The sequence below is a fragment of the Rhamphochromis sp. 'chilingali' genome (assembly GCF_963969265.1).
Source record: "Rhamphochromis sp. 'chilingali' genome assembly, chromosome: 1".
Lineage (NCBI taxonomy): Eukaryota > Metazoa > Chordata > Actinopteri > Cichliformes > Cichlidae > Rhamphochromis > Rhamphochromis sp. 'chilingali'.
Window position 1 is genome coordinate 22,851,685 of NC_137929.1, and position 141,035 is coordinate 22,992,719.

Here is a 141,035-nt window from a genome sequence, read left to right on the forward strand (position 1 = left end):
TCATCTAAAGTCATAATACAAAACAAATATTGTTAACTAATATATATATATATATATATATATATATATATATATATATATATATATATATATATATATATATATATATATATATATATATATATATTCATTCTCCAGTGAACAGTGGACACACTCTGAAAAACAAAAAAGAAGCCTACATTTTCAAAGCTGCAGAAGGGGTGTGCAAATCAAGCAACAGGGGTTTCAATTTTTATTTTCTGACAAAATATAGACATGAAAATTCATTATATACACAGCAATGTTGAAACTAGTCTTGTAATGCCACTTTCTGCACTTTCTGTCACTATCTATCTTCTGACAGAGAAATTGTGCACTGTTGTGGATAGAAAACAGTGTTATCACAAGGATAACATAATGTCCACCTGACACTACACTTGAGAGTCTTTGTACTTTACATCTTATGGACCATGAAGATTTCGGACAAGTCCTACTGCTTCACACTGGAGTAAACACATTCGGTCTTGCTGTTCCTCTCTTTCTTTGATTTTCTGGAAATGTTAACATTTATAGAAGCATAGTGGAGGTTGTCTGTATGAGCATTCTGTCAAAAAAAGGAAATGTATATCAAAAAATGCCTTCTAATAAAAAGTGCTGTGAAAAATGTGTTTTATGTTATTTAAATTGTAAAATCGTTTAAACAGATGAAACATACCTCTACAGAGGGAGCTGAAAATCTTGCTTGAGCCTCTAAATGTGAAATACATACAATTGAAATCTGATTGAAAAGCCAAATCAGTGAATAAAAGCTGTTAGATGTAAGTAGCACCAATGGTCCATACCTGATTGGAAGTTTTTTCTTTTATTCATCTTGTAGAGTACGAAAGCCAGAGAAACCACCACGGTGAAGGTGAAAGCCAATGCTCCACTCAAGAAATACACCAAGAAGTGAGATTTATTCTTGTCTGTAAAGACCCAGAATTCCAGATAAAGGATTTCAGAATGTTTTTGCACTTTTTAGAGTTTTATTAGCACAATATTGTATTTGTTGTGACAATGTTCCTTACCCTTATATTTCAGAGTAGTTCCTTCTCCGAACAGTATGTGTCCACATGAGGCAACAGCACAGTAGTAGGTTCCAGCATGAGACACATTTATGCTCTCCATAGGCAGGTTGTAAGTGCAGTTGTATGTTTGTTCGTTCTTCTCACACTGATCGTTCCTGCCTCCATGGGTGTAAAGGAGTCCTGGGTAAAAATCTCTAGAGTCTTTGAACCAGTAAACACTATGATCTTCATCACAGGTCCCAGTATATACTGTACAGTTCAGAGTCACAGAGCCTCCTGGCTGGATGGTCTCAGATGCTGACTGCTGCACTAAAGCTTTGATGTTTAAACCTGAACCTTTTACACTGACAGTAGTGCCTTCTGCAAATTCTAGGACTAAAGAAACCCGCCTTGCACAGTAGTAAGAACCTGAGTCTGACTTCTGCAAGTTTGTTATATACAAGTGGTTTTTCCCTATTTCTGTATCCAGGGTGAAGCGTGGATTGTTCTTGAAATCATCATGAAAAGTCCCATTTGCTTTAAAAACATACTGAGTAGAGATGGGCTTTGGTTTCTGTCCAAGACTCTGCTTGTACCAGTAGAACCTCGTTGCATCGTTGGCTTCATAGAAACATTGTAAAATCAAGTGTTCACCAACAATAGCTGATACAAACCGTCTCTCTTGCTTATGAGTTACGGAGAAATTCTGGTGAGTCAACTGAACTGATAGAGAATGAGACAACGCAGACACAGCATTAATTTTACAGGAAACATTTCATGAACACATGTGTATAGAGGAGCAATCATAGCCACTGATAGATTAAAAAAATCATAACTCACCTAAATTTCCAAAGATCAGACATGTCACATAGAAAACAAAGTTGGGAGGTGTCATCGTGTGCAAACCTCTGTGTTAAATGAAATGAACCTTGACTTTTTTCCACTCTTTAGAAACAAGACAGCTTTTGATTGGCCATTGCAAAGCCATGTGATCTGCCCCCAGGATGAAATGTGTCTTCTGTGCGTTTAACACAGACATTTGTTGCCTTTGGTAGAATGATATAGCGACAGGTCCATAATGGTTGTGTCATGTTTGTTTTGTTTTTTTAAAAATATATTTTTAGTCTAAAACTGATCATTACATAGATTGTAAACACAACTGACAACATACAGTGGAACTTATTCCTGTTCATCATTTACAGATTCAGTAGAGACTCAGTAAGGCACCCGGCACTTGCTAGATGTTCGCATGATATCGATCTCTTTGTGACAGTATGACTGACACACTTCTCATGCTGTCCAGAGGAGGCAGACTGTAATGAGGTCTGTATACACTTTTTTGATGTTGTGAAAACTGCAAACAGATTTCAACTCACTTTCATCGTAGAAGTGAGAATAAAAGCAAATGTAACATGGTAGGTCTTTATGTTAAAAGGTAGCATGTGTTTTGTGTTCTTATTATTTCGGAAGGTCTGTTGCCATTACTGTTATTTGAAATGGACTGTAGGTAATATGTCTGTGTTACCTAAAGGGTATTGACAGTGCCATTCAGGTAACACTATTGAAATTGACTTTGCTGCTATTTCTCTCAGGTAGCATCTATTTTTGGTCAGACTAACACACTAACATCCTCCCAAAAACCACAACCTGACACAGAGAGGAAAGAGTAAATCATTGCACTGAATGTCTGAGTCAGGACTAAGACTGACAGGGAGTAACAGCAGAGCTAGTAGTACTTCATGCATTGCAAATGAGATAAGAAAAAAAATACATTTATATATATTATATATATGGTACTGAAAACATTTTTTCTAATTCTTTAACATTTTCAGCCTTAAATTAAATCTTTATGGACTGCCAAAGGAGTCTCTCTGCAGCTGAAAACCAAATACTTTGCAATCAGAATACATTTAAGAAAAGACATTGGTGGGCATGGTTTGTGGCGCAGCTGCAGGGGAGTGGAACTCCATCAGCAACCATGGCTCACCTACATAAAAAGAATGAACTGGGTCCTGAGTTCATTGTTGTGTGTGTGTAAGTGCAGCTGCAGCCGAGTGCTGAAAGTAATAGCAACACAATAAAGTTGCCGAAGTGTACGAACTTTGTGGTGGGGTCCGTCATGCTTGCTACAGACATGTCAAGCATGCAAAGGAAAAATCAAATGTTATTTTATTTAGCTAACTTCCCCATTATGTTCAGTCCCTTAGACATCTCTGGATACAGTCTACTTCCTGTTAATAACCACAGATGCATTTAACAAAGATTATAAAAAAAATAAGATTAAATAAGTGCCAGTGTTTGTATGATTACCTTTGGGTAAATGCATTCCCTAGTTTTCTATGATCAGATAATTGAGGTCAGCTGTATCAGTCAGCCTCCCCTAACACTACACCCTGAACCCACTGCTTCACCTCTCTGGACACAAAGCCAGGCACAAACCAACTCCAAAAACCACCTCACCTCATTTTTGCTCTTGGGATGTGTGCTTCTTCAGGGCAAAATGTGAGCAGTGCCTAACCAGTGCAGGAGTTTATCAACCTGAGGCATTGGGTAGACATCAAACTCCTTATGGTAGTTGATGCAAAACCTATGGGACTAGACAACACATTGTGTGACTCTTCTATTGCTAATATTGTTAGCATTTTGGCCAATTTTCTCTCAATATTTGTCTCTTATGCTGGGGTAAGCTATAGGGCTGTTAATGCAACCTCACACAAGGGCACATTACAAAACAGTGCTCTTTGACACTGGTATGACAGGTCAGGGGGGATACACATCTGCAAAAGGCTTTCGCAAAGCAGCAACAGCTGCTCTCTGGGCCTGTGTGAGATGGTCATCATAATGGAGGGAGGTGGGAATGGTGGAATTGGGCAACTCCAACTTATTTCTCACCAGGCTTAGTAGAAAAGCTGTTTTAGCCTCTCTCCATGCTTTTAGGAGGTTGAGGTGATATATGTGTGTGGCTCCTCCCCTGTTTGAAGGCACCACATCATAGTCAACGTCATCCACTCACAGTGTGACCACAAAGGTTTCTTGCTACTTGGTGAGTAACTTGGAGCTAGAAGAAGGGAGTAATGCAAACACTTAGGCAATTTTCACCGGGAGACAGAAGCTGCATCCAAATTCAGGGGTTGCATCCTTCGGACGCTGCATTTGTAGACCGATTACATGACAGCCAGGCGACGCAGGCTGTCTCAGACTCCTCCAAATGCGGCCGACAAATGCGTCCTTCATTTCCCGGGTTTGAAGGATGGGTTGGGTGTATCCTTTGTTGCCCAACCTATCCCAGAATTCAAACAAAGGCGACGCTACTTGGTTTTAATATTACTCTTTCTGAGTCTCAAAATAAACTTTTAAGATATTTTCAGGTGAGAATGTAGCTGTGTAAACTTCAAATATCTGCTCGATTTATAAAGACTTTGCATATTTGCAAAAGTGCTCTGATGCTTTTGCTTTTCGCAGTCTTTTGCTTCTCAGGTTAAACATGATGATATATAAGTCACTTAGATAACTTAAAAATGTTATTGTTTGGCTTTTTTTTAAGTGTTTTATTTGGTCCTGAGTAAATCGGTTTGGCTGTGATTAAAGTTATAGTTTTTACACATCTGAATAAATGTCAAACAGAAAACGGATTAAACCGAAGTGTGAGATGGTTGAGAATTTACTCCAGTGTTTTGTTATGTTTTAGATAGCAAGGAGCAGATGGCTGACTTTATTAAACTCCACAGAGATAGCTGGTTACGCAAATCAGAGGCTAGACCGTCCCATTTTACAGCCTTGCACTTCCGGCCTTCGAAGGACATGTCCCACGGTGTTCCTCAATTTCAAGTCATATCATATATCATATCCCCATAATCATATTAGTGGACAGCGGGGGTCTTGGAGCCTCTGCTATATTCTACAGGAACAAATCAATCCTTTCAAACATGCTTTACCGAGCTAAAATAGATTTATTTGATCATCAGTGAATTTGTCCATAATGTCTCCATAATTACATGAAAAGCAATAAGGATAAAAACAAGCACATTATTTCATATATTAAACTTGTAGAAAAGTATCACTAAATATCTCCTACAAATGCATTGGTACATGGAAAAAACAATGAAAGAACAAGAAAGAAAGGGGGAATCCTTGACATCACAAAAACAACAAACAGGGCAGAAGTTCCTAAATTTGTATCATTACAATTTTACCACAGTGAAAGTACAAAAATGTCTATGCTAAGAGACACCAATACAGCATTTCTCCAATAGATAAAGAAAATTGGCCACCTCATTTGCAAATATCCATCTTTATTTGTTTATAGCAGAGTAAACACATTCATCGTCGGTGTTGTTTCTCTGTGTTCTTGATCTCTTGGGGATTTTAATGCTTAAAGCAGCATAATGAAGGCTGTCAGCATGCTGGAAACCCTGTCAAAATGTGTACAAAGTAGATAAGAACATGATTTCAGATGTAAACAGTGGCCATAAAACAGAAGACTGTAAAAAGTTTGTTGAAGAGCGCTTTAAGAAGTCATTAAAAAATCTATTCACCTCCGAACTTGTTGTTGCGGGGCCTGAAAATCTTGCTTGAGATTCTGTTTGTGAAACACAAAGTAACTGATTTAATTGAAAATCCAACTTTAGCTAAAACCGGTCTAAGCTGTTACCTAAAAGACTCCACTTACCTGTCGATTGGTGTCTGTTTCTTTTGTTTATCTTGTACAGCAAATATCCCAGTAAAACACTGAGGATGGAGCTGAATGTCAAAGCTCCGCTCAAGAAATACACCAAGCCCTGAGAATTAAACGTGCCTGCAACACAACAGAAATAGATCTGTTTTTTTATCTATATTTTTTAGTACTGATAAAGTGAGCAACAGGTAGAAAAGGTTACTCACCTTTAGGCTCCAGCTTGGTCCCATTTCCAAATAGTATGCGTCCACATGAGGTAACAGCACAGTAGTAGGTCCCAGCATGAGAAACACTCAGGTTACTCATTGGCAAGCTGTAGACACAGGTGTGCGTTTGTGTGCTGGGTTTGTTATCACACTGATCGTTTCTGCCCAAATGTGTGTAAATGAGTCCAGGATGGGATTCGTCTGAGTCTTTGAACCAGTAAACACTGTGCTCTCCATCACAGGTCCCAGTGTGTACTGTACAGTTCAGAGTCACGGAGCTCCTGGCTGGATGGTCTCAGATGCTGACTGTTGGACCACAGCTTTGATGTTCACACCTGAACCTTTTACACTGACGATGATGTTTTCTAAAAAGGTTAAAGTGTATAAATAGTAAACACAGTAGTAAGAAGCTGAGTCTGAAATGTGCAAATCTTTGATTGTCAAGTGATATTTGCCGTCTTGTGTTTCCAGTGTGAAGCGTGGGTTGTTCTTGAGCTCTTCATTAGAAGAGTTGTTCACATTATATTTGAAAAAGTGAGAGATGATCTTTGGTTTTTGTCCCAGATTTTGCTTAAACCAGTAAAGTCTTGCAGACCTGTCACCATCATGGAAACATTTTAATGTCAGGTTTCCACCAACTTGAGCTGATATGAAACGAGACTCTGGATGAACAGATGAGAACATTTGTGACTCTGTCATCTGAACTGTAGTGGAATTGAAAAAAACAAACAAATGTACATTCAGTTCAATGTAATAACTTCACAATACAAAAATCTGAATTCATGATAATGGAACTTACCCATTTTTCCCAAGAACAGGCACAGAAGACCGAAGGCAAACACTGAAGACACCATTGTGGTGAGATTCTCGTGTAAAATTAAGGTTGCTGTGCTGCTTTTGAGAGGCAAGAATGTGTTTGATTGGCCAGCCAGAGGTGACACAGTATCTACTGTATGGAAGTCACGAGCACATGTTTACTGCAGCCTGTAGTGGAAAATACAGTATGATATCTAAGAAGAATTACACGGTTAGACATAGCCAATATTCAAGAATTATGAATCGTAATCAGATCAAAAACTTTAGAAAATGCAGCTTGGTCTGCATTAAATATGTTATACACTCAACAAAAATATAAACGCAACACCTTTGTTACTGCTCCCATTCCCCATGGGATGGACGTAGAGACCTAAAATTCATTCCAGATACACAATATAACCATCCCTCCCAAACAGTGGTCACAAATCAGTCCAAATGTGTGGTAGTGGGCACATCTGCTATATTGAGATAATCCATCCCACCTCACAGGTGTGCCACATCAGGATGCTGATCTGACATCATGAGTAGTGCACAGGTGTACCTCAGACTGCCCACAACAAAAGGCCACCCTGGAATGTGCAGTTTTTTGCGCTATTGGGGGTCTGGGGACCCAGAACCGGTCAAGTATCTGGTGTGACCACCATTTGCCTCATGTAGTGCAACACATCGTCGCATGGAGTCTATCAGATTGTCAATTGTGGCCTGTGGAATGTTGGTCCACTCCACTTCAATGGCTGTGCGAGGTTGTTGGATATTCGTGGGAACTGGTACATGCTGTCGTATACGCCGGTCAAGCACATCCCGAACATGCTCAATGGGTGACACGTCCGGTGAGTATGCTGGCCATGCAAGAACTGGGACATTCTCAGCTGCCATCTGCCCTGAACAATGTGAACCATGATTCATCCGTGAAGCGCACACCTCTCCAACGTGCCAGACGCCATCGAATGTGAGCATTTGCCCACACAAGTCTGTTACGGCGACGAGCTGGAGTCAGGTCAAGACCCCGATGAGGACGACGGGCATGCAGTTGAGCGTCCCTGAGACGGTTTCTGACAGTTTGTGCAGAAATTGTTTGGTTGTGCAAACCAATTGTTCCAGCAGCTGTCTGGGTGGCTGGTCTCCGACGATCTTGGAGGTGAACCTGCTGGATGTGGAGGTCCTGGGCTGGTGTGGTTACACGAGGTCTGCGGTTGTGAGGCTGGTTGGATGTGCTGCCATATTCTCTGAAACGCCTGTGGAGACGGCTTATGGTTGAGAAATGAACATTCAATGCACGGGCGACAGATCTGGTTGACATTCCTGCTGTCAGCATGCCAATTGCACGCTCCCTCATTGCTTGTGGCATCTGTGGCATTTTGCTGTGAGACAAAACTGCACATTCCAGGGTGGCCTTTTGTTGTGGGCAGTCTGAGGTACACCTGTGCACTACTCATGATGTCAGATCAGCATCCTGATGTGGCACACCTGTGAGGTGGGATGGATTATCTCAATATGGCAGATGTGCCCACTACCACACATTTGGACTGATTTGTGACCACTGTTTGGGAGGGATGGTTATATTGTGTATCTGGAATGAATTTTAGGTCTCTACGTCCATCCCATGGGGAATGGGAGCAGTAACAAAGGTGTTGCGTTTATATTTTTGTTGAGTGTACAAACATGATCATTTTTTTTATTGGACCAGTTTACCTGCATTTCCAGTATACCCCACTCTGTAATGAAAACACATTTAATTAAAAACATGTGTTGAGTAATAACTTGAGTATACAGAATATTTATTCTGGCAGTGAGCTCATTGTAGATAATAAAAGGTTAAACAAGAAAACGGCAACTTCTGGGTCCAGAAAGAGATAATCAGGAATATTTGTATTCACACAGGATTTTGATGTTTAACATTCAGGATTAGGAAATTGTTGCTCTTAAATTGCATAAATGCAATGTTACATTTTTAATTCATATCATTTTTACTGAGTTTCAGCATCTGTGTCAGATTATTTTATTCTCTACTCAACTGCTGTTTGAATAATCACGGTTATACAATAATGGTTTTGCATTCCTGATAAAAGAAGTATTCTGAGCTCATATGAGTTGCAGCATGAAATAAACAAGACCTGTTGAAAACTACAGTTTTGTTGGGTGTTTACAGCAAGTGGTCCTTGGGTCATGAGGTATGTGTGAGCGTAAGAGCACATCCTGCTGAAACCGCAGAGGCCGTTGCACTGACACATCTAAATAGAAAGATGGTAAAAGGCACTGTGTTTGACAGGATGCAACCACTGTTACCTTTCTGTGCCTGCTTGTCCTTGTAACACAAGTATAGGACTAGTGCAGCGGTTAGACTTTTCATTGTGATATATTTAAATGTTTACAGTTGTGAACTCACAACGTATGAACCCTGCTTCTGGGTCCATTAAGGCTGTTGTGTTTTTAACATGTTTTAATGCTTTGTATCTTGTTCTATTTAATCTGAACAACCCTAACAAAGAGCAGTGATCACTGTCAGTCCTCCTGTTTTTTATTACCACTAATTATTTTAAAGCTCAGTTTTTAAAACCTTACGATGTAGCTACAGCCCAGCCCATGCAGCAGTCTGTTAATGACTAACCTCATATTGTGGATAGATTATGTCAGTTGTTCTCCTGACTAAAGTTTTGTCCATTTACAGCATCCTGCCGTGTGATTGCATTTGTCCCTGACCATTGGGAACCCTCCTGTTAACTTTTATTGAGTGGAAAAAAGTTACATTCATCCTCCAGCTTAACTGTGTTTATATTATGCTAACCATAGCTAGCCAAAAAGTAGCACATCATTATATACCAGCTAGGCCAACTTCAGTAATCCTACAAACATCACTGCTGTTTAGTTTTCTGTCTTCATTTATGTCGGAGGTGATAGCTAGCTGTACATTTTAATTTCTCAAAAATCCCTCAGTCAGAACATGGTATATCATCTTTAGATGGAAACTAGTGAGCTAACTCAATGCTAACTTCATAGATTCTGTTTTGGTAGAATCTAGTGGATGTTAAAATTAATTGTTACACCTGATAGAGCAGCCACACTGTTCATTTTATTACAGATGAAAGGATTTAGACAGTTTTTAACTCTCAGTGATGCCGCAGAGTTTGTTTGACTTTGGGACCTGAAGTGGAGTTTGGATCCAGAAACGGCTAATGATGTCAGACTTAAAGGCCGTATTTTCTTGACTCAGTTTTGTTCCACCTCTTTGCTCTCCGACTACCTACCTGGACTTGGTCAGGATTGAAGTCCATTTGTTGCATTCGGATGTTCAGGACTGAGGATTAACCTGTCAGAAATTTGAGCTAACATTAGGTCAACATTTGACACCAACCGAAAGGGTCATTGTAGATGATATCTGACTGCTTCATCTTCTTCGATCAGACAAATCACTGACATCACCTGCCTAATATTGTGGTAGTTCATCTTTTGCTGCCAACGAGTGAAATGGACATGCATGCAGAAGTCGCAGTAACCTACAGTACCAGTAGAAGGAGTTATTTTATTTCAACCACACAAGAAAAATAATCACGAGAAAGCAACACTGTTACAGCAGGAAATGCCGTTGTGTTTTATGGAAAGGACCCAAAATGCAGACACGGGAGAAATGAACTGGTGTCTAAACAAAAAAAATTGCAGCTGATACAAAAAAACAGAAAAACAAGGCAAAGCAAAACAAGGGTGAAACTAAACTGAAACTTAAATTGGGATAATGACGATGGGCAAGAACATGAAACTGGACAGTAACATGTGAGAACGTAACTATGAAACAAACCAAACACGAAACAGAACATTAACATTAACAAAAACTCTCAGACCTGACATGAAAACAAACAGATGACCCAACAAAGAACAGAAGGAGACAGAGGACTTAAATACACAGAAGGGTAATGAGGGAAGTGGAAACACCTGGAGAGACACAGCTGATACAAATGAACATGACGCCACAGGGGGAAGTAAAACAAAACACACTCAACATGGAAACACTGGTCTCTTCAGAATAAAACAGAAAACATGGAGAGACGTACAGGGAGTGCAGAATCATTAGGCAAGTTGTATTTTTGAGGAATAATGTTATTATTGAACAACAACCATGTTCTCAATGAACCCAAAAAACTCATTAATATCAAAGCTGAATGTTTTTGGAAGTAGTTTTTAGTTTGTTTTTAGTTTTAGCTATTTTAGGGGGATATCTGTGTGTGCAGGTGACTATTACTGTGCATAATTATTAGGCAACTTAACAAAAAACAAATGTATACCCATTTCAATTATTTATTTTTACCAGTGAAACCAATATAACATTTCCACATTCACAAATATACATTTCTGACATTCAAAAACAAAACAAAAACAAATCAGCGACCAATATAGCCACCTTTCTTTGCAAGGACACTCAAAAGCCTGCCATCCATGGATTCTGTCAGTGTTTTGATCTGTTCACCATCAACATTGCGTGCAGCAGCAACCACAGCCTCCCAGACACTGTTCAGAGAGGTGTACTGTTTTCCCTCCTTGTAAATCTCACATTTGATGATGGACCACAGGTTCTCAATGGGGTCCAGATCAGGTGAACAAGGTGGCCATGTCATTAGTTTTTCTTCTTTTATACCCTTTCTTGCCAGCCACGCTGTGGAGTACTTGGACGTGTGTGATGGAGCATTGTCCTGCATGAAAATCATGTTTTTGTTGAAGGATGCAGACTTCTTCCTGTACCACTGCTTGAAGAAGGTGTCTTCCAGAAACTGGCAGTAGGACTGGGAGTTGAGCTTGACTCCATCCTCAACCCGAAAAGGCCCCACAAGCTCATCTTTGATGATACCAGCCCAAACCAGTACTCCACCTCCACCTTGCTGGCGTCTGAGTCGGACTGGAGCTCTCTGCCCTTTACCAATCCAGCCACGGGCCCATCCATCTGGCCCATCAAGACTCACTCTCATTTCATCAGTCCATAAAACCTTAGAAAAACCAGTCTTGAGATATTTCTTGGCCCAGTCTTGACGTTTCAGCTTGTGTGTCTTGTTCAGTGGTGGTCGTCTTTCAGCCTTTCTTACCTTGGCCATGTCTCTGAGTATGTCACGGCCCAGCAGCACGAGGGAACAGAGATGGACACAGGTGCAGAAACCAACCCGGAAGCGAGACAGTAAGGGAACAAAGGATTTATTTCCGACCCCAGGCAAACACAAGCAAAACAAAAACGACGCCACCACACTAGTGGCGCGTAGGATAATCTAAGATAACTAAGGGTGACCTAGACACCTCTAGGAGACAGCTGAACAGCAGAGGCATCGGGGAGGTGGAAACAGGACTACGTAGGGGCCGGGGCATTGGTTTCAGGTGGAGGGGACAGGTGGAGCGGAAGGCCCGGAAGCAGTCGAGACGTGGGGAGGCAGGCAAGTGAGTGGTGGGCCGGCAGGCAACGTCGTATCAGCAGCAAGCGGCCCAGATCCAGGAAAGCGGGAATGAGGGAGACAAGACCTCCACTCCAGGTGCTACCTATGGGGATAGCAGATGCTCAGGCGATGAACGGTTGAGTGCACAGGTCTGATATACTGCTGGAATAATTGCTCACAGGTGGTCAGCCAGGGAGGAGCAACCGAACTCCGCCCAAAGGAGGAGGAGTCGCCGTTGGAGACCTGCAGGTACCCACCCAGACCATGACAGAGTATTGCACACCTTGTGCTTTTGGGCACTCCAGTGATGTTGCAGCTCTGAAATATGGCCAAACTGGTGGCAAGTGGCATCTTAGCAGCTGCACGCTTGACTTTTCTCAGTTCATGGGCAGTTATTTTGCGCCTTGGTTTTTCCACATGCTTCTTGCGACCCTGTTGACTATTTTGAATGAAACGCTTGATTGTTCGATGATCACGCTTCAGAAGCTTTGCAATTTTGAGACTGCTGCATCCCTCTGTAAGATATCTCACTATTTTTGACTTTTCTGAGCCTGTCAAGTCCTTCTTTTGACCCATTTTGCCAAAGGAAAGGACGTTTCCTAATAATTATGCACACCTGATATAGGGTGTTGATGTCATTAGACCACACCCCTTCTCATTACAGAGATGCACATCACCTAATATGCTTAATTGGTAGTAGGCTTTCGAGCCTATACAGCTTGGAGTAAGACAACATGCATGAAGAGGATGATGTGGACAAAATACTCATTTGCCTAATAATTCTGCACTCCCTGTAGACATGACACTCAAGCTTGACAACATGGACACAACGCAGACATGAAACTCATGATAAACTGGAAAGGAAACATGACACATAAACCAAGGAGACATAGATGATAATATTGGCTAAACTAAAACTCAACTAGACCCTAAGTAAGAATAACACAAGAACTCACATACTAAACATAAGAAAATACAAAATACAAAACAAACTCAAAATGCTGGGTCACAGACCCAGCCCCTGACAAACACATTTACACGTAAATACATATTAGCCATCTAGCTTAAACATTTCTGGAACAGAAGGAACTTACACTTACTTTACACTTTTGCTGCTCATTAGCAACTTCTTGGCTGTGACCAAAAACTTAGCAAGAGGTCCTTTAAGCTCTGTCAGTTATGAAGTCTAGCCTCAATTAATCAGATTTATTTATCCAGCACATCCTACAGGTGTTTGATCGGCTTGAGATCTGGGGATTTTAAAGGTCAAGTCAACACCTCAAACTCGTTATTGTGCTACTCAAACTATTTCTGAACTATTTTGGCAGGGTACATTATCCTGCCGAAGTAGGCCACAGCCATCAGAGAATACAGTTTCCATGAAAGGATGTGTATGGTCTGCAACAATGCTTAGGAAGGTGGTACGTCTCAAAGCAACATCCACATTAATGACAGGACACAAGATTTCCCAGCAGAACATTGCCAAAGCATCACACTGCCTTCATTTGCTCTCTTCCTTCCCATAGTTCACCTGGTGACAGGCAGAGATGGGCAGTAACGCATTACTTGTAATGCGTTACTGTAATCTGATTACTTTTTTCAAGTAACGAGTAAAGTAAGGGATTACTATTGCAAAAACGGTAATTAGATTACCGTTACTTTCCCGCAGAAACGCTGCGTTACTGCGTTACTAAAACCGTGATGTTTTTGCGAGAATGTCTCATGACAGTGACGTAAGCGAGTGCGACGTTCGTGACAACAGCTGTGTGCAGATCAACAATGGATCATATATCGAGTGCGGGAGAGAGTATGAGCATGCAGTGTTTAAAGCGTGGAAGTACTGACCCTACTTTGAGTTTGATTCCATAAAAAATGACAAAAACATTAGTGTCCGTTGTGCGTGGGAAGAAAACTTATTTTTACAGCGAAAAAACCCCTAAACAAGCTCCGAGTGCACAACGACGTAATGGGAAACTCACAGAGAAACTCGCGGATTCTTCCACTGACCGCTGCGGCACACCTGCACCAGGGTAAACCTCCGCCTACTCTACTCCTGCTTTACAGGTGAAAATAGAGCAACAGGACCGTTAGTCTTTGATTTTATTTATTTTCTGCTGTGTTTTACTTGCATCTATTTGAAAGACTGAGTGTAAACACAAAAAATATTTTATTTTATGTGCTGGAATGTGCAGAAAATAGGTTTAAATGTTAAACTAATTTCTTCAAGTCAGAGAATGTTGCATATAATTAAATTTTTGCTTGATGCATAAAGTTAAAAGATTAAAACTGATAAAATAAGTTAAAAAAAAAGACACGTTTCCATTTGATTACATTTTGTATGATGAATTATGCAGAAAAAGTAGAATTGGGCTGAAAGATCTATCGCTTTATCACCTATTCATGTTGTAAATCGTGTTTTTAAAAAGTAACTAAGTAATTAATTACTTTTGAAAATAAGTAATCGGTAGAGTAACGGGATTACTTTTTTGGGGAAGTAATCACTAATTAGTTACTGATTACTTTTTTCAAGTAACTTGACCAACACTGGTGACAGGTGTTCTCCAGGTAAGCAAGGCACCACCTGGCTGTCCATGTGATATAAAAGAAAATGTGATTCGTCAGACCAGACTGTGATTGTTTGCTTAGCCAAGGAGACTCAACATGCAAGGTTTCTTCAGAGTTTAAAGTCAAAATACACAAAGGATGTTTTACATTTAAGACACAAACCCTTCTTACATTGCTTCGTGGTCCAGTTCTGATAACCAGGATCAAGATGGCACCCTGACTGATCTGCGGCTATGCAGCCCCATACTCAAATGAATGTGATGCACTGTGAAATCAGACACATTTCTATCAGCACCCGGATTAGCAGTTTGAGGTACAGTAGGACATCTGTTGGATGGGACCAAAAGGACCAGCCTACACACCCCACATATATCAGTGTGCTTTGACCACCTGTGAATCGTGACAAGAGCTGCAGTTTTGCAGATGCTCTGACCCAGTTGTCTATCACAATTTGGCCCACAACTCAGACTCACTCAAATACTCACACTCGCCTATTTTTCTTGCTTCTAACACATCAACTTTGAGAACAAAGTGTTTACTTGCTCCCAAATATTGTGACACTCACACGTATCACTTCACCTGTTAGTACTTATAATATTATGCATGATCAGTGTATATTATTAATACAAATAGCAGACACTTCCATTTTCAATATGATGAATTATAAACAAATTATTATGTATGTTTTTTTTAGATGCAGATGTTTTATGCAGCCTCAAAGTTGATTTGAACCAGAGTTTTAAGTGAAAAATTTCATTTGAAAAGTGACGTTTTTATATATTTTGATACTGGGACAATCAGTGTGGAGGTTGAATGTTCTTCTTGTATTCATGTGTAGGGTAATAGATTAACTCTAGTTTATTTCTTTAATTTGGCACCAGAACAACTACATTTATTTATTATCTAGAGTTAAGCTGAATTCTCTGACACACACAATACTAACTGTCACTAACAGTCTCTCGGGTCTGTGTTATCACTGGATTGAACGTGCACTCACATATAAAGTCAAGCTTTGAAGGTCTTTCAATGTTTATTGTGGTTTATCTTCAGTAACATATGATTTACAAAAAAATCTTATAGAACATTTTGTTGAGAGAAGAATTTAGAATACAGTAAAATTACAAAAATCATTTACCAGCAGAAAAATCAAAACAATGTTATTGTGATTATGACCCCCCCCCCCCAACAAATAAAACAGAAACCACAAATGCAGGTATTATATTTTATCTGCACACCACAAACAGCACAAGTAATCTATGAAAGAAAGAAATGTTCAAATCTGAATTTTATTCTACAGTTAATCTCAAAAGAAGAAAATTGTGTCTTAATAACAAATGAAACACATCCAGTTTTACTGTTGTTTGTACCACTGTAGCTGCACACTGTAGTACGCACATTCACTCCAGGTCTGATCTCTCTGACTTGACCGGTTGCACAGGTTGACAGTTGAAGAAGCAAAAATGAGCTTCTCTGTTTGAAAACCCTAAAAACAAGAAACGTATTAAAAAAAATATATTTCCACTGATGGATTTTTCCTTAAGTAAAATCTAACTGAACAGTATTAACTCACCTTTGCATCTGCTCTGGAAGGGATTGCTTGAGGCTCTGCAGCATAGAAAAAAAAATATTAACATTCAAAGTTCTAGAAGAAGTTGTGAGCTAAAAACAAAACAGTTGTTACCTGAAGATTCACAGCCACAGTTATTGCTCATACACAGTAAGAAAGCCAGCAGTACACTCAGGATGGAGGTAAATGCAAAGGCGCCGCTCCAGAAAGTCCAGAAAGAAGCACGATTATCTGCATAAAGTGACACATCAGAAACAGATTTGCATCCATTAGTTTTTTTGGTTTTAGAAGTGTGAATTGGAACAACTTTCACTAAGCTCAGTCATAATGGTATTTACCTTCAAAGTCCAGTTTTGTCCCGCTTCCAAACAGTATGTGTCCACATGAGGCAACAGCACAGTAGTAGGTTCCAGCATGAGACACATTTATACTCTTCACTGGCAGGTTATAAGTGCAGTTGTATGTTTGTTCGTTCTTCTCACACTGATCGTTCCTGCCTCCATGGGTGTAAAGGAGTCCTGGGTAAAAATCTCCAGAGTCTTTGAACCAGTAAACACTATGATCTTCATCACAGGTCCCAGTGTATACTGTACAGTTCAGAGTCACAGAGCCTCCTGGCTGGATGGTCTCAGATGCTGACTGCTGCACTAAAGCTTTGATGTTTAAACCTGAACCATTTACACTGACAGTAGTGCCTTCTGCAAATTCTAGGACTGAAGAAACCCACCTTGCACAGTAGTAAGAACCTGAGTCTGACTTCTGCAAGTTTGTTATATACAAGTGGTTTTTCCCTATTTCTGTATCCAGGGTGAAGCATGGATTGTTCTCGAATTCATCATGAAAAGTCCCATTTGCTTTAAATAAATACTGAGTAGAGATGAGCTTTGGTTTCTGTCCAAGACTCTGCTTGTACCAGTAGAACCTCGTTGCATCACTGGCTTCATAGAAACATTGTAAAGTCAAGTGTTCACCAACAATAGCTGATACAAACCGTCTCTCTTGCTTATGAGTTACGGAGAAATTCTGGTGAGTCAACTGAACTGATAGAGAATGAGACAACGCAGACACAGCATTAATTTTACAGGAAACATTTCATTAACACATGTGTATAGAGGAGCAGTCATAACCACTGATGGAATCAAAACAAATCATAACTCACCTAAATTTCCCAAGATCAGACATGTCACATAGAAAACAAATTTGGGAGGTGTCATCGTGTGCAAACCTCTGTGTTAAATGAAATGAACCTTGACTTTTTTCCACTCTTTAAAGACGAGACAGCTTTTGATTGGCCATTGCAAAGTCATGTGATCTGCCCCCAGGATGAAATATGTCTTCTGTGCATTTTACGCAGAGGGTTGTTTCCTTTGATATGATGATATAGCAACAGGTCCATAATGGTTGTGTCATGTTTGTTTTTTTAATATTTTCAGTCTAAAACTGATCATTATAAAGAGTGTAAACACAAGTGAGGACACACAGTGGAACTTATTTCTGTTCATCATTTACAGACTCAGTACATTTACAAAAGAGACAGACTAAGGCACCCGGCACTTGCTGGATGTTCGCATGATATCGATCTCTTTGTGACAGTATGACTGACACACTTCTCCTGCTGCCCAGAGGAGGCAGACAGTAACGAGGTCTGTATACACTTTTTTGATGCTGTGAAAACTAAAAAGAAATGTCCACTCACTTTCATTGTAGAAGTGAGAATAAAAGCAAAGGTAACATAGTAAGTTTGGACAGGCATTTGACCTTGCAATCCCCTCACTCTTTATGTTAACATGTAGCTTCTGGAATATGTTTTTTAGCTAATTATTTAGCTGCCTGAAATGGACTGTTGGTACAGCGCATTTCAGGTAACAGTATGAAAATAACTGTTACCTGGTATTTCTTTCAGGTAGCATCTATTTTTGGTCAAACACCCAAACATTATCCTAAAAACAACAACTGGCTACTTAAGGAGGCAGAAAATAAATAGCAAAGGGGTTGAGATGCTGTGTTTTTTCAGTAGTGCCTTGTGCATCAAAAATGAGCGAACATAAATTCAAAAGCAAGATCTTTCTGGAAGCTTGTGTCATGAAAGTTTTCCACAACTCCTTCAGTCCTCAGCCTGTTCTTATATTAATGTTTTGTGAGCTGAAAACCAGGGCGTCATTGCCTTTTAGGAGAAGGAGAGATTATAGGAGTGATCACGGAAAATCAGGATGCCTGTAACTTGTAACTGGCTTACTGTCTGCAGCACTTGCAGTGAAGCTAATGCCCAACATACTGCTTTGCTTTCCCTTGAAACACATCGGTGGATGACTGAGACCCTTATATTTAAAAGCCAGTCTAGGAAAGGCCCTCCAGAATGCTGTAGAATAGCATCAGACAGAATGGCCCATTGCATTAGTAGTAGTGACAAAGACACCCCCAAAATAAAGAAAAAGAAAAAGCATGCAGCAGGCTAGTCCTCATTGCCTTAGTTTCATTTCAGCAATTCAAATGTTTCTCAGCACTTTGTATGGCCCTCATGTGCTTGTATGCATGCCTGAAAATTCTGGGCCATACTCCTGATGAGATGATGGATGATGTCCTTCTTCCAGATCACTGGGCTACCAGACTGTCTGTGGTGCAACCTGGTGGTGTCAAAAGTACTGAAACATAATGTTCAAGAGGATTGAGGTCAGGCAAGTGTTGGTGCCTGTCAGTGGTATCAATTCCTTCATTCTCCAGGAACTATCTGCACACTCTCACATTGTTGTGCACCAGGAGGAACCCAGGACCCACTGCACCAGTGTAAGGTCTAAGAATGAGTCAGAGTATTTCATCCCAATACCTAATGACAGTCAGGTATCCAAAGTAACTGGCTGTCTCCTCTAATCTCTTTCTTGCTCTTGAAACTGTGCTGGGAGTGAGCAAGTATTTATGTGCCATCCTGGAGGAATTGGACTAATTGTGCAATCTTTACAGTCCATGTATCACATCATGTTACCATTAGTATAGCATATACACTCAACAAAAATATAAACGCAATACCTTTGTTACTGCTCCCATTCCCCATGGGATGGACGTAGAGACCTAAAATTCATTCCAGATACACAATATAACCATCCCTCCCAAACAGTGGTCACAAATCATTCCAAATGTGTGGTAGTGGGCACATCTGCCATATTGAGATAATCCATCCCACCTCACAGGTGTGCCACATCAGGATGCTGATCTGACATCATGAGTAGTGCACAGGTGTACCTCAGACTGCCCACAACAAAAGGCCACCCTGGAATGTGCAGTTTTTTGCGCTATTGGGGGTCTGGGGACCCAGAACCGGTCAGTATCTGGTGTGACCACCATTTGCCTCATGCAGTGCAACACATCGTCGCATGGAGTCTATCAGATTGTCAATTGTGGCCTGTGGAATGTTGGTCCACTCCACTTCAATGGCTGTGCGAGGTTGTTGGATATTCGTGGGAACTGGTACACGCTGTCGTATACGCCGGTCAAGCACATCCCGAACATGCTCAATGGGTGACATGTCCGGTGAGTATGCTGGCCATGCAAGAACTGGGACATTCTCAGCTGCCATCTGCCCTGAACAATGTGAACCATGATTCATCCGTGAAGCGCACACCTCTCCAACGTGCCAGACGCCATCGAATGTGAGCATTTGCCCACACAAGTCTGTTACGGCGACGAGCTGGAGTCAGGTCAAGACCCCGATGAGGACTACGGGCATGCAGTTGAGCGTCCCTGAGACGGTTTCTGACAGTTTTTGCAGAAATTGTTTGGTTGTGCAAACCAATTGTTCCAGCAGCTGTCTGGGTGGCTGGTCTCAGACGATCTTGGAGGTGAACCTGCTGGATGTGGAGGTCCTGGGCTGGTGTGGTTACACGAGGTCTGCGGTTGTGAGGCCGGTTGGATGTGCTGCCATATTCTCTGAAACGCCTGTGGAGACGGCTTATGGTTGAGAAATGAACATTCAATGCACGGGCGACAGATCTGGTTGACATTCCTGCTGTCAGCATGCCAGTTGCACGCTCCCTCATTGCTTGTGGCATCTGTGGCATTTTGCTGTGAGACAAAACTGCACATTCCAGGGTGGCCTTTTGTTGTGGGCAGTCTGAGGTACACCTGTGCACTACTCATGATGTCAGATCAGCATCCTGATGTGGCACACCTGTGAGGTGGGATGGATTATCTCAATATGGCAGATGTGCCCACTACCACACATTTGGACTGATTTGTGACCACTGTTTGGGAGGGATGGTTATATTGTGTATCTGGAATGAATTTTAGGTCTCTACGTCCATCCCATGGGGAATGGGAGCAGTAACAAAGGTGTTGCGTTTATATTTTTGTTGAGTGTAACATTATGTATTACTGCTGAGCCTGGCCAAATGTAAAACTAGTGAAAAAACAGTCAGAAAAGATGAGGACATTGCATTAACTTGCTTGTTTGCACATTGTAGAGTAATCCCACCATGTGAATAGAAGCCGTCGGTTCAGCATACGGATGACAAATGGTAAGTAAATGATGTTTATTTTAGGGCAAGCAAATTGTTGTTTATAGTAACAATTGCAGGGCTGCACAGTTTGCAGTGCATTTACACGTTTTGCAGTTTTTAATGTATTCTTTGAAAAGAGAAATGCAGTTTTGCATGTATCGTCTAACATACATAGCTGTCAGTTTGTGCCATGTGTATGCCGATCTAACAATGTATGTTGACTGGACAGAACACCACCTTGCATGTGTCAGTTGTTTCCCAGGTAAGTGATGCATACACAATCTGCGTTATCACTGGATTGAGCTTGCACACACATATAGAGTCAAGGTTTGAAGGTTTTTAAATATTTTATTGTGGTTGAGCTTCAGTAACATCAGCTTTACAAAAAAACATTTTGTCGGGAGACAAATTAAAAATAAATTGAAGTTACAAAAAACATTACAAGCGAAATTAAAAAAAAAAAGACATTGTGAACATGACCCCACAGGAAAAACAAAACCCTAAAAGTAAGTAAGTAAGTAAAATTTATTTATATAGCACATTTCACAGATAAAAATCACAAAGTGCTTTACAATAAGATCAGACATACAAGTTAAAATTAATTAAAAGCCTGTTTGTATAAAAATGTCTTCAGCTGCTTTTTAAAGGAGTCAGTAGAGTCTAGACAGCGTAAAGACAATGGCAGAGAGTTCCACAGCCTAGGTGCCAGTGCCTGAAAAGCCCGATCTAAACAGAAAAATGGTAAGAGGCCCTGTGTTGTCAGCATCTGAGCCCTGCCGAAAGGATCAATGTACAGTCCCAATCAAAAGTTTAAGACCACTTGAAAAATGGCAAAAAATCATATTTTTCATGGTTGGATCTTAATGAGGTTCCAAGTAGCCTGAAATTTATCAACAACACGCTCTGCTACCTCACTGTGTGGAGCTCTCCCGCTGCCAGTCGTACATATCACCAACAACAACAAACATGGGACCCAGTACAATATTTAAGTCATGATTGCAGATGCAGTGCCGGTGCATCCGCCTTCCCTGCACGGCACCGCATGGAACGCCCCACCACATATGTGTTAAAAAGACCATCTGGAGATAGTGTTACTAGTTGGATCATGGTATTTGAGTCTCTGTGGTTATGGATTTGACTGGGTGTACTGTATCTTTAATTATTATTTTTTTGACCAATAAGTGCTCAGTACATTACAATGCAGTAACCTTAGTAAGTGACACTTCTGACAAAAAATTATTCACTGTCTACAGGCCTCACTTCCACTAATTAGAGTTGCTGAATTAAACTTCTACAAACTGTGTTGCTGGGGGATTTTGGTGACCGTTTTATTTTTTTTACTCTTCTCCCTTTCTATTTTTTAATTATCTGATAAAAAAAAAAAAAAAAAAAAAAAAGTGATCTGCTGTGTGGTACACTAGTTGATGATGATGTACATTCTATTTCTATTTCCCTGTTGTTTAGCTATCTGTGCATTTTACCCTGACAGTTTTGAGAAAGAACTGGACCCCACACAGCATTCAGGTGACTGTTTTGGGTTTTTTTTATTTAGTGCACAGAAATGTTCCTTTGTGGTTGGGCACAAATATCTTTTCCTGGCAGTCAGCTTTGCAGCTGACTAAACACTCGACATACCTTCATCTCAGGTCGCCAGCTTCACTAAAAGGAAGGAGGCCTTGCTAACACAATTATCTCCACCTGCCCCATCAGCGTACCTGGCACAGCCCCTGAGCCCACTGCAACACCTCTGCTCTGCAGCGGAGCTAGAGACCACACCTCTGCCACAAGTTTATCAATTACTAACCAAGCTTGTAACATGGCACCACTGTCTTTTGCAAATATGGTCACTGGCTTACAAAAAAAACATCCCTGCACTTCTAGAACTGCTATATGTTTAAGTGTCTGTGAAGGTTCTCAGTGATCCAGGTCGTCGTAGTCTATGGAGCTTCGAAAGAAAAGTGTATGGACTTGGCTTGAAAGGAGTGAAAGAAGCCATCAATATCCACTGTCAACGACCATCTTTGAACAGAGGTAGTGGTTTACGACACCAACCGTCTGCCATCTATAAACCAGTTATAAGATCCCTTCCTAGACGCCTTAACACCCACTCACATCCCGGGCCTTTTGACCTCAGGAAATGACATGATAGGGTTGGACTAGGCTTCACAGCGGGTTCACCGGAAGCCTTGGCTGATTGTGACCTATATCCGTTTTCACACCTTGGCTCATGTGATTAGTTAGAGAGCTTTAATCTGGCACTCGCCACCAATTGACCCTAGAACTGAAGAACCTTCTTGAATGAGAGGTGAAACATATTCAGGCAACTTAAAGTCCAGACGCTTTTCTTTCCAAGCTCTTTAGACTAAATGTGTCACAGCCCAGTGGCACGAGGGAACAGAGATGGACACAGGTGCAGAAACCAACCCGAAGCGAGACGGTAAGGGAACAAAGGATTTATTTCCGCCCCCAGGCAAACAAAAGCAAAACAAAAACGACGCCACCACACTAGTGGCGCGTAGGATAATCTAAGATAACTAAGGGTGACCTAGACACCTCTAGGAGACAGCTGAACAGCAGAGGCAGCAGGGAGGTGGAAACAGGACTACGTAGGGGCCGGGGCATTGGAATGAGAGGAGATCACGGTCAGTGGGATCCAGCAGACAACCAACGATCCTCCACAGTTAAACTAAGTTGCCTTACTTGGTTTCAGGTGGAGGAGACAGGTGGGGCGGAAGGCCCGGAAGCGGTCGAGACGTGGGGAGGCAGGCAAGTGAGTGGTGGGCCGGCAGGCAACGTCGTATCAGCAGCAAGCGGCCCAGGAAAGCGAGAATGAGGGAGACAAGACCTCCACTCCAGGTGCTACCTCTGAGAACAAGAAGAACAGGTAAGTCATCACACGGGTTCTGGACAGAGCAATAATGCTCCACTTGACTAACATGGGGATAGCAGATACTCAGGCGATGAACAGTTGAGTGCGCAGGTCTGATATACTGCTGGAATAATTGCTCACAGGTGGTCAGCCAGGGAGGAGCAACCGAACTCCGCCCAAAGGAGGAGGAGTCGCCGTTAGAGACCTGCAGGTACCCACCCAGACCATGACAAAATGTTTGAGTGTTTCTCTGCATTACTATTCAATACATGAATAAACACTTTTCACTCTTCAATTAGCACACCTGTAATATGATCAATATGACAGAACTGACCCAGGTAAGTAGTTGGATCTCTTGTAGCAAATATGATTTAGTCATAATTGAATTAAATTGAAATAATTGAATAGCTGTATTTCATCCTAGTTATAATAAAAGTGAATATTCTGTTTCCCCTGTAGGTAGGCTGTACACCAATGGTTAAAAGGCCTGATTTCTTTGTCAATTTACTTTACTGTTATTTGTGGATGGAGTAGGTGAATGGCATTTGTCCTCCAGTACGTATGTGTGACAAAGCCAGATAAAGCACAAACGGGCCAATTCCTCACACACATCCTCTCAAACTGGCAGTCAGTGCTGCTGCTGTCCTGCATCGCATGTTTGAATCTCTATATCAAACATTTTTGTAAGGAGTCGTTAGTTTGGGGCATCTGCTGCTGTAATAAATCTAATTTAAACCTGAGTTGTCTGACTGAAATAGATTTATGTGATTATCAATGGATGTGCTGGTTAATTACCTGAAAATCACAAAGGAAAAATAATTACCACTTTTTTGTCTTGTGAAATTTGTGGAATATTATCAATGAATCCACCCCACTAAAAAGTAGATGGGCTGGTAATTTCCACTCAAAGTGCATCTTTCTAGAAGTGTCACAGCCGGGCGCGCTGGTGTGTTTGTGGAGTGGACCCAAAAGCAGACACCGGAGAAATAACCTGATGTTTCAACAAAAAGCGACCCTTTATCACAGCTAATACAAGAAAAGAGAACAACAAGGCGAGGCGAAATAAGGGCGAAACTAAACCTAAACTGGGACTGAACACTGGCACAAATAATCATGATGCCACAGGGGAAGCAAAATTAAACACAATGAACATGGAAACAAGACTTTCAAAATAAAACAGGAAACAAGGAGAGACATGAACTAGGACACACAAGCTTGATACAAGAGACACGGAGAGGGAGAGGGACACAGAGGAGAGAGACACAAGGGAAACCTACAGAGACAAGGAGGTAACACATGGCAAACGGAAAAAGACTCAAAAACAAGGAGACATTGACAATAACCTAAACTAGACTAAACTTCAACTAAGATGAACTAATAAAAACCTCAGAACTTAACATTATCTCATAAGTAATCCAAAAAAACCAACAAAATACAAAATAACTCAAAAATGGTGGGTCAGAGACCCAGCCCCCTGACAAGAAGTCTTATACATTTAATGAAGCATATTCAGAGAACACTTTTATCTTCACTAAGGATTCTTCTAGTATTAACACTCTGTAACTCTGTCACACTGTGATGGATACATTGGAGGCAACTCATGGTTCAGTGTCATGGAGAAGGATGCTTCAGCATGTGGACAGGAATACCTGGGTAACTAATCTTTCAATTGGCCGACAAACCATTCTACCACCTGAGCCACAGCAGCAGAAAGAGCATACATTTACAGTATGCCATACAGGTGAAATCACAAATGCAGTTCCTAAGTGGGAATCGCTCCAATTTAACCAGTATGAAACTACAAAAACATCTATATAACAAGATAAGACTGCAGCCATTTCAAGGAGATTCAAAGAAATAACTACATGATTTACAAATGTCCATCTTTATTTTTTTATAGCTGAGTAAACACATTCATCGTCGGTGTTGTTTCTCTGTGTTCTTGATCTCTTGGGGATTTTAATGCTTAAAGCAGCATAATGAAGGCTGTCAGCATGCTGGAAACCCTGTTGAAAATGTGTACAAAGTAGATAAGAACATGATTTCAGATGTAAACAGTGGCCATAAAACAGAAGACTGTAAAAGTTTGTTGAAGAGCGCTTTAAGAAGTCATTAAAAAACATATTCACCTCCGAACTTGTTGTTGCGGCGCTTGAAAATCTTGCTTGAGATTCTGTTTGTGAAACATTGATTTAATTGAAAAGCCAACTTTAGCTAAAACCGGTCTAAGATGTAACCTAAAAGACTCCACTTACCTGTCGATTGGTGTCTGTTTCTTTTGTTTGTCTTGTACAGCAAGTATCCCAGTAAAACACTGAGGATGGAGCTGAATGTCAAAGCTCCGCTCAAGAAATACACCAAGCCCTGAGAATTAAACGTGCCTGCAACACACCAAAAACAGAGCTTTTTCTTGTCTATATCTTTAAATATTGATAAAGGGAGAAACAGGTAGAAAAGGTTACTCACCTTTAGGCTCCAGCTTGGTCCCATTTCCAAATAGTATGCGTCCACATGAGGTAACAGCACAGTAGTAGGTCCCAGCATGAGAAACACTCAGGTTACTCATTGGCAAGCTGTAGACACAGGTGTGCGTTTGTTTGCTAGGTTTGTTATCACACTGATCATTTCTGCCCAAATGTGTGTAAATGAGTCCAGGATGGGATTCGTCTGAGTCTTTGAACCAGTAAACACTGTGCTCTCCATCACAGGTCCCAGTGTGTACTGTACAGTTCAGAGTCACGGAGCCTCCTGGCTGGATGGTCTCAGATGCTGACTGCTGGACCACAGCTTTGATGTTCACACCTGAACCTTTTACACTGATGATGATGTTTTCTAAAAAGGTTAAAGTGTATGAATACTGAACACAGTAGTAAGAAGCTGAGTCTGAAACTTGCAAATCTTTGATCGTCAAGTGATATTTGCCATCTTGTGTATCCAGTGTGAAGCGTGGGTTGTTCTTGAGCTCTTCACTAAAAGAGTTGTTCACATTATATTTGAAAAAGTGAGAGATAATCTTTGGTTTTTGTCCCAGATTTTGCTTAAACCAGAACACTCTTGCAGAAACGTGAGCATCATATAAACATTTTAATGTCACTTTTCCACCAACTTGAGCTGATATGAAACGAGACTCTTGATGTTCAGATGAGAATATTTGCGACTCTGTCATCTGAACTGTAGTGGAAACGAAGAAAAAAACAAATGCACTTTCAGTTAAACGTAAAAACCTAACAACACAAAAATCTGAATCCTTAGTAATGGAACTTACCCATTTTTCCGAATAACAGACACAGAAGACAGAAGAAAAACACTGAAGACACCATTGTGGTGAGATTCTCGTGTAAAATGAAGGTTACTGATAGCTGCTCCACTTTTGAGAGGCAACAATGTGTTTGATTGGCCAGCCAAAGGTGACACAGTATCTATTGTATGGAACTCACAATCATGCGTTTAGTGCCGCCTGTAGTGGAAAATACAGTGTGATATCTGAGAGGAATTATACGTTTTTTGGAATTACAAACAGATCTAAAAGTATTGAAAGTGGAGTTTGGTCTACATTAGGTTTGTTATACTATATAAATAGGATCAAAGCAGAAGCTGCTCTGATCCAGTTGCATTTGATTTTCAAGTTTAATAATGATGTGTTTTTCATTGTAATGATTGATTGTCATTTCTAGCATATCCCATGCTGTGAAACACATTTCATTTAAAAGATGTGATGAGTAATAATTTGAGTATACAGAATTAGGATTCCAGCAGTGAGCTCATTGTGGATAACAGTAGGGCAAACCAGAAAACAGCAGCACATGGGCCCAGAAAGAGATCATTAGGAATATCAACATGAATACATTCACACAGGATTTTGGTATTTTACGTTCAGGATTATAATATCTTTGCTCTTAAGTTGCAGGAATATAATGTAACATTTGTAATTTATGTTATTTTACTCTTTACTCTACTGCTGTTTGAATAATGATTATCATACATCATTTTCAATAATGGTTTTGCATTCCGGATAAAAAGTTTCTGAGCTCATGAGTTGCAGCATGAAATAAACAAGACCTGTGGAAAACTACAGTTTTTGGGTGTTTACAGCAAGTGGACCTTAGATCGTGATGTATGTGTTAGCGTAACAACACATCCTGCTGAAACCACAGAGGCCGTTGCACTGACACGTCTAAACAGAAAAATGGTAAAAGGCACTCTGTTTGACAGGATGCACCCACTTTTAGCTTTCTGTGCCTGTTTGTCATAGACTCAAATGTTTACAGCAAAGACATTTTAAATTTGTGTCAAAGCTGTCTGTCAACGATGTTTTGCCAAAACAACATGACCAATGGGATGGGATTTACTTGTTGTCATCCTTCAATTGACAATAATTTGTCAGCTCTCCTTGTCCTATTTTAACTGACTCTGCTGTCAGACCACATGCCTGAACTTGGGTCACCTTTTAAGGCTACAGGTTTGTTGCTTTTCTTCACACATCAGTATCCAGGCATTCCCCATCCTCTATTAGCCATAAACAGTTTAATCTTTTTTAACAGTCAAAGCACTTTAGACTATAAGTTACATTACTGGAAGTGCTTCACTCTTTTTTATGCAATTCCACCTCGACATGGACTTTCCCCCCCTAAATCCATGCTAATGGTCCTCACTCTCGACTAGCCCTACTTGAAAAATGTTGTCCCCTAATGCATCGTCCTATTCCCCAAGTTCTTGCCTCATAAACAAATCCTTCTCTGCCCAAACAAAGCAGTCATACCAATTCAATTCAATTTTATTTATTTATTATTATTTATTTATAAATTTATTTATTTATAGCGCCAAATCACAACAAAAGTTAAAGGTACAGGTACAGAGAAAAACCCAACAATCATATGACCCCCTATGAGCAAGCACTTTGGTGACAGTGGGAAGGAAAAACTCCCTTTTAACAGGAAGAAACCTCCAGCAGAACCAGGCTCAAGGAGGGGCGGGGCCATCTGCTGCGACCGGTTGATACCACTTCATAAGAATCTGGCTTTTTACCTGCCAGTAATAATAAGCATGTCGTTTCCCTAATGCAAAATTCCAATTTGATATCTGCAAATACTTGCAATCGACATAACTGGTAAATAGTTCACATTATTCGACTGGGTATATCCTTTTGCTGAAACAACCCCTCCTAATTTCAGCATATTACCCCTGATCATTTGTTCTGCAAGAGATTCAGTAGTGACCTCTCACATGGCATACCCTCCTAAATCTTGATGAGGATATCCTGCAGCAGCAGCAGTGGCAGCAAAAAGTAGTTGTATTGACAACAAATATTTACCGTAATCCTCCTTTACACACCCAACCCAGTACAGGCTTCACTACGATTAAAATCAGTGAAGTTGAGAACAAGAGACTTGGTGTTAGTGAGAGTATTCACCATGAGATCTAGAGAAAAGGTTAGGTGCTATCTATTTAATTATTTTTGCAAGCTAAGTTGCAATCTAAAGCAAAATGGAGGAAAAACTGAAAATACAATGTAGTTGTACTTTAGGACTTATTAATATTAAACACAGCTCAGAGCTAGTTATTACTTTATGACGGGCATTTAAATTAACTATCCTACACGAAACATGTGCCGTGCTACGTATTGGCTGCATTTTGGGGGCAATAGTTGTATAGAACTTAAAATTTGAGCATAAGTTTTTAAAATTTAGATTTATATCAATTGTGCTAATACAGTATGTCAAAATGAAAAGAATAACAGCGGATTCAGACATGTGAGTTTGTGCTGAAAAGACTGATACCAAACAAGGGAATATAAATAGCTTTTAATGGTGAAAAATGAAGGTAAAATTAAAAGTAGTCAAAAATGGCCAATTATACCCTGGAACCCAATAAATCATGAAAAATTTGGTTTAAATTTTCGGTCAAAAATTTCTTCATGAAAGTGCAGATTTGTGCAATTTTTTGTAAATTATTTCTAAATTTAAAAAAAACTACACATCTGTATGTGTAAAGAAATGACTTTCATTTTGCCATCCCATTTGATTTCCCTGCCACTCTAAGAAAATTTCTCTAGATCCACTCCTGCTTGGGACCTTTTGTATTTAGGATAACAGATTAAGTCTAGTTTCTATACTTAATTTGGCAGCAGAATGACTGCATTTCATGATCCATTCTCTTGAAGAGACAAGCTTGGCTTAATTCTCTCATACACAATAATAATAATCACAATAATGAGACATGTTATCACTGAATTGAAATGGCACACAGATATTGTCTCAAGCTTGAAGGTCTTTTAGTCTTTATTATGTTTATTGAGCTTCAAAAACATTAAATTTACAAAAAAAAAAAAAAATTAAAAGGCTGTTGGCAGAGAATGAGGATTAAAAAAGAAGTGAATACTGACATTTGTCTCTCATGATTCCTTCATTATTCCATCTTTATCTTCAAACTACACTGACGTTACAAATGTGATTAACTAGCAAAAAAAATTATATTGTGAACATGACCCAACATAAAAAAGAAATACTACATTTTAAACACTGTGTCTTCTCTGCGTACTAATGCTTTACACTATAGTACACACATTCACTCCAGGTGTGATCCTTCTGACTTCTTGATCTGTTGCGCAGGTTGACAGTTGAAGATGGAAAATAGAGTCTTTCTGCCTCTTGGAAAGCCTGGCAACAAAATACTTATTAATAAAAATATGTCCACAGATTGACTTTTGCGTAGAAAAATGGTAACTGAATAGTTACTGGTAATACATCACCGTTGCATCTGCTTTGGGGAGACTTGCTTGAGATTCTACAAGAACAACAAAAGTTTCTTATATTTATAATTCTGGAATAATTGGCAGGTTAAAAAACCCCTAAAAATTAGTTACCAGGAGATTTGCAGATGCATTTCTTGCTGATCACACACACTGAGAAAGCCAGCAATACACTCAGGATGGAGGTGACTGCAAAGGTGCCGCTCCAGAAAACATTATCTGCATGAAGTCAGACAGTTTAGACAACTGGGTGGGATCTACTGTGGTTTTAGTAAACTCAGTCTTAATGTTACTCACGTTCAAAGTCCAGTTTTGTTCCATTTCCAAACAGTATGTGTCCACATGAGGCGACAGCACAGTAGTAGGTCCCAGCATGAGACAGATTCAGGTTATTCACTGGCAAGTTGTAGACACAGGTGTGTATTTGTGTCTTAGCTTCTTTCTCACACTGATCATTCCCACCCCAATGTGTGTAAATGAGTCCAGGATGGGACTGAGAATGGGATTCGTCTGAGTTTTGGAACCAGTACACACTGTGTTCTTCATCACAGGTCCCAGTGTGTACTGTACAGTTGAGAGTCACAGAGTCTCCTTGCTGGATGATCTCAGAAGCTGACTGTTGGACCACAGCTTGGACGTTTGACTCTGCATCGTTAACAATAACAGTAATGCTTTCTGAAAATGTTAATCTGTATAAATAAGAGGTCATACAGTAGTAAGTCGCTGAGTCTGAAATTTGTAAATTTCCGATCATCAAGTGGTTTTTGCCATTTTCAGTATCCAGTGAAAAGCGGGGATTATTCTTGAATTCGCCAAAAAATGTGTTATTTTTTTCATATATGTAGGAGTAAGAGATGAGCATTGGTTTCTGTCCAAGAGGTTGTTTATACCAGTAAAGCCTTGCAGCAACCTCACCTTCGTAGAAACATTTCAAAATCAAGTTGTCACTCGTTTTACGTGACACAAAAGCGCTCTTCTGATGACCAGATGAGGACAGCTCTAGATCAGTCAAATGAGCAGAATTGAAATATAAAATAAAGCAAATGTAAGGCAAAAGTGAAAGAATTCAATATTCTTAGAGAGGAGAAATGAACCTACAAGCACACAACTCACCCAGAGTCCTCGATAACAGTATTGCAAAATAAAAAGCCAGCAGTGAAAAAGCCATTGTGCAGAAAATTGCTGTGTGAAAAAAAGGAAGGAAAAAACCCTCTTTTCTACTCTTTATAGGCAGGACTGTGTTTGATTGGCCGACTAACTGTGACGCTGCGCTGTATGTCCTACTTAGGAAATGCAACGTGCTCACTGGAAACAATAGTATCACGTTTTGTTTTTTCTAATAATAAATACTGACATTGTGAGATGCCTATTAAGCACAACATTTTTAAAATGGGTGAAAGAGCATAGTAACTCTCATTTACGTTTTACAGCCTAGAATAGAATAATAAAAAAGTAAAGTGAAGGTGGTGGATTTTGCAAAAGTTGCCAAATTGAATTTAATGAAAATTGGTGGATTTTTTGGGACAATATCTGTATCACTATCAAACAGGCCATTGGCCTTGGGGAAGCATATCCTTAGGAAATTTATATACAAAAACGAATTACTCATATAGTGTAGTTTGCAGAATAAAACAAGTAGTTTGTTTAAAAACTCCAGAATTTGATGTTATACTGCTGACATAATAATCTAAATGTGAACTTATATTCACTTTATATACTGATGTTTATATTGGCGTTTTTGAGTGTTTCCTTGGTCATTTTTGTGTCTGCATAATACTTAACATCCTGTCAAAAACAGTAAATGGCTGTGAAATGACAAAGGAAAGAACGTATGATTTCAGTCAGTTTCTAAAAAATTTTTTTTTCTAAGTCAGAATCAGGTCATTTCCCGCTTGTAACCACAAAGATCACACAATAGATAATACAGCCAAGTAGTTACACAATACTAAAGCCTGTCTAAGCTTAAAGAGATCTTATCTTTAGACCGAAAACCGCGATTTAAAGACCAATATCAAAAGAATATTTCTAACTTCACAAAGCATCTTCAATGAGATTCTTAACAACAACAAAAAAACATAAAGCTCTGGTTTGAATCTTTGCGCTAAAATCCGATTAGTTGGATGACTTGAACTCAAAGCTACATTACAGAGGTTGTTTGAACTTTGACAAATAGTAACAGATATGTCTGAAAAAGAAAATAATATGTGCAATTTGTCTTGTATTGGGGAAAACCTGGGGTAGTCACACAACTCTTTTTAATCCCTTTTGAGTATCTCAAATCCAACCCGGTCTTCACAGCAAAACACACCGAACTAAGAGGGAATTCATTACAATGTTCCTTAAATGTGAAGCCTAGCGTTGGTCTTCTCTTGCAGCTGGTTCAGTGAATTTAGTTCAGAAAGTGATGAAACCAGCAGTTTATGAATCTGTGAGATTTCTGCTTTCAGCACCCTGACGCATGATCGTGTATCGTGGCATGATCGTGTGATTTGTGCTTTGTGTTTACATCCTTTTACCTGCTCTTTAACCATTTACTGTTTTACAGTAGCTGTGTTTTGTGATTTTTTTTTAGCTTTTAGTTGAGATTCTGACGTTTCTGTGGATATCAAACAGCTATATTTAAATAACAGATCTGGTGGTACATTCCAGATGTTCTCCCTCTCTCCCCCATTACTGGGGGCATTGCGTTTCAATAGATTAAGTACAGAACTAAAGATGGAGTGAAATACAAAATAAGCTTTTATCACTGTCTGTTCAGGATAAACGTTCAGAATAATCCAAGGGAAAACAGAAAAAATACAAGGAAAAAACAATAAACACAAAGTAATGAGGTTAGGGGAAATAGGATGAATGCACAGCAGGGATAATGAGACATGGGAAGTTATTCAGTAGAAGGTACGTACGACTATCAAAATAAAACAGGAAGTAACCAACAAGGGAATATCTAACACAGAGGCTGAGATTTAATGGGAGAGGCAGGGAATCAAATAAAAAAACAAAACTCCAGGAATTATTACAATTACTTAAAAACCCATAATAGTAAGATACAAGAACTAAAGTAGCCACCCTTTGCTTTGTTGACAGCACTGAAAACCCTTGGCCTTCTCTCAAATGGTTTCATTTCACATTTGTGCCTTGTCAGGGTTCATTTGTGAAATTTGTTGCCTTCTCAATGTTGTTGGGACCATCAGTTGTGTTGTACAGAAGTCAGGTTGGTACACAGCTGACATCCCTATTTGACAACTGTTAGAATTCATATTATGGCAAGAACTAATCAGACAAGTAAAGAGAAATGACAGTCCATTATTACTTTAAGAACCTAAATTTGGTCAGTCTGGAAAATTCCTAAAACTTTGAATGTGTCCCCAAGTGCAGTCGCAAAAACCATCAAGGGCTAGGATGAAACTGGCTCACATAGAGAGTCAGCCAGTTTCATCGTAGCCCTTGATGGTTTTTGCGAACTTGGTTCTATGATAGGTCTTAAAGGGTTAAAAGCAACTCATGTATGTATAGATATAGACATGCATACCAGGAGCCAAGCTATTGGAGAGATTAAAAAACAACTAATAGAACCTTAAAATCAACTCTGCATTTAACTGTCAGCCAATGTAAAAATGCAAATATCAGAGTAATACTCTCTCTCTCTCTTTTTGGTACCTGTCAGTAGCTGCAAGTACTTCTCTTGCAGCTGCAAGGTGGGACAGGCCATTCAGAATCAGAATACTTTATTAATCCCTATGGAAAGTATGTATTTACAGTTGCTCCAAGACAATAAGAACAGTAACATGCTGAACATGTGAGCATGCTAACTTAAATAATACAATATATTACAAGTTTACAAAATATAAGAACTAGCTATAATAAATAGAAATAGCTAAATTATAAATATCCAGAACATAGAGAGAAACGACATGTATATGATTGACATTTTACTTTAAAATGAGAACTTTGTTATTTGTTATTTTCACTGTAGAGACCTCAGTCGACTTAGAAGATAGAGACGACTCTGGAATCCTGTCGAGCTTGATCAAGATCAGAGGTCAGATTTACTGAAAATCTTATGAACACAATAACTCATTTCTACTTAAATTCTTGGATGACTTTGAATATCTGTGAGGTCAGGGGGAATATGTTCTTAAATTCTTGTGAACACCATAAATTAAGAACTTAGGGTTTTCAAAGTGATAGCATACATTTATATTTTAGAATTCAGTGAGCTTGACCTACAGGTCAAGGTCAAAGATCAGGTTGGTTCTAAGTGTTGGGAATGTGACTCAAGAAGAATGTCACTTGATATTTTCAAATTTATACAACACATCTAGTAGGGGGCTGAGGGATTGCACTAGTAGCCACCAGTATATTTATTTTTAGAAAAAGGTGTATATAACCATTTTACTGGTTCATCTTCTATTTGATGTGACCTATCTCATGACAACGCTCTGCTATAGCTTCAAATTGATTGCAGCAAATTCCTAGATTGGTTCTGGTACTAATCTGTATAGTACCTGAAGTAGTCACACTGGCTCAAAACACAAGATCATTGATGTTGCACTGACAGAGATACAATGAAAAAGATCTGCAGCCATAGCCTAGCAGCTTTATTTAGTCACAGTGCTGGTTTTTTACTAAATGTGAATGCATAAACTCCAACAAAATGGTTCAAAAAAAGAGAATAAAACTGAAACCTTGCAATTTGTTTGTAGTCTGGCACGAAAACTTCATTCATGCAGTTTTTTTTTACAACCTTGAGATCAAATATTTAGTAAAACGAATATATACTGTTCAGAAATGTATATGTATTTAAAAGTAATCATTCCTCAAGTAACAGCCAAAGAATCCTGTTGGAATATGGATGGGAGATAAGCAGGACATGCATTCGCCTGATTTTCCAGTTGCAATTGGGCTAGAATGTTAGTACTGGTCATAAATTGTATTGAACAGAATGTAGAATTGTTTTGTCTGCTCGACATTGAAATGTTGAAATGTCCATATTTACTGCTTTATGCTGGAGTACACACATTCACTCTTGCTGCTGTCTTTCTGTCTTCTTGACTTGTTAAGTTTCTTAGCACTTAAAGCTGCATAATGGAGGCTGTCTGCATCTTGACAAGCCTGTCAAGAGAATATGCAAAAGTCATTTGAGATATTTCCTTTACAGAAATTTAGCATTGTTTCATTAGTAAGTAACTGGGATTTGATTTACCTCTGAATTTGTTGTTGAAGGAGTTGGTAATCGTGCACGAGGCTCTAATAGTCAAAGACAAAAAAATACTCAGATCCAAAGGCTAAAAGATAAACGTAACAAATTTAAGCTATCAGGCACAAGCAGTACCACATACCTGGGCAAAGGCAGTTGTTTCTCTTCATTGTCTTGCATACTGAGAAAACCAGTAGGAGAACCAGGATGGTACTGAATGCCAAAGCTCCACTCAAGTAGTACACCAAGACAAGAAAGTCTGCCTCACCTGCAGTTAGCCAGTCATCGGAAAGAGATTTTTAGCTTATATGTATCTTCTCACAAAAAGTGATCAGAATTGACTGTAAATGACTCTTCAGTACTCACGGCTGAGATCCAATCTGGTCCCGTTTCCAAACACTATGTGTCCACATGAATCAACAGCACAGTAGTAGGTCCCAGCATGAGACATGTTCAGATCCTTCATTGGCAGGTTGTAGACACAGGCGTCTGCTTGTGGGTTAGTTTTCGTCCTACAATAATCATTTTTGCCTCCATAAGTGTAAATCAGTCCTGGACGAGATGCTTCTGTTTCTTTGAACCAGTAAACACTGTGTTCTTCATCACAGGTCCCAGTGTGTACCGTGCAGTTCAAAGTTACGGAGCCTCCAGGCTGGATGGTCTCAGATGGTGACTGATGGACTAAAGCTGGGTTTTTCAAACCTGTCTCCCTTACTTTGACAATGGTACCCTCTGCAAAAGTTAACACAAATCTATAGCTGCATGCACAGTAGTAAGTAGCTGAGTCATTGATTTTCAAATCTGAAATGTTCAAGTTATTTCTTCCGTTTTCTGTATCCAGTGTGAACCGTGGGTTGTTCAGGAATTCATCATGAAAAGTGATTTTTGTATCGTACACATAGAACGTAGAGATTAGCCTCGGTTTCTGTCCCAGAGTTTGCTTATACCACAAGATCCATGCTGAATCGTCACCTTCATAGAAACAATGCAAACTAACATTTTCTCCAACATCAGCTAAGATAAAATCTTTTTCTTGATAAACAGATGCCTGTGGTTGCAGATGGGTCTTCTGGACTACAATAAAAATCAAAATAAAAGCAAATGAAAAGTCAGTTCAACATATTCATTTCCTTAAGAGGTGAAAACTTGAAGAGATGTTAAAAAGAACAGAAACAGAACTTACCCATTTTCCCCAGGAACAAACATGTCAGATAAAAGACAAACTTTGCAGGTGTCATCGTGTTCAAATCGTTGTGTCAAATGAAAAGAATCTTGATGCTTTCTCCACTCTGAAGACCCAAGACTGATCTTGATTGGCCAGTCTACAGTGACACTGTACGTCCTACTGTGGAAACATAATCACATGTTCACAACCACCTATGGTGTAAAGTTCATAATATCATGAGTATATATGAAAAGCATTGAGGCTCTTGACTAGTGCAGTATATGTTCACTAAGGAAAATTACATTAATGTCATTAGTTTACAGCTTAGAGACTGGTGCCACCTTAGAGTGGATTCTGCTCAGTATTTGTCACTGAAACATGAATGTTTAGAGTGTGCATTGTAATTGTCCAAACGGCTTATTAAAGCAGAAAGACCAACATATTTGAAAATTTTAAATCACAAATTGAAATCATTGCATCCCAAATACTTTTCAAATTAATCTTTTATTTCACTTTTAAATTTTATGTGAAATTCAATAATTTTTATAGAAATGCTTTTTTTGAAATGTGTTGTTTTTTCTTTGCTTTGAGCAGCAGGGAACAAAAAGCTGTGTTAGGGTAGTAAGATAGTGGTACAAACACAACCCACACACAAAACCTCCAAATGTGCATAGGTATAATGGCAGTAGTCGTAATGGTAATGCAATTCAAGTGATGTGATTTCATCAGCTGAATAGTTTTAAATTATCTGCCAAGGAACTTGGATGTTATGTTCGATTTATTTTTGTTGGTTTTTTATTTTATTTTTGCTCATTGGAACACAAATACCCCTGTTCAACTAGTCTGTTCTCTTCACTGATGTAAATATTACTCTAAATATTTCACCCAAGTAGTATTACGATACCTGAAAATCCACCACTTTTGGTGGCATGTTTAAAGGTGCTAATGGTGTATTTATGTGGGTGTGGAACTACCTTTACATCCTGCACAAAAACCACACGAGCTGCTGCACAGACAGAGACAGACTTCTTCTTTTCTGCATTCACACTGATGCAAGTCAAAGCTTGTAGCTGTAGAGCACTTGACTATTATGGCTCATCTTAAATGCTATCCAAATTGAATGAGTAGATTTTATCTTGTGTTTCCTCAGCCCAGCAGCCAGAGCTGTGTGCCTTTGTTTGTCAGATTCTAGAGATTTAGTTATGGACACTTTGTTCTACTTCTTAACCACAGAGGATCCGTCTCTCATGAAACCCTTCTGCAGCCAGTAAACATCGTCCTGGGCTTCCAACCTTCTTTTTGAATGGAAGGTTCTCTTTACATGCTTTTTTAATCGTATACCCAAATGTTAATAGTATTAAGGTGCGACAGTGGCACGCTCAATGGTTTCTGTCATACTGGTACTGGGGATGGTGAGTAGAGCTGTGTTAATGTCTGCAAGATTTTCTTCTGGTAGAAGTTTGTCAGTGAGACAGTTAAGTCTTGGACATTTCTGTAGAAGAAGCGTTATTTATAAGAGGTGGTTGGGTTTCATCTATATCAGGGGTCTCAAACTCAATTTAGCTGGCCCGCTGAAGGCACAGTCAGCTTGAGGCTGTGTTGCACAAGGTTTTCCACAAGAAAACTATTGTTAAAAAATTCCCATAGTCTCAAATCTATTATCTATAACACAAAAATAAATGAACAAATTAAGAGTTAATAAGTTGTGGTTTCTTCAGTCTTCTATATTTGCTGTATTCAGATTCAAATGTCTGTATTAACAGTTCTTTAACCTTTAACCTTCTTTTGAACATGAATGGAACAGTGAAGAACATGAGCTGTTCATCTGAACGTGTCTCGCCTACTCCTTGCAGCTAGAGACCTGGCAGGGCTTCCTTTCGCATAGCCCAGCCACATTTTCAATCAATCCATCAATCACCTTTATTTATAAAACACTTTAAACCAACCACAGCTGACACAAAGCGCTGTACATTGGAACCATAAAATAAAATTACAGAACATATAAATAAAAGCCAAATAAAACAAAGAAAAATAATTAATTAAATAACTAATTTCATTTCAACTGAAAACTAAGTCTCACTGAGATTAAAAGCCAAAGAATAAAAGTGGGTTTTGAGACGCGATTTAAAAGTGGACACTGAAGGGCCCTCTCTAACGTGCCAGGGCGAATTATTCCATAATTTTTGAGCCACGATAGAGAGTTTCCAGGATCTCAGTACCTCCAGGAGCAGCTGGTCAGCTGACCTGAGAGACCGACAGGGCCAACCAAGCTTTAATGTCATATAGGCATGTCATGAGAGGTTTGGCCTGAGGGAGGAAGCAGTTGAGATCCTCAGTATGTCTTAAAGATGTTCATCAGTAAGTCTGGTCTTGTACTTGGACTTATTGAAGTTCAAGGTGGAGAAGAGCTTTTCGCTGAAGTACGTGCTTCTAAAAAGGCACATGGGCCGCTTGAACATTCAGGAAAGCCGAAGGAAGCTAGGGGTCAGTTCTCTCAAAAAATGCCCAAGCTAGTCGGCTTTTCCACTCACCTCCCTGATCTTCACTTTGAGTTGCACTGCAGTTTAATGAGCTTCATCTGAAGCACACAAGGGGCATCATCATCAAAGGAGATGGGGCTAGCAAAAATTTGAAATGTGACTCTGTGCGTCTTGAAGTCTGCAAATCTGTGATCAAAACCTCTTGTAGCCTCAAAATGACATCAACATACTTCTCACCACTGAATGGTGTGCCTGCATCCACAAGTGCCTTGCAATGCTGGGAAATGTCAGGAACGTCTGAGAGAGCTGGGTTTTCCAAAACACACGTTTTGTGGAGAATGCTTTCTTGTTGTCATAGGCAGCACTGACAAGTTGCCCCTGGCCTTGTAAGTTCTTGTTCAGTGCATTAAGCTTATATCTGATATCAACAAGAAAAGCTAAGTCCATGAGCCATTTGGGATCACTTAGCACAGGAAAAGCCACTCCATCTTTCTCCGTGAAGGCTTTCACTTCTGCTATCAACTCCAAAAAATCTTTTCAATACGTTTCCCCTGCTAAGCCAATGTGCTTCAGTGAAGTAGAGCACATCCTATATTGTGACTCCACTTCCTCTAAAAAAGCACGGAACCCTTCAGTGCTTTAAGCTCCTGGATCTGATTTGGTTGATGCATTTTGAAATGTTTACATCACTTTGTCAAACTTCAGGTGTTTGCTGCAAAGGACCTGATGATGGATAATGCAGTGCAGAGCAATAGCCTCCTCCACACCCTCCTTACCAGTCCATTTTTCCTCCCCGTCATTGATGGCGTTCCATCAGTTGTTATTCCAACAAACCTCTTCCATGGCATCACACAGCTTGTGACATATCTCCTGAGCGGTGGTCTGGCCATGCATTGGAATTGCTGTAAGCAAGTACTCCATCACCTCAAAGCAGTCAACAACACCTCGGACATACACTGCGAGCTGAGCAGTATCGGTGATATCTGTGGCCTCATCAAGAGCAACTGAAACACTGAAACATTTGGCTTTCTCGCACAGTTGCTCTTAAATGTCACTTGACAGGTCAGAAATGCTGATGTTGGCAGAAAGGCTGATGTTGCTAAACTGACCTTTCTTTTCTGGACAGACTATATTTGCAGCCTGCAATATGCACTTTTTGACAAATTCACCTTTGTGAATGGCTTTCCTGCTTTAGCAATCATCTCACTAACCACATAGCTAGCTTTCACTGCTGCATTATTCTTTTTGGTTGCTTTCTTGAAGAAATCTTGTAGCCTCAGTAGATGTTTTAAGATTGGCAACCTGGTTGGCTTTCTCGTCTCCCTGGTATTTTGCATACACCGCAGCATGTCTAGTTGTGTAATGACGATTCAAATTGTATTTCTTGTGCACTGCAACTTTCTCTGTGCAAATATGACACGCTGCTGTGCTCAACAAAGAAATATTGCATTTCTCACTTTTCCTGATATTGTCTGTGCTCATCACCAACCTTTTTCTTCACTGCAGGCTTTGAAAAAGAAATGTTTGGGGCTATGCAATATGTATGTAATTCTACTTGGTGTCATTGTCGCATTGAAGTTTCAATCCAATGTTTAGCCAAAGCACAGGAACGTCTAAATGCATAGAGAACGTAATTTCAGCGTCTTTTTCTTGTAACCGCAGCATGGCGATCGGCGGATTAAAGCCCGGTAGCAGTCTCCTTTGTTTTTACCCTCGATGTTCATATCTTTCAGGATGACATTAACACCATGGCAGTTGTAGATGGTAGAATGTAGAGGGTTAGCGAGAACAAAAAGGCGACTGTTCACGGACTGTTATCTGTCGTGCTGTTGTTACAGGGAAAAAAAGCAGAAATGACACCGTGCTGTTGTTGATGTCATTTTTTTTGACTACTTTTACAATATATATAAATATATGTAATGTACATTGTATGAGGACTTGTACCTATGCCACCGGCATGTTGGTTAGCACTGTTGCTTCACAGCTAGAAAGTCCTGAGTTCAATTCCACCATCAGACCAGGGTCTTTCTGTGTGGAGTTTGCATGTTCTCCTTGTGTTTGTGTGGGTTCTCTCTGGGTACTCCAGCTTTCTCCCACAGTCCTACAACTTAAGTAAGCTCCAAGACTCACAAAGAGCAATAGCTTGAAGCAAATGCTTTCTGTATCAGTCTCTCACACTGTTGTAGAGAAATTTTAGCTAACTCTTCCTTACAATTTTGCTTTAGTTCATCATAGTTTGGGGTATTTGGGCATGCACTTCTCTCTTGCAAAACCTTGATTCTTTTATCATTTAGCTGTTCCGTTGTAGATTTGCTATGTTTGGGTCACTGTCCTGTTGCATAATACAGTTAAAGCCAAGCTTTAGCTGTTGGACACGCCTGACATTGACACCCCCCCCCCCCCCCCCCCCCTCCTCAAATAATCAACACCCCTTCGACTTGACAATTATTGCCAGGTGTTTTGTGCTGATGCTATGTTTGGTTTTCAATGACAGTGGTGTTGTGCCAAACATATCCATTTTGATTTACTCTGTCTAATAGACATTATTGAACAAGACATGTTGTTTATTCTAATGCAACTTCCCAAAAAATATCCCACGCTGATGGGTTCCTTTTAAAAAGGACTTTTTTCCTGCACTGTAATCCCTAACAGTTGTTCTAGCTCATAACTAATAAGCTCATAACACTCAAATGTCGTTTTGTAGTTGAGCAAACTATAAAGTATTGAGCTCTGTTGGCTTTTATGCAGCTTTAATTGAATAGGGCTCAATATTTTTTAGCTAAATTTTTTGGAACGCTCAAAAAGTTTAAAAAGCATATATTAGTGACGTTCTGGTGGGTGGAGTCTTGTCGCTCCCTCAGGAAAGCTTAGTCAGCCATCTTGAATTTACCTTGATACGGGGAAGTTTTGGCCAGCCCGTGTGGATTAAGAGTCCCCAACTTCAACCCACCACGACCACCACCTTATTTTTTTTTCATCAACTGCCCTAAATTTGGTAAGTCTAACGTGTTTTTGTTTTGTTTAAATTTAATTTCGATAAACATTCTTTTTTATTTTTTACTGGAAATATATTCGTACTTTGTGCACAGTGAATGTTTGTTATAAATGAATTCGAATCCAAGTAATTGTAATTTTAGAAGTTTTCTAATGTGACAAATACGTAATGTTATTTCAAATTAGAATGATGTAACGTTTTGGCGGTTTTCCGTGGGGGACAACATTTCCCATAATGCATTGTATTCTTGCCCGGGAAGTTGACGGTGGCAGTTCTAGCTCCATGCATTTGAACTTTCTACTAAAACTTTCCACTGGTTGTCGTATTCGCCGGTAATGTACGTGCGTATTGTGAGTATACTTATTTCAATAAGTGTCCGTGTTACACAGTCAGTAGTTTACGCTGTTGAGCTGTGTGTGTGTGTGCTAGCATGAAGCGAACAATAATAAACAACATGAGTGTGTTATCATGATGGTAATTAGACACGTTTGTATTTTTTCGTAGTCTCAAATGTGTGGTTGTGAGATAATCTCGAAATCCTTTTAACAGTTTAGAGGGGTATTCCACTAAGCGAGCTCTACAAGTCAAGGCTTGCGGAAAAATGCATCGCCTGATTCAGCCTAACATTATACACTGGTCGAACTCGGTGCTACGAACGAAGTTCAGCTAAATTGTTCGCGCTAATTCGACAAGGCTCAACCAGCCAGACTGAGGCGCCTCCTTGACACCTTTAAGCCAGACCCTATCGATCTTTGCTAGATAAATTGAAATGAAATGAAAATAAAGAGCCGCGTTCTGCTCCCAGGCAAGAATCATTGATGCAGACTGTGCGGATCACAAATACTCCCTAACCTGTAAGGCTGGGGTGTCCAAACTTTTTTCACTGAGGGCTACTTACTAGAAATTAGGTAAATAACCTTAACTTTAGTGTATTAAAGTGTATTAAAGATCACAAAATCACTTAAAAGTGGTCGAATATGTTATATTGTTGAATATAATTAAAGACAAAACTGCTTTCATCACAGCTTTCCATAAATGGATCTTTATTGATTCATTCAGAAAAAGCTTTGGTAGCTTATTTTCAGAACAGCAGCCTCAGATTTCTTCTTAGACAGAAGATTTACAGCACAGAGAAAAAACAATAAAAGGGAAAATAGGACGGGTAAATTTCAAGTTTGTTATTTAAGTTATTAAGCTTAGCAACACACCTATCAACATTAGTTTGAAACGGTTAACATTAACAGACTGAACTGGACTTAATAACAGGAGTGCATATAATCTTAGTAAATTATTGTAGTGAGTATCAGCTGCGCTGGGTATGTAAATCGGGCCATCCAGCTGCGGTGCTGATTCGACGTCACTCGTGCCAAAAATCCGGACAAATGTCACTTGATCAAGGAGCAGATCTGCATCAGATGAGATCAGCTGACTACTTGTGTGTGTGTGCTGTGCAAAAAATGTTTTTGAACATTAATAAGTCGTCTTTGTGCACATATTGTTTACAGATATCAGACTGCAAAGAGCGCTACAGAGAGTCAACATTTCACCAGTTGTCAGTGGGTGAGTTTTATAATTTGTGTCCCAATTTAAATAAAAAATAAATACAAAGAAACTAGAGAATTTTGCCTTGAATTATTCAAAATTTTTAGATTTTTTTTGGGTTACCCTTCTAGATTGACAGGTTTAGCCCGTTACACAAAAAGTTTGGACACCCCTGATCTATAACAATGACAATCAGAACATGGCTATCCAACACTTTGTTTTTACTCTGCATTTGTGTAAATACTATTCTAATAGATATTGTGTGTTCATCTAGGAACAGCATGATGTAAATACAAGACGGGCCCTCGTCCTTCGTGCACTTCCTGTGTACCTGCGTGAAGATGCCTCCACGTTATTCAGGACTTGTGATGTAAGTGTACTGGCCTCAGCATCAACCATATGACATCGCTCAGAACTCAAGGAGAACCAGGGTGTATATCAGGAAGGATGTTCAACACAGTCCTCATCTGACTTGTTTTCTCCCATATATCAACTATTGTTGAATAAGATTGCAAGAAGATTGTTACGCATAAACCAGAAAACATGAAAATAGTTGAAAGATTATTATACAAAAAAAATCTGCAGATAAAAACTATCTCCCTTTTTAAAATTCAAGTGTTCTATTTTTTTGGAGGTGCCATGTTGTGGTCAGAGAAATGTTTGGTAAATAACAAAAACAAATATCTTGGCATATATTTATTGTTGAAAACATTTATTTACACATATGTTTTGAAACCAAACCCAAATTAAGATTATTGTAATGCATCATGATGTATCGCAATATCAAATTAAATCGTTGACATTATAATCCTAAAAGAAACGTGCGACTTATGAAGATTCACACCTCTAATCAATAGCATGATTTGTGTCCTTGTGGGGCTGAACTCATTCTTGTATTATTTTTGTTTTGCAGTCAGCAGATGGTCCAGACCTCACTGACACTCCTGTGGCTCTGCTGACAGTTGTCACGGATGACACTACTGATTCGGCCCTCTTCAGTCCCGAAAGCATCTGCATTGTCGTTGAGGATGAAATACTTGTGAATGGTCCCACAAATCTGGCTGAGTCATTTCTCCTGCTCTTTGGGTACATCTATGCATTAGACCTACAATACCCAAAGAAACTTGAGCTTACATTCACATTTATCCAGAAGGTTGTGATGTGCCTTGAGGACAACAAACCACTGAAAGGGCGTCTACTGATGCTGAAGAATGATTTGTTCAATGAGTGAATCACTCAGAATGGACTACTTGTTAAGCTGAGTATTGAGGAAGCTTTTTTGTTTGTTTTTTTCCTAATCATTTGCCTCTTCTACCTCACATTTAAGATGAATGACTGTTCAGTTCACTATTCATGTTTAATGTTCTGTTGCCTAATACGTAAATGCACTGCCTTGATGTTTGTTCCCTATAAGTACAGCAGTGGAAACCAGTACTGTTTTTTTTATGTATTTTTAAAAAAGAAAGTGAGCTGCAGCTGTCAAGGTACAGTAAGTGTTAAATGCATCAATGTTCTAATAGCTGCAATTGCTGTTAATACTGAAAATGTTATTGAATTTTAGAATTGAGATGGAGACCCTTGGAGTCTTTTTCTCTTGTTTTATTTATGAAGCACTTTTTTATGAGTGAGCTCTGTTGTTTGTGCCTTTTTAAAAGCACATTGTGTTTAATAAAAAGTTGTTAAATTGTTAGTGTTGTTACTTTCATGTTTTCTAACACTTTTAGCTGATTATAATTTACTGGGTAAACAGTTTAGAATTATTTGTAAGTGTATTTCCCACAGTATTTTAAAAAATATTGAAGATTTTAAGTGTTATTTCCCATATTATAAGTTAGAAAATATGAAAAAGTTTGAGTTTATTTCCCACATCGTATGAGTTGCAATATGTAAAATATTTTGAGTGTATTTCCCACCTTAATTAAGTTGAAAAAATTGAACATTTTGAGTTTATTACTCCCTAATTATAAGTTGAGGAATATCAACATTTATGAGTTAACATTGAGGTAATTTAAGGCAACTGCAACTATAATTTTTATTTTAGTTAAACTTAAAACTTTTAAAAACATCACTAAAAAATTGTTGTGTAATCTGTTACACAACAATTTTTGAGTTCTGTGAACTTATTAGGTTTTACAGTGTGGCAACCCTTCAAAAAACCTAAACTTGGTCTGTTTTTTGTGATCATGTTCTCAAGAACATTTCGTATGCTAACTGAAAGTTTTTGGCTTTGTAGAGGTGGTCACACTTACTGATCACCTAATGAAGTGTGTTTCACTGTCAGCACCTGGCAGCTACTTCCCCTTAGTTCCTATGAAGGCAAAATCCGAGACTAGTGATAATAACCTATAGAGAAACTAAATCTCAACAACACACTTTTAATGTTTAAACTACATGCCCAGTATTTAGAGTTGTTAAAGTGTCAAAATAATTATTGGCAGCTTTTCTGGTCACAGCCACCTCCTAATTCCACTGCTGGTCTGGGATAAGTGAGGACTGTCACATGTACTGTACGATACACAGGGAGCAACCAGATACCCAAAAGAAGTAAACACGCATTCGCTCAAGTTCTTCATAATGACATTTACTTTATTTTGTGATTAAACACATGGCAAGAATTCCAGAGCATTAAACGAAATGCATCAAAATCAAGAAATATGTGATATATTTCATCTGTCAAGTCTATAAATCACTATAAAGGAATAATATTAGGATATCCATCATGAAATTCCAAACAAAAACAAACAAAAAAGACCCAGAAACCGTTTTTAAAATCAAAATTGTACAAGTACTTCTCTGTAACAACTATAAAGAAAGCAAAAGACAGTCATTGCTTTACACTGGAGTACACACATTCACTCATGGTGTCATCCTTAAGTCTTCTTGATTGTTTTCTCTGGTTTACACGTAAAGCGGCATAATGCAGGCTGTCTGCATCGTTGTAACCCTGCTAACAAAATAATATATTAATACATTGTAACTGCTTCTCATGTGCATTGTACTGGAAGATTTGTGCTTGTGAAAGTTACACTCCAGTGATATTTACCTCTGCATTGGTTGTGTGAGGAGATGACTGTCCTACATGAGACTCTGAAGGTAAAAGTTGAAGAAAAAGTTATTTTTTTACCAAAAAAGAAAATACAGATTAAGCTTTTAACAATGAAAATACACTGTACCTGAATATTGGCTGCAGTTTCTCCCATTCATCTTGCATATCAGGAAAGCCAGAAAGCCAGAAAGAATCATGACGAATATCAAAGCACCACCCAAAAAATACACCAAACCCAGTGAGTCCACGTCCCCTGTAAAACGTGAAAACAAGTTCACAACTTTTTTTACAAAGTTAAAATAAATACTATTGAGTAAAAACAGACCATTCCTGGTAGAAAATCTGCTCACTTTGAAAGTCCAACTTTGTCCCATTCCCTGTTGGGGAGGATCTACAGTATTTTTAGTAAGCTTAGCCTTGACGTTACTCACGTTCAAAGTCCAGTTTTGTCCCCTTTCCAAACAGTATGTGTCCACATGAGGCAACAGCACAGTAGTAGGTCCCAGCATGAGACAGATTCAGACCGTTCATCGGCAGGGTGTAGACGCAGGTGTTAGTTTGTGTTTTAGTTTTTCTCTCGCACTGATCATTCCCACCTCCATGGGTGTAAATAAGTCCTGTTTGTTGAGATTCTTCTGTTTTTCTGAACCAGTAAATGCTGCGTTCTCCATCACAGGTCCCAGTGTGTACAGTACAGTTTAGAGTCACAGAGCCTCCAGGCTGGATGGTTTCAGAAGCAGACTGCTGGACTAGAGCTTTGATGCTCAAACCTTGACTCTTTACAATGACTTTGGTACCCTCTCCAAATTCAAACACAAATGAAAGACCACTTGCACAGAAGTAAGTTGCTGTATCTGTGATTTGTACGTTGGAAATTTGTAAGTGATTTATACCCACATCAGTTTCCAATGTAAAGCGTGGATTGTCCTTGAACTCATCATAAAAAGTTCCATTTTTGTCAAATTTATAGGTATTGGAAATAAGCTGTAGCTTCTGTCCCAGTAGTTGCTTGTACCAGTAATACTTTGCAGCATCACTGTCATGAAAACATCGCAAAATCAACGAGTCTCCAACATTAGCAGATATCAATCCTTTCTCTTGATGTAAATTTCTGGGTTGTTTTAAATGATTCATCTGAGCTAAATGGGGTAAAGAGCAGAATTATTTTTAACCAGAATGATACATTTAAAACATAAATAGTTGTTCTTGTTTTTTAAATAAAATGCAACTTACTAAATTCCACCAAGAAGAGGCATGTCAGATAGAAGACAAGCTTCGGAGGTGTCATCTTGTTGAAATTGCCGTGTTGAGTGAAAAGCACTGCTCTACATCCTCACTCTCTTCAGAGACAAGACTGTTTTGATTGGCCAGGAGGGTAGATGATCACATCCACCTACAGAGGCAATCTTAGCTCTATGAGAAGAATCAGTTGGGTGAAACTATTTGACGTACTTTAAGGCTTCTGACACTTTTTCAAATCACTTATAAATAATTGAGCTTTATGCAACATATTAGAATAGAAAGCAGAGTTCTTTGGCACTAGAATTAACATCATATTTTTCTACAGAATAACTGCAGTCAGTAATTATATACATGGCTTATCCTGTGAAAGTATATTTCCGGACATCAGCAACACATTGAAAGGCATCAAACAACCCGTCTGTAAAAGTGAACTAAAAAAAACACAGTTTCCAGTTTTTCATAGATTTTATGTAAAATTTTGATTTAGCTAGCGTGACATTATCCATTAGATAGCAAAGTCCTATTGTAAATTCTCAAGTTAAGTCTTCTAAACACACACAACTGAGCCAAGAATTCTCCAGACTTCATGTAACAATGTAAACAATGGCTAGTTAGCTATCTTAGTTCTCACCGATTCCAAAACAAATTCACTAAACCAGCGGCAAAAGAAAACCACAAATGTGCTAAGACAGAAATTTGCTTACCGGACTGGTTTCCTCCGCTGTAACCAATAGCCGCTGTAGTTCTGGATAATGGCTGTGGTAACCAGTGTTGGTCAAGTTACTTGAAAAAAGTAATCAGTAACTAATTACTGATTACTTCCCCAAAAAGTAATCCCGTTACTTTACTGATTACTTAATTTCAAAAGTAATTAATTACTTAGTTACTTAGTTACTTTTTAAAAACACGATTTACAACCTGAAGAGGTGATAAAGTGATAGATCTTTCAGCCCAATTCTACTTTTTCTGCATAATCCATCATATAAAATGTAATCAAATGGAAAAGTCTCTTTTTTTAACTTGTTTTATCAGTTTTAGTATTTAGTATTTAGTATTTATTTATTTATTGTCATTGTCAAGAACAATGAAATTGCGTTTGGGGCTTCCATACAACCCAAAAAAAAGAAGAAAATAATAAATACCCCTTAAAACCCAAGTGTACATATTTAACCCAGTGTGACTCCAATGCAATAAGACAATCCTTAGCAATAATGTTCGTAGAAATTCAGACAAAGACCTGAGAAACATGACAAAATACAACAATGCAACCCATTCAATATTATTGTACTGTGAGATATGATATCAGATATGATAGTTATCTATTTAAGAAAGAGGGGGGGGGGGGGGGGGGGGGCAGGAGGGGGAAGAGAATAAAGATATGATGCACCAATGCAGACCAGTTCATTGCTATTAAGAAGTTGGATATGGTTATTGTCCGTGAGAGGGGGGCAGAGAGTTCAGGAGCCTCACAGCCTGTGGATACAGGCTGTTGGCCAGTCTGGATGTTCTGGCCTGTATAGACCTGTACCTTCTCCCTGAGGGCAGCAGATGGAAAAGGTGGCGCGCAGGGTGATGTTGGTCCCGCAGGATACTGTGCACCCTCCTCAGACAGCGAGTGGGGAAGATATTACTGATCTCTGGCAGACTTGTTCCAATAATTCTGCCAGCTTCTTTCACCACCCGCTGGAGTGCTTGCTGATCGGCCTTGGTGCAGCTGGGGAACCACACTAGAAATCCATACGTCAGAACGCTGCTGATGAAACAGTTGTAGAAGTTCAACATCAGAGATCTGGGAATGTGTGCGCTCCGCAGTCTCCTCAGGTAGTAGAGGCGCTGTTGGGCCTTCCGTACAACTGAGGTGATATGGTTGCCCCAGGACTGGTCCTCGGTCACAGTTACCCCCAAGAATTTAAAACTGCTCACCCTCTCCACCGCCTCACTGCCAATGAAGAGAGGCAGATGGTTGTTATGACCCCTCTTCCGGAAATCTACAATGATCTCCTTGGTCTTTTTGGTGTTTAAGACCAAGTTATTGTCGTGGCACCATGACTCTAGTTGTTGCACCTCTGTCCTATAGTTTGTCTCATCATTGTTGGATATAAGTCCGAGCACTGTAGTGTCATCTGCAAACTTAACAATGAGATTGGACGCGCAGGAGGAAATACAGTCATGGGTGAAGAGAGTGTATAGCAGAGGGCTCAGAACACACCCCTGAGGGGCACCGGTGTTGACCACAAGGGTGGAAGAGGTGTTCTTACCCACTCTGACACTCTGTCTACGGTTAGTGAGGAAGTCCACAATCCAGTTGCACAGAGAGGAGTTAAGTCCCAGTTGGTGGAGTTTGGGACGGAGTTTGTATGGCCGGATGGTATTAAAAGCCGAGCTGTAGTCTACAAAGAGGAGCCGTGCATAGGTGTTCCTGTGTTCCAAGTGCTTCAGTAATGTGTGCAGCACTGTGGCGATCGCATCCTCGGTTGACCGGTTCTCCCTGTATGCAAACTGGTGCGAGTCCAGGGATGGTGGAAAAGCAGCTCTGATGTGTTTAATGACCAGTCTCTCCAGGCATTTGGCGGGAATGGGGGTGAGTGCCACAGGTCTGAAATCGTTCAGACATGTGACATTTGACTGTTTTGGGATGGGAACGATGGTTGCTGCTTTGAAACAGGATGGTACCAGTGAACAGGACAACGAGGTGTTATATATAGAGGTGAAGACGTCCGCCAGGTCTGCAGCACAGTCTTTTAGCACCCGGCCCAGCACTCCATCCGGCCCGGCCGCCTTCCTGGTGTTAATGCTCCGGAACACACGCCTCAGCTCATGAGTGCTCAGGACCGGAGCAGGGTCGGTTGAGGGGAGAGGGGACAGGACAGGGTCGGTGTTCTCCCTGTCAAAACGGGCATAAAAGAGATTTAGATCCTCAGCCAGAGTAGAACTGTCGGCTGAGGGTGATGGTGTTCTTCTTTTGTAGTCCGTGATAGCCCTGATGCCCTCCCAGACCTGCCTTGGGTTTGTGTTGTTCTCAAACCTGGCCTCGATACGCCTCCTGTGCTGCTGCTTGGCAGTCTTGATGCCTCTTCTCAGGTTGGCCCTGGCAGCACTGTATGCCTCCTGGTCCCCGGATTTGAAAGCGTTGTTCCTTGTTCGAATAAGTTGTTGAACTCCGTGTGTCATCCAGGGTGGATTATTAGGGAACACACGGAATCGTTTCCAAGTTGTTACATTGTCCACACAGAAACAGATGTAGTCCAAGACAGTGGAGGTGTAACTGTCCAATGCGACACGATTGTCAGTGTCCTGCACCTTGAATACATCCCAGTCTGTGCAGTGGAAACAGTCCTGAAGCATCGGAATAGCGTCCTGCGGCCATGTTCTCACGGTTTTGGTTGTAATCCCAGTGCTCTTGATCTTTTGTGTGTATATTGGGTGTAGCAGAAGGGAGAGATGGTCTGACAGACCCAGGTGGGGATAAGCCTGGGCTCTGTACGCATTCGCCATGTTGGTGTACACCTGGTCCAACGTTCTATCTCCTCTGGTAGCACACTTCACATTACGGTGGAAATTGTGAAGTACAGATTTCAGGTCCGCGTGGTTAAAATCCCCAGCCGCAATAAAGACACTGTCCGGGTGTGCTACCAGGCTGTTATTGATGCTGCTGCTCAATTGTGCTAACGCTAGCTTAGCATTAGCATCTGGTGGAATGTAAACAGCGCAGATGTAAACGGCAGAAAATTCCCGAGGGAGATAGAATGGACGGCACTTTAACACCAACAGTTCTACCTCTGTACTGCACAGTTTTTCCGTTACCGTGACGTTCGTGCACCAAAGGTTGTTAATATAGATGCACAGCCCCCCGCCAGTCTTCTTACCCGAGTCCGCAGACCTGTCGGCTCGATAGGCGGTGCGGCCTGCTAGATCGATAGCCGCATCGGGAATGGCGCTGTCCAGCCAGGTTTCAGTGAAAATCATGCACGAACAGTTATTAAAAGTCCGTCGAGTGGCGATCTGCAGTCGTATTTCATCCAGTTTGTAACGGATTGAACGGGCGTTGGAGAGGAATATGATCGGGAGTGGTGGTTTAAACGGACTAGTCTTTAGCCGTGCCCACAGGCCTCCCCGCTTGCCTCTCTTCTGCCTCCGCTCGCAACGTCTCCTCCTGCGGCTTGCTGTTGCGGGTAGCCCCGGGGGTTGCTTAACGATCTCCGGGGGGATGAGATACTCGGATGTTAGTTGAAGATCTCCACAGCTTAGTTGTAGTAGATCATCTCTGTTGTATTGAAGTAACCCCAGACTGTGTGAAATAATACACAGTACCACCAAAAGTGCAAAAGTGTAGGAGCTCCGGGCCGCTGCGTCTGTGCGCGCCGCCATCTTAAATCTTTGTCTTTTAATCTTTTAACTTTATGCATCAAGTAAAAATTAAACTATATGCAACATTCTCTGACTTGAATAAATTAGTTTAACATTTAAACCTATTTTCTACACATTCCAGCACATAAAATAAAATATTTTTTGTGTTTACACTCACTCTTTCAAATAGATGCAAGTAAAACACAGCAGAAAATGAATAAAGTCAAAGACTCAGCGGTCCTGTTGCTCTATTTTCACCTGTAAAGCAGGACTGTGGTAGGCGGAGGTTTACCCTGGTGCAGGTGTGCCGCGGTCAATGGAAGAATCCGCGAGTTTCTCTGTGAATTTCCCATTACGTCATAGCTACTCGGTGCTTGCTCGGAAGTTTAGGGGTTTTTTCGCTGTAAAACGAAGTTTTCTTCCCACACACAACGGACGCTAATGTTTTTGTCACTTTTTATGGAATCAAACTCAAAGTAAGGTCAGTGCTTCCACGCTTTAAACGCTGCACGCTCATACTCTCTCCCGCACTCGATATGTGATCCATTGTTGATCTGCACACAGCTGTTGTCACTAACGGCGCACTCGCAGTAACGCAGCGTTCCTACGGGAAAGTAACGGTAATCTAATTACCGTTTTTGCAATAGTAATCCCTTACTTTACTCGTTACTTGAAAAAAGTAATCAGATTACAGTAACGCATTACTGCCCATCTCTGGTGGTAACACAATGCATCAGAGCAACTTCCATCAATAATCGCCATCTTAGGCCCAGTTAAGGACACGTGACTGGACAGATGCCGCGTGTCATAAATTTGGGGTCACGTGGGGTCTGGTCTTGCAACTTCTGGCATCATCAAAAGGTGTAAATCAAACAAATCGTCCAATAGAAGCCGAAGCTACAGCTCCTCAGAGTTTAAAGCACCAGAGGCTGTTTAACCTTCCCATGCGCATGGCAGAAAGGGCACGCTGCCTGTGAATGTGTGTTTAATTCTTCAAAAATATATTTTTTAAAAACAAACATTTTTAGGCATGTAAATGAAATTATATAATTTCTGCTGTTCCATACTTTATACGGTATCCAAGGTGTGCCAAAATTGGTCAAACCAGGATGATGTTTATATGTTGATTGAGGTCTTCTGGAATCTGGTCCTTTGAAAACAGCAAACAATCTTTGTGTAATAATAATAATAATGAAATAATAATAATGCTGAGCATGAATGCTGTTTTTGGAGAAAACCCTTAGGAACTTTTCAAAAGTTATGACAATATCCTTTGTTAGGGAAATGCCATCAATTTCCAGCACTTTCTGGCAAATTTGAGTGATGTCTCAAACAGTCAGGTGACTTTCCCATCTCATGCAAACAATAAAAAGCAATGAGGAAATGCCAAAAACTTGAGGGTGTCTTCAAAAGTAGTCGATTTCTGTAGACTCCCTGTTAAAATGCCCAATTTAACTGATGTACAACATTTTAAAAAACAGTTTCATGGTACAAAACACTGCATTTTTTTCTCCTTAGATAATTTGCTGCTTTATAATAACTATATGGGGAAGACATTTGCTTACTTTTTAGGCCTAAAGTTTGGACAGATGCCCTAAGAGTGGCCAACAGGCCTCTGTAGTCTATACAAGGTCTCATCTCCACGTTTGTCAAAGAACTGCAAAGAATTCTATTGGCTGACATTTGACATAATGCCTTCTCTCTTTGGATTGTTTTATGGTCTATAAAGGTTTATTGGTTATTTGCATGTGGTCTTTAGGGCGTGCATTTTAACACCTCAGAGGTAAATTAGATAATATACCCACAAAGTCCATTTACTTTGTGGTTTAATGCAGTTTTCTTTAAGACTGACTCCCCACTAAAGTACTTACACCTCTTCATTCTTCTGAAACCCACAAAGACCACTACAGTTTAACTTGGCTAACATAAGTCTCACTGAAATGATTGCTTGAGTTTGACCTTGTGTTTACAGAAGAAACTATGACGGGGTGGAATTTTTTGTGAACACATTTTCTTAAGCATAATAAATCTATGCACATGTGTATGCATAAAAAGAGGTGTGACTATATTGAGTGACAGGTATTTATAGTTTTTTCTTGTTTAATGTTTACTTCAAGATTTTGGGTATTCAGTTTGTTCAACCCCTTAGACTTACTAAGCTGGTAACTCCGAAGCTCTACTCTCTGGTCCAAATATGTGTTTTGATGTTTTAAAAAACATGGCAACATCCAAAATACCAAAGTAATCCACACAAGCCAGTGGGTAACATCACTGTAACACACAATCACTGCTTCTTAAACCAAGAAGTCTTGAGTTCTATGTCTTTGTTATACAAGATAAGATTTGTAAGTTATGTAGAATTTAAAAAAGACCATTTTGGTGTGTTTATGAGGACAGGCAGCTAATGGGGAAAAACAAAGATTTAAGACTTACCAAGTCTTGTATATCAGTTATTTCAGTCATATCAGGGTGGAGTGCTGAATTGCCAGCTAATGTTAGCAAGCTGTATTCATAAATTGTACAGGTGCAACACAAAGACACAGATATCTTCCAAACAGTCAGCAGGAAAGAAAATAACCCAAATAAGCATCTTGTATGGTGTGTAATATATTTTATTTGTCAGAAAATTCCATTAAAACCGTGCAAAATACACCAGCACAGCAAGAAGGCCCTTCATAGAGATCATGCTACTTTTGGCAGATCATTTATTCACAAGTAGGTAGCTCCATTTTAATTTTTTCTAACTTTTGCAATTTCAGAGAAATACTCCATTCATCTCTCCTCCTGGAATCGAACCGGAAATCTTTCACCCGTTGAACACGTAAACCACTACACTATGGAAAAATAGCCGTGCTGCAAACTTTCAGCAGAGTTAGTTCAAAAGTGCTAATTGCATTAACCTTGTTGTTTTAGCCAGTATACGGCTGCAATGGTGGAAAAGTAGTGGAGGCTTCCTGTTTGCAACTACACAGACACAAAAACAAAAGAGCAGATGGTTTGTTTTTGTTGTTTGTTTTATCTTTGAATCACCCAGACATATAGAGATTTAACTTTATGACTTTTTTTAAACTTCAGACCTTAATCTAAGCTATAAAAAGATTCTTAAATATGTAACCACAATATGAAAAGATAAACAGATATTCCCCAGTAGAGAGCACTCATTACATTGTACATTGTATTTCTTGTGACATAAACTGGCTTATATTTATGGTGATGTGGCACAGTGTGTTATGCACATGTTCAGAAAGGTTGGCTTCGTAAAGTAACATGTTTTCTCACTGTTTTTCTTACCCCTGAGAATCAACAAGTATACTGATAATGGAAATGTAGCACCTTTGTAACCAAGGCTTTGTACTGATTATCTTCACAACAGATCTCAAAACACACGCTAACAAAACCACATCTTACGCTGAAACAAAGTCTAGATGAAACAGGTTCAAATCTGCTGCCTTACACTGGAGTACACACAGTGATTCATGGTGTCATTCATCTGCCTCCTTTGCCGGTTGGACTTTTGTGTCTGTACGGCAGCATAGTGAAGGTTGTCTGCATCTTGGTATCCCTGGTACAAAAATACACGAGTCAATAAATGTTACAGAAAAAAAATCAAGTGCTACAGTGTAATATATGTATTGGTAGCTGTTCAAAAGATAATTTGATATATATCAAAAAATATAGTCACCTCTGCATTAGCTGCATCTGAACATCTTGCTTGTGACTCTATTGTGAAACACAAAAAATATAAAAGCCTTTGTCTGTAAATACACGCTGTTCAAGAAAACAATATTATAGTTTGGCACTTATATAATGTGTATCCAGTCTTACTAACAAATCAAAGCACTTTACACTGTAAGCCGCATGTGCCCTTTCATACACCCTTGCAACTGTTTTTTGTGCACTATATCTAACCATGTTTGGACTGACTGCAAGTGTAAGTGACTGGTTACCTTTATTCATCTTCCACACTAGAAAACCCATTAAAAGACTCAAAGTGGTGGTGAATGCCAAGACTCCACTTAAAACATGCACAAGAAAGTCAGGAAAGGTCACCTCATCTGTAGAGAACCAAACATCCATCAACCATCAGTGTTGTTAATATGTTTCCATTAAAAGCTGAATGAGAGAGTATTAAAGACTGTTTAGCAAATGTGAGACAGGCTACTAGAATGCCACTTACCCTCCGAGCCCAGCTTGGTCCCATTACCAAACAGTATGTGTCCACAAGAGGCAACAGCACAGTAATACATCCCATTATCAGACAAATTCAAGCTCTTTATTGGCAAATTGTAGACACACGTGTTTGTTTGTGTGTTAGCTTTCCTCTCGCAGCGATTGTTCCTGCCTCCATGGGTGTAAATGAGTCCTGGATGGGATTTTTCTGAGCTTTTGAACCAGTAAACACTGTGTTCTTCATCACAAGTCCCAGTGTGGACTGTACAGTTCAGAGTCAAAGAGGCTCCTAGCTGGACGGTTGCAGAAGACAGCTGATGGACTGAAGTTTGAAGGTTCAAATCCGAACCCTTCACATGGATTGTGGTGCCCTCTGCAAATTCAAACTTGTAAGCATAGCAGCTTATGCAGTAATACGTTGCTGAGTCAGACATTTGTAAATTCCAGATTGTCAAGTGGTTCTTTCCATTTTTACTGTCCAAAGAAAATCTTGGATTGTTCTTGAAATCCTCGCTAAAAGTGCCATTTTTGTCATGTTTGTAGAAGCTAGAGATGAGCTTTGGCTTTTGTCCCAGGGTTTGTTTGTACCAGTAAAACATAGCTGCAACATCACCTTCGTAGAAACATCGCAAAGTTACATTGTCCCCAACATTAGCTGATATAAAGCCGCTCTCTTGACGAACATTTGAGGAGAGCTGAATATTAGTTACCCGGTCTGTAAAGAGAACACCATGAATGTTTGCACTTAAAATCACAATAAAAGCCTAATCACTCTATAAGTGAGATTTAATTTATATTTTTAAGAATTTAAGGTATTCCCAACTTACCAATTTTCCAGAAGACCAGGCAAATCAAAGCAAAATTCAGAGATGTCATTGTGATCAAAAGGTCTTGACCAATGTAGAAAACCTCCATACGTCCTCTAGTCTTAGAGACAAGGCTCCGTTTGATTGGCTAACCAAAAGTGACTCTGAACTACTTTTGAAACAGGGTACAAAAGTTTAACGCCCCCTTCATTATGAATTTTGGTTCTCGCAGCAAGAGATGTGGAAAACAATACCAGAGTTATAGTATTACATTATTTTAACCATTAAAACCCCAAAAATCAATAATGTGAGTGAGAGCAAACTTGGCCAAGGTTAGGATGTTTCCGGTTAGTGTGAAAAGTAATTTAGCGCTACTTATTGTCTTAAGAACAGTGAAATGAACCAAGATCTGATTGAAAGACGCCACAGACATTAGTTATTGTAGTGGTTGTGTGTATGCCATATCTGGTGATGCAAGTTTTCTTACTTCAGTGAGCCATATCCTTTTTAAATGCTCTATGAAGAGATCATATTTCTTATTTTTAACTTCCCGTCATTCATACATTTGGATATGTTTCAGTGTTTCTCTTGCTGGTCCCACCTTCACATTTCTAATTGTCTAGCATGCTTAGAGAGAAATGCTGCATCATCAAAATTCGATTTTCTAGGCTTCTGTTCTGTTAGTAGTTTATATACATCTTTTCATTGTCTTTTCGGTTGCAATAATATGAGTGGCCACTGGGGAAAATTAGGGCAATAATCGTAAATGGACTGGTTCTTATATAGCGCTTTTCTACTCTTCTGGGCACTCAAAGTGCTTTACACAACTTGTGCATTCACACCCATATTCGCACAAGCACATTTTCCTAGGTGCTTTCTAAGTAACATTCACACACACACTCATACTCTGATGCATGCAATTTGGTGTTAGTATCTTGCTCAAGGATATTTGGCATGCAGACTAGGGGAAGCCTTCTGATCAGTAGATGACCTGCTCTACCGTCTGAGCTACAGCCACCCCCACATGAGGGCATCATGTGACTTACTCACAATACAACCATCAATGTCCACCCAATGGGGGCCATAAATGGACTTGCTGCAATCGTTGAGATATATGAATCTGAATCAAAGTGGTGCGTTTGGTGATAAAAAAAACTTAAATAACATGAAAAATCCAGAAAATTAATGGAAAATCTGTGAAAATCCAATTGCCCAGACCTGAAACTTGCTGTTTAAACATTAACAGCAATGTCATGAAAGCGACGCTATCCCACACTGAGAGCCATGAGTTGAAGCTTGCATGTTGACTAGATGTAAATTAAATAATATCAAGCGTATATTCCTTGAAAAGACTCAAGGACTGAACATTGCGCGATAAAAAATTGAATTTTGAGTATAGGAGAGAAGGAAGTACTGCAGCTGCAAACAGATCAGCTTTCGTCCCCATCACTGACTTTTCCACCCTGTTGACACGTGTAACGACCTGCATCTTCATAGCTGTTTTCTACCAGAGTCTAGCAATGGAGGTACAACTAGAAAGGTGATGTTACAAAATTTTACAAAGACGATTTAATTGAGGCGTCATCGCATTGGTAGGTGTAGTGGTTGGTAGTTCACTCTTGTTGTCTCTCACACAGCTGCCTCCTACAGCTACTGTCACTTTTATTGAACTCTCACTCACTAAGTCTCAGTCATTTATGTTAATTGGGGTCATACTGGATCTCAATACAGTTCTTCTGGTTAAGGAGGTCAAAAACGTCCTGCATTCGTATTCACTGTCCTCTAGTAAAGGCTAAAAGCCAAAAAAAAAAGGATATTAAAAAAGCAGTGGGGCCATGGACATAACGGTTTTTGATATTTGGTTCATGTTTTAGCCATAAGGAAATGTTTATATTGCACCAAATTACATTTATTTTTATTTACATTTCATTTACATTTATTTTATTTTTCATGTCTGTCATAGAATTGTGTTAGTTAAAATGTGTGTGAACCTTATTGACTGAAAGGCCACAAGAGCTTGGGCTTCACTGGTTTTGTGTGGGTAAGAAGCAATATAGTTATAGAGTGCATCCTATTTGAATAAAATGAATAAAACAAAGACAATGTGATTGATTGCATTTTGATTTATTTTAATATTTTGATGTAGTCTACTGAAGAAACTTGAGCATCATTAATACTGCATGGCTGCAGTCCATAAACACACTGCAGACACTTCCTGTCTGAAACTAGAAAGACAAAGTGAGCTAGGTGTTCTTCAAAGCACTTTGAAAGTCAGTCATTTGACTGTTGACCACACAGAAGCTACATAGAGTCTCACTTCTCTGGTTTCAGGTGTGTAAACAACACCAAATGGAACAACATTCTGCAAATGCAGTTGTGAAAGATGTATGACATGTCTTAAATTATCAGAAGATTATCACTGATAAATTGTTTCCTGTCATGTTCAGCGTAACTGCATATTTAGAAGTTAAGTGCCTGCTTACCACAACACTGCTATGAGAAGGCACAGGCCTGCTGTTTCTGTGCGTGCAGTCTCATCTCTGAAGGCCACACTTAGAGACTGCAGAGACGTTCTGTTTATGATCCTTTTGCATTACTGAGTTTGTAATATTTGTAATATGAGCTTGCTAGCTTATGTTCCTCACAGTTCTACTGGCTTTTATGTAGCAATCTTTCTCTTTTACCTTTCTTTATCTCTGGCTTGTAGTTCTCTTCTTACCATACACAATATATTACAACAATGCTTCAACAATCAACAAATCGAAAAAACAAACAAAAAACAAATGCTTTAAAGACACAGTTCTTCTTACAGGACAACATGGCTACAAATGAAATTCCAGGTTTACTGTTTGACACTGGAGTACACACATTCGGTGTTTGTGTTGTCTCTTTGTCTCTTGGATCGGTTGACCTTGTGGTCCCTCAAAGCAGCATAATGGAGGTTGTCTGAATCTTGGTTACCCTGATAATAACATAAGAATTTAAAATTAGTACTTTATTAATCTTTATTGCCACTACAGCATAATGGCACATTGCTAAGGACATCTACACACCTGGAAGAATAAATGCATCATCAAATGCTCTGCTTTGCATTCAGTAGCAGGCAGGTGCAGTTGATGGTGGGAATCTCACAGTTCATACCAGACTTCATTTGCAATATGTATACATTTATATTGTGTCTCACGTCTCCTTGTACCACAGAAATGTGTCAAAGTTGCCAACTCTCTGCTGACCTAATAACTGCAGAGTTTCAAACCTCCTCTGGTATTTACATCAACACAAAAACTGCACCGGGAGCTTCATGGCATGTTTTGTTATAGCCGAGCAACTCTTCTGGTTCTAATGTTTAGATGGCCCAGTACTTTTGTCCATATACAGTATTACTGATATCTTCCACTTTGTCAAACTTGATAACTTCCAATGGTTGGTCATTATGTTGATGGAAGCCATAACTGTATCTACCAATGTTTCCTCTTATTTGTTTTTAAAGATTATTTTTAGTAAACATAGGTCCAAACATAATTTTCTGTTGCTTAAGATAGTAGAAATGCAAAGATTGCAACATCACAAACTAGAAAACTGGTGTACCCTACTTCTGTCTATCTACATACAGTTAGACTGGCAGATTAGTACTCACTTCTGTATTTGGAGTTGAGGCATTTGCAGATCTTGCTTGAGAGTCTGGTTATGAAGGTTGGAGACAAAGTTGCTTTTTAAGTCTTTATGACTGTATATGCTACCTAAACATGGGTGAAAAGTAACCACAGCCTACCTGAACTTTGGCGTTTCATTTTGATATTAATTCTCAGTGCTGCATATGACAGCATAAGCAGCAGGATAATGGTAAATATCAACGCTCCACTCAGGAAATACACCAAGACAACAGAGTGCTCATCTGCAAGTTAAGATGAGTAAAGCAAACATTTTTGAACATGCTTTGTGTGTAAAACAGTCACAGTCATGCAAATATGAAACGGATTTTGTATTGCTACTTACGCTCTAAGTGGAGCTCTTCCCGGTCTCCAAACAGTATGTGTCCACATGAGGCAACAGCACAGTAGCTCGAAGCATCAGAGAGATTAGGACTTTTCATGGGTAAGTTGTAGAAGCAGGTGTGTGTTTGTGTCGTAGGCCTCTTCTCATACTCATCACTCCTGACTCCGTTGGCATAAATGAGTCCAGGATGAGATTCGGCAGAATCCTGGAACCAGTAAACTCTGTGGCCTCCATCATAGGTATGTTTGTGTATAATACAGTTCAGAGCAGAGCCTCCAGGCTCAATGGTTTCGGATGGAACCATCGTCTCAGACTGATGGAGCAAAGTTTGGATGTTTATCCCTGAACCCTCTACACTGACAGTAACACCTTCAGAAAATTCAAAATCGTATACATAGATACCAATGCAGTAATAAGTAGCTGAGTCCGAAATCTGTAGATCTGAAATGATCAAGTGATTGTTACCATTTCCAGTGTCTAGTGAGAAACGAGAATTGTTTTCAAACTCACTGTAAAACGTGCCATTTTTTTCATGTTTATAAAATTTAGACACAAGCTTTGGATTCTGTCCCAGAGATTGTTTATACCAGTAAAACATCACTGCGTCTTCTTCGTAGAAACATTGCAAAGTCACTTTGTCACCAATGCTAGGCGACACAAAACCACTTTCTTGACGCACATAAACTGAGGATTTCAGGTTAGTCTTCTGAGCTGAAGAGGAAAAAAAACACTGATTTTAAAAGATTGTGTATATCAGTATATATATGCGTTCTATACAGCTGTATTTAGAAGAGACAACTTACCTACACTACCCAGTGCCAGGCATGTTAGACACAAAGCAAACTTTAAAGGCATCATCGTGTCCACATCGTATCCTGTTGAATGTACTGACTCTCACCAAGCTCTTTATTCCTCTGAGTGGACTGCATTTGATTGGCTAACGAGAAGTAACGCCTAGGAGCATCAAGACTTGTGATGTTCCACACCGATTTCTGTCCCTTTAATTTCAACTTAAATGTAATCAGGTACACTATGACATTGCTTTAACTATTGTTACTTTCATTACTTGATGTTCTGTAAATTGCTGTTTTTGATCACAACATATCAGAAAATGACAAACTGTAACAATGAATGGTACGTTAACTATTTTCATGTATTGCACCTCTGCATAATTATACCCCTGCATTATCTTCTCCAGTAACAAAAAAAGTCTTGGTCCATAAAGAAAAATCTGATTTTATATTAAATGTATTAGCAACAGCTGGGTGTGTCTATGTTAGCTAATTGTGGGCAACACTTTCTTTTAATACTCTGCACAAGTGCCAGCGCTAACACAGACAGAAAACCTGAAGAGGTAACCAATGAGTCCTAGAAGAATATGGTAATATGAATATGAAAACCGTTATGTCAAGATAACATTAGTAAATATATAAAATATATATTTTTTACATTATGCAAATTTTACAGGGGTATTCACTGCTTCATATATGAAGGACTCATGTTTAAGAGCTGATATATGGGGCGGAGCACAAATAGATTTGCTGGGAGTCATTAAAAGAAGCTCAGGCTAATCTCTAAATAGCTGATATTTGCAGTTGGTGGTAATGTTTACTTATATTATACATGCACAGAGTGTGCAGTATGCACAAATGTTAGCTATTAAAATGACTATTAATAATATTAGCTATTTTATTAGTACAGGGCACTTGCTCATCAGGGAAACTGCAAACAAACTATTGTAATTACCAGATTGTTGTCTTTTTTTAACTACCTAAAAGAGTAATTGGTAAGCCGAGTTAAACTGTGTGGCTGCAATGTACAAAAACAATGCAGAGACTTCCTGTTTGAGACCACAAAGAGTGCAAAGGGTCCTACAGGAGTGCATGGCTGAAGTATACTGACAGCTATGTTTTTGCCTATCAACCACACAGACGCTGAAAAAAGACTCCCTCAGCTCTGCTGTGCGCAGACGACACATTTAGAGTAAACAACCTGCAAAGGCTTTCAGATGCCATCGATACATTTAGGGCAGATAATCTGGAAGATTTGTGTATGTCACATAATCATTTTAGACTTTGCAATAAGGCGGGATTTGTTGTTGTGAAATGGTTGCCGCTTTGTGTGAGCAACCTACCACACCTGGAAGAAGACTGTGTTGTATGCGTCACATCTGCAGTGCCATGCCGGTTGTTTCCTCCTGACTCAGATTGTGTTAATGAGAGTGTTTCATTCAAAAATAGATCTAGAATCAAATAATGTGTGTTGAACTAGAGGGTGAAGTGCTAATTATGCGCAGGCTTTGTGAAATATAGAGGGCTGTTCAGATCTTAAGCTCTGCAACACAAAGGTGCATTGTGTGCATACACACAACTGTGTGTATGTCGCTTGCTGTACATCGTGAATGCAATGTAAGTACAGCGACAATGGAAATATCACACCTTTGACAAAAGAACCTGGCTCAGCTGCAGTTAAGCAAACATGTCTGTTTATTTTGTAAGGCACAGATTTACATTTAGTTTAGGAGGAGAAAACCACACAAACAAAAAAGCAAAAAATGTGTAATTTTTCTCACAGAGACTACAAAGAAAACATGTCCAACTTTATTGCTTCACACTAGAATAAACACATTGGCTAAGGGTGTCCTCTTGCTGCCTTCTTGATCTGGTGGCCTTGTTTACCTTCAAAGCAGCATAATGGAGATGGTCTGCATCTTGAGATGCCTGTTTAGAAAAAAAGAAAGAAAAATGTTACCCTCGAACCAGCGAGCATAACCACTGGATGGCACATTAAAAGAAAACCTCACTTATAATAAAATTAATTTCAAAACAACAGAACTCCAAGTGAAAACTGGACATTGTGACCTTCGCAAGAATATGTAATACTGCAATGCATCGAATTGTTAAGGTGCTCTTCATTCTGTGTTTTTTTCCTTCCATTGTGAGGTCTCGAAAAACAGTTAATTTATTCACTGATATTTTTTTAAAAATTAGAACATTACAGAACAACTTACGTCTCCATTTGGATCCAAGGTCCCTGAAGACTCCGCGCGAGGGTCTGTTTATAAAAAAGAAAGAAAAAAATGATCCTTCTTTTAACTCAGTTGGCGCAGTCACGACAAAATGACTCTCCATATGTAGTCAACACAGAATTGAAGAGGACACTTTAATATACTGAACAACTGAAGCACTAAGATTGTTTCAGTAAACCACCGATGACTTAATAATAAATTAGGTATGTCCTGAGCTAATTCATTTCATTCCAGTAAACAAAATAAATAAATAACTACATTTAAGATTTTTTTTTTACATCTTTGCAATTGACAGTAAGACAAAGTACAAATTGCATTTATGTAGTAAACATATTTATGAAATGACTTTGTTAAAAAGAAAAATGAAAGAAAGAAATGTACTTGTTGTACACATTATCTGGACTTTAAGCGAGTCGACCAAAAATTTCAACCAAGTGTGCTGAAGAAACACCAGTTGATGTCTTCAGTTAATGTAACAATGAGCATTATGACTACTTAACAACTTATTAATGTCTTTCTTCCTTGTTATCACATTCAGTTAAATGTAAAGAAGTCAGTTAACCCACCTGTGCATTTGCAGTTTTTTCTCTTGTACAAGGTATAGGCTGCATAAGCCAGGAAAACCAACAGACTTGAGTTGAACGCCAAAGCTCCGCTCAAGGCGTACACATAGATAAAAGATTCCCCCTCTTCTGTAGAGAACCAGACATTAAAAGACACCACATACATCATATTTGATTAGAAACTATTGTTACTGTTTAACAAAAGAGGCAGGAGCGGTAGCTACCCTCAATGTTCAGCTTGGCCCCATTTCCAAACAGTATATGTCCACATGAAGCCACGGCACAGTAGTAGGTCCCAGCGTGAGACCGATTGAGACTCTCCATTCGCAGGTTGTACACACAGGTTTGGGTCTGTGAGCTGCGATTCCTCTCACATTGATCATTTCTGCCTCCGTGGGTGTAGATGAGTCCAGGGTGAGATTCTTCAGAGTTTTTGAACCAGTAAACACTGTGTTTTTCACTACAGGTTCCAGCGTGCACTGTACAGTTCAGCATCACAGAGCCTCCAGACTGGATGGTCTCAGGTGTTGATTGGTGAACTGAAGCTTGGAAAACCAAATCTGAATCCTTCACTTGGATGATAATCCCCTCCAAAAATTCATACACATATGAATAGCCACTTATGCAGTAGTAAGCAGCAGAGTCTGACATTTGTGCTTTTGAGATCTTCAAGTTGTTTTTATAGTTCATAGTTTCCAGTTCAAAGCGAGACTCATTCTTAAATTCATCAGTGAAAGTGCCATCTTTGTCATGCTTATAGAATTTCGACACCAGCTGTGGTTTCTGTCCCAGAGGTTGCTTATACCAGTAAAACATCACTGCAACAGTAGTTTGATTGAATGAACAGTTTAAAGTTAAATCCTGACCAGCTTTAACAAATGTGATATTGAATGATGGTGATAGCTTCAGAGCTGCCAAATGAACTGAAAATAAAAGAAAATACACAGTGAACTTAATATAATAACTGGATAAGTATTGGAATGTATGAGAGACATTGTGTAGCTGTCAACAAAATTATTTAAGTTGCAACTTACCTATTGATCCTGAGAGTAGATATGTCACATAGAAGGATAACAGCGAGGGTGTCATTTTGTTCAAATTGCTGTGGATCATTGAGAGAAGGTCTTTACGTTCTCTACTTATCAGAGACAAGACTGTTTTTGATTGGTCACTCAGAATGACTGAAAGATCACATGCTCAGTGCCCCCTGTAGGGTTCATTTAGGTCTATGAGACGATCTAGAAAGGAGGTAATCAAAGCAGATTTGAAAAACTTTACTTCAAAGAGCAAGTTATGCAGATTTACTGAAGAAAATGCACATCCAGTTTACATTATGGCAGGCTCTGCCTGTACATGTGACCAATCACATGAGTACTACTGAATAATTTACTCATCACTCAATTAATGTTATTCTACCAGTAAAGGTGCTTTGCAACCTGCAGCATATGTAAATGTTCACCATTAGCATTGGCTAGTTAACATTAGCATTCTTTGAAGGTCTGAATCTATTATGCATGTTTGGTAGCCAGGTCTCACCTCTTGAGTTTGTCACCGTAATGTTTATGAACAAGAATAAACTTGCAGACGGAGCCTTCACAGACTTTACAATAAACGTATCTTTGGTCATATTGTATAATGTTTAGATTGGTGTTTTTTTTGTGATTTTTTTCAGTGTTCATATGGATAAAAACTGAGAGATTTAGTGCTTTAATTTGTACAGCTTGTGTCGTTATGCAATGTCATGCAAACAAAACAGCATAAGGAGATCTATTTAATCATGGTAGAGGTGTTTTGTTTTTAATTAACACCATATGGTTCAACATGTAGAAAAGGAAGAGAAAGCATAACAGAAATGTTTCATGTGGTATTTTTAACATAGACTATATATGCATATAACCACTGTGATGTCACCCACTGTACTACCAGAAATACACTGTCACATAGCTGACTGACACAAATCTCTGTCATGCGCATGTCCAGTCTTTTAAAATACAAACAACAACACAAAGATGCTTCATAGCAACTGTGTCTGTTATTAAACTGCAGGAACGTGCAGAAATAGAAGCTACAGTGAGACAACTCTGTTGATGACTGCATTGATTTTTTACTCTTTGAAGATCGGGCTCTGGCTCCTGGGCTGGCGTTGACATACATTCACTCTGGGTTCTTTGTTAGCTTTGTGTTAGCACGCTGTGTGTGCGGATACTTGCAAAGAGCCAGTGTAATGCCGGTGGCTGTTTCTGTTCTAGATGCAATGTGCACTTTACGTAGAAACTCGTGTCCTTTTGTGCAATAAAGATAAAAGTAATATCAATATCACCACTCCTCAAACGTTAGACTGGACCACCTTTTTCTGTCTCCCTGCACATAAACGCAGGATGAAAAATACACGTTTGATGTTTTTTCCCCCCTTACTATCTATTGATTGTGCAGATAATTGAAAAACCTAATCATATCATTCTTATTGTAACTTCCTATTTCTGAATTTAGTAGAGTAATCTGCATTATAATATATCACATTCTATTACTGTGTTAACAAAAAGTGTCATTTTTGACATAGTAACATATTATGTTATGGCACATTGCCTCCAAGTCTGTATACTATATATTTTCAGTGTTAGCAGTTTGAAAATATGGATGTTTTTTAAGTGATCACAACTGATTGTATATGGCTAAACTATATTACCATGCTTGGTTCATAAATTAGCATAAACCAGTAGAACAAAGAAACGTTGTAATTAGTAACACAAATAAGACAAAATAGCATCACTTTGCTCACAAAACTGAGGCCTAGCAGACAGCTATTAGCGGGTATTGGCTAGCACACCTATCAATCTACCGCGTGAGTGAGCCTAAATGACATTCAAACATCTTACTCATTTAAAAACAGATCATTTGTAATTATGGTAACAATTACCTATAATATCTCTGACAGAAGTTAGGTATTTCAAATTAGGAGACTATGGAAATGACTTCACTTTTGAAGTGGCCATGGAAGAATTGCATTATTTTGTTCTTTTTCTAAACTATTGAAAGTTGCTGCTTTATGTGGAAATACTATTTGTGAGGATTCTTGTCACAGTAACAAGGAGGTTGCTCGGTGCATGAATGGAAGCCCCCAGCAGACGAGGCCTACTTTAGAGTAACTAAAGGAGAGTTCAGGGTTACATGTTCCAGCTATATACTTTATCAAAAAGGAACATTTTAAGCCTAACCTTGAGAACCTAAAGTAGAGAGGTTGTCCCTCTCCTGAATCCAAAGTGGGAGCTGGTTCCACAGATGAGAGGCCTGTCCCAACAGCCCCAAGTGGTCACGGCAGATCACTAGCTGTCCCTGAGCCTGGTTCTATTGCGGGTTTCTTCTCATTAAAAGGAAGTTTGAGCACTTAGCAACAACTAAGTGCTTGTTCAAAGGTGGTTGTCGTTGGGGTTTTGTCTGTATTATTGCAGAGGCTTAGACCTTACAATAAAGGGCCTTGATGTGGCTGTTGTTGTGATTTGGCACTATATAAATAAAACTGAACTGATTTGAAAAAGTAAGCCTGCAGTCTGAGAGCAAACTGTTGTACTGGGTCGAGATGCTACTGTTACCCACCATTTAGTTTGAAATGTTAGAAACATAAAACATGTTTTTGTTTTGTTTTAATGAATGGATGCTCAGTTCATTGCAAATAATGCAGGGCCACAACTCTGGCTCTGGGTTTTATTTTTTAATATTTTATGTATTTTACAAAAACAACTAAGCAGCAGATAACTTTAAACTATAATGACTTTCCTAAAAAGTGAAGCTTTGGGTCAAGCTTCTGTACTTTTAGGGAACTGAAACTGTTCAGCAGTTATGGATGACTGCTGTTTTTACAAAGGAGCAGCTTCCTGTGCAGCAAGAAATGCATTCACACAGTTGAAGCTGAAGGTATGTAAAAGAAATCCATCTCCTTCAATCTTTTTTTCATAATCGTAGTTTATTGCCGATTGCTTTTAGTTTTTCACGTACACAGCAGGTCTTGTGAGAGTGGGCTTGCAAACATGAGAGGTTATGTGGCCAGGGGGCAACAGCCGGGTCTTCCTGTGTTTAAGCTCTCGTAGGACTTGTGTTTCCACCAGTGGAAACTTATACTCTGTCGCTCACATCACCTTGACCACAGAAGTGAAAGGTAAACAGTGAGAACTTACTGTAGCTGTGACCTGCATTTACGAAGGTATTAATAGATCGTGGGGGGGTTATATGCTTCTCTACACTACATTTGGGTTCAGTTTGATAGTCTATGTATAACAATGCTGAGCTATGTGATTTTGCTGAGCTCACAAAAGTCATTAGTCATCCAGCTGGTACATACAAAATATATTTTATTTTACATGATTTTACATTTGGCAGTGTGTATCTTTGCATCCATTCACACTTTTCTGCTCTTTACTCTAGAGTACACACAAATATTATCCAAGTTTTCTTCTTGACGATGTTGTTTACTGCTCCTCTTCAGACTCAGAGCTGCATAGTGGAGGCTGTCTGCATCTTGGCTCTGTTAGTGACGGACAAATGGGGGGATTGTGTTAAAATATAACTGGAAACATATCATATCTAATATAAATATAGCATCTGCTTCTATTAAAAACATGTGAGCAGATTATATAGGCTTTTTCACCTACCACTGCATCTGAGACTGTACAGGTTTGATGAGGAACAGCTCCTGCTAATCAAAGAAAGTAAATAAGCATGCTAGTCACATAGTTAGAGGATTATTATCATTAGAGATGGCAGAGACCTCACCTTTGCAGACAGAGCACAGGTTTTTCCTAAGCTTGTACATGATGAAAGCCAAGACAAAGAGCACAATAAAGGAACCTCCTAATGCCGCGCTCAGGAGATAAACTAAGACAGGGGAACCTAACACACACACAAAACAGATGTTACACAGTCGGTGTTTCACAGATTGCTTGAAACAGTAGTATGAAGTCACCCTCCTGCAGTATCACCTACCTGCAATCTCAACCTTTGTTCCATTTCCAAAAATAATCTCTCCACAGGAGGCCAAAGCACAGTAGTAGATCCCAGCATCAGCAGAGCTCACTGACTTTATTGCAAGATTTAAAGTGCAATTTCTCCTGTGAGGTGTTTCCTGTGAGATGTCTGCACACACGTGTCCCTCGCTGGGATACATGACTGTAGACTGAGAAGCTCCATGCCTGAACCAGTAAAGGTTCAGCTCTCCTGCACATGGTTCAGCTTCCACTGTACAGGTCAAGTTCAAAGAGTCCCCCAAGCGAAGCGGCTTCAACGTTGGCTGGTCTATTGCAGATCCAATGCTGGTCGCTGGTGATTTGACATGAAGGAAAACTCCTTGTCCAAATTCAATAGCGTTAAAGACTAAAACCCCACAGTAATACGTCCCTGAATCTGACAGGCTGAGGTTTGTGATTTTGAGATATTCTTTTTTACCTTCTACAAGGACTTTAAACCTGTCTTTATACTGTGCATAGATATCAGCTTCTGGGCTGTGCTTCATCCGAGTTGATATGATGTTAGGTTTGCCACCCAGGCTTTGCTGGTACCAAGAAAGGAAAGTTACAGCATCATCTTGACAAACGCATGTTATTGTTACATTCTCCCCGACTTTAGCAATCTTGATTCCACTCTCCTGAATTACACTTGAGGTCTTGTGAGCAGCTAGCACCTGACCTGGACAGAAGTGCATACAATTGTTTTAATTATATCTTTAACATCTCATCAGTCTCTTTAGAATTTACATCCTTGAAAAAAGAAACTGTGAAAAAAATGCAAAATACTCACAGATTTTATAGAGAATTGCAAGAAAAACACAAAGAGGCATCATCTCTGAAGCTCTGCAGTATGTATCGTGTGCCTTTACGGACGCACCCAACTCTTATAGGAGACGAAGACTGATCGTGATTGGCTAAGCTCAATGGTTGGTTTTCAATTCAGAACTACAGTTTGTTTCTTTCCAAAAGATCAGACTGATCAGGTGACTGGAGGTGTGATTGGGGTCAAGTCTTTTTTGGTGACATCATTGTTGCTGTGTTTGTATTTGTTCTGCAACACATCTAGGGTGTTTTTTAATATCTGATCTATAGATGTATTTTTAAGTCACAACACAATTTTTCATAGTTGCATGAATTTGTATGGGGAGGTGTGTTTAAACAGTTACGTGGGTTAAGAGGGAGTGTTAGTGGGGGGAGACAGAAAGTAACGCAGAAATCAGGTCAAGAAGTTTAAACCATCTAAAACGAATACTGACATGTTATGGTTAATGGCAAAATTGTCTATGCTGTGATCCAGTTAATGAGCATAAGGGCGGAATTCACATTTGTTCCTGTACTTGTAGACATTTTAAAAATCTCAGATTTATATGGTCATATGTGAAGAAATTGGTGTACAGATGTTTTCCGGATTGACAATGGTTGGAGTGTTTGGCGATAATTTGTGGACAACCTGAAAAATGAAGCTAACTTGGAAGTGACAAAAACTGCAGTTCCCCTGGGAACCATCTGAGGCTGTCTGAAAGTATTTCAAATTGAAAAGTGATTAAAAATGACTTTTAGGTTGCTCCTGGGTCTCCAACTCAGCATTTTGAGTTTGTTCTGGACTTTTCAGCTACATCGTAGTTCTTGTTATATTCTTATTTATAGTTCTTGGTTTCTTGTCTCATTATGTTAGTTCCCTTTTGTGTCCAGTTTGTGCTAGTTTCATCTCTGTGACTTGTAATCAGCGTCTCCTGTGTGAGTCAGTGTTGTCTCCATGTTTGTTACTGTTTTTAGCTCACCAGTTGTGACCCCGTGTCTGTCTGGCCTCTCTGTGCCCTGTCTTTGTGGTTGTCTGGTTTTCCCTGTTCTTTCTGTCAAGTTCATAAATATTTAATCTTGGTTCCTGTGTTAATCTCTTCCTGTTCCTGTAGTCATCTCTTTGTGTTTCGTCCTTTTGTGTCCTCTTGAAGTTTGTCATCTCTACATGTTTGTTTACATCTTGTCAGCTAGTACCTACCCTGCTCTATCAGTTTTTCTTTTCCTGTTTGTTTTCTGCCAGTTGCCAGCTAATAAAGCTGAGCTTCGAGTTTAATTCTGCCTGCTGAGACCTACATCTGGGTCTGATCTTAGTCAGCCACATGCCTGTTTCATAACACTTGGATTTGACTTGGACTTGTCTGCCCACACAAAGAAAGGTATTCCTACACTATATTGATGAAAGTATTCCCTCACCCACTCAGAACATTAAATTCAGGTGTTCCAATCACTTCCATGGCTACAGGTGTATAAAATCGAGAACCTATACATGCAAAATGTTTCTACAATCATTTATGAAAGAACTGGTCGTTCTCAGATTTCCAGCATGGTACAGTGATAGAATATCGGCAACAAGACCAGTCATGAAATGTCTTTGCTACAGTAAAGTGTTTTAAAAAAGCAGGACTGGTTGGGAATGACAGCAACTCATAAATGAAGTGTTAGGTCACATAAAACCACAGAGTTGAGTAGGCGCATAGTGCGCAAATGTCACCAACTCTCTGTAGAGTCAATCACTACAGACCTCCAAGCTCCACGTGGCCTTCAGATTAGCTCAAGAACTGTGCATAGAGAGCTTCATGGAATGGGTTTTCATGGTCAAGCTTCATCCAAGACTTACATTACAAAGCAAAACTCAAAGTGTCCGATGCAGCACTGGACTCTAGAGCACTGAAGCCGTGTTCTCATGCTTGTCTGTCTGGCAATCCAATGGGCGAGTTTGGGTTTGGTGGTTGCCAGGAGAACAGCGCTTGTCCAACTGTACTGTGCTAAGTGTAAAGCTTGGTGGAAAGGGGATTATGGTGTGGGTTGTATTTCAGGAGTTGGGCTTGGCCCCTTAGTTCCAGTGAAAGAAACTCATGGTGGTTCAGCATACCAAGACACTTTGGACAATTTCATGCTCCCAACTTTGTGGGAAGTTTGGTGTGGAAGAACTTAAGTGGGCTGAGTCCCTACCTCAACCTGATGGTTGGTTTGATTACACAGCGAGGTTTAACGTAACATTGCTTTTGCAACGCTTGTTTATTTCCTGTAGTTTCACAGGTTCTGTGCACATATGTTTGGTCAAAGATCGCACTCTGTGGGTGGACAGGGCAGTGACAACTGGAGGAGAGACAGATGCTGCTGTGTTTTTCTTTTCTTTTTCTTTTTTTTGCTGACAGATGTTGATTTCACTTCATGCCACTGCAATAAAATGAACTAGAAATTCATAGAAAATTGCAGGAAATGTGCATTATTCAACCCTCCACCCATCCATCCACTCACCCACCCGCCCACACACACACACACACACACCATTGTTCTCTTCTTTTTTCTGGGTTGTTTCAGTTTTGTAATGAGTGGCAATGTACTTTCAAAAGGTGACAAAATATTCTGGTCCATTCCCACAAATGTTTTGGATGTCAACGTAAATGCACATGACTGTGAAGTCCAGACATTTCACCAGTAACTGGCAAGAGTACATTGAAGGTTCACTCTGACAAAAATGACTCAGGGTGCCAGATTAGAGCCCCTGGTAAAAGATTCCAATGCACACTTACATGCACTTACATGTTTTTGGTGGTGAAAAGGGAACAATCTTGACTGTTGTCAGGTATTTTTATCCATTTTCATACTTTTAGCTAACGTAGCATTTTCATTGGCTCCTTTCAGCTTCGCACTTGTCACATTTAGTTGCATTAGAACTTCACCAGGCAGAAGTAGACTACTGCGTGTGAATCATATAAGTCTTTTTGATCTTTGTGGTCAGGTACTGTTTTAAGAAAGCTGCGGTGAAACTTCTACGACTGTTGACTCAGAACAGATGCTGCTTTACTGACCAACAGTCTTCTCACTTTAACCCACACTTCCTGAGTAGTGCAAAGTGACAGTAAGCTGTGCAATGCTCACGGCTTCTTTGACAAGCCAGAGCTACAATGGAAACATTTTGTTGTCGTTCTTTTACGAACAGTTGAGAGGAAGTCGTGTTGCAGGTTAAAAGCGACAACTTAAGGACCACTGGTAATGAAGAGAAAAGGTGTTTAGGTAATTTTGGCTTGGTGGACAAGACTTTTTCTTTCTCTCAGTTGTCATTTTATTGTCTTCTGTTCTCATGTTGAACTTCTCCAAAAAGCATGGCCAGATGACATTTTTCCACTTGGGTCATCTGGCCATGAAGTCTTTATTTTTCCAGTCAGTTCACAAAAAATCCAAAGCAGCATACTTTATTTAAATAAACTGCAAACATGTTATTATGTATTTTCCAATTCCTTTCACTTAGAGTGAGCAGGGTTAAAACAGAGATATTAAGAAGTTGCTCTTTGAAGCTATAGGTTTAGATGGCCAATGCAGTAAGAAAAAAGAAATGAGCGGATGTTTTGTGTATTTGGCTCTTCCGTGTTCAAATCATAAAAACCAAAGTGTAGCTGATGTAATTATGCTTATTCTTTGCCTTCAGTTTTAAAGGGTGCATGTAAATAGATGAACATGTGCAGTTTAAAAGCTCCAATTTTTTATTGGGACTGTGTTAAAGTAGCTTTGTGTGAATATACTTTAAAATTATTGAATACTGAGCCTTGGCGAGACCACCCTCAGTTCATCCTCTGGTAGAAACAAGCTGTTTTAGCTCCTCCCGCTTTAAGGGTACCCGCCCTTTAAACAAACTCTTCTGATTGGCAGCCTGTTGAGCAGCATGTAGGTGGTGCTTCTGCGCTTGCAGCCAGAGATGTGTGGCTGAGATGACCATATAAAGAATAATCTCTCACAGTCACTCTCACTTGCTGTACACAGATAGAAGAGTAGAAAAACACAACAGTAATGGATTGTTTTGTTTCGTGACTTTAAACTTTGGCTGTGTTGAAATCCTCGTATAAGCATGTCTTGCCACTTGGTAGTTATTGTGAAACAATTTGGTATTTTTTTAAAGCGTTGAATTCTGATGGTCATTTGAATATAAAAATCATATAGCATCGTCAGTCAAACCAGATTTTAAAAAGTAGAAATGACACAACAGAATATAGGGGAAAGCACAGTAGGTACATGAGGCTTGGTCAGCAAACTTATTTTGTAGTTTTTTGTTCATATATTTGCAGTACTTGCCGAGTTTCAGTAGACCCAGAGAAAGCTAGAAGCTATCGTGGTTTCCTAAAACAATATTAACTCATCATTTACCAAAATGTTTTAAAACCATCAAAAACTATGAATGTAGACTGAATCCATATTCCAAATAGGTCAAAAACACTGTGAACACCACAATGGGGAGGAGTATGTATGTTTTTCCACTGTGCTTCAAGAAGTAAATTCAGGTCACTCGGGGGCATTTCCATTATCACAGTACATATGCGTGCCTGCACTGCTGGGCAAATATCTCATTTAGTGGCCCACACTTAAAGCATTTTGCTTAAATTAGTTTGTGAAAATGGATCAAAAACAGGAATATGGTAGCAACTTAAAACCAAATGAAATGTTTTTTGCAAAATAAATTAAAATAATTATAAAAAAAAACATGGTAACAGAGAACAGAAAGTAGAGCCAGGCCCCTACAAACCTTATCATATTGCTCCTCCTCCTTCCTCTATATATTCAAACAGGTTCAGCTCTGCATCACTTCACTACTGTTTTTTCTTTGTGACTTGACTGTGGGGAGGTTTTGAACTTATTAATAGACATAAGTGTCAAAGCATACGTGAGAAGGAGAAGTGACAGGTCACAACTGTTACTGTGAAGCAACTGGAACAAACAAACAGCATAAAAAAACAACCACATAGACATCCTGTCAGGACGGAGGAGCGGTGGGTTGTTTGTGTGGGGGGACCGGTGAAAAAACCGCTGGGCTTAAACTCGCTGTTAGATAGGTTGACCACAGTGGGAACTCAGTAGCGAGATGTGTTTTTGCATTTCTTATTACTCAGCCGGCTGAAAAACACATCCGTCTCAATAGGAAACAAGACCAAAGTTGAACAAACATCCACTCCTTACGACCCTCTGTTTGTTTGTTTGTTTGTTTGTTCTTTCTGGATAAATAACATGATGTCAAATGAAGTCATGACAGTCATATTTCATCATGGCACCAGGTTAAAAGCATAACTTCCTGACTTACTCACTTATGAAATTCCATAATTTCAGAAAAAAAGTAGCACTGTGCTCCAGCAGATTGCTCCACTGCTTCTTTGCTACCTTTCTTACACAATAAAGAAGAAAAGTGTTTGTTTTAAGACATCAGACGTTGTCATGATCGTGGGGTTTCGGGGGGTTGAACAAAGGGGGCAGCGAGTAGCTTTTTATGTCAGTCAACCACAACAACACATCTAAACACCTCACTGTGTGGGTGGATTGCTTTGTGTTTTGAACAAGACACGTCTCACAAACATCAGTCTTTGATATGTGGAGACAAGTATCTTGCCTTTGTGGTGAGCTTACCTGAAATAACATATATCTCACCACTTAGCTATCTAGTGGTCACGGCCACATCTAAGCGTTGTGTGATCGCTTGAGCAAAATGTTGATCTTTTCACAAGTTTACCAAAGCACAATAATGGTGGGCTACTGCCCTCTGCTGGTCTAAAGCGTAACTGATATTAAATTGCAGGGTCCACCCAGTTTACATATTAGTTTCTATCTGATATGTAAACTTTAAACTGATCTGTACTTCCATCCATTGTTTTAACATTTATTATGTGACTTTTGTTGCCATGATGCCAGGTCTCTCTTGGAAATGAGATTTTTAATCTCAGTGAGATTTTTACCTGGATAAATAAAGGACTAATAAATTAACCATTTTGTGCAAAAATAGTTTATATAGTTTTAATGGTTTAACAACTTTAATCTTTTATTATGCATTGCTGTGCTTTGATCTTAGCATATATATAGATTTAGATTCACAAATGCAAAGTTAGGTAAGGGTTAAAAGAACAAGAAAAAATAAAAAAGATTTTAAAAAAATTTTAAAAATAGATAAAATAAGGATAAAAAAATTAAAAATAATAATTAAAAAAGTACAAATAGGTAAGTGAAGACAAGTGTGGTATGCAGATGCCGATGTAGAGTCTGATAGCAGTGGGGACGAAGGAGTTGTTGAGTCGGGATGTTCTAGATTTCACACTTCTGAACCTTGGTCTATGAAGGTGTAACCTATGTTGGGGGTGTGTGGGTTCTTTGAGGATGGAGGCAGCTCTCCTCTGCTCTGCAGAGAGGGCAGCGGAGTCCTGATAATCTTCTCCACAGTTGTTATCACTCCCTGCAGGCGTTTGCGGTCCATAGCAGTAGTGCTGCTGTATCATGAAGTGATGCAGCTGGTCAATGTGCTCTCCACAGTGCAGCTGTAGAAGCTGCAGAGGATCTTGGCCGACATACCAAATTGCCTCAGCCTGCTAAGGAAATACAGCCGATGTTCACCTTCAAATCAAAAGGTTTGCCTTTCTACTGAAACCAACATGGTTCATAGGGTGACACTTTCACTTTGAAGGTGAAATTCACTTGTCTGGTTTCAGCTTGGTGGTAAGCTAGTGAGTGGTGTTCAGTGTCCAGGTGAGGTCCTCACTGATGTGGATTCCCAGATATCAAAAGCTGCTCACCCTTTCCACTTCACGCTCCCGGATAAACAGCGGCTGGTGAGGCCTCCTCTTCTTCCTCGTGTCCACTATCATCTCCTTTGTCTTATCAGTGTGGAGGTTAAGGTTGTTGTCCTCACACCATGACCCCAGACCGGCCACCTCTCTCTTGTAGGCCACCTTGTCCCGTCCCGTGATGCGCCCGATCACTGCAGTGTCATCCGCAAACTTCAGTATGATGTTATCTTTGTTGGAGGCGACACAGTCGTGGGTGAACAGGGTACAGAGGTTGGGGCTGAGGAGGCAACCCTGTTGGACACCAATGTTTGTGGTAACGCTGGCTGAAGTCTTGTTGCCAGCCAAGAAAGTCTAAAAATTCTTTCCACACTATGCAGGAACTGAGTCCCTGTTGTCATGAGAAGGGTTGGGGCCTAAACGCAAATCTCTCAGACAGACTAGCTGAGAAAGAGGAAAACAAACCCAAGAAAGGATTTAAAATAAAGTCTTAAGGCTTCAGCAACGGTCGGCAGAGGTTTTATGTAAGACACCAACACGTCTGAAAGGACTCACTAGCTTACCACCAAGCTGAAACCAGACAAGTAGAATGTTCACCTTTAAAGTGAAAGTTTCACCCTATGAACCATGTTGGTTTCAGTAGAAAGGCAAACCTTTTGATTTGAAGGTGAACATTCTCAGTTTTCAGTTTGTGGCACACTTTTCACTCTTTCTCTACTGATTAAGAAACTAGTTGGCAAGTGTTTGCAACCAAGTCAGCGTCTACTGTGCACACTAAGAGCAACTGTTTCTGCTTGTGACCATAGGTAGGTTAAAGTGCAGCACCATATACTTCCTGGCAATCATGAGGTCACTGGCAGACTGTAAATTTGGATCTCTGTGCTTTAGAAAATGAGGTCCCAGTGACTGCCAGCAACTACATACAGGATTCCAAAACACTGAAACATGTCTTTAGGGCTTTGTAACTGGGGCCAAAGAATCAACAGGGAGCACAGGGTGAACAGGACACTCCAACATACCGAGTGCCAATCACAGGAGGTTTTGGAAGGGAAATGTGGAACATAATCAGAGTAACTAAAATCAGACAAAAAGCCCACAATAAACAAGACATGAGTGTCAATAACTAACAAAATAACCACACAAATATGCTTATAAAGTGATAAAAAGTCATAGTGAGAAGAAATGTGATCCCCTAATAATCCTCTGATAATTGTGATAATTTTGTCATTCTTTTTCTAATCCTTTATGTGTAGAGTGCTACTTAAAAAAAGTAAAAGTAAAAGAGGAAGTCCAAAAAAAGTTTAACTTAAAAAAAAACAAAAATAAATTTAATCACTCAGATGGTCTAAAATTGAAAGTGATTCACATAAAAATAGCTGTTTCCTGTGGCACATGACGGAAACCCACATCCGTACGTGATTCTCGCCCAGAGATCATATTCAGCGAGTGTGTATTTTTTCTGTTTTTCTAACAGTCACTGTATAAAGGCCTGCATGTGTTGCGTTTAGGCAGGGGTGTCAAACATAAGGCCCGGGGGCAGGAATCAGCCTAGTAAAGACACCAATCTGTGCCACTGGATAGCTTCAGAAAATGTGAAGGCGTACACAGATTTAAAATGTCAAAACATTTTTACTAATTTAACTGCTTTATCCATATCAGTAACATTACATTCAGTGGTCGAATGTTTGTGGATGCTGGAGGCATTTCCGCTCTTTGTTTTGATCATTGCTGAGGTCATTACTCAAAACTTAAAAAGTAATGCATTACATTACTTAATTACACGCAGGAGAAAGATGTTCTTTATGCTACTCGATAAGTTGCTTTCATGTTACTGTGTAAAATTATCTGAGAGTGTAAGAACCAAGAAGCAGGATCGATATGCAGGCAGACTAAGGATTCTGGGGAATTGGACTACTGGGAACCAGTTCTCTACAAGAACCGGTTCTCGATTCCCATCTCTTTTCATACTGCATACCAAGTAATTAACTAAAACAGAAACAATTAAAAGACAGATTTATTTTTTTTATTAAAAAACAAACACATAGAAAGCACACATTTAACATGTAGTTTTACTGTTTGGGTTGCTTAATGTCAAAAATGGGCTGTATGTGGCCCACGATGTAAAATGAGTTTTACATCCCTGCATTTGGAGGACATTTGTCACATTTTTCTAATAGGGGTAATTCACAAGTACAATAAATATGGGGATTCAGCCAGTAGATAACTGACTTACCAACTTTTACTTAGCTATTATTAATATCTGGTTTTCTTCCACACTATGAATATCTCCTGTCTTCCTCTCCACACCCCAACGTGACAGATGTCTGCCACTCTTTTAGCCTGGTTCTGCTGGAGGTTTCTTCCTGTTAAAAGGGAGTTTTTCCTTCCTACTGCTGCCAAAGCGCTTGTTTATAGGGAGTTGTCTGATCGTTGGGGTTGTCTCTGTATTAATTTAGGGTCTTTACCTTCCAATATAAAGCACTTTTTCTCTTTTTGCTTGCCTGCCATTAACTCTGCTCCCTTAGCTGAACAATAACGGAAAGTTAAACTTAATATTTCCCTGACACACATATGCAATGTGGAGCAAAGCCTCACAAAGTAAAAGAACAGATAAATTTAGAATAAAAACAAAGACACAAGACAAGCACCACAAAACCCTCAAACAAAATCTCTAGACCCTGGAATCTAGTAAGGTTTGTTTCAACATCAAGACTGTTTCTCTTAGTTTAGAAAAATAAAGTTCATATATACACTACAAGTCAAAAGTTTGGACACACCTTCTCATTTAATGGTTTTTCTTTTTTCTTTTTTTCCCTTTTTTCACTGAAGGCACACTGAAGCAGCATGGCTACCACAGCATCCTGCAGCGATATGACATTTCATCTAGTTTGTGTTTAGCTGGACGATCATTTATTTTTCAACATGACAGTGATCCCAAACATACCTCCAGGCTGTGTGAGGGCTATTTGACCAAGAAGGAGAGTCAGTGCTGCGTCAGATGGCCTGGTCTCCACAGTCACATGACCTAAACCCAGTTGAGATGGTTTGGGATGAGATGTGAGAATGAAGGCAAAATAGCCAACAAGTGCTCAGCATCTCTGGGAACTCCTTCAAGACTGTTGGAAAAACATTTCAGGTGACGACCTCATGAAGCTCATAGAGAGAATGACAAGTGTGCAAAGCAGTAATCAAAGCAAGGGGTGGCTATTTTAAAGAATCTAAAATACAAAACATGTTTTGAGTTATTTCAAACGTTTTTTTTTACTTGTCCAACCTCTGGTAAAAAAGTAATGCACAGCTTAAATGCTCACAAACAACTCAAACCCACAGGAAAAGTTTAAGAAGTGAAATTTAGTTGGGTCACCAAATGTAGGCTCATAAATTTTAACGTATATGCTGAGTTTCAGTAGAGTTAAGAGTTGAGTTAAGCTAGATTCCACTGTGATTTCACTCAGTGTGCACAAATGAATACTGTCTGAAAGTAGTTTTGTTCCAAAGACATGAAAGAGTGTACATCAAAATGTGTTTCCTGTAATAACTTTTTTCCTCTTTAAAATAGGCCAGGAACACTGAGTTGGCTACTCGTTCACCACTTTGGGCAGCAGTGGCATTGTGTGGTGAAACTGGGCGGTTTTGTTTTGGGGGTTTTTTTCCACTGTGTTATGAAAAAGTGAATTTAGGTCACTCAGCCACAAACAGTCCTGCCCCTAATGTCTGCACTGTTGCACTGTTGATCAAATAACTCATTTAGGTGCATTGCATTGGAAACATTTTTGCAATCCACCCACCCAACCCTCCATCCATCAGTACATCTTGAAATTTATTCCACTTGGAGCCTAATCCTCTTTTTTTTTTAAATAAACAACCAAAACTAATCGAACAACCTTCTTTGAGAAGTTAATATTAACCAACATCACAGATGTAGGAGAGACAGTGGCCATAATTTTGACTTGACTGAACAAAATCACTCCACGTGAGACGTTCTAATTGCAGAGTAGATTGGGTCGTTGACTGTGTCCTTTCTTTGTCTCCTACTTGTCTCAATCTTTTTCTTGAAATTCACAGTTGCATACTGCACAACAGCACAGTCTTCATTCTGTGGGAAATACAAAAGCCATATGATAGAATTTGTCCATATACAGTGCAATGCAAAAGTCTTCATCCACCCCTCATTTTTTATATTTTACTAGGAAAATGTGAAATGTGTGGAAATACAGTTTAAAAGACAACGGCAGGCTTTGCACAGTTCCAACAAGTTTGAACATTTTTGTATGGACACTCTAACCCTGTTCAACACAGCCTTAACTCTTAATCTTTTTTTGTAATTTATTTAGTAGTCTTCAGGAATAGTTCTCCAGAACTGAAGAACACAAAGCTCTTCTTTGAACGTTGGCTGGTTTTTATTCTGTTCTCTGTCAGGATGATCGGGGCTCTGGGGCCAGTTCATGACTGATAGTGTTCTACTGTTTCTTTTTCTATACATATAGGCTTTTACTGGACTAGCAGCATGTTTGGGATCATTATTATTAAAAATGAAATGGATTAAAATCTCAATCTACCTCTTTATTCAATCAATTTTGACAAAATGCGCAACATCATTGGCTAAATGCAGCCCCAAACCATGACAGAATCTCCTCTGTGGTTGATAGATGGCTGTAGACATTCACTGTCATGTTTCTATCCTGACCTCCTCCATACATACTAACGATGATGTGAACTGACATTTTCTCATTTTGATTTTTCACTCCATAAAACCTGCTGCCAGTGGTATACTTCAGGTTTTTCTCATCTGATGGATTAACTGAAAGACCGGATGCATCTCTCAGGAGCTGTGTCAGGTCTTTGCTGGTGATTTTCTTATTTCTTAAGAACACGATTCTCATTTCCTACTCATGCATGCAAATATTTATAGACACGCTGTATTGAGATATACCAAGTATTTGGCTCACAGATCCTTTTGTCTTGTTGGTGCAAAGTTGCTATTTTATTTCTGTCACGCTGTGCTATCTTTGGCATATTTGGAAGCTTCAGCTAAAGAAATAGGAAGAAATTATGTGCTGTGCCTAAAGATACAATTTAATATTAGTTCATTGTCAGTTTTGGGGAGTAACGGAAATACAAGATATGAGTAACTATTCCGTTACAGTTACCGTTTAAAAAGGTGGTATTCAGAATGCAGTTACTTTGTTGAAATAAATAGATTATACGGAGGTCTTTTCCTGTTTCATATGTTAGGCTATGCTCTCTCTATTTTTGGTAATTCCACGTCGGTGGAAACCAAAACAAAACACGCATTAAGTGGCTCTAATGCTTGTGTCTCAGTCTCGCGGCCCATGTCAACTCTCGCATAATGACGTGAATAAATATTTTTAAAAAATATTATTAAAAAAATGATTTAATATGAAGGCAATAGGTATAGTGTTACAGGCACAGCCCTAAACAGTGTAGCCTCATGGGCAGTGTAGTCCGTGCTGCTGGGAGAATGGACTGCTATACCCGTTATGTGTCTGTGAGCGAGGGAGGGAGAAAAAGGAAAACTACGAGCTGTCACCAACCAGAAAAGTGAGATGGAAGTGTGTAAATATAATGATAACCACTGCAGCCAAAAAGAGTGCCTGACGAGCCCAGTTGTAAGTAAGCTATTAAGACTCGACTGTACACTGTGTTTGTGTTTTCCTCCGAAACAACAAGTTCCGTTGGTGCAGCCTTTCAACACCACTCTCTGTCTCAAACTTGACCCAGACAACAAAGTAAAGCTAGTTTTCGGTTACGAGCCCGACACGAAACCCGACATATTAGCTAGAGGTCCCTTTACTATGGTTCGGAGCCGCAGACCTGTTTTATATACGCGCGGAATAGTTTCTATCCGGGATCGCTGCAAAAAGTTCAGCCTCATCTAATACCCACCCTACTGTCAGTGGCGGTCCTAGCCTGTTTGGCGCCCTAGGCGAACACTCCCTCTGGCGCCCCTCCCCACACACACACATAAAACCATAAAACCATACCGAACTTCACCAGAGAAATATACACACACACATATGAAGAGAGAGAGAGTATGCATAGTATGCAAACGGCTACCAAACAGCCATCATAATTCGTCATACAATGAGAACAGGAGAAATCAACAATTGACAATGACTAATTAATATTAAAATATGTAACATAATGTATTGTTTGGAGTTTAGTCTGTTACTGTTACCGTTTTTACCATTTCGTTTTGGAGCAACTGTAACCCACATTATTTCCTTAAGGATTTATAAAGTATTCTGACTCTGATTGTTTCAGGATGACCTGCCATTATCCAATGACACATCTGCTTACCTGTATCCTTTGCTCGTTTCTCCTCCTCTTCTTTTCTCTTTTTCCTAAACTGAGCACCTGATGGCTTTGAACTTTTCTTGTCCATCTTCCATTGGTTTTAATTTTGCACTCCAGTATGAACACCCATCCCCCAACTCGAGGATCACCACAACATAACCTAACAGGCCTACACCTTAGTTCACAGATTTGCTTTGTCTAAGGTGTATTTCTGGGATTTCACACAACCCAGGATTCAAATAATGAATACATAATGGTCTTGGAATTACATCATTATGAATGAAATGTGCTCTATTTGGAAGCAGCCGGCCCCCCTCCCCTTTCCACAGGTTGTGTGTGAGACTTTAAATCATCAAACTGTAAATTATAAATTGTTATTGATCCCTTTACCCCTAGTTTATTGTTTGTTTACTTGCACTGCTGTAACTGGAGCCTCGTCGTCTCGTCTCTCTAATTACTGGACTGTATGTAGCAGAGATGACAATAAAGTTTACTTTGACTTCAGCAGCAAGCAGGCGCCCCGAGGGCTCTCGCACTCACTTTACGTGTATAGAATTTCGAAAAAACATCGATGCAAATAAGTCTGCATCAGGATGTCTGGTGTTTTCGTGTTTGTTGGTTTGTTTTTATTTTGTTTTAATTTGGTTATTGGTTATTAGATGCTGCTCCAACCAGCCAGAGAATCCCCCGCCGCCCCGCCCTCTCCTCCCTGTGGAGCAAGCAGCAGGCGCACCTCGCAAATGGAGGGCGCCCTTACTCCCAGCAAATGGGCGGTAGAAAACCGATCGGTGCCTATGCCATTCCCAATATGCGCTGGCATGACGTCGGGGCAGCATGAATACGAGTAATTTTTTTTTATTTGTTTTGTTTTTTTGGGGTTGTTTTGCCGATGCCCATGATGTTGCCCCCCACCATGATGCCGCCCCAGGCAACCGCCCATGTCGCCCGTATCAAAAACCGCTACTGCCTACTGTTACTCATTTTACATTAAGATTTCAAAATCTAGTTGTTATTGGTATGGCGAGTATTCTTCAGTAATAGTAATAAATCACACAACAATAGGACATTCATGTAGTTGTAAAAAGCATGATAATATATTAAGTAATCCAAAGTATTCAGAATACGTTACTCTCATTGAGTAACGTAACGGAATACGTTACAAAATACATTTTGGGGCATGTATTCTGTATTCTGTAGTGGAATACATTTTAAAAGGGACCTTCCCAGCACTGTTCATTGTTAAGTTGCGTGTTATGTGTTGATACAGCACTGGTTCATCCCTTGATAATTATTCCCCACAGTGATCAGGCACTGGACTGAAAATGACTGAAAAAGCCATTCAAGTCCAAAGAAAAACTCTTGAGAAAGCCTGAAGAACTATTGCTCAAGACCATTTAACAAATGACCACAAAGTCTAGCTGCTTTGAAAATGTAATGTGAAAATGTAAGAAATCAGAGGTGTTTCAAGACTTACTGTACTGTGCTTTTTCTCATTTACTAACCTCACAGTTCGCAGTGTATTCTGAAGTATTAGGCTGTTGAAGTGACCCTTATGAAAGAAATAGAAAGGAAAGAGAAATTTAACTGCTGACATGTTTTATAGTCATCAGAGTGCTTTTATGATAGGCAATAGTTACCTTTAGAAGGACACTTTTTTCTCTGGACTATTTTGCAGAGGGTACCACAGAAGATTACATTGAAAATAACTGAGACAACCAGAGCTGCAACCACAGTCTTAACCAAGACGGGGACAGCTTTGTCCTGTTTCACTGCAAAGACATAGAAAGCAACGTAGAGTAAGCAAAAGAGGAAAATAAGAGGGTGAAAGAAACTATAATAGGTTTCAGTTTTAACACATATGTTCCTCACCTACGACATCCAGCCTCGTGCCTTTCCCAACAAGCACCTCGCTGCATGAAGCCACAGCACAGTAGTACGTCCCGACATCAGACCGGCTCACGTTCTTCTTTGTGAAGCTGTAAACGCATCTCTGTGCAGAGCACCTGGACTCAGACCTCTTCGCACACTGGCTGCTGCTATTTGTGTGGCTGTACATGATTCCCAAGTGAGAATCTACTGTATCCTTTTTGAACTAGTAAACGTTGTCTTCTTCGGCACTGGATCCTTTGAGCAGCGTGCAGTTCAGTGTCACCGAGTCTCCTTGTTGCACAGAGTTTGATTCTGGCTGCTTTAGGAAAGTCCTGTGACTGGGCTCTGAAAAAGTGTTAAAACACATGTTAAAATAGGAAGTGCAAGAAAAAAAAGCAGATTTGTTTTTATATTGTTAATATTCCCAAATCTTAAAAACTTTCCACATTACCTCTCAGGACCAAAAACGTTCCGTCGTCAAATTTAGTGACTGAGATGCTGGTCTGTCCACAGTAGTACATGGCCGAGTCAGAATCCTGAACATTAAAAATGTTCAGACGATAGAAATCTTCTCCACTATCAACTGAAATGCGTTGATTGTTTTTAAACCCAGGGTGGAAGCTGTTGGAGTTGAGTAAATGTTTGTAGAAAGAGGATATGACTCGAGGTGACTCTCCTATGACTTGCTTGTACCAGGAGAGATATTTGGCCCTGGAGGCAAAGGAGCAATGAAAAGTCACATTATCTCCAAGGTTAGCGTAGAGGAGCGCACCATCTGGAACACAAATCAAGATTAGTTAGAGACTCCACAAACACAAGATAGAGAGATTTAAGGCAATTGCAACTCATTTACAGCATAAATGAATAAAAAGTGAGTGTGAAGGACTTACAGGCTCTAAAGAGAGGAACCAGGAGCACGTAAAACCTGAGCATCCTTTACTCTCACTTCACTGTTCAACCTCTTCCAGCACGAGTGCAGTTTGAACAAAGGAGCCACAGAGAGAAGTTACAACCTCAGCAGAAAAGGTGTAGACGTAACAGAGGTGTGGGTGTCAGTGCTCATCCACAGAAGGAAGTCAAAAACTCTGAGCTGACCTTTTTCTTAATGAGAAATAAAAGTACATGCATATATCCATATGCGTTGTGTACATACTTAATTCACACATCCTGAATCCAAACTGCACTTTTATCAGCTTCTCCATCAAACACCTGCTTCTGCTTGAACTGCGTTGCTGTCTTTATGGTGTAGATGGTTTTTCACAGCTATAGAAGCACACAAAGCCCACTGCAGTGACGTTTGTGTGCTTTGACTTTGCATCCCCGTGTGATGCATTTGATGCTTCTTCTTCCTTTGATGACTGCTCTGCATTTGACCTGAAGAGGGCAGCAAAGAACTATATTATCCTCACTGCTGATGTTTCCCCCCCCCCCCCCCCCCCCCCCACACATGATCTAAGATTTCTTGATGAGTCACTTTGTTTGTATTCTGGTTCTCAAACTTTTAAGTGGTTCACAAAGTGAAACAGTGATTCAAAGCAAAAAATATCTAACTCTCAAGATTAGTTAGAGGTTGAGAGAAAGTGCACAACATTTCAAACATTCCTAAATGCATTTTATTTGCATTTTACAGATGTGGAATATCAGCATTATATTTGTTTTCATTTCTAAGTCCCCCTGAGATGTAAGTCATCTAATTTTTAGTGTTTTAAAGCAGCGGTCCCCAACCCCCAGAAAAAAAAAAGGTTGGAAGCTGCTGTTTTAAAGAACGAAAAAGGATTATTAATTATTATTGCATATTTTATTTATGTTGATGACTGACTCAGATTACCTATTTTAAAGAAAACTGTATTTATTATAGTGAGTGACAATAAGGGAGCAATGTAACAGACTGATATTACACCCACACACAGCAGTAGTAAAACTGTTGCTGTCAGAGCACAGATCCTGAACAAAAAGAGGTCAGAGCAGGTCTGGAGCTTTGGGGGGGATTCCACTGGTCTTTTTCCTTGGTTGCACAGATCAGACAAGAGGAAGCAGTCTGCTTTCAAAAAGAGGAAGGTGAGCATGCATTTGCATTGGGGCATTAGATATGTACATGTAAATGTATGTGGAGATAAGCGCAGATGTGCTATTTTGGGTAAATGTCAGGTCATCAAGTGTGTTATACTGACAGATAATGCAAACATAGTAAACAAAGCAGTTTTCTCTGATCAGAGAGCTTTCTTGGGTGTTTTATGATTTGACAGATGAATCTTGGTTGATGTCATATGCTAGTATTTTATATTTTAAGATTTAGCGCTGTTCAGAACTACTTCAGTAAATGTGTTGCTCAGTCGGGTGTGGTCAGGGTGGTATGGCTATAAGCTAGGCTTACTGGTTCCCTCAGCTGGTGTCTCATCTAAGTACTAACCAGATCTGACACTGCTTAGCTGGAAAGATCACATGAAACCAGGCGAGTCAGACTGTCAATCAGTCCATGTAAGTGGTGTGAAGAATCTGTCTGTCTGATCAGTTGTAAACTCTTATCTGATTCAGATTTGGTGTATTGCAGAAGACCTCAATAAATGCAGTCTCAGGTTGTTTGTTGCATGAGCAGCTATGGTATTTTGTCTAAAGTCACATCTGTGGGTGACTATGCCCGGTCCACTCCCCGGGTGGGGAGGATTGCACAAACACACACATAGATTAGTTTGGCTATCTTTGTGAGGACACTGATGAATTTAAAAGCCTCTTTCTAATAATTAATCCTTAACCCAGCCTGATCATCACAGAAGGCTTCAATCATTCACTCATGTTCTTTGGATAAGTGGTTCTGGAGAAGACTGCAACCCCACACCCTGTTACTGTTTAAAATGCAGTGAGTGTGTGCTTGTAGCTGTCATCGTTTCCCACAGTAACCTAATAACTGCTATGTTTACTCAACACCTCTAAATTATAGTCTCTCGCAAACAGGAAGCATACCAATCATTTGAATACAGAGATGAAGCTGTAAAGTCTTAAATGAATTCAAATCTATTTATTTTGTCTTTTGAACAAGCTCCAGAGAAACTTGTGTGACAAATGACTAACCTCAGAAAAGGTTTGCCAAGATGTTATTTGCTGAAGCAAGCATGCAGAGGAAAGTACAACAACAGCTCTAGAGATTCACACTTCACTGCAGAGTGAGGGAAAACAATCGTAGTTGTAAATGACTTGTCAGCGACGTGCAGTCAACTATTTTTTTTTCTGTCTTGTCACTGTATAATTTTCACGTCAAGAAACGTAGACCATGCCCTGTGCTCTCTCCTTATCACCCACCAAATATAGAAAGACAAAAAGCAGAAGTTATAACTCAGCACTTCATTCGTCACCATATTAAAAACATGTTTGCTTTGTAATTGAGAAAACTCCCTGTGATAAAGTCTGTAATTAGGAAATTTGTATTATGTTCCCGATCAGTTATCATGCATAGGTTTGATAAAATTGAGCAACTTTAAGGGGCTTTCTTGAAGGGACGACATTATCATTGGCCAGCAGGTGTCAGTGTAGACCCAGTGCACTTATAGAGGAGGGCTGGATTCACACTTTGAGGTACTTTGTACTTGGTGACAGTGGGGCAAACGAACTCCCTTCTGTCAAAGGCCTCGTCTGGTTAAGGAGAGAGCAGAAGGTGAGCAGTAAGAAAAACAGCACACAGTAATAACGAGAGGTTGGTTGCACAAGTGAGATGTTCAAGTCCAGAGCTAGAGAGAGAGACAGAGAGAAGGCACTGAGGACAAAACACAATATATGGGTGAGAGAAACGATCCAAATTTAACAGCATGCATGAGACTCGGTGTTAACCAAACAGGATGTTTACCAGAACTGGCTGAAATGCTCTCATTTTCTCCAATGTTTTCATCCCCAAGATCTGAGTCTACGATTAACACGGGCTCATCAAAACTGGACAAAAAATGTCACTCGGTCTGATGAGTCTCATGTTCTGCTGAAACATTTGGTTGGTAGGGTGAGAATTTGTGATAAATGACATGAAAGCATGGATCCATCCTGCCTTGTATTGAAACTCAAGCGGATCGTGGTGTAACGGCGTGGGGGATATTTGCGTGGCACGTTCTGTGTCCCTTAGTACCAACTGAGCACCGTTTAAACACCACGGTCTACCTGAGTACTGTTGTTGCTCATGTCCATTCCTTCATGACTACAGTGTACCATCTTCTGATGGCTACAATAATGCACCAGGCCAAAAAGCTTGAATCGTCTCAAACTGGTTTCTTGAACATGACAGTGACTGTACTCAAATTGAGTCACCAGATTTCAGTCTAATAGAGCACCTCTGAATAGTGGTGTAACGCGAGATTTGAATCACAGATAGGCAGTCGACGATTCTGCACCAATTGTGTGATGTTATCTTCTCAACTCTGCGCTAACAAAATGTACTTGATATAGTGGCCAGTTGGTATTTATATATTTTAAAACAGTGACCAGTGACTTTTTGAACATTTTAGCAGATAAAAATACGTGAGATTACAGGATATATATCACACAGGAAATGCATTAAAAGCAGATTCTGTGTGATATCGTGTCAGTTATTTGAGTCTTCAACAGCTGTAATGTCTGCAAAAATGAAAGCAATGCTGTGTGAATGCTTGTAGATGTCAGTGATAGCGTCTGGCCTTTTTCCTGTAACTCAAATGATACTGTGGTAGTCTATACTGACTTTATATACTGGCAGTGTATCAATCTAAAAATGACTATCTTCATTTAGTTACAGACTGGTGACTTTATGTGTCTGAACAGCTTGGGCCTCTTTAGAAACTGGTGTCTGGTTTGACACTTGGCTATAGTCTACTTCAATCTTGTGAAGACTTTAGGTTGATTCTGAGGTTTGTGACTTCCTACTTCACAGTACTTATACATCCATGAGGCTAGTGCTGTCTAGTGTCATCTAGTAACACAGCACGACAGAGACCACATCAGACCTGCTGCAGACAAAACAGAAACAAAACGAACCGGTAAGAATTTTGTTGTTGCATTTTGTGAATCCATTGTCCAGTTTCACTTTCAAAGAGCAGGTTTTGATGACTCAGATCCATATTCACTGGAATCATGAAATGTACTGGAAATGGGTAATATCTTGCCAGTTTAATATGAGCATGAATGATGTGGCTTGTAATATATCTTTCAGATAAAGACTTACTTTAATAAAAGCTGCAAAACTACTTTTGATAGAATTTTTAGAAGATTTTGGCACAGTTTCCATCAGCAGCAACACAGTAACCAAATAAATCAATGAATGACAAAATATATATATTCCAAATTGTTCATCCCAGTCCTCCTTCCTAATTTAGTGCTTTTAGGTGTTATAGCTGTCTTTGTTGTGATGTAATAATGTTAGCCGTTGAGTTAATTAATGTCATATTTAATTCATTGTATATGTGTGTGCTACATCATTAGGTCATGTTACACATCTGCAGTTGAAGTTGTGTATAGAGGATGTGGGGAACAAGAGCAATAAGTGTGAAAGACAAAGAGATGCAGAGATACTGCCAACAAAATTATTCAGCTTTCAGCTATCAAGCTGCTTTCAAATAATGCTGTTTTGTTCTGCAGTGTCACTCTAAATATGCATGCTGGAGGTGCAGAATAAAAGCGTTGTTCTTCTTCTTCTTCTTCTTCTTCTTCTTTTTTTTGGGGGGGGGGGGGGGGGGGGGGCGGGGGGCAGTAGTGTTGATGACCACTAACTGTGAAAACTCACACAGGCAGGCTGACCAGAATGACAAACAAAAGAAAGAGAAGAAAAGAATAGAAAAGGCAGCAATAAGAGCAGCCAGTTTGGCAAAGACAAACAGAAACGCTGTTGACAGAACCATAATTAACATGACTATTTACATCACTGTTTACAAGTTTATACCAATGTGGTTTCTTAAAATAGGACTTTATGGCAAGCCTGGAAGTTTCCCACACAAATGTACATGTGTGTGTAGTGTATCTGTATGCAACTGCTGACATTTCTTCTTTTCTTGTTTTTATGATATTATTGTAGAGTATCTACCTTAAAATGTAAAGTGCTTTGAGGTGACTGGTGTTGAATTAAACTCACTTGAATTGAAATGGATTGAATTATAGTTTATATCACCAGATGCCCTGGTTACAAGTGTTTGGCCTAATTCATACTTTAAATCCAGAGTTTTTGTGCAGCTATTTTCCTGCCCTCATAAGTTGAGCCCTTTTTTTCTCCACGTTGACATATGCACTGTTGCGTCTTGTGAGTTTACATAAATGTATGACGACTGCCGCAGTGTGTAACAGTCTTCTGTATGAGTGAGAGTAGCTGTGCCCTGTAAACTCTAATGATGTGGATTCTGCTTTTTTAGCCTGTAATTTCACTCTTTTGCGACTGAGTGTGTTTATCTCTTTTTCCCTCCTTTCATCACTGTGTTCTCCAGTCAGACAGGCTTTATCGCAGGTGGGTATCAAATGTAATAGTGCATTATAGACCAAATATGGTGCGTGTGAACTGTTGTCTGTTTTATCTTCTGGACTCTGATAGGGACTAAATGCCTTCATTGTTTTTGTTTGTCCCTGTTGTTGTACCTCGTTCCCTACTAGTCTCCATTTGCCCATTACTATGGGCAGAAACTCCTCTTGGTCCTTTGTCAGAGCATCTGTGATTCTCCCCTAATGTACTCTCAGTTTTCCCCGGATTTCTCTGATTCCTGATGCCTGGATTACGAAGCTAACTTCAGGATAAACACTGGGTTTGCTGAACTACAGAAGTGATTCACTTCTTAAAGGAACATATCACCATGGTAACTTGTGCCGTGAAGCAGATTAGATATCAACAGGTATGAAATCAATACTTCAGAAAATAGCGTCGCCATTCCTGGTTCTTTACTTTTTTTTGTTTGTTTGCTTTCTGTGGTCAGTGAAAGAACTTTACAGCAGTGTTATTATTCTAAACATTATTCTCTGCAGACACTGCAGTTTAATTTTTACTCTCAAACCCTTAAACTGCACCGAGTTTGCAGCTCAGAGAAGAACAGGGAGCAGCTGATGTTTCAAAGTTTAGTTTAAAAACGCCACATTTTTTTGTTCAGCATTATTAAAGTGCATTACTGATTCTCTGCTGGGTCAACGCGTTTCATAGGTGCAAGTTGTTAAAGCGAACGTACTAAAACCACTGACTGAAGCGCAAACTATGCATCACATTCTTACAGGAATTACACACATTCAGTTGGTGATGCAGAAAGTGTGCAAATGTTGCACGCTTGATTCTAATCTGCTGATAGGTCTCTTTTACACTACTGGAACTGCAAAAACTAGAACATAGAGCACACTCTTAGACTACCTGTTCAGTCAGGGGAATAACTTCACTTGATCTGCAGACAGACTGCAGCAGCTCCTTGACCATGGTGCATGGGCATAAGCTTTAATGCATAAGTTTATAGTTTTTTTTTCCTTAGAAAAGTTCAATTTTTTGTCTTCTTCTTTTATGTTGATAACCATTTTATCAGCATCTGATAGAGTCTCTCGAGTAGGTGACGCTCATAGAGAGTCGTGTGACCAGTGAACCGGTCAGATGATACCCAAACCATGCCTACTTCCTGTGAACATGCAGGGGAAAACCCTGGTTTAATTTAGCAAGTTTGTAACCAGCTTCGTATGACTGCTAATCCTGACTGTCAGCGGTCTGACGGACAGATGGCCTGAGTATGCTCAACTCGCGTCGTAGTGCAGGGCCCTGCAGTTCGAGCTTACTCTCTTCACCTTCACCTTAAGCTGAAAGCGCCCATGTAAACACAGGCACAGTTACAACCCCTTAGATTGCAGTCTTGTGTACACTTTTTTGTTGTTGTTGTTTTGTTTTGTTTTGTTTTGTTAAAAACACTGTCTGTGATTGACACAGGAAACTGACTTAAGGGTGTAACAGCTGTTGAAAAAACTAAACGAGGAACAAGGTAGGCCTACTTTAGAAAGTTTAACTTGTTTGGTGTCATACTATCAGAAACGAATATTCTGAGACACAACAACCTGTAGTCTCCTAATTACCCACTGTGGAGAAGCTGACAGCAATCTATGTTGACATATATTCCACTTCTTTTTTTTTTTTTGCTGGGGAGGGGGGGGGGGGGGGGGGGGTGATTTTATTTCAATTGCCCTTCATTCTGTCTATTGAACCATTTACTCACTATTAGGCCAACCATAAGCCAAATCATACTGCTAAGCCTAGATCAGGGATGTCAAACATAAGGCCCAGGGGCCAGAATCGGCACAGCAGAGAGACCCAATCTAGCCCGCTGGACAGCTTTGGAAAATATGATGGAAGGCATACAGTTTTGGCATTTTAAATGAATGTATTATTTATTTATAGCTTTTCAGCTTATTAAACTCCCCAAAGCCAGTTACACTACACTAAAGTAGTTAAGTATGTCAAGGCTGCGGCAGCAGTGTGTGTGATGTGTGGGAAAGTGGACTCAAATGCAGGCACTTACTAAGATGCAAGTGAGGTTTATTGTAAATAACAGAACACAAGGCAGGGATGGCAAAAACAAAACTAAAGAAAACCTGAACTGGGAAAAACTATTGCATTTTTTAAATCTTATATTAACATATGCCAGGGATTAAATGTGTAGTTAAATGTCCTTACACTGAAATTATTCCAAAGGTTCTTCAGTTATCTGCGTGCTGGGCGGAGACAAACAAACAAACAAACAACAAATGCAACTCAGTCCTACAGCAAAGTGTGAAATAGGCACTCCTGTCCACTGTGTTCATCATGCTTTTCTCCTTCCTAGTGTAAAATGGGCACACATGTAGAAGCTGCATCACCAGCAGGAGGAGACTTTTAAAGCCGCGAAGTCACTAGTGAGAGGCAAACGTGAAATGGACACAGTGGACCGGCGTGTCTATTACATGATACTGGGTTGAAAAACGTGTCTTTTTCTTTCGGCACATTTGTGCTACAATCAACTGACTGTAGTTCATATGCATGGAGAGGGACAATGGTGGAGGTGTATACAACTTCTGAGAAGTGGAGATAAGAATACTCCAATGGCCCAAAACAACAAGGTAAATTGGTCAAGTGCAAAGTTTAGGACAGAAGTAAGTACAAATGATTAACATGACATCAACTCTTTGCAAGCATCTCCACAAGCATGCTAACACAATGTGAAGAACCCAGACTGATGTTAAACCTGAGTGTGCAGTCAGTCTCGCAGCCAAGGTTTCTTCCTGTGTGGTTTTACAGTATAATCACTGTGGCAATCACTTTGAAGTCTCTTTGAACCAGTTTTCAGTGTTGTCCACTTCGTGTTAATAATTAAACACTAAAAGAATGATGACTTCTACTCACGTGTGGCAAAAGATTTATACTGTTAACTGGTAATTGGCAGCGGAGTTTAAGTAATAATTTAGTTTCTCTGTGGGGGTACTCAAGTACTGTTCAGCATTACAGCATTAAGAAATGTAACAAGTAACAAACCCAATATTGACCAGTTTCTGGGCAATGTCTTTGTAAGCCACTTGAAATGTACAGTACCTATGGAATCATCCCTAACTCCCTAACTGTGTGCACATAACAGAAAACGTATTAAAGAACTCATTTTCCTTCACAAAAGTATAGAATTTTTTCCCATTTCAAATAACTACTTCAGCAACTATCAAATATAACACAGTTTGAGAGGCATAAAATGGTATTTTTGCACCAACAATGTGATTCCTAATGAGTCATTAGTCAAAAAATGGCATATCTCAGGATGGTGTGCAGTGTGTCCTTAAAGAAAACTGGGCCAAATTGATAAGTGAACGACAAAAGCAGTGGCAGACCAAGATAAAAATGATCTGCAGCAGATGAAAAGTATCTCCAAGTCATGATCAGAAAATGGTCTCAGCGGTTGTGTATTTTGGCATATATCAGCTCCATCCTGAAGAATGCTTTTTTTCACAAGTACTGGACTGAAAAGAAGTGACAACATGTCCTATAAAGTGATAAATCCAAATTTGAAATCATCATCAGCACACAGCAGCTTGCCCAACCTCAGCATTACCGAAGCAGTTTGAAATTATAACAGACAATGGAATAAAAACCAATCAACATCCAAAGAAAAGCTTTGATTGTCCCCCAGGAACCCTGGAGAACTGTTGAAGTTGAAGACTACTCAAAGAAATGACAAGAAAGCTTACCTAAGAGAGTTCAGACTGTGAAAAATAAGCATACCAAATAAAATAAATGTACCAGATCTGTATTTCCAATTTTACTAGAAAACAAGAAAGAAATAAGGGGTGGTTCAACACTTTCATACAGTGGCTGTAGCTCAGGAGGTAGAGCAGGTTGTCTACTGATCGGAAAGTTGGTGGTTGGTGGCTCACCCTAGTTTGCATGCAAAATATCCTTGTGGCAGGATATCTCTGATGCATCCATCGGAGTGTGAATGGTAGTTAGAAAGCACTTCAAAGCATAGAATGTGTGTGAATCTGGCATGTTGAATATAGCGTAGAAATATACGAATCACTCCATTTACTGTAGCTATACTAAATAGACCAGTAGCCATATACTATTACTGAACAAGAACAGACAAATCAGATTTGTGCTGAGCCATTCCTCGTAAAGTAACCACATTTAAACAATAACAACAAAATGTTTTCTTAAAAAAAAAAAAAAATTAGATATGACTTTTCTCTTTCATAACAGATTCCACTAACTGAACTGTTTGATTTTACATGTTATCATCTCTTTCTCTTTCAGCTGTGAAGCACGTCATCTGAACTGCAACCACCCGACACGACGACAAGAAATCTTTCATCCAAGATGACTGAAAATAGCAACCATAATGTATCCAGCCACCCTGTAGGGTCCCATTCTTTGAATGTTTTTACCATTACCCTCCATGGCATTTTCTCTACAATTGGCATCGTGGAAAACCTCCTCATCGTTGCAGTGGTGGGCTTCCATGTCCGTCGCTCCATCATTAGCATCTGGATCCTGAACCTCGCAGTCTCTGACCTTCTAGCCACTTCTTCACTGCCCTTCTTCACCCTGTACATGGCCCGGGGCAAAACCTGGACACTGGGGACAACTTTCTGCCGCATCCATTCCTCCATCTTTTTTCTCAACATGTTCGTCAGTGGCTTCCTACTGGCGGCCATTTCTCTGGACCGCTGCTTGGTGGTGCTGAAACCTGTCTGGGCCCAAAACCACAGAAACATCCAACTAGTTAAGAAGATATGTGGGGTAATCTGGGCCATGGCTCTGATCTGCACTATCCCCTTCTTCCTGTTTCGTGACGTCATCCCTGTAGAACATGGCCGGAATCTCTGTTACTATGATTATGCACGATTCCTGCCTGAACCAAAGAATCAGACAAATAATAAACCTATAATTAAACAACGGAAAGAAGGACTGGCAATAATGAAGCTGTTTTTTGCCTTCTTAATCCCTTTGGTCATCATCATAGTGAGCTATGCTGTTGTACACTCCATAATAGCAAACAGATGTAACCGTCGCCCTTTCCGTTTTGTTCGGCTTGTAGTGTCTGTGGTGGTGAGCTTTGTACTCTGCTGGGCACCCTACCACATATTCATCGTCATGGAAGTGATGGCTCCAAACTCTCAGTCTGTTCAGGATTTTATAAGACAGGCCCTCCCAGTTGCAGCGACGATTGGCTTCCTCAACAGCGTCCTCAATCCTGTTCTGTATGTGTTCAGCTGCCCTGACCTGTGCAATAAGATCCGACATTCTCTCGGTGCAGTGATGGAGTCTGTTCTGGCTGAGGATCTTGCAGAGTTCGCCCGGCGCCGCAGCACAGCTCGGAGCTCTATCGGCAACTCTGAGATAATGACGAGAAAGAAGCATTCCCTTGCAACTCAGGAAGAAAGTATGAGTACTTCAGTTTAGAAGTAAAACATACCATCTCTTCTTTAGTAAGTGCAAAGAAGGTTTTATTTACCTCAACTGCACATAAAAAAGTTCCCTGTTGTCTAACACATATCACTCAGGCAATACTTTTTCACAAGAAGCTTACCTGTTTTGCTATAGCATTGTATTCTCCATCCATCAATCAAGTTATTAGTGCCCCATCTAGGATTAAGAATATGTTTTAGTATAAATGAACATCATCGGGAGTTCATGTTTGGAACATGTGGATAGACTAAAATCCAACCTTAATCCTGACACTGGATGGAGCACTTGTGACCTGATGGATATTATGAGGTTTCTGTTGTTTTCATATGCTTCTTCTTTGTTTTGTTTTGGTTTTTTTTGTTTTTGTTTTTTTGCCTGTCCCGTTTGGCTCTTTTGCCATCAGAATTGTTGTCTAAAGGCAAAGAAAGATGCCCAACGGATTTACTTTACCAAATTGACCATCCCAGCCTTGCCGTAATGGTCCATTTGATTCACCTTTTATTGTTTATTTTATTTTCACTTACTGAATACGGGACAGACTTGACTGGGGGAAAGAAGGGGAGAAAGAAAGAGGGAAAGAGAAACAGCTGAGAAGAGGGACGGGGGAGAAGGGCAAAAAACAAAAACCAACAGAATGGGCAGCAAAAAAAAAAAGAAAGAAAAGAAAAAAAAATGCATATATCAATCACCTGGATCACCTGTTGAGAAAGAAAAAAGAAAACAAGCAGAAGAGAACAAGAGTAATAGAATAAACAACATCACAATGATATATGGGAATATGACAGTAAATACTAAAAATTAAACATTATTGTGCAGCACATAAGATCAACAGAACACAGTGTGCTTTGAGGTAGGAGCCAAAAAGGGTGTAGTTTGTGGGTGTGATCACCCGTGTGTACACCTGTGAGCATGGACGCGCTTGTTTTTTTGTTTTTTTTGTTTTTTTTAAAAGGTTCCTTCATGTAATGATCTGCTAGAGGGTGTGGGGGGGCCACAGCCCCGTCCTCCAGGGCATGAAGCAGGTATGGAGGAGATCAAAACTCCAGACATCCAGAGGCCCCCAGAACACAAGAGACCAAGGAAGACCAACAGAGGGGCAGCCGCGTCACTGTCCCAGAAAGAGCTGAGGAGAGTCCCAGATGAGGGCTCACTCAGCAGCCGCGGAGCAGAAGCCAGGGGGAGTTGCAGTGACGCGCCCATGAGTTCCGCTGGCAGCCAGCCGTGCCTGAGTGACTAAGCCCCAGGCCGAGAGGCCGGGGGCACCCCACCTCCGAAGTGGCCCGAGCGAGCCCCAGGCTCCAGGCCCCGATAAGCGGCCGCCAAGGAGTGAGCCGGTGTGTACCTGGACGCCCACCCCCGGACACAAAGAACCACCAACGCACCGATGTCTGAGGGAGTCCGCCACTGGCAGGGTTTCATATGCTTCTTCATGTATTTAGACAATGACAGCAGACATTTGTCTTCAAAATAATTAAATTTTAGAAATGGCCTTTCTTTTTCATAACACAAAGAGCAAAGTTCACTCCATGTCCTTTTACAAACTTTCTTTGCTTCTTAATGGTATCTTTTCAGATTAAAGACATCCAGTAATTGGTCTAATCTGCTGCAGACGTGTAATCTAAAACTTTTGCATATTCTTAGTGAAATTATGTGTGGGGATGATTGTGAAATAAGTATTGCAATGCCAATACAACACTTGTTACAAAATATCCATCCGTCCCTGTTTCAGTAAAAATATCTATCAGTGCTTCCCTGTGCTTGACATAGAGATATTGCATAAAAATAGAGAAAGATAGCTTTATCATTTAATTTTAGCTTAGTCCTAGACTCATTTGTATTCCTTATATTTAGCGAATTATATGTGATGTAATTTCTGTACTCTAGCAAGAAAAAACAGTTTAGTTAGCATTATTATACAGTCATGTGCAGTATGTCACTAAATTTGCAAAAACTTCCCCATTCTATGTACCTCTCTTGTTTTGAGGGTGTTTGATGAAAATGTCAATTTAGTTTAAAGTAATACACGCTTTTTTGCTTTGTAAATAACCGAGCCTTAGACTTTTTAAGAAATGTGTAATGTGTTTCTCACTAGATGTTATCACCAGCTGTAAGTGCCTACACCAGCGTTCTTTTTTCAGATGCAAAACATTCGGTTTCCTTTTATGATGAAATTGCTCAAGCTGTTTATGAGAAAAAGTGTATTGCACGTTTACTTTAGCGCTCACTCATATGCTGTCAATACCTTTTAGCAGTAAAATGACATTTTAGAAAATGAATAAAAGAAAAGAAAAGCATTCCTGGCACCTTCGTATGACTAGTTGCTTACCGTTATATAACCACAATCTTGTGTTTCCATAGTGATTCACACCTTCTCTATTTTTAAAATTACTGACAGCACACGTGTGATTAAATGCAGTTTTTAATGATCGTAAACTGAGCAGCAGAAAACAATTGCTTCATAAACTCACAGTAGTTATGGATGTGCGCTTTTGACAAATATGAAACTGAATTTCCATATTTCAGCTGAGTTACATGTAAGCTGAAGTCACTGTTTGCGCAAAAATATCTTTTTTCTCTCCTACCTTTAAGCAGTATCTAGATGAGAAACTGTGAATGCCCAAATAATTCTTTAGATGAAAAGGTGGAAACACTGCGAGGCATAAACTCAACATATGTCTTCCCACTGGGTGGTGCAATTGCTTTGATTGTGGTCAAGTCCAAACTATATTGCTAGAAGGTTACTCTGTCTATTTTCACTCACCCTCTTGGTGTCTGGGTGAGCTCTGGTACTAAGAGTCATGCTTTTGCTTGGGTTTTGCCCTCTTCCCAAACAGGGCAGGGACCTTTGCAGCTCTAGCCGAGCATCAGGGCAGAGGAAGATGTAGAAGAGGGGATCCAGCAAAGTGTTCAGACTGGTCAAACCATAGCACAGGCGATAGATGAGGAAAAGTGAATGCTCCAGTTCACATGGATCATCAGTCAGCAGCAAGGATACAAACCTGTATCCACCTACTAGGTGGTAGGGTCCAAAGACAACAATGAAGTTGACAGTAATCACGACCAGAATTCCTACGATTTTGTGCCGTTCATGGGCGGAGAGGGATGGAGATTGCCTGAGTGTCACCCCAATGTGGGCTGAGGTGTAGCTGAGGGAGGAAACAGATTTGGAGATCAGAAACCAGCCTTTAATCTAATATACAAAACGTTCCAAAAGAACAGGGAAATATCCGATTTATCTAGAAAACATTAAATCAGAAACATATGTGCACATGTAGATTTTGGTATTAACTCACCCTAGGATGGCACATGGCAACAAGAAGCCTAGAACCACAGTGGCAATCTTAAATTGAGCATATCGGCGGCTGACGGGGTACTGCTCCAAGCACAGCAGTCTGTCAGAGTTGAACACAGATGGCAGCAGCCCACTCAGACAGAACAGGAAGGTTAGGATCCACACCGCTACACCTGACACTGCTGCTACTCTGACTGTTCGCACCCTGCGGCTGCTGAATGGGTAAACAATAGCCAGGCAGCGGTCTGTAGCTATCAGACACAGGAACATGACACTTGCATAGACGTTCACGTAAAACACGTAGCCAACTAGCTCACAGGTTAGCTGGCCATAGGGCCACTGGTGTGGACCCTGGAGGTAAAGAATCCATAAGGGCAGTGTGAGCAGTTGGAGGAAGTCTGACAGCAGCAGGTTGAGGATGTAGACCAGCTGACAGCCTCCGCCACCTGAGCGCCCCAGGTGGTACAATCCCCAAAGAGACAGCAGGTTGCTGGGGAGACCCAGAGTGAAGATGAGGCCATAAATACAGGTCAGTCCAAATATGTCCGTGTCTAAGGGGAGGTTGCAGGTATCGTTGGACATGTCTCTGAGGGTAAAACACGTCACATGGGAAACTTGAGGTGATCTCAATCAGACGTTGATTCACACTCACAGAACAGTGAGTTAATGTAGGAAAGCCCATCCATTCACTCAAGGCAGAGAGGAAGAAAGGAAGACTCTGTTCTCAGGTGCATTCTTCCTAATCACACGTGTCCACTCTGCAAGATTCATAAAGCCACTCTGCTGTGGAAAAAATCACCCTCATTTTTGAAGCTGTCACTCAACCAGGCTTCAGAGCATCCCAGATCCATTGGTGGAAATGAAAACCTGCAAAACAGATGCCATGAGTTTTTAAGTGCATGAAGACTGAACCCATAAAAAAGCTTAAATCCTTTGTACTCACCCCTCAGAGCTTTGAGACTGACTTTATTCCACAAATAGTGTGCAGCCCAGTCTGCAGCCGGGTGACCTGTGCTCAAGCAATGTTGGGAACACGTTGCCTCGACCCAGCCTTGTCTATTCTGTGATCGTTTCCTCCACAGGAAACCCACTTCTTCAGCTTTAAAGGCAACATCCTGAGGCAGGAGAACGCCTTTCTGTCCCAGAACAAAAACAAGCTCCCACTTTTTCTGAGCCTCTGTCTTTCTTGCTTCTACAGCAGCCACAAAGATTAGGCATGGACAGGCACAGTGAGTGCAGGGATCGATGTGTCCGCTGATGGGAATTCCCAAAGAATTCTTTAGATTGTAGCTGGTCTCCAGCTACAATCCATCAATCATGTTAACCCATATGCTGTGATACCTCTAAACATGCTGTTAAACAACACCGAACGAACTATTAGGTATGTCGTGTGGAATTGTATTCATTAGCTACAGTTCTTTTTCATGCCTTAAAAGAGTTAAACTCTTCTCTTATCAAAGCACCACGTTTTGTGGTTTTAGATAACGTTTAGGGTGATTTTAGATCATTTATAACTGATCAGTTAAGGAAATTTTGGTTGAGGTTAGTGTTTATCTAAGTCTTCAGGAAATGAATGAAAGCCAACATATGTCCTCTAAAGACATGAAAATATAACTGTGCGTGTATGAACTTACTTCTGCTATTGTGAGGGCCAGAACGTTTTAAACTAGAGACGATATCTAAGCTCTCATTTTTGGACTCACTTTTAAAAGGTTAATTAAGTGTTAAGACTTGATGTGATGTCTAAGACTGGAATTACTATAGGGCTGGAATAGAAATAGGAATAGAAAGTTAGAGTGAAGAGAAATGTTCTCACAAATATAGTCAAAACAGTAAGTGTGCGTAGGTTTGTGTATTCTGTGTAGGTTAGAGAGAGAAGGTTGAAACCACAGCAAAAAAGGTGCAGATAGACAAACCTACCAAACCAAACACAATACTGTGGTAAAATTTATTGCAGGGTAAAAGAAGAATAAGCTTCTTCCCCAACTGATTTAATTAATAATTTGTAGTCAGTAAATGTTTTACACTTTGGCTCCGAGGAACTTTTTTCATACAGTGCAGACCGAAAAAAAAGAGTACACAATTGAAATTGTTTGACTGAAGAATGGGCGTATTGAAACAATAGGTATTACTTGGTATTTTTACCACATGGGTTCAGAGGGAGGGGAGCCTAATCACTCACTTTTGTTTCTTTTAAATGTCACAAAACTTTGATTCATCAGATAACACAAGTTTGTTATTTATAAATTAGAAAGTACATAGGTTCTCCAGAGCTCCAAATAAAGATCTTCATATTTCTTTGTACATGACTGGCCATAAAGACAGATGGGAGCCATGTACTGTACAGATTGTAAGTCAGAAGCAGTCACTCTAAATAGTCCTCCATAAACCCTGGTAGGCTGTGTATTTCTGCCAATCAGAGCACTCAAAGTGCTTTTTGATACAATTTGTCACATTCACCTATTCACACACACACACACATGAACACACATAGTATGGTCTTGCTATCCTTGTGGGGACATCTCATTGACATAATGCTTTCCCTAGCTGCTTATCCTAACCCTAACCATCAAAAATGAATGCTTAACCCTAACCGTTACCCTAAACCTAACCATAACCCAATTGTAACCCTGACACTAAAACCACATTCTGAGTGTGAAAAATGCCTTCAACCCCATGGGGACCTGGATTTTGGTCCCCACAAGGGCTGTTGGTCCCCACCAGTATAGTAAATTTCAGATTTTGTTCCCCACCAAGATAGGAAGAACCAGAACACACACACACACACACACACACACACACACACACACACACACACACACACACACACACACACACACACACACACACATATTACAGTTTTTCTCGATTGCTAAAACACATTTCTTGAAACTATGCCTCATATTCTCACAACAGTAAACACAAATCCATAACATCTCACTCAATTTCCCAAACATCCTATTTCCAGGTCAAAATGAAGCTCTACACTCAAAACTATTCACTCTTGCTGAAAAACCAAACTTTGCCCTCAGACATCAAACACAAGCCCTCAAAAACACACACACTACAACAGAGTTTTGCACACTGGTACAATTAATTCAAAACAATAGTTCCAAAACAATTAGGTTGCTTATGGTTCTCCCCTTCAAAAACCTTTTCACATGATAAACACAAAAGACGCAACCAATGTATGTACAGTAGCACATTGTCATTCATGTACTATACAGTACAACACACACCAAAAAACATTATTCCACCTCAGCATCTTGTCTTTGGTCTGGGTCAGGCCAGAGAATCTCATCCACATCACAGGCTATATTGGCCCTAGCCAGGCAGCGGGGGTAAAATCCTCTTGCATGCCTGATCCACCCCTGGCATGCATCTACTGATATGTCTAGGCAGGCCTCTTCCATGGCCTGAAGGAGGTGAACACGGACATAAGGTTCTCGGTCATACACTTTCCACCGCCATGCCGAAAATAACTCCTCTATCGGGTTTAGAAAGGGAGAGTATGCAGGCAGAAAGATATTAGAAAACCTTGGGTTATTGGTAAACCAGTCACGAACCAGAGCAGCGCGATGGAAGCTGACGTTATCCCACACAACAACGTAGTGAGGCTGCTCTGGCTGTGCTGGTTCCCTGTAGTCCAGCTGGAACATATGTTGTCTTAAACCATCAAGAAAAGCAAGGAGAAGCATAGTGTTATAGGGTCCTAGTACGGCATGGCGGTGGAGTACCCCTCGTTGGCTGATGGCTGTGCACATAGTGACATTCCCCCCACGCTGACCAGGGACATTTACAATAGCCCGATGGCCAATTATGTTCCTCCCCCTTTTCCTTCTTTTGGTCAGGTTAAAACCTGCCTCATCCACAAAGATTATTTCATGGGGAACAGGCCGTCCTTCAATCTCAAAGATTCTCTGCAAAACACATAACACAGTAGAGTCAATCGGTACCCTGAACCACAGTTCAAGAGTGCTGAAATGGCAGCATAAACTGCCATGCTGTGATGGTACACAATACTTTATACAGTATCAAAACTCATACCTGAACATATTCCACACGTTGGTTTTTCACTCTGTCAGAGTTTCGTTCGAAAGGGACTCGGTATGCCTGTTTCATCCGGAATTGATTCTTTCGGAGGATGCGGTCAATTGTGGAGAGGCTGATGGCATTTATGCCTCGAAAAAGATGATCATCCTCAATCACTCTCCTTTGAATCTCTTGCAGGCGGATTACATTATTTGCAATTACCATGTTTACAAGTTCCCTCTCTTGCCCCTCCGACAAAAGCCTTAACCTGCCTCCACCAGGTGGTCGTCTCTGTGTCCTACAAAAATAGAAGCACTCATTACTGTAACTGTCACACATTCGAAGGTTCTGATTGGTGTGTGATAAATTTTGACTCCTAGTGTTTCCACCTGGTTAATTGTGTGCTAATTGAGCTCAAGCTATGCTGACTTAAGTTAACATTATTGAATGCTAGTGCTTTCTAAATGACTACATGGTGTAAGCACTGAAAAATGTAGGGATTTGTGTGTAGAGTTTTGCAGTAACAGTTCACCAAATTTGACTCATGTGTCAAAGCAGGGAATAGTGTTTATAGTTCAGGGAAATGGGTGAGCTTTTTGAAAAATAGCGTTACGGTTTTGAAATTTTAGTTTAAAAGCCTGGTTATAGTGTTTAAGCAATCGAGAAAAACTGTAATATTGTGTTTTAATCTTTGGTTTTCAGGTATTTTTATCACGTATACACTTACATGCCACTGCATGCATTAGGGGAGATTGTTTGCTCAGTAGCTTGCCTGAGAATACTTGGACATTAGGGCCGGAGAAGAGAAGCCACTGATCTTCCAACTAACAGAGTATCTCTGGGCAAGATACTTATACCAGGTTGCTCCTGATGTGGTGATCAGCATGTGAATGTCAGATAGATCACTTAGTCATTGTATGAATGTGTCTGAATGGGTGAATGATGCGCGTTGTATAAATTGGTTTAAGTGGTGAAGTAGAGTACAAAATAACTACCGTAACTGTCGGGCTATAAGCCGCTACTTTTTGCACAAGCTTTGAACCCTGCGGCTTTTAGTAAGGTGCGGCTTTTCTATGGATTGTCCGTGATTTTTGTCATATCGTAAGACGATTTGTTTTATTTGTTCCGCTGTTGTACAGCTCTGTGGTGGCCATCTTGTTTTCCCAGTAAAGAGGAGGCCTGCCTCAATTGCAGCTCTTTTATAGGCCAGTCTGTATTAAGAAGGCGTGTCTTTGGAGTATTTAAAGGGAGCAGGAAATGGATTGGGAGTCATTATGAGAAGTTGCTGTCTGTATGTGCATGATGTTGGCAAGAGACAATAAAACAATTACTTCAATTAAGATTGAGTCAAGTCTGATGTTTCCCTCACCGCTCCTCGCGGCATAACAATTGGTATAAGTACAGTAGAGGCCCATAAAGTGTTGCAGAACAGTTTAACAGCATATGTTGGAACATGTTCTCCTCTATCGAGCAGTGTCTCTACCTGACTTGGTCTGAGGGTATTTCCAAATTTAGAATCTCAAAGAAAAAACTCAACAGACATTGATACAGTTGTCTCACTGAAAAAAACAATACTACAAGTACTATACTACAATCTGATTACGTATAATATAAGTGTAGTATTTTGACTGTTAATATAAGTTGCTTACATTTGTCAACATGATGATGGCGTTATGATAGTGTAACTCATATTGAATCTGAAACCCTGCCTGTGTGTCTGCATTTGTCTGAGATGTGACTCAAAGAGAGAGTATGAATTTCACACCAACTGCTGCCACATGTAACGCTCTCACGTACACTGCAGTTTGCAGTCCTCTAAACTTCAGCCTAAAACTATGCAAAGAGCACAACTATGTCAAAAAGCTCCTTTTCACAAAAGCTTAAAGCTTGGAAAGAGTTCATCTTGTTTGCTTTCATTGTTTAACCCTTTAAGACCTACCATAGAACCAAGTCCGCCAGAGCTTATCTTTATATTTTTACATGCTGTAGTGCCATTTTTGGGAGCATTTCAAGTTGCTATACATCAATACAACCGTTATAGCCCAAATTTTAATAATATCTATGCATTAAGTCCATAGAAACTACATAAATTGCAAAAAAAGTGCAATAAACTACAAAAAAATTGAAAATCTTTTTTTTTTTCACATATATTTCTAGTTAGAGAAATTTAAGAGGTTTATCCCTCAAAACTGTTAATACAGAAAAGTTGCAGAAAATAGTTTCCAACCACAGGAAATTGATTTTGAGTGTCTCCATAGTTTCATTTTTATATACTGCAGGAAAAACAAAAATAAATATTATAATGCAAATGTGCAAAAACAACAGCATGTGAATCAAAATAAACTATTACCAGCAGTGCAATTTGAGTTCTAAGCATCCCAGAAACTATTCAGAAAAGCATAAAGTCAAACATGACTTTTAAAAACACCAGTATAGGCTTATAAGGCCCTGAAGGTAAAAAAAAAAAAATACATTTTCCGCAAAAATGACGTCATTTCTGGTTTCGGCCAGGTAATGGCAGACATACAATAGTTCGCACTGACGTCTATTCCAGCGTGGGAAGTGTGGTGAACAGCTGATCGGATCGGCAAAGCGTGTTTCTGGAATGTTATTTTTTTTGTTGCTGCAAGTGCTTTTTATGCAATTTTTGCAAAGCTATATGTGGAAGGAAACGGTGACCTAGGACAAGCTAATGGCATAACATGTAAGTACAACTCCTCCGGTTTATATGCAAAAAAATGATTGCGCTAGCTTACGTGGTTCCAGTTCAACAGCGATTCAAAAATAGTTACGCAAAACGGAGCGTTCCCGCTCCGACCGGTTTTAAAGGGTTAAACCCTCTGTTTATGAGGGGCAGCCAATCAGAATGAATTTGGCCTAAAGGGAGTGAAAGAAAGACAAGAGTCAAGTTAGTGAGTGGCACCCTTGAAAAATTTGCCAAATTTCCTCTGCTGGTCAATCAAGATGTATTGAGAAGTTTAGGTTTAGGGAGGTTTAGGTCCCCTTTAAGTTTTGAAGATATCTTTTGATATAAAAAGATATCCTATGATGTAAAGTAAAAGTATTCACCCTAAATGACAAATTTCCGTGGGGGTAATTCAAATCTTCGCTGTTCTAAACTGTTTGTAAATTTCTGGCAAATGCAGTTTTAGTCAAAGCAAAAATTTAAGGGAGAAATTATTGTAAAGACTAATCATGTGACACTGACTCTGTCAAGCTAAACGTTGCAAAGACTGCATCATGTTTGGCTCATTTACTCTGGTTTCATTTTTCTCTTTGACCTCCGGCAGCAGAGGAGCCTACAGACAAAGACCAAAGCCCAGATGAAAATTCCAGTTATGGCTATGGTTAAAGCAGCCACATCCAGACAGAAGTAGGAATACCAAGGCAGATGAAAACCTGCTGACTGTAGGTGAGGTGCTCCTTTGTTCCTGATGACATATTCAATCCAAAAGATGGCAGTGTCCATTGGAGTCATTGGTTTGTCACGGTGTAGCTGGGACAGATGCTGCATGTTAGTGTGGAAAGAGGGATTCTCAAGAACATCCTTGAGAGCGCCCAGGAAGTCTTCTTTGGTCAGTGAGTAGGCCTCCACAACCCGAGCTGCACCACGCACCTTCAGCCGGAGTAAGTTGTCAAACTGGTCAAAGAGGAGGGGGAGGCCCACAACAGGAACACTGTGGTAGATGGCTTCATACAAGCCATTGGTGCCTCCATGGGCCACAAAGGCACGAGTCTTGGGGTGTCCCAGGAGGTCGCTCTGAGGTAGCCACTCCAACAGCAGGGTGTTGTTTCCGAGAGATGAAGGTTTTTCACCCACAAAACGCCAAATCACCTTGTGAGGGAGCTCAGCAAAAGCAGCAGCGATGGCCTCTGTGACCTTCCGAGGTAGGGCTGATATAAATGTCCCCAGAGACATGAAAACCACCCCGTGATCTCCGGAGCTTTGCATGAATGCTTCCAGCTTAGCGGGGAGTGGCTGGGCCTTTTTGCAGTGGAAGCCCCCTATATATACTACATTTGGTATTGTGGGCCGAGGGAACTCAAAGACAAAATCTGCCCTGAACAGCCAGATATCAGCTGTACGCTGTAAAGACAGCAAATCAGTACCTGGAGGGAAGTGTCGTTGGAGCAGGTCTGAGTAGGCAGGATTTATGATCAAGTGCTGTTCAATGACATTATAAAGATAATGCAGCATATTTTTGATTCTTTCCAGAAAGTCCATCTGATCATGGAGCTCACTTCCTGGCACAGGGACATATGAGATAGGAGAGGGAGCTATGGTGAAAAGACCTTCTCCAGTATTAATCCAGCGCACATTAAAAACTATAGGCAGCTCGAGGTAAGTTGCAAGAAGTACCCCTATTGTCATACCAGGGTCAGTTAACATTAAGTCAAACTTGGTATCCTGTAGCTTCTGAATAAATACTGTGTCTTCTATTATTGTAGCAACTGATCTGGCCCAGATCTTGTGAACCTGATCAAACAAGGGTGTGATCAAGTACTGTTGGCAGAGCGTGCGTATAAATGTAGGATAAGTGCGACATTCCATAACAGCTGGTAACATTTTGCTGTAGTAGTTAATGTCTGACTCATCCACAACCGTGCTTATATTAATAGAAGTATAAATGGAAGAGTTATTAGGGATGTACCAGCTCTTTGCAGAGCGCAGAACTGTGATGTTGTGGCCCCTGGAGTGTAACTGTTCAAGGATAAGTTTCATGTTTATCCAGTGGCTACCATCGACAGGGACTACCAGAATGTTGCTGCTGCTACATGGAGGGGGGCTGAGAAGCAGGAAGCAGAGCACTGTCACAAACAGAGGGATGGAAAGACCGGACATTTCCTGGAAGAAATAATAGAAACAAAGAATCAGACTTGTGACCTCAGTAACTTATAACCTTTTAGCATTCACTAAAAGGTTATTTATCCATCTGATAACCAGCAGACACCTGGATGAAGGAGAAGAAAAACAATAATATGTGACATATTTAAAGCACAACCACAGAACTCAGAGTTACCTCTCGTCTCCATACTGACTTGACCTGGCCTGTCTGTTTAAAAGGTACAGGAAAAAACTGAGTCACTGGTGAAGGACCTAAGATTCAGACTGGTTTTTGTTTGAACCCCACATTCAATAAGCAAATGTTCGTAAAGTAATTAGAAGCTGATTATCCGCTCAGTTTACCTATAGTGCAATATAATATAATTATATAATTACTCCAAGAGTCTATCCAGGTCCCAGTTAAGGTTCATGACTTACCAAGTCACTGGTGAAGCATCTAAGATTCAAAATGGGTTTTTTGTTGTTGTTTTTTAGCAATATGCTAAATAAGCATATGTTCAGAAACTAACTAGGGCCAATAATTCAAACTTTGTCATGTCCTTTAATAGGCTGTTCATGCTCAAAAACCATCCAATGTGGCTGAATTAAAACAGTTTGGTAGAAATGGGTTTGCTACTTTAGCAATTTACCATTATTATGCCATTTTTGTTGCATCCAGGGTCCTCAGTTTAAAAAGAACTCTGCAGGAGACCCAGGTGGAAGCTTTAGAATCCTTTACTTTGGCAGAGTCACCATAGGCCAGTAGAGGTCATATTATTATAGTAATTCTGAAGCAACTCTTTTACTCTCAGGATTTTTATACTTAAGATAAATATTCTGTTCATCCCTGCACTCACGTAAGATACTTAGTCATATTTTGCCTATTACTCAGCTCTCTGACTTTCTCATGGATGAAGAAACAATAAACAGACATACATGTCAGTGACAGGCTCTGAAGCTACTCGTCATGTTACAGATCAGAGTTTCTGAGTTTGGGGCTGTTGGGATCTTTCCAAGACAAAAGAAAATATTGTATGTAAAAAAAAAAAAAAAGATAGATCAATGCAACTTTCTCCTCAGAAGTTGTTCCATTTTCCAACTTCGTCAGAAGTGGCTCATGTGAGCTTTTTGCTACACAAGTGTGCAGCGTAAAGGCACCTTTGATTTTTTTTTTTTCATGCAGATAATTGAGGAGCTTACTCTGTGTAAAACAAGTAACACATTATTAGTTACCTGTGATCAGTAATGCATTAGATTACAGCGGTACAGAAAAAGTTCCTGCAAGTAGTTTGAGATGTGTTACATCAAGGGATGGGAATCAAGACCAGGTTTGCAGTAGTCCAGTTCCTTGGAACTGTAAGCCTGCCTGTCTGCTGATCGGACATATTGGTCCCCCTTGTATTTTTGCTACAATCAGATTTCAGTTTGTGTACTTAGGAGGAAAGTAATGACAGAGTCTGCAGCATGGATATTACTTTTGTTTTTGCCCGTGTATTCTGTGTTCCTTTATAATCTGAATCATAGTTTAGTTTAGCATTTTGTACAACTCAGGCTTGTTAGAGTACAGCCAAAAAGCTGCCTTTCTGTGTCATGGTCCTGGGCCATGTGGGCCCAGTATTCTCAGTTCCTTGTATTTTTGTATTTCGTTCCTTATTTAGGTCATGTTTCCTGAGTTGTCCTGTTATGTTGTTCCTTATTTGACTTCCCCTTGTGACTCTTATCCCCTGTGTGCCCCTCTATGTATCTGTGAGCCCTCATCTCCCCTCGTGTTTCATTTCCATGTTTCCCCAGCCCACTATGCCCGTGCTCTTTCTCTCCTCCTGTTTGCACCTCTGTGTACTTCCTGTTTTACTTTGACAGTCTCCCGTCAGTGTTGTTTACTCCTGCCATGTCTTGTTATGTTTATCTGTGTCAGCTGTGTTCCCATGTGTGGCCACTTCCCCTGATCATCCCTCTTGTGTATTTAGTCTCTGTGTTTCATGTAGTCTGTGTCGCGTCATCTGTGTTTCCACCCTCTATGTTTCCATGCCCGGTCTATTGCATTCTTAGTCATAGCTTTACCTTAGTTATTCCCAGTTTAGGTTTCTGTTTAGCCACGCTATCCCTGCTGTATTTGTATACCTTGTCATCAGCCACAATAAAAGGCTCGCTTTTGTTTAAAGTTCACTCCCGTCTGCTCACCTGTGTTCGCACCTGGGTCCACCATACACACCACCGCACGGTCTGTCACAGCGGACCGTGACATCCTGTGTTACGCCTCGCCTCTAGAGCTCTGAATTTTGAGTCCATTGCCTACCACACAGCAGCATCATGAAATCTTTTCAAATCCCATTCCTAGTTATTCCTGACACTAATGTCCATATAGCAAAATGAGTATTCAATCATATAAGACATTAATATTAAACAGTTTATTAAAGGCGCTATTAGGGGGCTATACAAATATATAGTCCCTCAGACTTCACTTTTCCAACAGTCTATAATCGGTGGCTGGAATTCTTCACACATCCACCCTCTAATCTTTAAACATATTTCAAATAGTTGCGTTCACCTTTGTGCATTACACTGTATAAAATCCCCACTGACAGTGACATGTAAAGCGCTAAAATAATACACAAATAAAGTTGTATTATGGCTGACATATTGTTAAATTATAATAGAACTTACCTATTTCTTCCAAAAGTTTGACTTCCAAAAAGTGTTACTCAAACCGAGATACTGTGTGATATATTTTTTCCTGTACCTTTTAAACAGACAGGCCAGGTCAAGCCAGTATATAGCCGAGAGGTAACTCGGAGTTCTGTGGTTGTGCTTTAAATATGTCACATATTATCGTTTTTCTTCTCCTTCATCCAGGTGTCTGCTGGTTATCAGATGGAATTTTGTTTGGTTCAGTACAAAATTACCCCTCACCTTCTCTCCTGATTTGCTCAACATTATTAATCATTTTCTAGAGGACGGTTTAGTGACAGTCTTATCCATGTGAGAGCCCAATTCAACAGGTTTCTATTCTGATTCTCAAAGTCTACTGAGCAAAATTAACTTTTTGTACAAAACTCTAGTCACTTATGAGACAGGAGTTAGGTCAGTAGTAAGACATTTTTTTAACTGTCCTAATGGAATTGGGTTGCCATTTAATTAGTGCATTCTGAACTTACTGACCAGTCAAAACACTGGCAAAAAGCTTTGCTCTTCAAATTACACAGAGAGTTGGGGAAACCTGCAACAAACCTTATAAACAGTACATTTGCACTGAATGAATGTTTGAACCCCACATTCAATAACAACCACAGAACTCAGAGTTACCTCTCGTCTCCATACTGACTTGACCTGGCCTGTCTGTTTAAAAGGTACAGGAAAAAACTGAGTCACTGGTGAAGGACCTAAGATTCAGACTGGTTTTTGTTTGAACCCCACATTCAATAAGCAAATGTTCGTAAAGTAATTAGAAGCTGATTATCTGCTCAGTTTACCTATAGTGCAATATAATATAATTATATAATTACTCCAAGAGTCTATCCAGGTCCCAGTTAAGGTTCATGACTTAGCCAAGTCACTGGTGAAGCATCTAAGATTCAAAATGGGTTTTTTGTTGTTGTTTTTTAGCAATATGCTAAATAAGCATATGTTCAGAAACTAACTAGGGCCAATAATTGAAACTTTGTCATGTCCTTTAATAGGCTGTTCATGCTCAAAAGCCATCCAATGTGGCTGAATTAAAACAGTTTGGTAGAAATGGGTTTGCTACTTTAGCAATTTACCATTATTATGCCATTTTTGTTGCATCCAGGGTCCTCAGTTTAAAAAGAACTCTGCAGGAGACCCAGGTGGAAGCTTTAGAATCCTTTACTTTGGCAGAGTCACCATAGGCCAGTAGAGGTCATATTATTATAGTAATTCTGAAGCAACTCTTTTACTCTCAGGATTTTTATACTTAAGATAAATATTCTGTTCATCCCTGCACTCACGTAAGATACTTAGTCATATTTTGCCTATTACTCAGCTTTCTGACTTTCTCATGGATGAAGAAACAATAAACAGACATACATGTCAGTGACAGGCTCTGAAGCTACTCGTCATGTTACAGATCAGAGTTTCTGAGTTTGGGGCTGTTGGGATCTTTCCAAGACAAAAGAAAATATTGTATGTAAAAAAAAAAAAAAAGATAGATCAATGCAACTTTCTCCTCAGAAGTTGTTCCATTTTCCAACTTCGTCAGAAGTGGCTCATGTGAGCTTTTTGCTACACAAGTGTGCAGCGTAAAGGCACCTTTGATTTTTTTTTTTTCATGCAGATAATTGAGGAGCTTACTCTGTGTAAAACAAGTAACACATTATTAGTTACCTGTGATCAGTAATGCATTAGATTACAGCGGTACAGAAAAAGTTCCTGCAAGTAGTTTGAGATGTGTTACATCAAGGGATGGGAATCAAGACCAGGTTTGCAGTAGTCCAGTTCCTTGGAACTGTAAGCCTGCCTGTCTGCTGATCGGACATATTGGTCCCCCTTGTATTTTTGCTACAATCAGATTTCAGTTTGTGTACTTAGGAGGAAAGTAATGACAGAGTCTGCAGCATGGATATTACTTTTGTTTTTGCCCGTGTATTCTGTGTTCCTTTATAATCTGAATCATAGTTTAGTTTAGCATTTTGTACAACTCAGGCTTGTTAGAGTACAGCCAAAAAGCTGCCTTCCTGTGTCATGGTCCTGGGCCATGTGGGCCCAGTATTCTCAGTTCCTTGTATTTTTGTATTTCGTTCCTTATTTAGGTCATGTTTCCTGAGTTGTCCTGTTATGTTGTTCCTTATTTGACTTCCCCTTGTGACTCTTATCCCCTGTGTGCCCCTCTATGTATCTGTGAGCCCTCATCTCCCCTCGTGTTTCATTTCCATGTTTCCCCAGCCCACTATGCCCGTGCTCTTTCTCTCCTCCTGTTTGCACCTCTGTGTACTTCCTGTTTTACTTTGACAGTCTCCCGTCAGTGTTGTTTACTCCTGCCATGTCTTGTTATGTTTATCTGTGTCAGCTGTGTTCCCATGTGTGGCCACTTCCCCTGATCATCCCTCTTGTGTATTTAGTCTCTGTGTTTCATGTAGTCTGTGTCGCGTCGTCTGTGTTTCCACCCTCTATGTTTCCATGCCCGGTCTATTGCATTCTTAGTCATAGCTTTACCTTAGTTATTCCCAGTTTAGGTTTCTGTTTAGCCACGCTATCCCTGCTGTATTTGTATACCTTGTCATCAGCCACAATAAAAGGCTCGCTTTTGTTTAAAGTTCACTCCCGTCTGCTCACCTGTGTTCGCACCTGGGTCCACCATACACACCACCGCACGGTCTGTCACAGCGGACCGTGACATCCTGGAGCTTACTCTGTGTAAAACAAGTAACACATTATTAGTTACCTGTGATCAGTAATGCATTAGATTACAGCGGTACAGAAAAAGTTCCTGCAAGTAGTTTGAGATGTGTTACATCAAGGGATGGGAATCAAGACCAGGTTTGCAGTAGTCCAGTTCCTTGGAACTGTAAGCCTGCCTGTCTGCTGATCGGACATATTGGTCCCCCTTGTATTTTTGCTACAATCAGATTTCAGTTTGTGTACTTAGGAGGAAAGTAATGACAGAGTCTGCAGCATGGATATTACTTTTGTTTTTGCCCGTGTATTCTGTGTTCCTTTATAATCTGAATCATAGTTTAGTTTAGCATTTTGTACAACTCAGGCTTGTTAGAGTACAGCCAAAAAGCTGCCTTCCTGTGTTACGCCTCGCCTCTAGAGCTCTGAATTTTGAGTCCATTGCCTACCACACAGCAGCATCATGAAATCTTTTCAAATCCCATTCCTAGTTATTCCTGACACTAATGTCCATATAGCAAAATGAGTATTCAATCATATAAGACATTAATATTAAACAGTTTATTAAAGGCGCTATTAGGGGGCTATACAAATATATAGTCCCTCAGACTTCACTTTTCCAACAGTCTATAATCGGTGGCTGGAATTCTTCACACATCCACCCTCTAATCTTTAAACATACTTCAAATAGTTGCGTTCACCTTTGTGCATTACACTGTATAAAATCCCCACTGACAGTGACATGTAAAGCGCTGAAATAATACACAAATAAAGTTGTATTATGGCTGACATATTGTTAAATTATAATAGAACTTACCTATTTCTTCCAAAAGTTTGACTTCCAAAAACATGTTGTACCTTTTAAACAAACAGGCCAGGTCAATTCAGTATATAGCCGAGAGGTAACTCGGAGTTCTGTGGTTGTGCTTTAAATATGTCACATATTATCGTTTTTCTTCTCCTTCATCCAGGTGTCTGCTGGTTATCAGATGGAATTTTGTTTGGTTCAGTACAAAATTACCCCTCACCTTCTCTCCTGATTTGCTCAACCTTATTAATCATTTTCTAGAGGACGGTTTAGTGACAGTCTTATCCATGTGAGAGCCCAATTCAACAGGTTTCTATTCTGATTCTCAAAGTCTACTGAGCAAAATTAACTTTTTGTACAAAACTCTAGTCACTTATGAGACAGGAGTTAGGTCAGTAGTAAGACATTTTTTTAACTGTCCTAATGGAATTGGGTTGCCATTTAATTAGTGCATTCTGAACTTACTGACCAGTCAAAACACTGGCAAAAAGCTTTGCTCTTCAAATTACACAGAGAGTTGGGGAAACCTGCAACAAACCTTATAAACAGTACATTTGCACTGAATGAATGTTTGAACCCCACATTCAATAACAACCACAGAACTCAGAGTTACCTCTCATCTCCATACTGACTTGACCTGGCCTGTCTGTTTAAAAGGTACAGGAAAAAACTGAGTCACTGGTGAAGGACCTAAGATTCAGACTGGTTTTTGTTTGAACCCCACATTCAATAAGCAAATGTTCGTAAAGTAATTAGAAGCTGATTATCCGCTCAGTTTACCTATAGTGCAATATAATATAATTATATAATTACTCCAAGAGTCTATCCAGGTCCCAGTTAAGGTTCATGACTTAGCCAAGTCACTGGTGAAGCATCTAAGATTCAAAATGGGTTTTTTGTTGTTGTTTTTTAGCAATATGCTAAATAAGCATATGTTCAGAAACTAACTAGGGCCAATAATTCAAACTTTGTCATGTCCTTTAATAGGCTGTTCATGCTCAAAAGCCATCCAATGTGGCTGAATTAAAACAGTTTGGTAGAAATGGGTTTGCTACTTTAGCAATTTACCATTATTATGCCATTTTTGTTGCATCCAGGGTCCTCAGTTTAAAAAGAACTCTGCAGGAGACCCAGGTGGAAGCTTTAGAATCCTTTACTTTGGCAGAGTCACCATAGGCCAGTAGAGGTCATATTATTATAGTAATTCTGAAGCAACTCTTTTACTCTCAGGATTTTTATACTTAAGATAAATATTCTGTTCATCCCTGCACTCACGTAAGATACTTAGTCATATTTTGCCTATTACTCAGCTTTCTGACTTTCTCATGGATGAAGAAACAATAAACAGACATACATGTCAGTGACAGGCTCTGAAGCTACTCGTCATGTTACAGATCAGAGTTTCTGAGTTTGGGGCTGTTGGGATCTTTCCAAGACAAAAGAAAATATTGTATGTAAAAAAAAAAAAAAAAAGATAGATCAATGCAACTTTCTCCTCAGAAGTTGTTCCATTTTCCAACTTCGTCAGAAGTGGCTCATGTGAGCTTTTTGCTACACAAGTGTGCAGCGTAAAGGCACCTTTGATTTTTTTTTTTTCATGCAGATAATTGAGGAGCTTACTCTGTGTAAAACAAGTAACACATTATTAGTTACCTGTGATCAGTAATGCATTAGATTACAGCGGTACAGAAAAGGTTCCTGCAAGTAGTTTGAGATGTGTTACATCAAGGGATGGGAATCAAGACCAGGTTTGCAGTAGTCCAGTTCCTTGGAACTGTAAGCCTGCCTGTCTGCTGATCGGACATATTGGTCCCCCTTGTATTTTTGCTACAATCAGATTTCAGTTTGTGTACTTAGGAGGAAAGTAATGACAGAGTCTGCAGCATGGATATTACTTTTGTTTTTGCCCGTGTATTCTGTGTTCCTTTATAATCTGAATCATAGTTTAGTTTAGCATTTTGTACAACTCAGGCTTGTTAGAGTACAGCCAAAAAGCTGCCTTCCTGTGTTACGCCTCGCCTCTAGAGCTCTGAATTTTGAGTCCATTGCCTACCACACAGCAGCATCATGAAATCTTTTCAAATCCCATTCCTAGTTATTCCTGACACTAATGTCCATATAGCAAAATGAGTATTCAATCATATAAGACATTAATATTAAACAGTTTATTAAAGGCGCTATTAGGGGGCTATACAAATATATAGTCCCTCAGACTTCACTTTTCCAACAGTCTATAATCGGTGGCTGGAATTCTTCACACATCCACCCTCTAATCTTTAAACATATTTCAAATAGTTGCGTTCACCTTTGTGCATTACACTGTATAAAATCCCCACTGACAGTGACATGTAAAGCGCTGAAATAATACACAAATAAAGTTGTATTATGGCTGACATATTGTTAAATTATAATAGAACTTACCTATTTCTTCCAAAAGTTTGACTTCCAAAAACATGTTGTACCTTTTAAACAAACAGGCCAGGTCAATTCAGTATATAGCCGAGAGGTAACTCGGAGTTCTGTGGTTGTGCTTTAAATATGTCACATATTATCGTTTTTCTTCTCCTTCATCCAGGTGTCTGCTGGTTATCAGATGGAATTTTGTTTGGTTTAGTACAAAATTACCCCTCACCTTCTCTCCTGATTTGCTCAACATTATTAATCATTTTCTAGAGGACGGTTTAGTGACAGTCTTATCCATGTGAGAGCCCAATTCAACAGGTTTCTATTCTGATTCTCAAAGTCTACTGAGCAAAATTAACTTTTTGTACAAAACTCTAGTCACTTATGAGACAGGAGTTAGGTCAGTAGTAAGACATTTTTTTAACTGTCCTAATGGAATTGGGTTGCCATTTAATTAGTGCATTCTGAACTTACTGACCAGTCAAAACACTGGCAAAAAGCTTTGCTCTTCAAATTACACAGAGAGTTGGGGAAACCTGCAACAAACCTTATAAACAGTACATTTGCACTGAATGAATGCTCAATGGTCAATGGTAACTTTATTGTCTCTAACGGGAAACTGATTTGCAGTATGTCCATACAGAAATATAAAAAACACAAACAAACAAACACATCACATACACACAAAAAAATAATATAAGCCCTGAGAAAATAACCTAAATTTTATCATCAAAAAAGTGCAATGTGCAATGGCAACAACACTTACGGTTTAGTGCTATTAACCATGATAATAGCAGTAGGGGCTTTAATCAATGTTTGTTTTTACAGTGCCATGATCCATTCTGATCATGGCACCGTATGATGAAACTCTATATAATGAAACTATAGACCAGTTTTTTTTTTAAATTGTATTGACTTACCAAGTAAAACAAGGGTTATGATAAATAATTTATGTGATGCATTTTCCTGAATACTGTTAGGCAAGTAAACAGTTTTTAATGGTGAAAGAAAGAAAAAGAAAGAAATAAAGAAAAAAATCAAAAGTGGTCAAAAATGGCCAATTATATCCTGGAACCCAGAGGTTTACAGTGCACTAACTGTCACGGTCTGGCTGTCAGACCGTGGGGATATGGGGGAACAGTGCACTTTATTTACAGTGAAGGCTGTAAACACAATAACTCCCCGTTGCACCCTTGAATCCCGTGTGTGTGTGCTCCCCGCTGTTGTGTTCTAGCACACCTTGTGCGTGCTGCTGTTCTGGTCCACTCTTCCACTTGGGGGGAAAACCACAAAAACAGCCATCAACACCAACTCTGGCGGGCATACACAAACTGCACCGTCGTACGCTGACACACACTAACTTGGGTAGACAACTCAATGATCCCGTGCCGGTGGGAGCTCCAACACTCTCCTAAGTAGCTCCCCCGACAAGCCCTGATCACCAACAGGTGTGTGGCAGGAACTTCACGTGTGGCCAGTCCTCCTGCAGGGCCACACCCATCAGGCCTGAATGTGGCTGTTCTCCATCCTCCAGCCACACATGTACACACCCACACCCTGCCTATACATATAATGAGTGGAACACAGACTAACACAGCATTGTGCAGAAAGACACACACATCACCAAATAATAACGATAATAATAATAACAACAACAGTCAAAACTGCTCACGGACCCCCAGTCCTCCAGAGCCGGGTCCGTGACACTAACTTGTCATCATTAAGCAGCTTTTAAGCAGTCTGTGTCTTTTGTCCAATGTATGAGCTCTCAGAAACTGCCTTTCTTAGTACTTAATTGCAATTATTTCTATATTGGCTGAAAGATCAAGAAAGAAATATCAGTTCCTTAAAGTGAGATTGAATGGTAATTATGTGAGAAGCTCACATAGGCTCACATAAGCTCAATGGAGCTCCAGTGGAGAGGGTGCAGTCCTTCAAATGGTAAATGGCCTGCATTTGTATAGCGCTTTTCTAGTCCCTAAGGACCCCAAAGCGCTTCACACTACATTCAGTCATTCAACCATTCACACACTGGCGATGGCAAGCTACATTGTAGCCACAGCTGCCCTGGGGCGCAGTGACAGAGGCGAGGCTGCCAGACACTGGTGCCACCGGGCCCTCTGACCACCACCAGTAGGCAAACATGGGGTTAGTATCTTGCCCAAGGATATTTGGCATGCAGCCAGGGGGCAGCCTGGGATCAAACCACCGACTTTCTGATATGGCTGACCTGCTCTGCCACCTGAGCTACAGCCACCCCAGTATCTTGGTGTCCGCATCTCCTCAGACCTGACATGGGCTGCCCACATTAAGGTCCAGACCCAAAAGGCTAGGCAGCGCCTGTATCACCTACGACAACTGAGGAAGTTCAGGGTCTCTCCAAAGATCCTCAGGATTTTCTATACAGGCGCTGTGGAGAGCATCCTCACACAGAACATGACGTCGTGGTTTGGGAACAGCTGTGTGAAGGACCAAAAAGCTCTCCAGAGAGTGATCCATACAGCAGAACGCTGCTGCTGGATACTGCTCTCCCCCCGCTTCAGGACACCTACACCAGGAGATGCCGAACTAGAGCAGCGCAGATACTGAAGGACCTGTCCCATCCTGGCAACAAACTGTTCCAACTTCTGCAATCTGGTAGAAGGTTCCGCATCATCCGGGCAAGGACAGAGAGACTCAAGAGGAGCTTCTATCCCCAAGCCATCCGGGCCCTAAACACACACACCCGCCCTCTCACATCATCTATAATTGACTGAGACAGGACTCTTCCAGACACTCTAAACCCAGGCACAATGTTCATTCCAAATTCCTTTAATTCAGACTGGTTTTTGTTTGAACCCCACATTCAATAAGCAAATGTTCGTAAAGTAATTAGAAGCTGATTATCCGCTCAGTTTACCTATAGTGCAATATAATATAATTATATAATTACTCCAAGAGTCTATCCAGGTCCCAGTTAAGGTTCATGACTTAGCCAAGTCACTGGTGAAGCATCTAAGATTCAAAATGGGTTTTTTGTTGTTGTTTTTTAGCAATATGCTAAATAAGCATATGTTCAGAAACTAACTAGGGCCAATAATTGAAACTTTGTCATGTCCTTTAATAGGCTGTTCATGCTCAAAAGCCATCCAATGTGGCTGAATTAAAACAGTTTGGTAGAAATGGGTTTGCTACTTTAGCAATTTACCATTATTATGCCATTTTTGTTGCATCCAGGGTCCTCAGTTTAAAAAGAACTCTGCAGGAGACCCAGGTGGAAGCTTTAGAATCCTAAATTTTAAATATGTTTTTATTGTCTATTCTGTAAAATAGTCAGATGTCTATTCATATTAACGTACAGAATTCACCTGCTTGCTGCTACTACTGCACATTCACCCAATGTATATTGTATATATATATATATATATATATATATATATATATATATATATATATATATATATATATATATATATATATATATATATATATTATGGAATGCCCTTTAGGAAAATATTATATATATATTCCAACCAAAGTCTGAATATATAGAATGATCTTTTGAATATATAGAATGAAGCTTGAATATATAGAATGAAACTTGAATATATAGAATGATCTTTTGAATATATAGAATGAAGCTTGAATATATAGAATGAAGCTTGAATATATAGAATGAAACTTGAATATATAGAATGATCTTTTGAATATATAGAATGAAACTTGAATATATAGAATGATCTTTTGAATATATAGAATGAAACTTGAATATATAGAATGATCTTTTGAAAATATAGAATGAAACTTGAATATATAGAATGAAACTTGAATATATAGAATGAAGCTTGAATATATAGAATGAAGCTTGAATATATAGAATGATCTTTTGAATATATAGAATGAAACTTGAATATATAGAATGAAACTTGAATATATAGAATGATCTTTTGAAAATATAGAATGAAACTTGAATATATAGAATGAAGCTTGAATATATAGAATGAAGCTTGAATATATAGAATGAAGCTTGAATATATAGAATGAAACTTGAATATATAGAATGAAACTTGAATATATAGAATGAAGCTTGAATATATAGAATGAAGCTTGAATATATAGAATGAAACTTGAATATATAGAATGAAAAGGGCGACGCTCTCTCTCTCTGCGACTGTGTGTTTCCTGGGTGAGAGAGCGCCTTTTCGTTGTTGTTGTTGTTGTGCTAAGCTAACAGGCAGAATGCTACAAGCATAGCTCTAAAGAATGTAGCATCATGTTCAGTGTAGTCCGTGTTGCAGGGAGAATGGACTGCCATACACGTTATGTGTCTGTGAGCGCTAGGAGGGAGAAAAAGGGGAGTGGAAAGGTACGAGCAGTCATCGAGCAAAAACGGGAGCTGGAAGCATGTAAATATAATAATAACCACTGCAGCCAAGAAGAGTGCCTGACGAGCCCAGTTGTAAGTAAGCTATTAAGACTCGACTGTACACTGTGTTCGTGTTTTCCTCCGAAAACAACAAGTTCCGTTGGAGCAGTCTTTCAACGCCTCTCTCTGTCTGTCGCAAGAAAAGTTGACCCACACAACAAAGTAGAGCTATTTTTCGGCTACCAGCCGACAGGGACCCCGCCGTATTATGCTGGGCTTACACTGTGCGATTTTTTCAGTCGCGCGATTGAGCTCCTGCTCAAACTGTACGATTGACTCGCAGGGGTTAGAAGTTCATAGGTCACGATGCAGGGTCTCACAATATACGGCCCGATGCTCTGATGCGACCTGAGTGCTCACACTGTGCGTCCATAAAAATGAAGGTTAAAACAGAAATTCTGTCGCTCGCTCTCCCTCTCCGTCTTTCACTCACACAGACACACCACCACCATCAACTTTGCTAAATTGCTAATGAAAAACATTGGTCAGGCAGCTGTGATTGAGCAGCAGTGTCGATCCAACTATTTTCACGGTTGTTGTGGTCGTGATAATTTTGTGAGGCCACATCGAAAGGGCTCGGATGGTTCTACAGGTTGTGCCTCCATCGCTTGTGTCCAGATCACACGCTGCACTGCCGTGCTACGCCGTCTTTTTCGCTGACATTTGTGTTTGCGCGTGCGCAGTGTGGCAAACTGCGGTGACACCCTCACGACCAAGCGATTGATGATCGGGAGCTGGTCGTGAGGTGTCAATCGCTTCTCGTTACCCCACGTATACTACACGATGCACGACGCACGATGAAGGCCAAAATCGGGCCGATCGCCAAAACGATCGCACGACTCAAAAATCGGCTCAAAATGGGCCAAAAATCGCACAGTGTGAGCCCAGCATTAGTCAGAGGTCCCTTTACTACAGTTCGGAGTCGCGGACCTTCAGTAATAGTAATAAATCACACAGCAATAGTACATTCACGTTGTTGTAAAAAGCATGATAATGTTGTAGCGGGTCAGGGCTGTTCTGCTTGTACAGTTATGTTTTGTGTATGTTGCCATGGTGATGGGTGACGCCCTCTCGCTGCGACGGTGTGTCCTTCCGGGGTCAGAGGGCGCCCTATGTGTGTTGTGGTTGCCGCGCTGAGCAGTTAGCTAGTGGCAGTGTGTTCTTCTGCAAATGTAATAAACGGCTGTGCTCCCTGGCTAGCTCACGGGAAGCAAGACCAAACGATACCTCCGTCTCCTCCTTGTCTGAACTCGCCACAATATATTAAGTAATCCAAAGTATTCAGAATACGTTACTGTCATTGAGTAACGTAACGGAATAGGTTACAGAATACATTTTGGGGCATGTATTCTGTATTCTGTAATGGAATACATTTTAAAAGTAACCTTCCCAACACTGCTTACTACAATGGGAAATCTCAAAACTAGCTAGCTTGACCTTGATGTTAGCATGACCTGGCGATAGCTGGGCTGACTCAGTTTAGTACTTCAACAATAAAATGCAACTTATTTAGGAAAGCCACTTCATATCTAGCTCCCTAAAGTACTTTCCTGTTGAATTATGGTTAGTTGTGATGCCAAGAAAATAGCACAGTTCAAAATGCTAAAGTTGTGGCTTTAAAATTTGCAGTACAAAAACCAGTGGGTGATGTCTCAGTGTTTAAATCCACGTTTCATTTAGATTATAGTATTAGGATCCTGGAAATATGGTCTGTTTGTCATGTTCCTTTCCTGAGAGGTTCTGTCCTATTGAAGGGGCATTGTCCTGCTGGGAGAGGCCACTTCCATTAGAGAATATACTATGAAGGGTGCTTGGAGCTCGAAACAATGTTTAAGTCAATGATATGTGTTTCTAAATGTATGACCCAAGGCTTCAGAAACAGAACCATTACATGGTAAAAATTCTGTAAAGTTTACACACACAGACACATTCACACATGCATGCTGTTTATCTTTGAGGCACAATTACTTTCATTCATTTTAATCCATGTATTCCATGTTCACACTTGTCTTCTCACAAATGACCTCCTAACATGTTAGGGCAGCACTACATATCTCATACCATGGAAAAGTTATGATGATATTCCTGGATTAGGAAAGCTGATAAAAGTAGAACCAAATATGCATCAGCTTGAGAATGCTGAGCAAGCCAGAACTTATTTTTGAGATGAGATATCCAGACAAAGACATCCAGTAATGTGTTTTGGATATTTTAATGTCATAAAAAACCCCAGAGGTCTAAAATACTGGAAGGATTGAGCAGGATTAAAAGCAGGATGTGGCCTCCTGCCTGTATTGTTGATCTCTAACCACCTGGCACAATGAGCAGATGCTGTAGATAGCAGATTTGATATATTCAGCTGTCACGTGTCCCTAAGTAGAGACACAAAATGTCTCAAGGGAGAAAAGGTGCAAGGCATCTGTCTGAATATACATTGAATTATGCAGAGGGTGCGATGGGACGAACAACATCTGGCATCCGCAGCACGCTGCAGCACATCCAGCAGATGGAGACAGAAATGCTTTCATGTGTGGTTTTGCAGACAGAGAAGCAGCTGGAGGCAACACAACCTGCAGAAGGTCACATGGCTGTGATGGGAAAACAGGCCTTATCTGAGAAGCTGTATCACATTCTTTATCTTTATTTGTTCGTTGTAAGAAGTTAGATATATCAATATAATTTTCTAAATACAGACTTTAGTCTACATAAGGGCAGGTAGAGAAAAATGCTCTGGATATTCAACATGTTTAATTCAGTAGTATACTTACCTACTTTTTAGCTCACGGTTTCTATTAAGTTGGCTAATGTTTTTTTGTGTGTTTCCATAAACACGCTAAATACTGTATATACAGATGTGGATAAACCTATTAGCTTGGCTACGGCATTTAAAGTTTTTGTCAAAGATTTATTAACAGAGCAATGGATTTTAAACATCATATTTCAACAGGGTCAGTAGTATTAGCTCTAATGAAAAACTGAACTTTTTACTGAGCCACAGCACAAACCACTGCTGTGCAATTATGTGTTTTAACTTTGTAATCCCCAAAGCTTGTAAAATCAAGTTGAAAGTGACTTTAGTACAAGCTTCAAATTTACATGTGATATAAAATGTTTAGGGAGGGTTTAAGCTCTCACTTTTTAAAGCATCATGTCCAAAGGAAAATAAATCAGTGTAGACTACTGCTAGCAGGAGATGGGTATACAAAGTTATCACAAGTGTTCCCAAGAGTAGTGTACTAAAAAATATCTTCAAGAAAGTAAGAGAATCACAGAATACGGAACAAGCCTGGCAGAGGCAAGAAGAGAAATATTTCAAAGACTCTGGAAAGAACTGGTGAGAGATGTGTTTAAAGACAGAACAACTGACAATGTATGAGTGACTGACTCAGCCAAGTTGGGATGTGTAGTCTCAAAGAAGACACTCACTAGAAATGTGCACAGGAATTGACTGCAAAGAAAACTTGAAACACCTGACCCCAACACCTTCAAACCAGACTGAACTAAGAACAGCCCAAAGGAAGTATTTAGTATTTAGTATTTATTTATTTATTGTCATTGTCAAGAACAATGAAATTGCGTTTGGGGCTTCCATACAACCCAAAAAAAAAGAAGAAAATAATAAATACCCCTTAAAACCCAAGTGTACATATTTAACCCAGTGTGACTCCAATGCAATAAGACAATCCTTAGCAATAATGTTCGTAGAAATTCAGACAAAGACCTGAGAAACATGACAAAATACAACAATGCAACCCATTCAATATTATTGTACTGTGAGATATGATATCAGATATGATAGTTATCTATTTAAGAAAGAGGGGGGGGGCAGGAGGGGGAAGAGAATAAAGATATGATGCACCAATGCAGACCAGTTCATTGCTATTAAGAATTTGGATATGGTTATTGTCCGTGAGAGGGGGGCAGAGAGTTCAGGAGCCTCACAGCCTGTGGATACAGGCTGTTGGCCAGTCTGGATGTTCTGGCCTGTATAGACCTGTACCTTCTCCCTGAGGGCAGCAGATGGAAAAGGTGGCGCGCAGGGTGATGTTGGTCCCGCAGGATACTGTGCACCCTCCTCAGACAGCGAGTGGGGAAGATATTACTGATCTCTGGCAGACTTGTTCCAATAATTCTGCCAGCTTCTTTCACCACCCGCTGGAGTGCTTGCTGATCGGCCTTGGTGCAGCTGGGGAACCACACTAGAAATCCATACGTCAGAACGCTGCTGATGGCACAGTTGTAGAAGTTCAACATCAGAGATCTGGGAATGTGTGCGCTCCGCAGTCTCCTCAGGTAGTAGAGGCGCTGTTGGGCCTTCCGTACAACTGAGGTGATATGGTTGCCCCAGGACAGGTCCTCGGTCACAGTTATTATTGTAGGAAGTTTAAGCATAGTGGAAGTGTGTCTCTTGTGCGACAAAAGACACACAGATGAGACAAAACTAGAGGTGTTTGTCCATCCGGTCTTTAAGTCTAATGTCGTTAGCCGTGCCTGGGCCCAAACAGAGTTAGAAGTTAGCAGGAAGTTAGCTCACTAGTTTCCATCAAAATATTATATACCACGTTCTCACTTAGGGATTTCCGAAACAAATTAAGACGTACAGCTCTGCTATCACTTTTGACATAAATGAAGACAGGAAAGTAAACAGCAGCATTTGTAGGTGTTACTGAAGTTTGACTAGCTGGTATATAATGATGTGCTACTTGTTGGCTAGCTACACAGCTATGGTTAGCATAATATAAACAGTGAAGCTGGAGGGTGAACGCTAACTTTTTTCCACTCAATAAAAGTTAATGTGAGGGTTCCTGAAGGTTCTGGACAAATGCAATTGCATGGAGGGATGCTGTAAATGGACCGAACTTCAGTCGGGAGAACAACTGAGATGATCCATGGACTGTAGTTAATTCAATTCAATTCAATTTTATTTATATAGCGCCAAATCACAACAAAAGTCGCCTCAAGGCGCTTCATGTAGGTTTTTAAAACCTATATCGTAAGGTTTTAAAAACTGAGCTTTGAAATGAATAGTGGTAATAAAAACTGAGAGAAGCCAACAGTGATCACTGACTGTTTTTAGGGGCTTGTTGAGATTAAATAGAACAAGTTACAAAGCATTAAAACATGTAAAAAACATCCATCCATCCATTCGCTTCCGCTTATCCTTTTCAGGGTCGCGGGGGGCGCTGGAGCCTATTCCAGCTGTCATAGGGCGAGAGGCGGGGTACACCCTGGACAGGTCGCCAGTCTGTCACATGGCCAAAACAGGGACAGACAACCATTCGCACTCACATTCATTCACACATTCACACCTAGTGGCAATTTGGATTATCCAATTGACCTATCCTCACAAGCTTGTGGGGATGTAAAAAACACAAAAGCCTTATTAAAAGTGGAGTAATTTGGACCCGGAAGCAGGATTCATCACATCATCACTTAAAGAGCAGATAGAGACACTGTTTATGTTTGGAGAAAGAAGGGAGAGAAATACAATCCAAAGTACAGGGAGTATTATGTTGTGGCGGTGCTTCATTGCATCTAGAAATGAAGACTGAAGATTTTGAAAGACAATCTTGAGACTTTCGACAGAGAACAATGAGCCAGGCTTGCTCAGGAGGTGAGTGTGAGACTTGTTGAAAGCAACAACTGACTACAGGCGGTTAGCTAACAAAAAGGATGCACAACTTACTATTAGCATTGGAGAGCTTATGTTTGATCCTGGTAGGTTTTTTTTTGTTTGTTTGTTTTTTGAGGGGGGGGGGGGGGGTTCTGTGTGCAACGTAAAATAATGTAAGCATCCATAATAAAGCTTGGATGTTTGGAAAAGTTGTGTTAAAAATTCTTTGCTCTGTTTAACAACACTTGAAATATACTTGTAAAACACAACAATGAATTTTCATAGGAAGGGCTAATAATCCTATCTTCATCTGTATATTGGCAATACAACAAAACATTCTGCTAGTATTAATTGAAGACCGAGGCTGCTGTTTGCATAAACACATTTGTTGTTAGGGTGATTACTTCAATACGTAAGGTCAGCAAATGAAGACATGCATGGCTATGTTTCTCGTGGGACTCTTTCTACATTCACTGCACCTTTTCAAAGTTGACCTCAAACCCAAAACATGTGAACAAAGCTCCTCGAGGCACTCGCTGGTTCAGAACTTTTCCTTCCTTCAATTGTTTTCCGTCATGATATGGCTCATTTCAACCCCCATGACACCATTTACTCAGACGCCTGGCATGTACTGACAGCTACTGTTTACTATTCATCGCACAATATTTTTGCACGAATTTCACTACAGCATAAACTATTAAAAGAAAACCTCTTCACACTATGTCAGAATTTAGGTTGGCAAATCTTTTGCATATGTAAACTTCCAAAGTCATTTGAATGCACGAGTGCTAGCAAGAATATTGTAAGCAGGTGTAGGATTGTAAGACCAGCTTGGAAAAAATGTATATAAACAGCTAATTAACAGATTAGTTTGGTCTGAATATGTGTTTGTGACAAAAATGACCGACCCGACCACACAGTTCACATGTTTCAAAACTTTTTATTTAGTTGTTCTTTCTTCCAACCCTCGGCCGCAGCTTTTCAACTGCCAGCCACACACAAAACACCAACTTAGGTCCCGGTACATTCTTTATAGGTGAGACATAATCAGCGGATGGAGCTCAGGTGTGTCTCAGGCTCCCCTGACACCACCCTGAGCCCACTGCTCCACTCCTCCCCTGCACCTGAGCCACAAGCCACACCCTGCCATAGTGTTCTATGGGAAAAATGGACTCAAATGTTCATGTCTCAATCTCGTGTCTCATAATGATGTGAAGAAATATTTTTTTTAAATGATTTAATATGAAGGCAATAGGCAGACTGTTACAGGCACAGCCCTAAAGAATGTAGCCTCATGGGCAGTGTAGTCCGTGCTGCAGGGAGAATGGACTGCCATAGCCGTTATGTGTCTGTAGTGAGGGGGGGAGTAAAGGTGAGTGGAAAAGTACAACTTGGTGACAAGTTGTACTTTTCCATGTAAATATAATAATAACCACTGCAGCCAAAAAGAGTGCCTGACGAGCCCAGTTGTAAGTAAGCTATTAAGACTCGACTGTACACTGTGTTCCTGTTTTCTTCCAAAACATTAAGCTCCATTGGTGCAGCCTTTCGACGCCTCTCTCTGTTTCTCGCTAACAAAGTTGACACTGACAACAAAGTAAAGCTAGTTTTCGGCTACGAGCCCGACACGAACCTGACGTATTAGCCAGAGGTCCCTTTACTACAGTTCGGAGCCGCGGACCTGTTTTATATATGCGCGGAATAGTTTTCTACACGAGATCACTGCAAAAAGTGTAGCCTTACCTAATGTCCACCTACTGTTACTCATTTTATATCATTTTTAAAAATCTAGTTGCTATTGGTACGGTGAGTAGCCTTCAGTAATAGTAATAAATCACACAGCAATAGGACATTCATTAGTTGTAAAAAAGCATGATAATATATTAAGTAATCCAAAGTATTCACAATACATTACTCTCATTGAATACATGACAAAATACATTTTGTCATGTATTCTGTAATCTGTAGTGGAATACATTTTAAACGTAACCTTCCCAGCGCTGGATATATTAGTCATTCAGTGAGCATAAAATTGTGAAACAAACACAGCTGCTCATGTTTTTCGGCTCCTCTGCAAACATGTCTGTGTTGGGCAGGTGGTCACTTACAAATTACATTGTTATATTCAAAATCCTACTAATCAGGCCCCATCTTATCTTAATGACCTTGTAGTACCATATCACCCTATTAGAGCACTTCGCTCTCGCACTGCAGGCTTACTTGTTGTTCCTAGAGTATTTAAAAGTAGAATGGGAGGCAGAGCCTTCAGTTTTCAGGCCCCTCTTCTGTGGAACCAGCTTCCAGTTTGGATTCAGGAGACAGACACGATCTCTACTTTCAAGATTAGGCTTAAAACTTTCCCTTTTGATAAAGCATATAGTTGGGGCTGGATCAGGTGACCCTGAATCCTCCCTTAGTTATGCTGCAATAGGTGTAGGCTGCTGGGGGATTCCCATGATGGATTGAGTTTTTCCTTTTCAGTCACCTTTCTCACTCAACATGTGTTAATAGACCTCTCTGCATTGAATTGTACCTGTTATTATTCTCTGTCTCTCTTCCACAGCATGTATTTATCCTGTCTTCCTTCTCTCACCCCAACCAGTAGCAGCAGATGGCCGCCCCTCCCTGAGCCTGGTTCTGCAGGAGGCTTCTTCCTGTAAAAAGGGAGTTTTTCCTTCCCACTGTCGCCAAAGTTCTTGCTCATGGGGGGGTCATATGATTTTTCATTTTTTTTTATCTTTATGTATTATTGTAGGGTCTACCTTACAATATAAAATGCCTTGAGGCGACTGTTGTTGTGATGTGGTGCTGTATAAATAAAACTGAATTGAATTGAATTATGTACTCTGGACATAATGGTGTGTTTAGCCATTTTGCAAAGAATAAAAACTATTTCAAATGCCACTTTATATGATTTTGGTTTTTCTTTTTCCCTGAAGATTCTCCTCCACACAATAGAGACCCATAAAGTGTTAAAGAACAGTTTTATGCTGACACATGTTCATCTCCATCTACCGAACACGTTTTTTGGGTTTTTTTTTTTTTACTAATGTGTGAGTCTCTTCCTGACTTGGTCAGAGGTTATTTCCAAATTTAGCATCTCAAAAAAAAAAAAAAACTGAACAGACACTGACCACCTTTGTGCTGTTTGCAGCCCTGAAGTAAACAATCCCACAATTGCCACACTACAATCTAATACAAAATAAGTGCAGTATTTTGACTGTTCAGTAAATATCATAATTTGCTCATGTACATCAACATTTATAAGAAATAACCAAGGAGAAGAAAGAAGATCAGTCAGTTTCATAAATGATCAATTGTTATTAAATCTAAGGCCTTGAGAACCAATCACAGAGAGTTGGGGAATGGCTGCAATCAAAGCATTGTAAGATAGTGAAAGATATACCCTTAGGCCCCCGTCTTTATTCAAACCAGTGTTCCTCCCTGTCCAAGATGTGTACATTCTCATCATTGAAAGACTGGCCAGCGTCTTTTGAGGATCACAGAGATGGTCGACCCAAAGGAGATGAACAGACTCAACCTTTTGGGATTTCCTTACCTGGATGATTGAACATGCATCAAGACACAAGCAAACATCACATGAATACAAAAAAACCCGATACCATTGGTTTTACATGGTCTTTTATTGAAGGTTAACATCTTGTTTTTAGAGTACAGTTCTCTGTAAGTTCTGTTTCATGCATTGTAAACTCACAGTTTGTATGTCATAACCTGTGATCTTGCATTTCTCTGAGCTGTGACTCAAAGATAGAATATCAATTTCACACCAACTGCAGTTTATGCCAAATGTAACACGCTCACACCCATCCTCTAAACCTCAGCTTAAAACTATGTCAAAAAGCTCAAAAAAGCTTCAAGGCTTGAAAAGAGTTCACCTCTTTTGCTTTCCTTGTAGTCATTGCTGTTTTGATTCAAATTCCATTGTTTGTTCTCACATTCTGTTGTTTTCATTCAAATTCCGTCATTTTCATGTTAATTCTGTTGTTGTCATTCTAATTCTGTTGTTTGTTTTAAACCTCCATTGTTTTCATTCAAATTCTATTCATTTCATTCTAATTCCTTTCTTTTCATTGAAATTCCGTTGTTTTCATTCAAATGCTTTTGTTTTCATTCTAATTCTACTCTTTTTAGTCAAATTCCATTGTTTGTTCTCAAATTCTGTTGTTTTCATTCAAATTCCGTCATTTTTATTTTAATTCTGTTGTTTTCATTCAAGTTCCATTGTTTTCATTCAAACTCTGTTCTGTTCATTCTAATTCCATTGTTTTCATTCAAATTCTATTCATTTCATTCTAATTCCGTTGTTTTCATTCAAATTCTGTTCTTTTCATTCAAATTCCATTGTTTGTTTTAGAATTCTGTTGCTTTCATTCAAACTCTGTGCTTTACATTCTAATTCTGTTGTTTTCATGCAAATTATTTTGTTTTTGATCAAATTCTGTTGTTTTCATTCAAATCCCATTGTTTTCATTCAAATTCTGTTCTTTTCATTCTATTTCCATTGTTTTGATTCAAATTCCATTGTTTGTTCTCAAATTCTGTTGTTTTCATTCAAATTCCGTCGTTTTCATGTAAATTCTGTTGTTTTCATTCTAATTCTGTTGTTTGTTTTAAACCTCCATTGTTTTCATTCAAGTTCCATTGTTTTCATTCAAATTCTGTTCTGTTCATTCTAATTTCGTTGTTTTCATTCAAACTCTGTTCTGTACATTCTAATTCCGTTGTTTTCATTCAAATTCTATTCATTCAATTCTAGTTCCGTTCTTTTCATTGAAATTCCATTGTTTTCATCCAAATGCTTTGGTTTTTAATCAAATTCTATTGTTTTCAATCTAATTCTATTGTTTTCATTCAAATTCCATTGTTTGTTCTCAAATTCTGTTCGTTTCATTAAAATTCTGTCGTTTTCATGTTAATTCTGTTTTTTTCATTCTAATTCTGTTGTTTTCATTCAAATTCCGTTGTTTTCATTACAATTCTGTTCTTTTCATTCTATTTCCATTGTTTTGATTCAAATTCCATTGTTTGTTCTCAAATTCTGTTGTTTTCATTCAAATTCTGTCATTTTCATGTTAATTCTGTTCTGTTCATTCTAATTCCGTTGTTTTCATTCAAATTCTATTCATTTCATTCTAATTCCTTTCTTTTCATTGAAATTCCGTTGTTTTCATTCAAATGCTTTTGTTTTCATTCGAATTCTACTCTTTTTATTCAAATTCCATTGTTTGTTCTCAAATTCTGTTGTTTTCATTCAAATTCCGTCATTTTTATTTGAATTCTGTTGTTTTCATTCAAGTTCCATTGTTTTCATTCAAATTCTGTTCTGTTCATTCAAATTCCGTTGTTTTCATTCAAACTCTGTTCTGTTCATTCTAATTCCATTGTTTTCATTCAAATCCTGTTCTTTTCATTCAAATTCCATTGTTTGTTTTAGAATTCTGTTGCTTTCATTCAAACTCTGTTCTGTACATTCTAATTCCGTTGTTTTCATTCAAATTCTATTCATTTAATTCTAGTTCCGTTCTTTTCATTGAAATTCCGTTGTTTTCATGCAAATGCTTTCGTTTTTAATCAAATTCTATTGTTTTCATTCAAATTCCATTGTTTGTTCTCAAATTCTGTTGTTTTCATTCAAATTCCGTCGTTTTCATGTTAATTCTGTTGTTTTCATTCTAATTCGGTTGTTTGTTTTAAACCTCCATTGTTTTCATTCAAATTCTGTTGTTTTCATTCAAATTATGTTCTGTTCATTCTAATTCCATTGTTTTCATTCAAATTCTATTCATTTCATTCTAATTCCGTTCTTTTCATTGAAATTCCGTTGTTTTCATTCACATGCATTTGTTTTCATTCTAATTCTACTCTTTTTCTTCACAATCCATTGTTTGTTCTCAAATTCTGTTGTTTTCATTCAAATTCCGTCATTTTCATTTTAATTCTGTTGTTTTAATTGAAGTTCCATTGTTTTCATTCAAATTCTGTTCTGTTCATTCAAATTCCATTGTTTGTTCTCAAATCCTGTTCGTTTCATTAAAATTCCGTCATTTTCATTTTAAGTTCCATTGTTTTGATTCAAATTCTGTTCTGTTCATTCTAATTTCATTGTTTTCATTCAAACTCTGTTCTGTTCATTCTAATTCTGTTGTTTTCATTCAAATTCTATTCATTTCATTCTAATTCCGTTCTTTTCATTGAAATTCCGTTGTTTTCATTCAAATGCTTTTGTTTTCATTCTAATTCTACTCTTTTTATTCAAATTCCATTGTTTGTTCTCAAATTCTGTTGTTTTCATTCAAATTCCGTCATTTTCATTTTAAGTTCCATTGTTTTGATTCAAATTCTGTTCTGTTCATTCTAATTTCATTGTTTTCATTCAAACTCTGTTCTGTACATTCTAATTCCGTTTTTTTCATTCAAATTCTATTCATTTAATTCTAGTTCCGTTCTTTTCATTGAAATTCCATTGTTTTCATTCAAATGCTTTGGTTTTTGATCAAATTCTGTTCTTTTCTTTCAAATTCTGTTGTTTCATTCAAATTCCATTATTTGTTCTCAAATTCTGTTCGTTTCATTGAAATTCCGTTGTTTTCATTCAAATGCTTTTGTTTTCATTCTAATTCTAGTCTTTTTATTCAAATTCTATTGTTTGTTTTAGAATTCTGTTGCTTTCATTCAAACTCTGTGCTGTACATTCTAATTCTGTTGTTTTCATGCAAATTATTTTGTTTTTGATCAAATTCTGTTGTTTTCATTCAAATCCCATTGTTTTCATTCAAATTCTGTTCTTTTCATTCTATTTCCATTGTTTTGATTCAAATTCCATTGTTTTCATTCAAATTCTGTTCTGTTCATTCAAATTCCATTGTTTGTTCTCAAATCCTGTTCGTTTCATTCAAATTCTGTCGTTTTCATGTTAATTCTGTCGTTTTCATTCTAATTCTGTTGTTTTCATTCAAATTCCGTGGTTTTCATTCAAATTCTGTTCTTTTCATTCTATTTACATTGTTTTGATTCAAATTCCATTGTTTGTTCTCAAATTCTGTTGTTTTCATTCAAATTCCGTCGTTTTCATGTAAATTCTGTTGTTTTCATTCTAATTCTGTTGTTTGTTTTAAACCTCCATTGTTTTCATTCAAGTTCCATTGTTTTCATTCAAATTCTGTTCTGTTCATTCTAATTTCGTTGTTTTCATTCAAACTCTGTTCTGTACATTCTAATTCCGTTGTTTTCATTCAAATTCTATTCATTCAATTCTAGTTCCGTTCTTTTCATTGAAATTCCATTGTTTTCATTCAAATGCTTTGGTTTTTAATCAAATTCTATTGTTTTCAATCTAATTCTATTGTTTTCATTCAAATTCCATTGTTTGTTCTCAAATTCTGTTCGTTTCATTAAAATTCTGTCGTTTTCATGTTAATTCTGTTTTTTTCATTCTAATTCTGTTGTTTTCATTCAAATTCCGTTGTTTTCATTACAATTCTGTTCTTTTCATTCTATTTCCATTGTTTTGATTCAAATTCCATTGTTTGTTCTCAAATTCTGTTGTTTTCATTCAAATTCTGTCATTTTCATGTTAATTCTGTTCTGTTCATTCTAATTCCGTTGTTTTCATTCAAATTCTATTCATTTCATTCTAATTCCTTTCTTTTCATTGAAATTCCGTTGTTTTCATTCAAATGCTTTTGTTTTCATTCGAATTCTACTCTTTTTATTCAAATTCCATTGTTTGTTCTCAAATTCTGTTGTTTTCATTCAAATTCCGTCATTTTTATTTGAATTCTGTTGTTTTCATTCAAGTTCCATTGTTTTCATTCAAATTCTGTTCTGTTCATTCAAATTCCGTTGTTTTCATTCAAACTCTGTTCTGTTCATTCTAATTCCATTGTTTTCATTCAAATTCTATTCATTTAATTCTAATTTCGTTGTTTTCATTCAAATTTTGTTCTGTTCATTCTAATTCCGTTGTTTTCATTCAAATCCTGTTCTTTTCATTCAAATTCCATTGTTTGTTTTAGAATTCTGTTGCTTTCATTCAAACTCTGTTCTGTACATTCTAATTCCGTTGTTTTCATTCAAATTCTATTCATTTAATTCTAGTTCCATTCTTTTCATTGAAATTCCGTTGTTTTCATTCAAATGCTTTCGTTTTTAATCAAATTCTATTGTTTTCATTCAAATTCCATTGTTTGTTCTCAAATTCTGTTCGTTTCATTAAAATTCTGTCGTTTTCATGTTAATTCTGTTTTTTTTTTCATTCTAATTCTGTTGTTTTCATTCAAATTCTGTTGTTTTCATTCAAATTATGTTCTGGGCCCTGTTTCAGGAAGCCGGTTTGGAAAACTCAGAGTGAAAAACGACACTCACGGTTGAGTAACCCCGAACTGTCCAACTCGGAATATTCCGTTTCAGAAAGGCTGATAACAATTAGTTCAGTCAACGCGGAGTTGCTTTAACCCCAAGTGAAGCGCGCGGACGAGGATACATAAAGCCCTGATAAGCGGAGCACAGATTAAGCGAGTCACCATGGAGACGGAGGGAAAGAAGGCGCGGTCAATGTATTTCACAGCGCTTGAGGCCGAAATTCTGATGGCAGCATATGCCGATAACATGCAAATTCCGCGAAAAAAAGGAACACAGCCACAGCTGCAAAAGCATGCATGGCAAAACATAGCCGACAGAGTCAATGCGTGAGTGTTAATTTAAACATTGATCGAGGGATTTCCACCCATTTAACACGTTATTTTATCATATGTTATTTTATTTGTTATTTTATACATTTTATTTTGTGATGTGATGTGAGCGCAGGTGCAACCCAACAGGCCCCAAACGTGCCTGGCAGCAAGTAAAAATGAAATATAAAAATATAGTCCAAACAGGTGAGGTGTAATTGTATTATGAGCCATAGTGCTTGGTCTGTTTGTCCCATGTAAATCAATTGCAGTTAGAGGCTACATTAATTTTCTTTCTGTAAGCACTTATTGAAATTATCTGAGCACATTACAAGTACATATTTGCTTACTCTGTATGCTCAAATGTGGCCCGTTATAGCCAACAGAAAAAAAGCAGAGGCCCGAAAAACAGGTGGGGGTCCTCCACCACCACCACTCACAGAGGCTGAGCAGTTGGCCCTCAGCCAAAACAGTGGGCGCCCTGTGGCTGAAGGCATCTCTGCGGGGACATCCTCTGAGGCAATAACCCCGCAAGACACAAGTGCCTACATAAGGGGTAAATTCAAAATAATACATGATGTGCATACATCCTTTCTTCACAGTCACCTTTGCAGTGCGACACATTCATTTGATAAACTCTTTACCATAATGGATTATTTTGTAGTGAAGTTATTTTCCGACTGATTTTGCCTTCCCTCAGCCTTGGTTGTCTTTGAGAGCATAATGACAATGAAGTGTAAGGTGCTTGGTATGTTTGTTAATTGCCATTTGGTCCCTTGTAAGTTATAAGTGACCTGTATAAACCTCATATTCTATCAGTTGATGGTGATGGTGTACTGCATCTGGTGCAGCCTCCTGTTGAGCCAGACCAACATGCAGTTGTGAGTAATACTCCACAGATTATATGAGTTTACAGTAGAACAGCAATGTTGTTTATTTCTTTACTACAGGAAAATAATGAAGAAACATTGACAGCTGTTACAGAGGAGGAAGCAACAGAGACACTTTATGAGGTTTACATCTTTTAATACTTTGTGTACAGGAAATACAGGCGACCAATAAAGCCAGTTGAACAAAAAATCTGTTTATTCTTCTTTCAACATGTTGAGGTGATGGGTCAAAAGAAATGATTGTGACATATAGTGTCTCTGACTGCTCTTCCATCTTGTATGTCCGTGGGAGGGTCAGGATGTTCATGGTTTGGATCACTGCTGATGTTTGGTTCAGAAGGACAGTGTTCTCCTCTAATTGTGGCAATGTTGTGAAGAATCACACATGCCACAATAATGTCACATGCCCTTTCTGGGGTGACCCTGAGTCTTTGCAGGCACTGGAACCGGGCCTTAAGCATTCCGATAGTCATTTCAATTCTGGCTCTTGTCCTGCAATTAGCCAGATTATATCGCTGCTGTGGGCCCGGTTCAGGGTCAGGGTAAGGGGTAAGCAAATAGGGTAAACATGGATACCCCCTATCACCAAGCAAGTAGCCAGTGAACTCTCCTAAGACAGAAGGGTACACTTCAGTTCAAATGTCCCTGAAGCAATTGGTCTTTATATATTTTAAAGTATTCTCAACTCACCATGTCCAAATTTTGTGCTCAGTGTACATTCACGGAATATTTGTGAGTCATGGACAGAGCCTGGCCACTTGGCTTCCACATTTGTGATAATGTTGGCAGCATCACATATGATCTTCACAGTGCAGAGAACACAAATTAGCATCCATTACTATAATGAAATAATTTGTTAGTTTGACATGCTACAGGGAACTATGTACCTGTACATTAATGCTGTGGAAAGACTTCCTGTTCACATAGTCTCCTTCATTTACTGAAGGAGCAATGATTGGAATGTGAGTGCCATCTGTATAGCCAATCACGCCTGGGAACCCTGAAAATAAATGTGCAATTTAAGTAGTAGTCCAAGTATCACCACATCATAAATTAAGTTTTGTTCATCCTGATACCTGCAATTTTGTGGCATCCCTCTTTGATAAATCTTGTGGGTCTGTGACCGGGGAACACCACAGACGAGTACAGGAGACGTTTCAGTGCAACTGTAACATTCCTGACTGCCCGACAGACGGTAGCCTTGGAAACGTGCTCAGCGTCACCAATATTATACAGAAAGCTCCCGTTTGCAAGAAACCGAAGTGCAATACAAATAATATGCAATGAACTGAGAGCATGTCCGCGATGTGTCACATGCGTAATATATGGCCTGAGGATGTTATCCAAATAAATTATAGATTGTGCTGAGAAACGGTAACGTTCGCACAGAAAATCATCAGGAAATGATAAAATGTCCAAACGCGCTCTGATCACTCTCTCCCGGCGGAGAGCTCTGCGGAGAATTTGGGCTTCACGATCTACTGGCTCTTCAAGGAAGTGGCACGCCATGTCCGACACTTCCTACTGTCAGGTTTCCGACAAAGGGGCGGAGACAGTCAGGGTTAGTTGTAGTAAACCTGCTAGGGGGCAGGTTAGCTTCACGGAGTGTGTCGTCATAGTGACTCACTCAGGCTGCAGCTGAACTCGCTTTGTGAAACCGAAAACCCAGAGTTTTCGTTAACTCAGGGTATACTTACTCAGTTTTTCCACTAAACCGGCTTCCTGAAACAGGGCCCTGTTCATTCTAATTCCATTGTTTTCATTCAAATTCTATTCATTTCATTCTAATTCCGTTCTTTTCATTGAAATTCCGTTGTTTTCATTCACATGCATTTGTTTTCATTCTAATTCTACTCTTTTTCTTCACAATCCATTGTTTGTTCTCAAATTCTGTTGTTTTCATTCTAATTCCGTCATTTTCATTTTAATTCTGTTGTTTTAATTGAAGTTCCATTGTTTTCATTCAAATTCTGTTCTGTTCATTCAAATTCCATTGTTTGTTCTCAAATCCTGTTCGTTTCATTAAAATTCTGTCGTTTTCATGTTAATTCTGTCGTTTTCATTCTAATTCTGTTGTTTTCATTCAAATTCCGTTGTTTTCATTCAAATTCTGTTCTTTTCATTCTATTTCCATTCTTTTGATTCAAATTCCATTGTTTGTTCTCAAATTCTGTTGTTTTCATTCAAATTCCATCGTTTTCATGTTAATTCTGTTGTTTTCATTCTAATTCTGTTGTTTGTTTTAAACCTCCATTGTTTTCATTCAAGTTCCATTGTTTTCATTCAAATTCTGTTCTGGGCCCTGTTTCAGGAAGCCGGTTTAGAAAACTCAGAGTGAAAAACGATACGCAGGGTTGAGTAACCCCGAACTGTCCAACTCGGAATATTCGGTTTCAGAAAAGCTGATAACAATTAGTTCAGTCAACGCGGAGTTGCTTTAACCCCAAGTGAAGCGCGCGGACGAGGATACATAAAGCCCTGATAAGCGGAGCACAGATTAAGCGAGTCACCATGGAGACGGAGGGAAAGAAGGCGCGGTCAATGTATTTCACAGCGCTTGAGGCCGAAATTCTGATGGCAGCATATGCCGATAACATGCAAATTCCGCGGAAAAAAGTAACACAGCCACAGCTGCAAAAGAAAGGGAGCATGCATGGCAAAACATAGCCGACAGAGTCAATGCGTGAGTGTTAATCTAAACATTGATCTAGGGATTTCCACCCATTTAACACGTTATTTTATCATATGTTATTTTATTTGTTATTTTATACATTTTATTTTGTGATGTGATGTGAGCGCAGGTGCAACCCAACAGGCCCCAAACGTTCCTGGCAGCAAGTAAAAATGAAATATAAAAATATAGTCCAAACAGGTAAGGTGTAATTGTATTATGAGCCATAGTGCTTGGTCTGTTTGTCCGATGTAAATCAATTGCAGTTAGAGGCTACATTAATTTTCTTTCTGTAAGCACTTATTGAAATTATCTGAGCACATTACAAGTACATATTTGCTTACTCTGTATGCTCAAATGTGACCCGTTATAGCCAACAGAAAAAAAGCGGAGGCCCGAAAAACAGGTGGGGGTCCTCCACCACCACCACTCACAGAGGCTGAGCAGTTGGCCCTCAGCCAAAACAGTGGGCGCCCTGTGGCTGAAGGC

General features: G+C 39.6%; 8 protein-coding genes, 1 long non-coding RNA gene and 1 gene segment (V, D, J or C); 2 read left to right on the plus strand and 8 right to left on the minus strand.

Annotated features, from left to right (window-relative positions):
- Nucleotides 1–30,658: 30,658 nt before the first annotated feature.
- Nucleotides 30,659–34,078, minus strand: LOC308407551 (uncharacterized protein; the record flags this gene model as incomplete). Its single annotated transcript, XM_080899284.1, has 2 exons — nucleotides 30,659–31,368; nucleotides 34,027–34,078. The coding sequence occupies 2 exons, from the start codon at nucleotides 34,076–34,078 to the stop codon at nucleotides 30,659–30,661; spliced, it is 762 nt and encodes a 253-aa protein (XP_080755410.1).
- Nucleotides 34,079–35,921: 1,843 nt separating this feature from the next.
- On the minus strand, nucleotides 35,922–36,753 carry LOC308407559 (immunoglobulin kappa light chain-like; the record flags this gene model as incomplete). The annotated part of the gene is made up of 2 exons (XM_080899299.1): nucleotides 35,922–36,640; nucleotides 36,750–36,753. The coding sequence occupies 2 exons, from the start codon at nucleotides 36,751–36,753 to the stop codon at nucleotides 35,922–35,924; spliced, it is 723 nt and encodes a 240-aa protein (XP_080755425.1).
- Nucleotides 36,754–42,129: 5,376 nt separating this feature from the next.
- LOC308406332 (uncharacterized protein) lies at nucleotides 42,130–45,438 on the plus strand. Of its 6 annotated transcripts, none has more exons than XR_013973517.1 (4): nucleotides 42,130–42,206; nucleotides 43,712–43,762; nucleotides 44,023–44,118; nucleotides 44,662–45,438. XR_013973517.1 is itself a non-coding variant. In XM_080897285.1 (4 exons), exons 1-4 carry the CDS (start codon nucleotides 42,542–42,544, stop codon nucleotides 44,977–44,979), a joined length of 480 nt encoding a protein of 159 aa, XP_080753411.1. In that variant the 5' UTR covers nucleotides 42,239–42,541; the 3' UTR covers nucleotides 44,980–45,438. The 6 variants fall into 6 exon arrangements, 1 of the variants encoding a protein (XP_080753411.1); XR_013973518.1 differs by having other exon boundaries at nucleotides 42,142–42,206; nucleotides 43,712–43,766; XR_013973519.1 differs by lacking the exon at nucleotides 42,130–42,206 and adding an exon at nucleotides 42,232–42,543.
- A 1,779-nt stretch (nucleotides 45,439–47,217) lies between these two features.
- Nucleotides 47,218–48,050, minus strand: LOC308407565 (Ig lambda-1 chain V regions MOPC 104E/RPC20/J558/S104-like). The segment is given in 2 exons: nucleotides 48,028–48,050; nucleotides 47,218–47,830 (listed from the first exon to the last, which is right to left on the minus strand).
- Nucleotides 48,051–49,185: 1,135 nt separating this feature from the next.
- Nucleotides 49,186–85,876, minus strand: LOC308407572 (uncharacterized protein; the record flags this gene model as incomplete). Its single annotated transcript, XM_080899328.1, has 15 exons — nucleotides 49,186–50,916; nucleotides 51,034–52,324; nucleotides 55,284–55,347; nucleotides 56,561–57,268; nucleotides 61,356–61,724; nucleotides 64,950–65,075; nucleotides 65,171–65,869; nucleotides 65,981–65,989; nucleotides 69,714–69,830; nucleotides 69,924–70,622; nucleotides 72,038–72,102; nucleotides 77,069–77,307; nucleotides 77,512–77,796; nucleotides 85,516–85,589; nucleotides 85,690–85,876. 15 exons carry the CDS (start codon nucleotides 85,874–85,876, stop codon nucleotides 49,465–49,467), a joined length of 6,384 nt encoding a protein of 2,127 aa, XP_080755454.1. The 3' UTR covers nucleotides 49,186–49,464.
- Nucleotides 85,877–90,630: 4,754 nt separating this feature from the next.
- Nucleotides 90,631–97,835, plus strand: LOC308411406 (prostaglandin D2 receptor 2-like). Its single transcript, XM_080905281.1, has 2 exons — nucleotides 90,631–90,680; nucleotides 96,413–97,835. Exon 2 carries the CDS (start codon nucleotides 96,476–96,478, stop codon nucleotides 97,559–97,561), a length of 1,086 nt encoding a protein of 361 aa, XP_080761407.1. The 5' UTR covers nucleotides 90,631–90,680; nucleotides 96,413–96,475; the 3' UTR covers nucleotides 97,562–97,835.
- LOC308411416 lies at nucleotides 97,366–97,964 on the minus strand. The gene is made up of 3 exons (XR_013974373.1): nucleotides 97,827–97,964; nucleotides 97,689–97,744; nucleotides 97,366–97,493 (listed from the first exon to the last, which is right to left on the minus strand). It is a non-coding gene; the product is annotated as an uncharacterized lncRNA (long non-coding RNA).
- Nucleotides 97,965–99,391: 1,427 nt separating this feature from the next.
- On the minus strand, nucleotides 99,392–101,452 carry LOC308411433 (putative G-protein coupled receptor 132). 2 transcript variants are annotated; one of them, XM_080905307.1, is made up of 3 exons: nucleotides 100,861–101,452; nucleotides 100,567–100,713; nucleotides 99,392–100,479 (listed from the first exon to the last, which is right to left on the minus strand). In XM_080905307.1, exons 1-3 carry the CDS (start codon nucleotides 101,439–101,441, stop codon nucleotides 100,290–100,292), a joined length of 918 nt encoding a protein of 305 aa, XP_080761433.1. In that variant the 5' UTR covers nucleotides 101,442–101,452; the 3' UTR covers nucleotides 99,392–100,289. The 2 variants fall into 2 exon arrangements, with proteins under 2 accessions (XP_080761433.1, XP_080761432.1); XM_080905306.1 differs by having other exon boundaries at nucleotides 99,392–100,713.
- Nucleotides 101,453–102,804: 1,352 nt separating this feature from the next.
- On the minus strand, nucleotides 102,805–109,522 carry ugt5g1 (UDP glucuronosyltransferase 5 family, polypeptide G1). Its single transcript, XM_080905296.1, has 3 exons — nucleotides 108,275–109,522; nucleotides 104,907–105,189; nucleotides 102,805–104,779 (listed from the first exon to the last, which is right to left on the minus strand). The coding sequence occupies exons 1-3, from the start codon at nucleotides 109,456–109,458 to the stop codon at nucleotides 104,108–104,110; spliced, it is 2,139 nt and encodes a 712-aa protein (XP_080761422.1). The 5' UTR covers nucleotides 109,459–109,522; the 3' UTR covers nucleotides 102,805–104,107.
- Nucleotides 109,523–138,102: 28,580 nt separating this feature from the next.
- On the minus strand, nucleotides 138,103–139,578 carry LOC308407578 (putative nuclease HARBI1; the record flags this gene model as incomplete). The annotated part of the gene is made up of 4 exons (XM_080899340.1): nucleotides 138,952–139,578; nucleotides 138,763–138,875; nucleotides 138,566–138,677; nucleotides 138,103–138,485 (listed from the first exon to the last, which is right to left on the minus strand). Exons 1-4 carry the CDS (start codon nucleotides 139,382–139,384, stop codon nucleotides 138,103–138,105), a joined length of 1,041 nt encoding a protein of 346 aa, XP_080755466.1. The 5' UTR covers nucleotides 139,385–139,578.
- Nucleotides 139,579–141,035: the final 1,457 nt, after the last annotated feature.

What these genes read in the sequence shown, in the direction of transcription:
- LOC308406332 (XM_080897285.1), top strand. An exon ending in CAACATTTCACCAGTTGTCA is followed by an intron (nt 43,763 to 44,022) that starts GTGGGTGAGTTT and finishes GTGTTCATCTAG; the next exon opens with GAACAGCATGATGTAAATAC. An exon ending in CGTTATTCAGGACTTGTGAT is followed by an intron (nt 44,119 to 44,661) that starts GTAAGTGTACTG and finishes TTTGTTTTGCAG; the next exon opens with TCAGCAGATGGTCCAGACCT.
- LOC308411406 (XM_080905281.1), top strand. Translation starts at nt 96,476, where the DNA reads ATGACTGAAAATAGCAACCATAATGTATCCAGCCACCCTGTAGGGTCC.
- LOC308411433 (XM_080905306.1), bottom strand. Translation starts at nt 101,441, where the DNA reads ATGTCCAACGATACCTGCAACCTCCCCTTAGACACGGACATATTTGGA. An exon ending in TTGCCATGTGCCATCCTAGG is followed by an intron (nt 100,714 to 100,860) that starts GTGAGTTAATAC and finishes TTCCTCCCTCAG; the next exon opens with CTACACCTCAGCCCACATTG.
- ugt5g1 (XM_080905296.1), bottom strand. Translation starts at nt 109,458, where the DNA reads ATGTTACCAGCTGTTATGGAATGTCGCACTTATCCTACATTTATACGC. An exon ending in GCAGGTTTTCATCTGCCTTG is followed by an intron (nt 105,190 to 108,274) that starts GTATTCCTACTT and finishes CTATTTTTGTAG; the next exon opens with GACACAGAGACGACCACCTG. An exon ending in AACGTGTGGAATATGTTCAG is followed by an intron (nt 104,780 to 104,906) that starts GTATGAGTTTTG and finishes TGTGTTTTGCAG; the next exon opens with AGAATCTTTGAGATTGAAGG.